We start from the raw sequence: 141,803 nt of genomic DNA on the forward strand, positions 1-141,803 counted from the left end.
GCAGGTGAATCAGTAGAAAACCTGCGTGCATCCCAGGGAGGTGAAGTACATGCTGCCGATCTGGCCTCCAGAGCCAAGACCAGTCCAACCATCCACCCAGCTCCAGAATCAGGTTGCCACTTGGGGAAAAGAGCGTCAGAAAGATAGGAAACACAAAGGACCAGGACGGCGATAGCATGCTGTGGACCTAAGGCAGGTGGTCTTACTGTCCTGGATCCCTATGGAGGGCACAAAGTGGGAAGCCCGGTGATGAAATGCAGGCTCCTCCCGGGACCAGACACTGCCATCTCTTAAGGGCGGCTCTTTCCTCGAAAGTTCACGGTGGCCCAACCCTTAATGACAAAAATCAACCAGTGGGTTTTAGGATTTCAGGCCCTGTGAAAATTGCTGCTGATCGAAATAACAAAAGGTCTCTCACCAGCAACTAATTCCAGTTCAAACGCTTTGGAAATGGTCATAATCAAAATCACCCTGGGAAGATGAAATCAGACATCCATTAGCAAAACAAGGCAAATAAAACCTTTTGAGTTAACAGTTAACACCTAGGTCTTCCCATCTCAAGGACAAGACTGGGGAGGAATTATATAGTCCCACCAGGCTTTCTCTTTTCTTCCTTTTCCATGGCTAGTTCATGTAGCAACATCAAGAAAAATGATGAGAATAAAAAACACCTAAAAGCCAGTTCTTTTCTATATGTATCAAGACTTCTGAGGTTCTGTCCTCCTCGACACATAATCTTAAGTCGGCGTACATCTTTTAGTTTGGATTTCACAGAACAGGTATTCTTCTGTACTTAGTTCTTCATGGGAGAATGTTAAAATGATTGCATGACAAAAAAATAAAATAAAATAAATAAAATGATTGCATGACATCCTGTGTAATCAATGAATCACATTTTATAAACTATTTCATTTAAACCAGTCATTGAAGAGATTTTCGGGATAAAACCAATCACCCCCTGTTATTCCTCACGGTTTGGCAAATACCGAATCTATGCCTTTAAACTTCTCAGCAGCAGATTTTTATTTTTATTTATTTATTTATTTTTTAGCAGCAGATTTTTAAATTTGATTGTTAATATTGATCTTTTCTTACCCAAGAGAGGAAAATGCTAGTCATCTCCCAGGCTGCGCCATCCACCCGACCGTAAATGTTAAAAGCCAATGGCAAAGCTGGATGGAACCCCAAGCGTGATGTTCCAGGTCTTTCGGGAGAAACAGCATCGCTGTCGGCAGCCCTTTTAAGGTTTGTGCCAAACGACAGGGAGTAGAACACGATTTCCGGAGCTGGCAGGCTCTGGTAATCAGAAGCTCATAGTCAAGGTGGGTTCCTACCTGCAAGAGAAGCGCTCCATCTTTCTGAGGTCCAGAGCTTCTAACGAGTCAGGGGGAAAGAATGTCAGCATGGCTTGCATTCATGGTCGTTGCTAAAATACCCAAAGGAAAACATGAATTTCATGAAATGAAAAATGGGGGTTTAGCAAGAAGAGTATTTCAGAGAAGGATGCTTTCCCCAGAAGGTCTTAGGAGGAGCAGGAGCAGGGTGTCCCGAGAGACGGGGGGCTCATCACCGAGCTGGGTCCTAAGGAATGCTTTGACCTTAGCCGGGGAGCGAGCCCAGCCAGCTCCTTCCTTCCTCAGCAACCACGAGGGAGGCAGGGAGGGCCGGCAGGTGGGCGCGGAGGCGGAGACCCACGCCCATCACCAGGCACGGCCTCTCCTGGGCTGAGGTCAGGGGCGGCCAGGCCCTGGGACAAAGTGAGATGGAAAAGGCGTGGTCTTGTTAAACTGATTAACTAGCCTTAACGTCTCTATCGTTAGTTGCCGCTTAAAAAAAAAAAAAAAATCAGATTTACTCTTAAAAAAAAAAAAAAAAGGCAACTCAATTGTTCTGTCTAATTGGTGATTCCAGATTGGAGGAGTGGGAGAAAGCAATTGCTTTCACCCAGAAGTCCTCAACACCATGGTCAAGGAGTTTGGTATTTTATGGCTAAGTTCTACTTGAAATTTGCTTTCATCATTGTTTTTTTTCCCCCCAAAATAGGCGTGTAGAGCCCGGTGCTTGGCTGGCCCTGGGTGTCTGTCCTCAGGTGACCGAGTAGAGTGTGTCTCCCCTGGTGGGAGGAACAAGACTAGGGAGCCCTGGGGATGGGGGGAAGTTCAGGGTTGCCGGGGCCCTGGGGGATCCTGACCTCACACTCCCACCCCCGTGAATGAGTGTAAGTAAATTCCAAGAGGCCCGAATTGCATGTGGAGTCTCCCCCTGGCTCCCCATGACACCGGAATTAACCCCCGATTCTGGGTTCTGTGTTACCCCTACATGTGGTTATTTGGTGGTTCCTGGGAGCCCTGGAGGCTGCGGCTGGAGAGGTGTGATCGTGAGCCAGAGTCCACCCTCCTCCCTAACGTCTGTGTGCTCCAGATGATGTAATTCATGCCAAGTCATGAGTACTAAGAAATAACATTTAATTGTAATTTCTCTTTTTTTTTTGAAGATTTTATATATTTATTCATGAGAGACAGGGAGGGTAAGAGGCAGACACATAGGCAGAGGGAGAAGCAGGCTCCCCATGGGGAACCTGATGTGGGGCTTGATCCCAGCACCTCGGGATCATGATCTGAGCCAAAGCCAGACACTCAACCACTGAGCCACCCGGGTGTCCCTTAATTCTAATTTCTAAATTTTTTTTTAATTTTTATTTATTTATGATAGTCACAGAGAGAGAGAGAGAGACAGAGAGAGGCAGAGACACAGGCGGAGGGAGAAGCAGGCTCCATGCACCGGGAGCCCGATGTGGGATTCTATCCCGGGTCTCCAGGATCGCGCCCTGGGCCAAAGGCAGGCGCCAAACCGCTGCGCCACCCAGGGATCCCTTAATTCTAATTTCTAAAGGAAAAGCCTGGTGTTTACTGAATGTTACCGGGCACCCCAGTATGAGGCTTTTCTGGGCTATTTTCACCCATCTCTCTCTCTGTCCATCAAGTTCACGCCGTGGCAGAAGGAATGGGCAGCGTCCGTGTCCCTTGCGTGTGCGCCACCGGCCACAGGTGCTGGGAGGAGCCCTTATTTGCTTCCACGCCTGCATCTTGGAGGGGAATTAGATTTAAAATAATTTTTACTGGGGAGTAGGGCCCATCAGAGCAATGGTGGGGTGCAGCCCAGGTACTATAGCAGCAGCCAGCCTTCTGAGCTCCAGCTCCTTGTGTGGCCTTTTGACTTGCTAAATGCTTCAAATGGCATGCTGAGTTTCGTGGAGACTGGGGAGCTTAGCTAGAAGCTTTGGAAGCTGGATGTGGGGTGGGGGAGGGCGATGTATAGGAGAAGGCTAACCACCCAACCCCAGGAACTGCAAAGAAGCAGAGTATAAAGAAAGCACAGTTCAGGCATGCCTCCTGTTATCCTGCTTTTTTCCCCTTGTGCTCCGCAGACACTGCCTTTTTTTTTTTTTTTTTTTTAAGTACAAATTGAAGGTTTGTGGCAATCCCACGTTGGCCAGTGGTTCCCCTGTCTTTTCCCTCTCCTCTGACCCCCCTGTTCCCAAGAGACAATGATGTTGAAATTAGGCCAATTAATAACCCTAGGGCGGCCTCTAAGTTCAAGAGTCCCATGAAAAGCTGGAAATGATGAGGTTGAGGAGAGCATGCCCAAAGCTGAGACAGGCTGGAGGCGAAGCCTACCGTGCCACACAGTTAGCCAAGTGGTGAGTGCAAAGACAGTCTTGAGGGAAATGGCAAGTGGGACTCCAGGGGGCACAAAATGATAAGAAAGCCAAACAGGCTTATTGCTGAGCGGGAGAAAGCTTTTCCAGCAAATTCCTAACACTGGAATTGTGTGGTTGAAGGATGGACACTCCCAAATAATTTTCTCTTTTCTTTCTTTTCTTTTTTTCTTTTCTTTTTTTTCTTCTTCTTCTTTCTTTTAGTGGAGTTCAATTTGCCAACATATAGCATAATACCCAATGCTCATCCTACCAAGTGCCCCCCTCAGTGCTCACCACCCAGTCACCCCCACCCCCCGCCCGCCTCCCCTTCCCCCACCCCTAGTTCGTTTCCCAGAGTTAGGTGTCTCTCACGTTCTGTCTCCCTCTCTGATATTTCCCACTCATTTTCTCTTCTTTTTTTTTTTTTTCATTTTCTCTTCTTTCCCCTTTATTCCCTTTCACTATTTTTTATATTCCCCAAATGAATGAGACCATATAATGTTTGTCCTTCTCCGATGACTTATTTCACTCAGCATAATACCCTTCGAAGCAAATGGTGGGTATTCCTCCATTCCTCCATTCTAATGGCTGAGGAATATTCCATTGTATCCAGATCATTTTCCAAGTAGGCTGCACCAGTCTCTAAGCGCCCCCTACTTCGGTTCCCTCCACCACCACATCCCTTTCCTAACAAGCTGGCTGCAAAAAGCATCATAATTTTTTTTTTTTTTTTTACTAATTCTGTATATGAGGATAGTATCTCATTATTTGGATTTACATTGTTTTTCTGGCTGTTTTGGATGTTGTCTTCCTTTCTCTGTGAGCTGGCAGGTAGTTCTTTGAGGGAACTTGAACTGGCTTCTTGGCCATCTGCTCTGGGAAGCCTTCCGGCCACTTCCCCAGCTTCTGGTTAGCCCAGAGCCCCGTCCCGCACCCGCTCTGGGAGTTCACCTTATCTTATCAACACTGTATTGTAAACTGCTTGTTTTCCTGTCTTTCACCGACCCTTCCCCCCTGCGCCTTCTCCCCCAGACTAGGAGGTCCAGAAACCTGGTCTACCAGAATTCCAGCTTCCCCAGCCTCCTGGGCAGCGTCTGTCTGTGCTAATCTTATTCCACCTGCCCCATCCCTGGCTGACGGAAATGTTGTCTTAGCCTCTGTTTCTTAAATGGGGGGTGGGGGGAGAGGTGGGGAGAGGGCAAGGTCTTTGAGAGGCACCACGGGAAACCAGCCTGCTTTCCAGAGCTGAGAAATAGAACAAAGAATGCCCCTTCCCCCCCAACAACCAAGGAAAGAAGAAGAAATCCCAAGTGCTCCAGACCTCGCTGATGCTGGGCAACTTATTCTGGAGAGTTCGCCTTATAGAAGAGAAGATAATCTTGATGCACTCACTGGAAAAGTCTGATTGATTGAGACTTTTGGACATGGCTATGGGTTAGAATTCTTTCCCCCCCAAAACTATTCTTCTAATCCAAGTCAACAAATATTTACTGACTGGCTACTCTGTGCTGAACACAGTGGGGGAGACAGAGATCTCCAAGATTGGGCTCCTGCTCCCTAACCACCCTCCACCCCCTGCCCCCTGCCGTGAGACAAGCCCAGAAATGTATGCCAAGTGCCATTTTACTTTATCAAAAAACTGCTGATGGGGTGGGAGCAGTCACTTCCTGAGGCCCCACTGACCACGTCATGGCTCCAGCAGAGAGCTGGTTTCACAAGACCTGGAGAATCTCATTTAAAAGTCCTTCTTAAGTGGATTTTGTACGTGATTGCATCCGGGCATTCTTCACAGCTCTTAATGGTTTTGAAATGGATTAAGCTCAACTGGGAGTCCGAGGCTGAAATGCAAATCCCAAGTAATATCAGAAATCAATTAGAGTGAGGCTTCCTGAATGCAAAGGGCCCCGGGGCACTTTGAAGTGCGCCCCACTCTGGAGACAGCCGAGCCTGGCTGCACTTCGGACCCATGGCCACTGTGATAATAGAGGATGTTGTGTTAACCCAGTGAGTGAATGCAAACACTTTTGAACTATTTTTTGAAGTATATCATACACTTATAAAAATGTACAAATACAAGGGTTGTAGGTTAATAAATTATTCCAAAGTACCACGTCACCACTATCCAGGTCAAGAATAAGAATATTACTAGAGCGCCCGAAGTCCACCTCCACTCCTCCAAAGCTAACTGCTTTTCTCATTTCTAATCCCGAAGATTGGTTTCTCCATGGTTTGGAACTTTATATAATGCTAAGTGTGTGTGTATGTCTGCTTCTTTCTGTTCAACGTTATGCTGGTGAGAGCCATCCATGTTGTTTGTAGAAGTTTGCTTTTTATTCATTGCTATGTGCTGTCCCTTGCATTGAATCTACACAAAGACTCAACACCACCTTATTGAAAAGATCATTCTTACATTACTGCTCTACAACGCCATTTCATCAGGAATCATTTGCTCATGTGTTGTGAGGGGTTTTGTTTTTGTTTTTAATGTCTCATGCTGTTGCCTCATTCTGTATGGGCTAGCCTCTGGTCCTTCTTGTAGGACACACACACACACACACACACACACAAACACATTATTATTATTATTTTTAAAGATTTTATTTATTTACTCATGAGAGACACAGAGAGAGAAAGAGGCAGAGACACAGGTAGGGGGAGAAGTAGGCTCCATGCAGGGAGCCCGACGTGGGATTCTATCCCGGGTCTCCAGGATCAGGCCCTGGGCTGAAGGCAGCGCTAAACCGCTGAGCCACCTGGGTGGCCCCACAAATACATTATTTACCAATAACGTTATTCTACACGTTAGACGATCCAAAAGACTCTAGAGATAAACTCTGGGACTTGAGAGGTGTTCTGAGCTTAATTGGGTTGTCCCAAAATTTATGTGTTGAAGTCCTAACCCCTAGAGCCTCAGAAATGACTGTTGGAGATAGGGCCTTTGATGAGGTAGTTAATGAGCTCATGTGGATGGGCCCTAATTGAAGATAATGGATGTCCTTAAAAGCAGAGGAGATTAGGACAGAGATGTGTGCATGCTACAGAGGGAAGACTGTGTGAGGACCCAGGGAGAAGATACCCACCTGGAAGCCAAGAAGAGAGGCCTCAGAAAATCAAACCTGCTGACCCCTTGATCTTGGATTTCAAGTCTCCAGACAGAGAGAAAAGAAACATCTATTGTTTAAGACACTAGGTCTAGGGCAGCCCGGCATGGAGCCTGCTTCTCCCTCTGCCTGTGTCTCTGCCTCTCTCTCCTTCTGTGTCTCTCATGAATAAATAAATAAAATCTTTAAAAAAATAAAAGACAGTAGGTCTGGGGTATTTGCTATGGCAGCCCTGGCACACTTACATAAGAAGTCAGTTTCACAAGGGTATTGGATACAAGGTCAACAATGAGAAGTCTGCCACTTGGAAGAGGGCCTTCATTCAACCATGCTGGCAACTTGATCTTGGACTTGCCCTCTTCCAGAGCTGTGGGAAATAAATTTCTGTTGTTTATAAGCCACCCCATCTACAGTACTTTATTATTGCAGCCCAAATGGATGGAGACAGTACCTGAACAGACACATTGATGACAAATCTGACAGTAAAAGACCACAAGGGCAATTAATCAGAAAGACAGCACAGGACCCTGAGCAGACTAGCTCATCCAGAACTGGATCCTTTGGACTAGAGCAAGGCTACAGTAAATTCAAGATTTTAATAATAGGGGGAAAAATACATCTTTTTCCATCTCGATTTCTGAGTATGTGTTTACCTTTCTCCTTATCTACTCATGAAAACCATCAGGTCTGAAATCCATTGTCTTATTTCATCTCCAGATAAACTACTCGGGTTTTCCGGAGTGGATTTTCTTCAGAGCTCTACACAGGCTCTGGTGTAGTTTGATTAAGATTCATCACTGACACGGACGTTGTTTATGAAGTATTATTTATGGGTGCTGTTTGTATTCATGTTCCAGGCCACACTGATGCCAACACCCAAGGACATCCTTCTTGGAGTTTCTCAACAGATATGTTGAAGGCTGGCGGAAGGGAGAAGGTGAGTGCATACTCCTGGGCACATTGAATCTGCTTTAAAGGGATTACTAAGCCTCAGCCTCCTCATCCTGCATTATCCTCCTAAAATGGGAATATGAACACCTGCCCCACAGAGATGCTCTACTATGGGCTTCTTATATTTTATAAGATATCTTATATCTTATCTTTATTAGATAAATACCTACTAAATCTGGCACATTGAGGCATTTGACAAATGTCACTGTCTTTCTATATATCTCTCTCCCTCCTGAGGCAGGTCAACCAACACTCAGACATTCGTTCATTGGTTACTCCTACCATGTGCCAGGTAACAGGCTAGGTGGATTGATTTAAGAAGACATTAGGGCTCGAAGCCAACAACCAAGAAGGAATTACTGAGATGTCTTTGGTGCAAAAGGTGGTTTTATTAAATCCCAGGGACAGGACCTGTGGGCAGAAAGAGCTGCACTGGGGTCATGAGAAGTGGCCCATTATATACTTTCAAGTTGGGAGGCGGGTAGGGATGGTGTAAGTCTCGAAGGAATTTTGGAAGTAAAGTTCCTAGGACTTTGAGGGCGCTAGCTGTTGTTGGGAAAAGGTAACTTATTACCGTCTAATAACACCCTAGTCATGAGACTCTTCAGATGTATGTATATTGGTGAGCCATATGCTTGGGGGATGATTGCCAACACGTATCTTGGGGTGGGGGGTTAGAGATAAATGAAATTTCTAAAAGAATTTTTTAAAGGACTTTATTTATTAATGAGACACACACACACACACACACACACACACACACACACACACAGATAGAAAGAGAGAGAGGCAGAGACTCAGGCAGAGGGAGAAGCAGGCTCCATGCAGGGAGTTCGATGTAGGACTCAATCCCAGGTCTCCAGGATCATGCCCTGAGCCGAAGGCAGACTCTTAACCGCTGAGCCACTCAGGCATCCGATCTAAAGGAATTTTTAAAAAGATTTTATTTATTTATTCATGAGAGACACAGAGAAAGACAGAGAGGCAGAGGCACAGGCAGAGGGAGAAGCAGGCTCCATGCAGGGAGCCTGATGTGGGACTTGATCCTGGGATTCTAGGATCACACCCTGGGCTAAAGGTGGCGCTAAACCGCTGAGCCACCCAGGCTGCCCTAAAGGAATTTTTATATGTTAAAGTAGACATACAGGATCCTGGGGATTAGGTTAAGATTACGGTTTACCCTTAGTAAGGTATCAATATCGAGGTAGTTGAGTCCCTAGATGAAATTCACTCTGCCTGTTTCAAGGACTTGTCAATGGGTTGTAGGTAGTAAGGAAATTTAATAATGTTTCTTCTGCCTTGTTTTCCTACATCAGGATGACTGCCAAGATTTATAGGAACAGTCAAGGGTCAGCCCCCGTGGTGCAGCGGTTTAGCACCACCTGCAGCCTGGGGTGTGATCCTGGAGACCCGAGATCGAGTCCCACATCAGGCTCCCTGCATGGAGCCTGCTTCTCCCTCTGCCTCTCTCTCTCTGTGTGTCTATGAATAAATAAATAAAATCTTAAAAAAAAATAAAATAAATAAAGGAACAGTCAGTGCATTTCATCAGTGTTAGCAGGTCTGTGCTGCTGATGCTGCGGTGACAAAAGGAGTAAGGGGTCACTTTTTCGGAGACGGAGGAGTCAGAGACAGGGACAGGTACTTGCAGAGTTAAGGCACAAAAGGATGGCTGGGTCCAGCTGAAGGAGGGAACAGGATGGGGTGTGGTTGAGCTGGAGAGGTGTGATGGGGGAGGCAGTGGTGACGCCAGTGGCCTGTGAGACCTACAGGCCTGCAGGGGGGCAGGTCCTAGAGAAGCACTATTAAGAATCCAGCAGGAGAATGCCTTGAGCAGGTCTGAGGGTTTGGGCAGATCTCTGGCATCAGAGTGACATAATGCTGGCACAGAAGCTGGGAGTGACTGTTGCATTTGTTGAAGATAGAGCAGCCAGGAAACACGCAGTCCTTGAGTGATGTTCAGCCGTGGGGCTGGAGAAGTGGGTGGCGATGCGGCAGAGGGTGGGCTGGGGGGACCTGCAGGCTCTAAGGGGGACAGGGGGTGCAGGAGCGAGTAGTGACCCGCTTTGAGCACACTGTGCAGTTTCTAGTTTCCTAAGGGCTTAGAAAAAAAGAGATCCATGTATAAAGTAAGCATAGCCAGGCTTCTGGACCCAGCACTGTATCTCAGGAAGGTCAAGGGTGAGAACAGAGAATCCTTGGACCTCATAGCCTCGTCAGTGAAACGCATGGAGTAATGCGTCTCTGTTGGTGTTGTGGCCAGCGTGAGATGAGATAACAGAAAATGATGAGTGTCGTTTCTGCTAGTTAAGGACAGTGGTACATTTTATCTCCTGTTTTGTTTCTGGGATTTTCCAAGGTTGGATATGTCATAAATCACCTAGCGCTGTGCCTGGCTTATTGTGTGGCCCCCAAAAGTGTGAGCAATGATTCGTGGGGTGTGTGTGTGTGTGTTGGTTTTTTGCTTTGTTTTGTTGTGTTTTGACTTTGTGTGTGTTTCATTTTAATCTTAAGGATAGTACCGAAATTAAAAAAAAAAGAAAGAAAAAGAAAAAGAAAAGGGCAGCCCTGAAGCCTCCGCGGTTTAGCACCGCCTTCAGCCCAGGACGTGATCCTGGAGACCTGGGATCGAGTCCCACGTGGGGCTCCCAGCATGGAGCCTGCTTCTCCCTCTGCCTGTGTCTCTGCCTCTCTCTCTCTCTCTCTCTCTCTGTGTCTGTCATAAATAAATAAATAAAATCTTTAAAAAAATTAAAGAAAAATAGCCCCATCTCCAATTGTACCAGCACATACGAAGAGCTGCCAATGGGAGTTTTAAGATTGGTATTCTTGATAATTACAGTTTGGCTGAGTGGGAATGACCAAAGCATCCCTGGCTTTCCTAGTAGAGCCGAGTCATCCACAAAGTTGTCCTCCAGGGGGCGCTGGCCAGCATCCTGTCCGCACTGCCACAGGGGACCACAGGGATGTGTTGTCCGCCTCCAGGGTACAGATGACTCTGCTCACAGTGGCAGACCTGGCACAGATCTGCGTTCTGGCCTCTTTCAGTTGAATAACTATATTTGGGAAGAGGTTTGGCCTCCCCCCAGAGAAAAACTAACTACATGAAAGTCTTTGAGAAGGTGCCACGTTCTGATCCCGGGGTCTTAGCCCTCTCTGTGGGCATCCTGGTGGTGAGGGGAGCAGCCCTCAGGATTGTCCACTGGGGTCACCCAAGTCTAGGCTTCGTTCCTCGGGGAGCGCAGCCCAACGGAAAAGCCATGCCAGTCTCATGTGTGAGTTTCAATTTTCTGGCTAGTGGCATTAGCAAGGTACAGAGAATTGGGTAAAATTAACTGTCATAATATATTTTAATTTAACCCAATGTATTCCAAACAGTATCATTTGATCATGTAGTTAGTGTAAGTTACTGCAATATGGGGGCGGAGGAGCCCTCCCCAGCCCAGGCTGTGCTGGGGCCTTTTAGTGACACCCATGAAGTGGTAAGGCAGGGGCCCTCACCACATACTCAGTTTTCAGTGGGAGGCATTTGGTCACGGTCACTGCAGTAGGATGAATCGGTTTATAACATTTTGGGTTTTTCACTCTTCTATCATTATGTCACGAAATGGGGACAACAGGCGTGTGACACCAGGGATTTACTTGGAAGAAGTCTTTGCAGTGCATGTGACTCAGTGTTCCCACAGGCATCCTAGGCTCAGAATGGCTGTGAGGAGAGCACTTGGTCTCCCTGTGGACGGCTGCACGTGCTTGTGCGGGGGACCCCCCCTTGGATAATGAGGCAGACATGTGGGCCTCCCCGTGGAGACACTGAAGCTGCGGTCTACAATTGGTGAGAGGCTCTAAGGTCATTGGGAGCTAAAGTGCATAAAAAAGCATCCAGCTTTGGGCAAGCAGCTGGGGTCGGTAATATATATATATATATATATATATATATATATATTTTATTTTATTTTATTTTTAAAAAAATATTTATTTATTTATTTATCATAGACAGAGAGAGAGAGAGGCAGAGACACAGGAGGAGGGAGAAGCCGGCTCCATGCCGGGAGCCCGACATGGGACTCGATCCCGGGACTCCAGGACCACGCCCTGGGCCAAAGGCAGGCGCCAAACCGCTGAGCCACCCAGGGATCCCCATATATATATATATATATTTTAAAGATTTTACTTATTTGAAAGATAGAGCACGAGTAGGAGGGAGGGGCAGAAGGAGAGGGAGAAACAGGCTCCCCCCTGAGCAGGAAGGTCCACCCTGGGCTTGATGTGGGGCTCAATCCCAGGACCCCAGGATCATGACCTAAGCCCACAACAGGTGCTTAATGGACTGACCCACCCAGGCGCCCCATGGGGTTGGTGATATTAAGATTTTGTAAGGGTTGAGACCTTAAAGGGGCCCTGGATGGTGAGGTGAAGACCACAGGGCACAGTCCTACCTGCTGCCCCTTGGGCGCCCGGACACTAAGTTCTTTATTTCCTTCTTTCTTCTTAAGATTTTATTTTTAAGTAATCTCTACACCCAAGGCAGGGCTCAAACTTACAACCGGGAAATCAAGAGTCACACGTTGTACTGACCCAGCCAGTCAGCCAGACACCCCTGGAATTTCTTCCCTGATACAGCCAAGAGATGGAGCATCTGCACACAGTGAGTTTAACACAATAAAAACAATTCCTTGTATTAATAAAAGTACATTATGTATTTTAAAGTACTTCCTGATTCATTTCCCTGCCTGTCAATCAGAAGCGACTGTACTGAACATGCTGAATTATGGATCACTGGACCTCACCGCAGACTTGAGTCAGGACCTCCTGGGGGGAGAGGGGTCCACGCAGGCCACGCCCCCACACAAGCAGGCCACGCCCACAAGGTCACACCCACACAGACGCAGGCCACGCCCACAGCGGGCCAGTCCTGGGTGCCCCTGCCCCCAGACTGTGCTAATTCCAGGGCCTTAGGGCTCCTTGTGCTCTGGTGCTCCCCGGACCAGCAGCTTCCCTGTCACCTAGAGCTTATTAGGGAGACCGACTATGGGTCCCTCTGTGGCCTCCTGCGTCAGACTTTGCAGTTTCGTAAGATCCTAGGTGGTTACGGTGGAGGGTTGCCAGATAAAATACAGGACACCCAGGAATATTTAAACTTCAGATAAACCACAAATAATTTTTAAGTATGACTCATGCAATATTGGAAACATTCTTTTATTAAAAAATTACTTGTGGTTTATCTGAAATTCAAATGTAACTGAAAGAATTTTTATTTGCTAAATTTCTCAGTCTTGTTTGGGTGCACATTGTAGGCTCAGGAGCCTGGGCTGAACAATGGCCTGCTTCTCTAACCCTGGCATCGTAAAGGAAGCCCATGGTATTTGAATGTATTTGTGGGGGAAAATATTTTTCAACTTTAATACGATTGAGCTTTTGAATAGCTAGCCCTCTTATAAATTGAAAAAGTATTTAAGCAGCATTTGACCTGAAACTACCTTTTCAATTTATATTCTTTGGTTCAGAACACCATAAACAAAACAAAACAAAAACCAAATGCGACAATTACTGACTAGGAAAGTTACATTATTTATCAAAAGAGAAAAATACTATTCAAATTCTAAGTAATAAAAAGCACATCTAACACTTTAAAGGTCTGATTTAATATTGTTCCAGAGCTTTATTTTAGTTCCATCAATCTGGTATGTAATTTAAAATGATAATTTATTGTGGCGCCTGGGTGGCTCAGTCCATTAAGCGTCTGCCCTCAGCTCAGGTCATGATCCCGGGGTCCTTGATGGAGCCCCGCATGGAGCCCCACATCTGCCCCCTGCGCTGTGAGGGGCCTGCTTCTCCCTCTCCATCTGCCTGCCACTCCCCTTGCTTGTGCTCTCTCTCTGTCATATAAATAAATAAACCTTTTTAAAAAAAGTAAAACAGTAATTAAAAAAATTTTTTTTACCTATTGAAATAAAAAACTTTATTAACAAAATTTTAACTCTAATATAGGTAACATGCGATGTTATGTTAGTTTCAGGTGTACGATACAGTGATTCAGCACTTCTACACATTACCCAGGCTCATCCCAGGCAAGTGTGCTCCTTAATCCCCATCAATTATTTCACCCCTTCCCCATTTTCCCTTGATAACCAGCAGTTTATTCTCTGTAGGTAAGAGTCTTGGTTTGTCTCTCTCTTTTTTCCTTTGCTTGTTTGTCTTATTTCTTAAATTCCACATATGAGTGAAATCATATAGTATTTGGCTGACTTATTTTCCTTAGCTCCAACCATGTCATTGCAAATGACAAGATTTCAGCCTTTTTTTATGGCTGGATAAAATGGACCCTTGGCCCGCTTCCACATCTTGGCTATTGTAAATAATGCTGCTATGAACATAGGGATGCACATTACCCTTCAAATCGGTGGTTTTGTCTTTTTTGGTAAATACCCAGTAGTGTGATTACTGGACTGTAGGGTAGTCCTATTTTTAACTTTCTGAGGAAACTCCATACTGTTTTCCAGAGTGGCTGCACCATTTTGCACTCCCATCAACAGTGCACAAGGGTTCCTTTTTCTTCTCATTCTCGCCAGTGGTTGTTATTTCTTTGTGTTTTTGATTTTAGCCATTCTTTTTTTTTTTAATATTTTATTTATTTATTCATGAGAGACACAGAGAGAAAGAGAGAGAGAGACAGGCAGAGGGAGAAGCAGGCTCCATGCAGGGAGCCCATCGTGGGATTCGATCCAGGGACTCCAGGATCGGGCCCTGGGCCGAAGGCAGGCGCTAAACCGCTGAGCCACCTAGGGATCCCGATTTTAACCATTCTGACAGGTGTGAGGTGATGTCTAATTGTACTTTGATTTACATTTTCCCGATGATAAGTGGCGTCAGGCATCTTTTCATCTGTCTGTTGGCCAATCTGGATGTCTTCTTTGGAAAAATGTCTGTTCATATCTTCTGCCTGTTTTTAATTGGGTTGTTTTTTGGATGTTAAATTGTGTCAGTTCTTTATATATTTTGGATACTAACCCTTTATCAGATATGTCATTTGTAAATATCTTCTCCAATTCTATGGGTTGCCTTTTAGTCTTTTGATCATTTCCTTCACTGTGTAGAAGCTTTTTATTTTGATGTGACCTCAGTAGTTTGTTTTTGCTTTTGTTTCCCTTGCCTCAGGAGACATCTAGAAAAACATTGCTATGGCTGATGCCAGAGATATTACTGCCTGTGTTCTCTTCTGGGATCTTTATGGTTTCAGGTCTCACATTTAGGTCTTTAATCCATTTTGAGTTTATTTTTGTGTATGGTGTGAGAAAGCGGTCCAGTTTCATTCTTTTGCATGTAGCTGTCCAGTTTTCCCAACACCATTTGTTGAAGAAACTGTCTTTTTTCCATTGCATATTCTTTCCTGCTTTGTTGAAGGTTTACTATACAATTATGGGTTTATTTCTGGGTCCTCTATTCTGTTCTATTGATCTATGTGTCTGGTTTTGTGCCAGTGCCATAATATTTTGATGATTACAGTTTCGTAATACAGCTTGAAGTCTGGAATTATGATACCTCCAACTTTGTTTTTCTTTTTCAAAATTGTTTTGGCCGTTTGTGGTCTTTTGGTTCCCTGTAAATTTTAGGATTGTTTGTTCTAGCTGTGTGAAAAATGCTGTTGGTATTTTAACAGGGACTGCATTAATAAAATGATAACTTAATTATAAATGTCAACAAATAGAAAATAGTCCCTTCAAAATCCAACTATTTTGTAATTAGAGTTATTATGTCTATAGTAGACAAAGGGGGTCTTCTGTTTAGGATGAAGGGTTATGAGGAGTCTGTTGCCCAGAAGTGGGGGTGGTTGTAAGGACCTCTTGGAACAGGCAGGGGTGAGGGAAGTGGGGCTGGGAGATGCAGTGAGGTAGGAGCCATTCCTGATTAATTATCAAATTGTCACAGTTTTGGATTTCAACAAAGCATCTTTGCACAATTAATAAAATCATTAAAGAGAACCTAAATTCACATGTTTTAGGAAATTTAAAAGAAAAACAAGGTGAAACCCAGACCTGTGATAACCATTGCTTCAAACACTGAAAACACTTTGACATTCGCTGGGTCGTATGGCCTTCTGATCCTGCTTTTTGTTTGGTTCTTAGCTCACAGTGCGAAGAGCACAAGCCCTTTCCCCTTTCTGGCCTGTTTTACTCAACACACTTCAGGACGGCCCGTGGAAAAGGCTGTGCCATCTGTAATCCCGGGTTATAGGGCTCACATTGGCCAGCCTGTCATTTGCCCTGTGCCAAGCCCTCCCCTTTGAAATGCGTTTTGTCTCATGCCGGGCTGAGTCACATTGAATAGATAGACCGTTTATCAGCACATGTCCTACAGATCATATTATCCACTGACAAATATAGCCCGTTAGTGCACAGGCCAGGAGGCTCCAGTGTGTGGCGGCCGCGGCGTCAACAGGCTCTGCAGCCCGGATTCCACTAGGCAGGCAGCGGGCAGGGGCTGGGGCGGCAGCAGGGTCACGCAGTCACGGGTAGGTGGCCGTCGTGGGGGTGGGGACGTGGCAGGGGCAAGTGAGCACCTGCTCTGGAGACCGGGGGGATTGTGAAAGGAATGGGAGCAAGGGGGCTTGTGGCACCTGCTGGGGAGGGTGAGGGGGGCAGTACCTCCTTGTTTACATCTGTCCCACCGTGCCTGGCAGGACAGGGGTAAACATTCCCAGTGGAACACAGATTATGCATTTATCTGCATTTTAGGGCAAGAACTGGAATTGAGTGGAGAAGGAGAAAATGTGGCAGGGGCAGGTGGTTCCCTGAGAGGCTGCTGCTGTGGCAGGGGGTGTCCAAGGTTCCTGCTCCTGCTTAGTGGATTTTTCCCAGTAAACTGCCCTGGTGCCCAAGGCTGAGCTCAGAGCTTTCTGGTCCAAAGTGTTGTCTAGGGGAGATAAATCAACTTTGTTTGTGTCTTGGGTGCCCTGAAAGGGATGATTGATATCTGGGGGGGGGGGAGTCTTTCCTCCTGAGACTGTCTTATCCCCTTGGGGAGAGGCTGAGGGTGGGAAAGTGATCGGAAACCCAGGGGAGAATCATCTGGATTTGTAAGTAGCTTAGCTGTGCTGGTGACTCTACCAAATTCTCTCCAGTTACTCAGGGACTGCGGCGATCTCGCAGAGAACTTCTCCTAACCATTCCCGGTGCAGAAGAATCCTCGGGTGTTCATGAACCTCTTGTTCTTATCTTGCGTTTCATTGGTGACCATGTCTGTCTTCATTTCTTTTCTTCTTTCTTTTTAATAACTGACATTTTTGGAGTTTTACCAGGTGCCAGGTACTGTCTTAAGCACTTGACACAAATGATCACACCTGATCCTGTCCCCAGTCCTATGAACAGGGTACTGCTGTCACACCCGTGTTCAGATAAGTACACTGGGGTGCAGAGAGGTTAGGTGACCATCTCAGGGACGCGCAGCTCTAAGTGGAGGAGGCAGGACTCTAGCCTCCAGCAGGTTGGTTCTGACAGGGTCCTTCCTTTTAATCCTGTCCGGAGATTCCACCTCCCTGCCTGGATTTTCTGGTTTAACATATTTACTGTAAAAATAATGGATATTCGCAGGGAAACTCTGACCTTGTGACAGAAAATGTAATTTAATTCAGAATTGGGCTGAAATATCGTGACTCTACTGACCTCCCTTGAGTATTTAGCCTTCAGCAACCCTGCTGTTTCTATCAGAACACTCACTCTGGGTTCCAACTCTGGGGTCCAAGCAGTGGCCCTATGTGAGGATCGAATGGGATTTGTTTGTCACAAAAGCCCCTTGTTGGCTATGTTCTTGTCCCCTTCGAGCATTGGTGTCCCCAGGAGTCCCTATGGTCATAGTCACCCCCTTAGTTCCAGCAAGGCCGACAATAGATGTCTTATTCAAGTGGCGGATATGTGGGGAAGAATGCTGTGGAGGTTCTGGAACTGGTCTGCCCAGAGGAAAGAGTGGCCCTGGGGGCTCTGAAGGGCTGGTGGGGGCAACAGGCCTAGGCCAATCTCCCCATGGATGTTCAGGTGACCACTCCCCCCAACCTCAGCTCTGTCCCTCACACTGTGCATACACTTGTGTCCCCTGCCTAGACAGCTCCCCCCTTGCCTCTGTCCCTCTGCCTCCCTGGCGGAGGGAGTGCCCAGATGGCTGGGCACCTGTATTGTGGGCTTTGTTGGGTCTCCTCCCTCAGATCCTCTGTACCTTAGACTTTCAGAGATGTGAGGCCTGTTCCCAACCTCTCGACCTCTCTCTGCCCAGTCTGCTGTTTGACCAGAAGGGAGAGGACTAGGTGAGTAGAATGTCCCCTCCCTCTTGGAACCCTGGCATACGTCTTCTGAGTGGGAACGAGTGTTCTGGTGCCAGGGGACATGTTTTTCTAGTCATGCCCTCTGGCTCAGACAGTGGATGGCTCTGTAAAGTGATTCTAATGTACCTGGGTTGTGGAGGGCGGGTGAACAATTATTCAAGCAAATTTGCACCGAGACTCCCTCTCCCCTTCCTCAGGATCCCTGTGGGATGGCCCCGAGCCCCACTCCCCACACATACTTGAGGGAGTTCCTCTTCTGACAATACAATGTTTGTTCAGCTCCCATTATCAAATCTGCACGCAGCACTGAAATATATCTCTGTGAGCTTCTGTTCTCCTCTCCAGATGGAGAGCTCAGGGGCAGGGACATTCATCCTTCTACATTTGATGAGTGTCCATAATGTCGGTTATTTGGGGTTCCCAGGAATCAAAGAACAGAGATACACACCACATAAACTGGCTCAATATGCAGGGTTTCTGTGTTGAGGTCCAGAAGCAGGAGCCTGGCCACATCCCCTCCAGGGCTATCGTCTGTCACCGTCTGTCACTGGTGACTGCTCAGGGTCAGTGGCTGACTCTGAGTCCACGTCTGGGGCTTCTCGGGTGGCTGCTGCTGTCGGTAAACCATGGCCCTTCTCAGTGCAACCCACCGTCAAAGTTTAATTAAACCAAGGAGCAAATAGTTCAACTTGTATTGTGTGCTGTAAAGCAAACGAGCAACAGTTTGAGAGAGAAAATAACCGGAGGATCTACCCTAGATAAAGAGGCCACGAAGGCCATGCTGAAGAGAGCACACTGAAGCTGAGTTCAGGGGGCATGGGGTGTGAGGAAGCCAGGCAGATGGGGGAAGAGGGTCTAGGCAGACGGCGCAGTGTGTTCAGGACCTGAAGTAGGAAGAAATATGGGATGAGTGACACACTGAGGAGGAAAGGGTTTGATGGTGGATCATGCCAGAATCTCACTGGGCCCTGTGAGAAGCTGGAATCTTCCCCTCATCCCAAAGGGAAGTCTCTGGAGCACTTCAGCCAGGCAGCAGCATGATCTCATTCTTGTCAGGAAATGATGCTCACTGTTGTGTAACAAATGGATTGGACGCGGGTGAGTGGGAAGTTGGGACATCAGCTGTGAGGCTTCTGCATGACGAGGCCAGCTGTGACACTAACTGGTAGTGAGGAATGCAAGCCTTCTAAGACCTGGGTGATACACTGGATGTGTGAATGAATGTGTGTGCTCGTGTATGTGTTTGTGACCATATGGCGGCTAGGGCTGAGGAAGCAGAAGGCATAAAAGAGTGACCTCCAGGTAATGATGGAGTCAAGATGAGGAATTAAGGCAGCCAGGAATGGTTAGATTCTAAGTGAGGGACTTTGGAAGGAATTGTGTTTCTTTGAGCTATGCATGGGACATCCAAGTGGATATATCAAGGAGGCAGCAGGATATAGATACCAGATTTCTCTATAAATTGAGACTGATTCTTTTAAGTGGCTCTTATTTTACTGTCCACTGTATTAATGATTTATTGTCGCATAACAAACCACTCCAACACTTACTTACAGCTTAACACAACAAACATATTATGTCACAGTGTCTGAGGTTTGAGAATGCCTTAGCTGAGTGGTCCAGGCTCAGGGCCTGTTGTGAAGTTGCATCTGAGATGTCTTCTGGGGCTGCTACCATCTGAAGGCTCAACTGGGGCTGGAGGATTTGCCTTTAGACAGCTTCCACTTACATGGCTACTGACAGGAGACCTCTGTTCCTCTCCATATGAAGCTTCTCTATAGGGCCACTTGAGCATCCTCATGACACAGTGGCTGATTTCCCCTGGAGTGCATGACCCAAGAAATAGATAGAGGAGTGCCTGGTGGGACTTCATCTCAGAAGTTGCACGCCATCACTTTTACCACATTTTATTCATTACAAGTGAGTCACTGAATCCAATCCATGTTCAAGGGGGGAGGAATTAAGCTCTAGCCTTTTACAGGAAAGAATGTCAAGGAATTTGTGGGTACAAGTTAAAGCCATCATATCCACAAAACAAAATCTATTTTATTGTTCACTAAAGCTGAGATGCACAAACAAGACTGGCACATGTTTTTGTATGGCACATGGGCACCACTGGAGGGGGCTTGCACTCTGAGCCATGGAGCCCAAGCTGGAGTACCCCCTCTCCCTTTATTCCCCTCCACTCTCAGTGCCTATCTACTTGGCCAGCTGTATCTTGCTGCTGCCCAAGGCCCATGCTAGTTGCTCTCTACATGTTGGAGACTCTGCTGTTGACAATGGCCAGGCACCAAGCAGTGGAATCTCTGCTGAGGAGTTGGTGATTTAGCAAGTCCACATAGCCACTAGCCAGCTACCCACCTTGAGCTGACAGGAGGACAGAAGGAACCACCAGCATCTGGGTGTTACTGGGATAGAGAGTGAAACTGACTACAGCAGGTCCCCATTCCCAGTCCCTCTGTGTGCTGGCCTGCCAGGCCTTTCCCTCTTGAGCCAGTTGCTCTTGTCCCGAGAATGTCTCTAGCAAGTGGCAATTGAGCACGAAGCATGGGAGCATGCTCATGGCTTTGGCAGGCCCAGGGCAAGTCAGCAAGGAGGAGCAGGCCAAGAGCTTTCTCTTTTGTTATGTAAGTACCTACGTAATATCTTCCATTTTGTCAGTTGGCCTGTGAAGCCTACAATATTTACTATCTTGCTCTTTTACTGAAAATGTTTGCTGACCCCTGCAGTAAAGCAGAAGTTTTTTCCGGGAGAAATTTTCTTTTCCACTATGAATCCAACTTTTGAGAGTCTCTGATTGTGATGTGTTCACTCAGGACCCAGAACACCAAGCGCTGGAGAAAAATGAGCCGATGGCACTCTGCCCCAGTGTCCTCTCTATTGCCATAAGTGATGTCATTGTCATCCTGTCCTCTCCTCTAGTCCCTTGTGTCTTCTTCTCTGGAAGATGCTCTGTGGCTGAGACCATGCAGCCCAAATGTAGGGATCTGTGTTCTTCTGATTCTGCTGTAACCATAAAGCCAGATCTCCAGCAGGGAATTGGAATCTGATGTCCCCTTGGATCCATGAACCTTTGCTGTAAAGTCCATTGAGGGCTCAGGCTGACGCTCTGCATTTTTTATGGTGCCTCAGGAGAGTCTACTTGGATGTTGTGTTTTCTCTCGGAGGTTATTGCTTCATTTGAATTGATGTTCTCTCACACTGCATCCTGTAGAGGTGAATTTTTTTCTCTTTGCTGCTTTGGTATAGTATATCATGGTGCTATTTCTATAGTTCTGGAGAAACCTAATGCTTAGGAAATTACATTTTAGTATTTGCCTGAAAGGTTGTGTTGGCTGGAGCTCATGCTACAAAGAAGAGATTAGCTTTGTAAATTTGTCAGGGGACCATCTCTCTTCCCCCAACCTGCTGAGTGACTGGCACTTGCATGTGTCTCTGACATTTCCTTTCTCCCTGCTTCCCTCCTCTCTGCATCCCAGACGTCTCCCTCCTCTCTGCTTCTGGATGGAGAGTCTCCTGCTGCTCTAGAATGACTCATTGGCTCCTATTATAAAACCACTTCTCTGATCTGACACCCACCCATAGAGCTACTGTCTCCAGGGTTGATGCTGAACCTGCCCAGTTGTCTCTGGAGGCCTAGATTCAGCACTGTCCTGTACAGGACACCAGGGGCTGAGCTGGACCTGGCATTCACGGACTGGTTATTTATTTATTTATTAATTATTTTTTTAAAAAGGATTTTATTTATTTATTCATGCTAGAGAAGGGGGGAGAGAGAGAGAGAGAGAGAGAGAGAGAGAGAGAGAGAGAGAGAGAGGCAGAGACACAGGCAGAGGGAGAAGTAGGTCCATGCAGGGAGCCTGATGTGGGACTCGATCTGGGGACTCCAGGACCATGCCCTGGGCCAAAGGCAAGCACTAAACTACTGAGCCATCCAGGGATCCCAGGATTGGTTATTTCTTAGCTTCCCAGGATTTCTGGACAGTGTATGCAGATCTCTAGCAAACGTGGTCATCTCTCACTGTTCTTAAAGCCTCTACGTTTTGTTATATACATTTGCAAACAGAACATCTCATGGGCAAGATCTTGATTTAAATTCCAGCCCATTCAAAACCCCCTCTCTCTTTTTAAAAATGCTTTTAATTGAAGAAAAGAACTTCCTTCTCTGCTTTGCAAGATGCAGGGGAAACGGGGAACATGGTTAGATGGCAGATAGGATATGCTCTTTCCCACCAAAACACTGACACTAATATTGATTTGCAGGTATTTAAAAATAAAACCCAAAACATCCAGAAGAGACCATTCCTCTAAGATGCAAACTTGAATTATATTTCCAAATGAATGCATAGAAACTAATGAGCAATGGTCTGTGTGTGTTTGTGTGTGTGTGTTTGTTTAATGCACAGTTAATGGACAGATCTGACTACTCCACAAGCATTTGTTGCTCAGTCACTCAACAAAGGCTGAGCCATGCTGGTTGATCTAGAGCACACACACCCTGAACATAGAGCAATCCTTCCAGTTTTAAGTACCCTTGGCTGGCTGGGCTGTCCACGCTGCTGGGAAAGCTCACTTTACTTTGGCTTTTTGCTTTGCTTCTATGTGTAGACTTGGATTATGTGGAGAGATCGCCTCAAAGCGTTTAAGTTTGCCTGATTCTCTCTTTCTCATTTTTCTCCATTACAGGCTGGGGACTGTACTCTCTTGTTTTCAGGCTGTGCTTGGCATGCTTTGATGCAATTTTATTTTATTTTATCTTATTTAATTTAATTTATTTTTTGTCAAAAGCCAAAACCTTAAGACCTTTGCAGCTTAGGTGCTCCTGAACTCAAAATGACAGAGTAAGGAAAGTGGTAAAAGACAAATTAAATGCAGTGGTTTCTGGTTCTGAGTGAGACAGCGTTAGGCATCCTCCACCATGTCTCTCCTATTAAATGCAGTTCTCAAACCCAAAAGGACTACACAGAGCAGGAATATCAAGACTCAGAAAAGTAACTGGTTGCAAGAGAGGAGGGGAAAAATATCAGAATTCCGAGTACAGAGACCCTGTGGTATGTTTCCCATTTTCCCCTCCAGTGTTATGCAGCCTGGACTCAAGGCAGCCTGGAAGTCAGAATTGGGCACAAGGGTACCTAATGTTGCTGCAGGAGTGGAAAAGGGGACCCTCCCTAATGCTCAGAGAATGGATTCAAATCCTTGTTTTTCTTTTCTTCATTCTGTCATGCCTCAGCCCACAAAGGATTCTGTGATAGTAGGAAGGGCCCGGGGCCTGGAGTGAGGTTGATAGTGAAGGGCCTCAGTCCCCAATATTTTGAGAAAGAAGTCTTTCCTTTTGGATCACAGGAATTGCAGGTCCCAGAAGGTGGAGAAAACTCTCATTGCTTTTTCCCTGTCCAGGAGCTCCTGCTACTTGGTGCCCCAAAGCAGGTGCACAGCAAAGCAGATGGACTGAAACCATAGGTCTCTGGCCAGAGGACTGTAAAAGGGAGCCCCAGGAATCTAGAAGAATCGAGGCAAACAAGAAGAGGAAAGAGCTCAGAGAACAACCATAAGGTTGTTTAGAGCTCCTGGGCTCCTTCCTGAGCTGCAGCTGTGCAGCCCACCCTAATCAGCATGCCTTCTGCTGTTAGAACTGAAGGCCAGGGTGGACCATGGCCTCCATCCAAGATGGCCACTGGGGGGCGCACTTGGGCAGCTGAACTGCATGGAACCCTCAGAGGAGGAAGGAAATTCCAGCCCCAGAAGGTGGGAGGGAGGGAATGTGAGTCTGAACTGATCCACATTCATCACCTACTGTGTCAGTCATCAGTGTATTGCCTCTCAGCTTGGTTCTGGAAGTAGACTTCGGGCGTATGTACTGTGTGACACACAGCATCGTTCCTTTAAGTATTTGTCCTTTAAAGTGAACACCATGTTAGACTTTCTCAGGGGAAGGCCCTGGAGGGATGCTGTGGTAGGAGGAGGTTTCCTGCCTTTTCCAGTGTGGGCAGGAGGGGGCCAGCTGGGGGCACATCTCCTGGAGCCTGCCCCAGCCCCAGGCCCAGAACGTGGTCCCTTGCACCCTGACTGCCCTGGCTAGCAAGAACCTTTCTGCAGTTCTCTCCGTCTAGAAAACAGACATCTTGGAGCCCCTGTGCTCTGGATCCCCCACTGCATGTCCACACCACTGGGGGCTGGTTAGGTTGTCTTCCACCCCAGCCAGACCAGCTTGCCCAAACCAGAGGACTTCCCTGCTATCTGCTGGGCAGAAGCACAACTTCTAAAACAAGGTCTGAAGTCCTTCCAAGTTTTTCCTTTCTGGGGTACTCTCCTTCTGCTGTCGGGCATGAATGGAAAGATGGAAAATATCAGCAAAGAAATGGAAGATATAAAGAAGCAAATGGAAATTTTAGAAGTAAAATAGACGATCATTGAAATAAAACACTCCCTGGATAGACACATACACATAATAGAATTAATATAGGGGAGATATGGGACTTTTTAAAAATATATTTAAAAAAATTTATTCATGAGACACAGAGAGAGAGAGGCAGAGACACAGGCAGAGGGAGAAGCAGGCTCCCTGCAAGGAGCCCAATGCAGGACTTGATCCCAAGACCCTGGGATCATGACCTAAGCCAAAGGCAGATGCTCAACCACTGAGTCATCCAGGTGGGACATTTGAAGATGGTTTGCTGGATATTATCAATCTGAAAACAGAGAGGAAAAGAGACTTCTAAAAAAACCGAACAGCCTCAAGAATCTATGAAACGTTATTGAAAGGGCTAATATTTGTTTTGTCCGATTCCCAGAAGGAGGGGAGGAAGAGGGCAGTGCAGAAGAAATAGCTAGAGAAAGAATGGCTGAAAATCCCCAAATTTGGCAAAAGATAAAACCTTCTGACCAGAGGAGCCAGGCAAATCCCACAGAGGATAAATCCCAAGAAATCCATGCCCAGATTCATCATAATTAAACTGAGGAAAACCAAAGATGAGGAAAAAGTCTCGAAAAGTCGTGAGTGAACCATGATGTGTCACCTCAACAAGACTTATGGTTGCAACAACTGCACACTTCTTATGGGAAACAGGCATGGTGTTGAGTGAAAAGTGCTGAGTGAAAAGAATTATCTCGGGATTCTCTATCCTGCGAAAGTACTCTTCGGGAGTGAAGGTGAAAAGAAGATATTCAGATGAAGGAGAACAGAACATCTGGCAGTAGATGTCCTCTGTCCCAGGGGACAGTTAAGGGAAGTTGTTTAGGCAGAAGAGAGGTGCTACCAGAGGTAGCCACCAGGAATGAGGGAGGAGCCACAGATGTGGTACATATCAGGGTAGACGTGATGGGCTAGTGCCCTCCTCGTGAGTTCTTTAAAATAAATTTCATGATTGGAAGCCAAAGATAGAACAGTGACAGATTCAGTGCATGGGAGAGTACAGCAGCACCAAGATAAGAGCCCAGTGGGAGACCTCGGTGGTAATAAGATTTCCATGCCTCTCTTCAAGTGGTAAAATAGTGTCTCTGGTGGACTGTGAGAAGTGAAGCTGGGAGCTTATCCTCCCTAGGGCCACCATGAAGAAGAAAAGATTACACAGAGAAACATAGTCCAAAACACAATAGAGAAAATAAATGGGATACTAAAAGAAATGTTCGGATAAACACAAAGGAAGGCTGGAAAGTGTAAAGAGGGGGAAAAAAAAGGAAGGGTCAAGCAGAAAATGGGTAATAAATGAATTCAGACCTAAAGGCAAAGAATCAATAATTATACTAAATGTAAGTTACTCAAACACAACAATTAAAAGACACTGTTGGAATGTGGGGAATAGATAATCCAATAAGATTCTGTCTTCAGGGGGGCCTGGCTCGATCAGTCAGTGGAGCATGTGACTATTGATCTCAGGGTTGTAAGTTCAAGCCCTGTACTGGGTGTGGAGTCTACTAAAAAATGGGGGGGTCTGTCTACAAAATCTCACATCAAATATAGCCATATACTTAGAATAAAGGTAAAAGGGTGGAATCGAGAAAATTTTTCAAATACTGTATCTGATGAAAGACCTGTGTTTAGAATATATAAATACTGTTACAAGTCAACAATAAAAAGACAAATGGCCCAGTTTAAAATTTGGCAAAGGATCAGAATAGACATTTCTACTAAGAAGGCATTAAAATGGTCAATAAGCACATAAAAATATGTTCAATCAACATCATTAGTTGTCAGGGAAATGCAAATGAAAACCACTAGAGACCACTGCTCAACTAGCCGGATGGCCACGATGGAAGAACGAGTGTGGAGAGGATGTAGACACAACGGAGACCCTCATGCACGGCTGCTGGGGCAGTAAAATGATGCGGCTGCTTTGGGGGAACAGTCCAGCAGTTCCTGAAAAGGTTAGACACAGAGTTATCATAGGATCCTCCAGTGTATTTACTCTAGAGAATGAAAACACAGGTCCACAGAAAAGGTGCACCACTTGCACCTTTGTTAGAAATCTCCTTTAGGTAAAAGAATTTTAAGAGAGACAAAAGACAGTCTCACATGTCAGAAGTTAAAGGAAAGACAGAAGTAAATTGGGGCCAGCATTTTCAGCTCTTTAGATGAAAATTGTGGCTCTCCAGCATTCCCCTGCACAAACATAAGCTGGCTCTTCCGCTCAGACTGGCAAGCCATTCATGGAGAGTGCACAGCTGAATCAGAAGATTAAATATTTGGTTTTGTATCCCCACTGGCTGCCATTTAGAAACGTCTGGAACCAGAGAAGAGAATATTCAACAACCCTACTATTTGCCAACTGACATGCTGTGTGTGTATGTGTGTGCGTGCGTGTGCACATGAATCAGGAAATGGATGGAGCCAGATTTCAATGCTGTTAAGTAGGGGAAATTTAAAATGATAACTAGGAAGTTATTTTTAGATAAGGGAGATCAGTGTAGGTTAGTGGAATGGACATTAAAATGTACTTTTAAGTCCTGATAATTTTTTTTTTTGCAGTGAGCAAATGAATCACTTAGAGCAAATAGTAAAAACAAAATGGGAACATAAAAACGAGAGAGAGAGAGAGAGAGAGAGAGAGAGCTCATTGAGCAGTCTGAGAGTGGAATAATCAGGATGCAAACCTTTTACTCAGTTTTCATATATTCTTTCCACAAATATTTATGGAGGACCCACTGTGTGCCAGGCACTGTGCTGAGTCTCACTCCCGTGAAGGGCCAAGATGTACCTGACTTTGACTTTCCTTGCACTTGGAAGTCCCCATAAGCAGAGATCAGCAGCTTGTGAGGTTTCATGTTGGAGGGGAACCTCACAGGACCCATCCCCATGCTGTGTTATATGGTCAGTCCCCAGTGGGAAATGCTCACGGAGAGGTGCAAGGATTGGTTTTGTCATGTAATGGTGGCTGGTGTGTAGCCTGAGGTCACCAGGAGAATGTGTATGTGTGTATGTGTGTGTGTGTGTGTGTGTATGTTCTGGTTGACTCACAATCTTACCCTTGAGTATGTTACAGCCTATTGGGAAGATTAGATGCCAGAGAATTCAATAGAATGTGGAACCATGAGGCTTGGGGAGGGCCCAGGGGGCTTTGGGAACCCACAATTTGGCAGAGAGGCAGCGACAAAAGTGTGACTTTCTAGAGGAGATGCCACAGGGTGGGTGTTGGACTTGACTTACCCAGAGTACTATCAGGCTTTAAGAATGTTAGCAAACTGGCATCCTGGAAGTAACAGGGCATTCTATCATTACTTAAGACAATAGGTTCATTCATGTTTTCTTTCTTTTTTTTTTTTTAAGATTTTATTTATTCATGAGAGACACAGAGTGAGGCAGAGACATGGACAGAGGGAGAAGGAGGCTCTCTGAAGGGAGCCTGATGTGGGACTTGATCCCAGGACCCCAGGATCACAACATGAACCCAAGGCAGATGCTCAACCACTGAGTCACCCAGGTGCCCCCATTCATGTGTCATCTTAAAGTTTATGCTAAAACCGGGGTGCCTGGGTGGCTCAGTTGGTAGGATGTCTGACTCTTGGGTTTAGCTCAGGTCATGATCCCAGGTCGTGATCTCAGAGTTGTGGGATCTAGTCCCGTGTGGGGCTCCACGATCAGTGGGGAGCTTGTCCCTCTCCCTCCCCCTCTGCTCTCCACCCCACCGCTGCTGGCTCACTCTTCTTCTCTAAAATAAATAAATAAAACCTTATAAATAATAAAGTTCATGCTGAAAATGATTTTCTTCTGTTTGTGTGTAAAGCTGACATATGTACGTTTCTTGAATAGGTAATTTCATGCTCCCAAAATGGGACACAAAGTGGTCGTGTTTGACATTTCTGTCGTCAGAGCCTTGTGGGAAACGCGTGTCAAGAAGCACAAAGCTTGGCAGAAGAAGGAGAAAGAAAGGCTCGAGAAAAGCGCATTGGAAAAGTATGTGTTTTCTGTACTTGCCTGTGGCTTCTTTAGCGAATCAGGACCAGGCAGGCTGCAGTCATGTTGTGAGGGGGATGCCTTTCTTCTGGGATTTCTTGGTGACACTTGCTCACTGGACTGCAGAGCCATCACACTGTTGCCCAGAGCAAATGTTTGATTCCTATAACAACAACCCCCGGGTTGTGTGGGCCCACATACATTCCAGGCACAGTACTAGGCATAGGAGAGACAGCGATGGCACAGTAAACCCTCTACAGTACACTTTGTGGGGGGCTGCTCAGCTGGCCTCCCTAGGCTGTCTGATGGTCTCCACACCTGGGCAGGTCATGTGACGACTGCCCCGGGGCAGCTGAAGGCCACTTTGTGTCATGCATTTCCACCCTCACCTATTGGGCTGAATGCTGGCTAAGACTCACTGTACTGATACCATTTTGACTTGGATTGAGATGATGTATGTTGACTACTCTTGTGTAAACTCACGAGATGTGAGTAAAAGAGAGCTACCTGTATATGACATGAAGTTGAGTGCTTGGGAAAAACTACCTTTAGGATAACCATGAGCCACCCAATTGGCTCAGCACCGCACAAGCCTGAAAAAGTATGACAAGCTGGAGAGGTTGCGCTTTCCGGCGGCTTTGTGTGTCTGTACTTTTTATTCTCTATGAAGGAACCAAAGCTGGAGCTCTTGGGTGACGTGCAAAGAACGTAGTTTATAAAAGAAAGGCAGAATGGGATTGTGATTGGCAGACCCATTCTTGGAGGAGGTCTGTGACCCTATCCCAAGTTGGCAAATGTTGATATTTTTCTATGCTTTAAGTTAAAAACAAAATGTGTAAGGTATGAGTGTCTCTCTATTCTTGGTTCTCTATTTTAATGAACTATTTGGATCCAACCAATACCTATTCTGATCATGCTTGATAATTAGGCTGTTACTGTAAAAGCGTCACAGCTGTTCCAGGTGGTTATCATTATTCCCAAATTGAACACAAGGAAGTTGGGATCTAAGTGACTTGCCCGAGTTGACACAGCTGGTAAGTGGAGAATTTGGCCAAGCTCTTTCCCCCTGCACAATGCTGTAATCACAGGTGGTTGGAACGTTCTTTTCACTTGCACTAATCTGAGGTCATCCAACATGATGTGAATCTTGAATTTAAGAATTGGAACCTTGGACTGGGCAACATCTGCCGTGATGGGTCTGAATGATCTATGGTAGCACAAATTACACAAGGTCCCTGGGCTCTGTGAGCTCAAAGTGGCTCTCAGCTCTGCTCCAACTTTCTCCCCACTCCTAGCATCTGGGGTTACTCTAGGGTGAGACAACTTGCTGAATGGGGACCCAAGCCCTGAGGGTTTTTAGGAAAGTATCTGTAGCTGATGTGACCCCCAGAGGGTTCCTGGAGGAGGTGGCATCTGCAGAGACCCGGAGTCCACAAACTGTTCTCTCAGCTGCTGTGGAGTGGTTTTTGTGGCTTGGGCTGTTTATCTTTCATCGTGGTGCTAAATGGCTTCGTGGACAGCTTCACACGTCTCCTGTATACCGGGTCAGACCTGAATTGGGCTTCATGCCATTGGGCTTGCACCCTGTCGTATCTTGCCCTAAGACAGACAACTTCTTAGGGATTTGTTAGGCTTTTCTAGCTCAAGATAAGAAAAACAGCCATCAAATTGGCAGGGCAGGTGAGGAGAAAGTGGGGATGGTGGAGGCAAGAACGTGGGTATTCAAGGAGCAAGCTCATTAGCTTCCCAGGACCTGCAAAAAATGAATGTAGTAAATTTACCTTTTTTGCAGGTGTTTCTGAGTTTCCATACTATGACTTACCCTGTGATTATTAATACTATTTGAAGTTTAACCTTAAGTTTCTCAAGATCTGTTTCCTGTGGGGAAATTGGTATATTGAAAAACTAATGAATGCCTTATCAGAAAAAGCAATTATCTAGTTAATTCAATTTTACAAAAATAGGCAAAACCCTCTATCTTGCTCTGTGACCTCACTTCATGGTACTTCATTTTGTAAGACTGCAGTTGTTCCATGAAGCATGCATCAAAACTGAAAAGTTGTAAGCAGATGGGCACATGGGTGGCTCAGTCAGTTGAGTTAGCCTTTGGCTCAGGTCATGATCCCCAGGTCCTGGGATCCAGCCCACATCAGAGTCCCTGCTCAGTAGGGGGAGTCTGCTTCTCCCTCTGCCTTTGCACGTCCCCCCTTTGTCCTGCTCACGTTCGATCTCTCTCTCTCAAATAAATATATAAAATCTTAAAAAAAAAGTTGTAAGCAGAGGTACAATACAGAATAGCACTCTGAATGAAACTCAGTCACTGAGAGGGAGCAATAGAACGGCCGCTGTAATGCTCTGGGTGAGGAATTTCTCATCCAGTGAGGCTCTTTGCCATGCAGGCCAGGACTGTGGGTTCCTTTCTTAAGGAAAGAGTATTTTATTTGCGCATTTACTGATTTAATTAGAGGAATGCTAATGGCATCGTTTTACATGTGTGTCTTGTATTTAAAGTTCTACTAAAATTGATTCAAGGGGAAGATTATTCAGTTATATGGGTGATAAAGTATAAAGACAAAGACAGTTTATCTGACTTGATATTTTTTTCCCTTTCTTTTTTGAAGTACAGCTGACACAAACTGTAAATATACTATGTTATATTAGTTCCAGGTGTACAACATAGGGATTTGACAACTCTATACATTATGCTAGACAGTTTACTTATTTTAATTACGCTCAGGACGAGAATGGAATTTAAAAAAAGAGTGTATAGTCTCATCTTGGCTTTCACCAAAAAACCATTTATATTCTCATGAGGTTTTGGAGGGAATGGGACATAAAACATTTAAAAAGAAATCCAAAATCGCTTCTTGGCCTTTTGGCTAAGATCAAGTGTAAAAGAAATCCTGAAACGATTTGGTATATTATAATTTTTAATGAGATATATTTAATATCCTTTTTTTCCTCCATTTTATGTTGGCTGTACCAAAATATCTGAGCCATTTCTATTAGCTCATAATTTGTGATGTAGGAAGGATATATTTTGTAGGGCTTAATGGGCATCGTTTCATAACATCGGCAGGATATCCCTTCAGATTCGGTCTAAGAAATGAGGGTAGGAGAGATGCTAACCTGAAAAGTAGTTGGTGAACACAAGACCTGGCAGTGACTATGCTGTTGGTTGTTGACATTTTGAGGGGAATTTCTTCTGCTCATTCAATCTGCATGTCTTATACCCAGGGTCTACCCCACATCCCTGCTATAATCAGATCTAGATCTGTAGGCAGTAATGTACATTTCTATATTTATTTATTTTAAAAGATTTATTTATTTATTTATTTAAGAGAGCAGAGGGAGGGGCAGAGGGAGAGGAAAGAGAGGGAGAATCTTAAGCAGGTTCCACACCAAGTGCAGAGCCCAATGCAGGGCTTTACCTCAGGACCCTGAGATCATGACCTGAACTGAAATCAAGAGTTGGATGTTTAACTACCTGAGCCACCCAGGTGCCCCTAATTATTTACATTTATTTTTATCACATGGTATTAAAGTATTTAAATTATACAGAAGAGCTAATAATGAAAAGTAACAATCCCAAGCCAATTCTGCCATTTTCTCCCAGTATTAAATTCATCTCTCTCCATGTGTTGGTATTTTAAATTTCTCACTTTTATTACATTACATGTAGAGTTCATATGCAGATCCTGAAGCCCTACCTACTTGCTTAGTGCTTACACCAGCTCAGCTCACTGTGAGCAGGACCTGGATAGGGTGGTAGCTGGACTAGCCAGGGCCAGCAGCAAAATACTTTTCTCAAATGCTCCTCTTTCTCCTAGCTTAATAGCAAGCTTGAAACTCCAATGATACCCCAAGTTTTGGAAGAACAAAAAGTGTGCATACAGACCTGGGGAGCCAGCCCTGCAGAAATTCAGGAATGAATGTTCCAGGCAGACACAAGAGCAATGCAAATACTGAGGCAGGGGTTGGCCTGGGTGTTCAAGGGAGAGCAAGGAGGCCAGTCAGTGGATCAGAAAAAGCAAGTGACAGTGCACTAGTGGATGTGGCCAGCCAGGCAGGAGAAAGCACAGACCTGTAGGGCCTTATAGCCACAGTGGGACATTGCTTTACTGTATGAAACGAGGAGCCAAGAACAGGGTGTGACTGCCATTGTGACTGGCCTACTCTAACTATTGGGTGAGTTTAGACCATCAGGAGGCAAGAGTGGCACAAGCAGAGGATGGTGAGTTGGACAAGAATGGAAGCAGGGAAGATAATGAAGAGTGGCTGGATTCTTGCAGAACTGACCATATCTCCTGATGGATTTGATATGAGATAGGAAAAAAGCTTAGAGCCAACAATGAGCCTGAGTTTTTAGCCAGAGCATCTGGAAGCCTTTTACAGAGATGGGGAAGAAGCAAGTTTTGGGGTGAAGATCAGGAGTTTGGGCTGCAGTAAGTTAATTTTTAAAAAAGATTTTATTTATTTATTCATGAGAGACACAGAGGGAGGCAGAGACATAGGCAGAGGGAGAAAAGCAGGCTCCCTGCAGGGAGCCCAATGTGGGACTCGATTCCAGGACCCTGGGATCACAACCTGAGCCAAAGGCAGACACTCAACCACTGACTGACCTAGGTGCCCCTGGAACATGTTAATTTAGGAACACCTTTTAGACATTCAGGTGGAGATAGGGGGGAGGTGAGGAAGCTGGATTCAGTGAGGCAGCCCTGGCTAGAGAACTATAATTGGGCATCACCAGCATAGAGATGTATTTAAAGCCACGGCACTGGGAGATATCAGAAGAGTGAGTGTAGATAGAGACGGGCAGAGACCCAAGGGCTGGGGGTTGGGCCCTTGGAGACTGGAGGTTGGAAAGTTGAGTGGGAGACAGCCCAGCAACTAGAGTGGTAGGAGTGGAATGGGCAGAGAGAGGGAGCCAAATAGCAATCAGGCTTCACGGGGGAGGAAGGGCTTTGCCAAATGCTGCAGATGGGTCAGAGAAGGTGAGGACTGGATTTGACCACTGGATCTGGCAAAGCAGAGGTCATGATGACCTTGAGACCAGTTTCCAAAGAAGGGGAATGCTGAATGAAGGGGAGTCAACAGAGAACAAGGGGGTGGGAACAGAGAATTGTAGATGTGAGCCAGCACAGCTCTTTCATGGGGTTGGCTTAAAGTGAAGCAGAGAAGTGGGTTTGATGGAAGACATGAGGTTGCAGGGGGTGGGGGTGCAGTAGGAGGGGGTTGAGGTGGAGGTGTGGGTGGGTGGCAGAGTTGCTCTTTAAGTTGGGAAAAATAATCCTGCACATGTCCTGATGGGAGCGATCCACCAAAGGGACATCCTCCAGGGAGAAGGAGAGAACCGGGCAGGAAATCCTTGAGTGGGTGAGAGGCTGGGTTTAACGTTAGAGGGGGTAAGGGCTGGCCACTGGGAGGATCTGGGACAGTTCTTCCAGACCAGCCAAAGTGTAGGCAGAGTCAACAGGAACACATGTGAGCAGGTGTTGTGGATGGGGCGCTAGGAGTTCCAGGGGTTCAGTTCTCTTTCATTTCTTCCCTCCATGAGCTAGGAGCTCTGAGACAGAGGCAGATGGGGTAGCCGGTGATGGAGGTATGACTGAAAGGGAGAAAATGTGCAAGAGTCACCTAGGGCCTGGGGCAAAGGGATGAGCTTGGGAGTGTGGTAGGGCTGCTGGGCAGCAGTGAGGGGCCCCTGAGGTCAGGGGTCACCACTCAAAGCCAGGTCAGTTTGCAAGGTGGTAAGTTTTCCTCCATGCTCAGGTCCTGGGTGAGTGCAGGTGCAGCAGAGCTGGGGAGAAGTGGATGCCAGCTAAGTTGAGGTCTGTCCAGGTGCACGTGAAAGAGCAAGAGAGGGGGGCAAGGGGGCTGAGAAGGAATGCAGGATGTGATTAAGATGAGGATTATGAGGGCAGCCCAGGTGGCTCAGTGGTTTAGCGCTGCCTTTAGCCCAGGGCCTGATCCTGGAGACCCAGGATGGAGTCCGGCGTCGGGCTCCCTGCATGGAGCCTGCTTCTCCCTCTGCCTGTGTCTCTGCCTCTCTCTCTCTCTCTCTGTCTCAAAAAAGAAAAAAAAGGATTATGAAATGCATCTTATAAAAGCTTTACTGAGGAAAGTAACTGATACCCAAGAAAATACACATATTTAAAGCATACAATTTGAAAAGTCTGATACACGTATACATCCATAAAATCATCTCCACAATCAAGATAGGATTATATTTGTCCCCTTACAAGCGTCTTCCTCACTCTTGGTGGTTCTCTTCTCTCATCTCCTGTCCCTGGTGCCCTGGCAGTCATTCCTTCCTGTCGCTGTAGATTATTTTGCTTTTATTAGAGATTTTTTAGAGTTTGTTAATCATTTTATATAAATGGAATCTTTTCTTTTTGTTATTCTGGATTCTTTCTTTTCTTTTCTTTTCTTTTCTTTTTTTTTTAGATTTTATTTATTCATGAGAGACACATGGCAGAGGGAGAAGCAGGCTCCATGCAGGGAGCCCGATGTGGGACTTGATCCCAGGACTCCAGAACCATGCCCTGGGCTGAAGGCAGGAGCTTAACTGCTAAGCCACCCAGGGATCCCGTTATTCTGGATTCTTTCATTCAGCCTAATGGCACTGAGATCCATTCATATGTGTATCAAGAGTTCATTTCGTTGTAGTATTCCATGGTGTGGATAAGCCACAGTGGGTTCATCCATTCACATGCCAAGATGCATTTGGGTTTGTTTTCAGTTTTGGGCTATAAAGCTTATATGAACATATGCCCACTTTTTGGGATATATGCTTTCCTCTCTCTTATAGAAATACCTAGGAGTAGAATGTCTGGATCATACGGTACACATGTGATCTTTCTGAAATCCATTGGGATCTAGAGGATTGGTGACTGGCAGGGTCAGGCTGTGTCCCCAGCCACCCACCCCCACATTCCTGAGCAATTACTGACATTGACCACACACTAGTCCTGCCACCAAGCTTTGCTAACACTCCTAACTTTTGACTGGTGGGAAGACCGTCTATAAGCACCTACTAGAATGTTCCAACACGTGTGGTCCTGTCTCTGAATCAGGGGTGTCTTGCTGATGTCAGGTCTTCTGCACACTGTCTGGGCAGCTTTGCCTCTCTGGTTTCCCTGCTTACTCATTCTTTAGGATTTGCACATCAGATTTACTGAGGAGCAGGCAATTATGATCTTATCAAGTGGAGAACTAATGCGGAGTGCCCAGGGGTGACACGAAAACCAGGCAGGACTGGAAGCAGTTGAAGCTATATAAAGGAGAAGGTGATCACGATTCTCTGAGCCCTGATGGTCCCAATCCAACATGGGATGAGGGAAAGAGGTCTGAGCTTTATCTCCCCACCTCACCGCACCCCTGCCCAACTTCTCACAGGGCGCCCAACTTGTGTTAAAGGTTAGCTTTCAAAAAAAGTGCAGTTATGACTCCGCTGCAGATATAAAAGAAATGTGCATTAAAAATCCCGTTTTTCTCATTATGATCAAGAGGACAAGCAGTGAGGTGTTACGGCCAGCTCAAAGGAGAATCACAAGGACAGATACATCTGGATACCAGGAAAATTGATGAACTTGCAAACGGAACACACTGTCTTCAGAGGTGGGGGAGATTGTCCCTCCACTGGACAGGACAGAATTTGTGTGTCTGCGGTCAGGAATGATTTGTGTTGCTACAAGATTTCTACGAGTTCACTTTTTTTTTTTTTTAAAGATTTTATTTATTTACTCATGACAGAGAGAGAGAGAGAGGGAGAGAGAGAGAAAGAGAGAGAGAGAGAGAGAGAGGCAGAGACACAGGCAGAGGGAGAAGCAGGCTCCATGCAGGGAGACTGACGTGGGACTCGATCCCGGGCTTCCGGGATCACGCCCTGGGCTGAAGGCAGGTGCTAAACCGCTGAGCCACCGGGGTGCCCCTAGGAGTTCACTTTCATCTGTGTGGAGATGTAAAGATCTGTCAGGTGTTTTATAAACTAGGGCTGCCTATATATTTCATACCAGATGCCCTTGAAGGAGTAGCATATTCCTGTGGCCCTTCATTAAAAAAACAAAACAAAAAAACAACCTGGGCTAGCAAGCACATAATATCAAAGGGAATTGTAATTAATTAAATGCATAGGTAACTCTGGTAGAAATTTTAGGCAGGGATTCCATCCCACTCACCTTCTCTACTTTTTTAGTCAACGTTGCTGATAACCCACAACTCTGAGGGTTTAAGATGCCCCCTACGTTCCCAGGAGGGCTGAGGTTTGGGGTTGGGGGAGAGGGTGGTGCTTGAGATCAGCTGCTTGGGGAAGGATCACACCTGCCTGCCTGCGCCCAGGTGGCCTGCCGGCTTCTCTTGGCAGGTGAGGGCGGTTCCCCAGGAGAGTGACTTCAGCTTCTGCTGCCCCTTTAGGATAAAGGAGGAGTGGAACTTCGTGGCCGAGTGCAGGAGGAAAGGCATCCCCCAGGCTGCCTACTGCAAGAATGGCTTCGTAGACACCAGCGTGAGGCTTCTGGAAAAGATCGAAAGGAACTCCCTCACCAGGCAGAGCTCGCTTTCCAAGGAGAGAGACAAACAGAGCAGTCCGTTTGTGTTTGAACTTTCGGGGGAGCAGTGGACGGTGAGTGTGGCAAGGGGATGCCCGATGCGCTGATCTCAAGGCATTGTTAGGCCTCGGCTTTGCCCCAAAGAGTGCTGCTGCCTCTAGAGAGCTTTCCCTTGGATGGGGAGGAGCCAATTGCCTGCTCTGAACCGAGTTCTTGTCCCCCTTGTTCCCGGCAGAGCAGGGCTGGGCTCTGTGTCCTGAGAAGGGCAGTGGGATCCCCTCGGATCCCTCCGAGGCTGGCAGGCAGGGGCTGGGACAGCCCAGGATGGCACAGCCTTTAAAATGGGTATTTCTGCAGTCTCTCCCCCAGACGTTTAAAATCATCCTTTACCTTTTTTTTTTTTTTTTAAAGATTTTATTTATTTATTCATGAGAGACAGAGAAAGAGAGGCAGAGACACAGGCAGAGGGAGAAGCAGGCTCCATGCAGGGATCCCGACGTCCTGGCTCTCCAGGATCAGGTGGTGAAGGTGGCGCTAAACTGCCAGGCCAGCCAGGCTGCTCCCCCCACCCTTTTTAAAATGAACCGAGCCTTTCACCTAACATCCCCCAGTGGGTGGTGACAAACCCTTTAGCTACTTTTCCTCCTGAGATTCTGAGGCCAGGACAAAGAAGTCCCCGTTTCTTGCCTCAGGTGTTTACAGGTGGCTCCTGCTCCCACTGCCCCTGGCCTGCTGCTTTGCTTGGAGAAGCGTCTGACATTTTCTGGTGGTGGAAGCAGCACCTGAGCATGTCATGAGCAAGCAAATGGGGACTCTGGTCCCTTTCTGGGGGACAGGGTTCTCTGCAACCTGCCCTCCATCTCTTTATCCCTTCAACTTATGGCTGAAGTGACTCTGGGCTGGGAGTCTAAATTTTTGAGGGGTGATTGTGGGGCAGACCTTTATTGACCATGTGATCTGGGGGTAGTTTACTCCACTTTCATATATTTTATCTCCTCCCCAGTAAAATGGTGCTAATGCCTGCCTTGGCTCCCTCTGTGGGCTGTTGTGGGTTCTGAATGAGCCGATATTCTATGACCCTGACTTGTTAGCCACACAGCCCTCTGAAACAGGGAGAGATGATTACTGTACAACCTCTAGTCATATTTCTCCTGCATCCCTATCATTGAGATCAGTGGGTACTCTTCGGGATTTCTAATTAAGTACCGCTGGTAAGTCATTCTCATCTGCCATCGTCAAACATGGTCCTGCCCTAAGCACTTACCCCATAGGGGTTACCCAGCCCACCTGGAGAACCTACATTGAGAAGCACTTCTCAGCACCTTTACAATTGTATCCCAGAGCCCTCGAGCTGGGAGAGGCCTTGGTTCTGCCCAGTTCCTCTGTCACTTCACAAATGAAGGTGCAGGGTGGTGGTGTACCTGGAAAAAGGCAGAGCCTGGCCCAGAATTCCGGTCTCTTCGCTGTCTTTCTGGTGCTTTCATATGACTGACTCATAAAAACATTGAGAAATGTGGCACGGCAAATATTAGATCTCTATCAAGCAGCTACCTGGGAAGGGACATGTAGCACAGATTTTAAAATCTAGTGCATGGACAGATTTTGTTTTCAGAAAGTGTTAAAGTAGTGCATTGTAAAAAAAACAAAAATAAAATAAAAATAAAGTAGTGCGTTGTAAATAATATATGTCGTGGCTGTGGGTGTGAGCCTGGTTGTGTGCACTGGGGCATTTGATCTTAATATCGTGAATTCACAGCTGTTTTGAAATTGGGCTAATCTGCTATTGTGAAATCAAGGGCAATCGCAGAATCTGAAAGTGGCTTCGTGGAGTGACTGTAGAGCTGGCTAAGGTAAGGCCTAATCCTCTTACCTGTGCCCTCTCGCCTCCTGTCTTTTATGTTAATGCCCGGTTGTACTTGGCTTTGTGCACACCGCCACTCAGCTAGGGCTCCGACACCTTGGGGAACCAGCTGTGGCTGATGTAATTCATTCTATTGTAGGAGCTCCCCGATTCCTTGAAGGAGCAGACACACCTGAAAGAATGGCACATCAGTAATACCCTGATTCAAAACATTCCTACCTATATTGAGCTGTTTCAAGCGATGAGAATTCTGGATCTGCCAAAAAACCAAATCTCCCGACTTCCAGCTGAAATTGGTATGTTCCCCAGTGGGAGCCTCCCGTGTTCTCGTCTGGCAAGCCAGCAGGTGGTGGACAGGTGGTGGCCTGGCGCTTCCTTCCCCTCCTGGCCCAGGTCGCTGCTGGGCTGGGGTGTTTCCTGTGGTCCCAGAGCTGCACCTTGCTCAGGGCGGTGATGTCACCATCCCACCTGCAGAACTCAGCACAGACATTTGCCAATGGCTCAGAAGCTAGAAATCCCATGAGCGAGCAATGCCGTGTTCCAGAACTTTTTCTTTTCTGTTTTAAAAAATTTAACTTCAATTTGCCAACATATAGTGTAACACCCAGTTCTCATTCCATCACATGCCTTCCTTAGCGCCAGTCACCCAGTTACCCCATCCCTCCACCCACCACCCCTTCTGCAACCCTTTGTTTGTTTCCCAGAATTAGGAGTCTCTCATGGTTTGTCTTCCTCTCTAATTTTTCCCCAGTTTCCCCTCCCTTCCCTTACAGCCCCTTTCACTATTTCTTATATTCCTCACATGAGTGAAACCATATGATGATTGTCTTTCTCCGATTAACTTATTTCACTCAGCAGAACACCCTCCAGTTCCATCCACAAATGTAAATGGTAGGTATTCCCCTTTCTGATGGCTGAGTAATATCCCATTGCATATATATGCCACATCTCCTTTATCCACTCATCTGTCGAAGGACATTGTGGCCCCTTCCACGGTTTGGCTACTGTGGACATTGCTGCTATGAACATGGGGGTGCAGGTGTCCATCATTTCACTACCTCTGTGTCATGGAGTAAATACCCAGTAGTGCAATTGCTGGGTTGTAGGGTAGCTCTATTTTTAACTTCTTGAGAAACCTCCACACTGTTTTCCAGAGGGGCTACACCAGCTTGCACCCATATTTTCTTTTAGTTTTAGAAAGTTAAGCATGCAATGACATGTTCACAGTTAACATAAAATACAACCACTTATTCCTGTATAAGTTTCACCTATTATGTCCTTTTGATCAACATTTTAAAATTCTCCATCATTTTTCTGTTCAGCTGCAGTACCTTAAAATGAAGACTACAATGACCATTGCTGCTTCTTTCTCTTGGAGTGTTAGGGGCAAAGGTCTGGGGGTTGCCAGTAGTTCCATGAAGGATTTTGCTTACCAGAGAGTAAGCAAAAAATTCTTTGATCAAAGACTGACATGCTCAGGCTAAAAGACAAGTTGACATTTAATAAGGTGCTTAAAAAACAAATACAAAATTATGTTTCATGCCTTCCCCATCATCATTTATAAAAATGTTTTATATCTTTGTTTCATGTTTGTTGTTAAAAAACCTTAAGGGATCTTCCCCCACGGATGTTCATTTGTTCTGATGACAGGTTGTTTGAAGAACCTGAAAGAGCTCAATGTGAGTTTCAACCATCTGAGGAGCATTCCTCCAGAACTGGGGGACTGTGAAAATCTAGAGAGATTGGACTGTTCTGGAAACCTAGAATTAACCGAGCTCCCCTTTGAAGTAAGAAAGCAATTATATTTGCACTATGATTTACTTCTATTTGGTTTATGACATGGGATGATCCATAATGCAGGGGAGATATTTTACAAGGTGAAATCCATCTTTATTATGTTATATTTTCTTGACACTTTAATCGCCCTATACCAGCAATTAGAAGATCTTTTATAATGTTCTTACACTAGGCCAGGAGCTGAGTGTAAGTTCAGTTCAGAAAAGCTATCAAAAACAAACAAAACTAGGCAAAACATCCTGTTTTCATACGAGATATTTTTATTTAATTCCTATTCAGTATATGATGCCTCTTGTCTGTAATGCAGATCCAGACTTATTTATCCATAGTGGCACAATAAATTGGAAACAATTGGAAATAAAGAGGTAAAGTTTTTTTTAAAAAAGTTGATATATTCATAAAAACTGGCAGGTAAACAAAGTAATCTTACAGATAGGATTTTGAAAGCCCATTAATTTAAACAATATTCATTGGTGACTTTTAATCTGTATTCATTGGAGAAATGATTCAAATCACATTCTGATAAAATGGAGCAGCTGAGAGGGAAGAGTGTTTGTTGGCAAATAAAACTCAACAGGCTTCTTATGCTGAAGGAAGATAGCCATCTCCTAATCCTGCTGGTCACGAACAGACTGGAGACAGTATTGCTAGTGTGGTGCTGACAAGGCCCTGGCTGCTGATTATAGCCCTAGATTGGGTGTTACTCTCCTTGCCTGGAAATTCCTGGGTGGGAGGAAGTGGCTGCTTCTGCTGTTGCCCCAGGAAATGCCCAACAGTGGTCCAGGTGAGGTGTCCCCCAGGGCCATGACTCCGATAACTTATTTATTTAATCGGCCCCTGGTGTCTCCCAGGGCCATGACTCCCTACATGAGACCGCTCATTCTCCAGGCCTCCCCAGTTTAGAAACTGGCTCAGTCTTTTCTCGGTCATCCAGGCTGGAAGCAAGCCAAGTCATCATGACCTCTCTTGTTCCCATGCCCTGTATCCACTCTGTAACTAAGTCCTGTTGAAAATGCCCTTGAGAATAGGTTCTGTATCTGACTACCACCCAGCATCTTGCCACTAACACCCTAGTCCAAGCCCGTGCTGTCCATCATCTGGCCTGGAACAACAGCCTCCTGGGCTTTCCTCTCTGTCCTTTCTCTCCTCCTACCTTTATTGAGATATAACTTGTATACTCCCAAATTCAACTATTATAAGTGTACAATTCACCATAATTCAATTTTAGGATAATTCTATCATTGCTCAAAATTTAGTCTTGCCTGTTTGCAGTTAGTCCACATGAGATGGCATATAAGGCAGCACTCAGCAGCCACAATTTGTTTTCTTTTTTCCTGGCAAACGGCCACGTGCTGCTGATTCACTTAACCTATATTGACATCTGTGGGAACAAGTGTACTGTGGATATAGATTTTTAGGCTCTTTGCTCTGAATGGGATTCTGTAAATGCTCTGTACTTGTTATACTTCCCCAGTTGGCTCTGTTCTAATAGCTCACTGACTCTTTACTATCTTCACCAATTCAAGCCCGAATGGTTCTCAGTGGCCACAAATTCAGCCACCTGTGCAAATTATGGCTTATTCAAGATACATACAAACTATGTAGCTGAAGACAGGCTGCCGGGTCACGTCTCAGCCTGAAGAAGGGCTTCATGGTCATGTCTCGGGCTGCATGGTCATATCTTAACCTTGTATTTATCCAAAGGAAGCACATAGCACTGCAGGTTCTGGTCTCTACAGACTCAGGAAAGCACTGTTTTCCTGGATGCCATATCCAAATGCTGGCATTAAAAAAACTTTTTTTTAAAAGATTTTATTTATTTGTTTGAGAGAGAGAAAGAGACAGAACATGAGCAGTAGGGAGGAGGAAGAGGGATAAGCAGACTTTCTGCTGAGCAAGGAGCCCGATGTGGGGCCCAATCCCAGGACCCCGAGATCATGACCTGAACCAAACCAGACACTTAACCACTGAGCCACCTGACTGAGCCAACCAGCTGCCCCTAATTTTTTTTTTTTTATGGCTAGAAACATAATATTACATTTACCATTGTGACTATTTTTAACTGTATGGTTCAGTAGGGTTCAATGTACTCATATCGTTGCTCCTGTCTTCATGAGGATGTTTCTCACACAAATAATTGATGCAATTCAGAAATCAAATTCAAACAGACTGCAAGTAGAATGAATGGCTCATGGAGGGAACTACCAGGAATTTTGAGACAAAGGTAAAGATAAGGAAACTTCTGTGTAAATGAGTATTGTATTTACTCTGACAGAATGTCAGATTTTTATCTGGACAGCACTGGAATTTTCAAGCAAATATAACTACATTTCAAAAGAGTTTATTTCATTTTGCCCTTGATGAAAGTAGCTAGTGAGGAGTGACTATATCTAGGCACTTGCTCTCCTTGCTAGTTTAATGCCACTATGATTTTCCTTATTTTAATTTTCACAAAAGTCTTAACATATTGAGGATATTTAAAGGAAAGAAGTTGGGGTGCTTGGGTGGCTCAGTCAGTTAAGAGTCTGCCTTTAGCTCAGGTCATGATCCCTGGACATGATCAAGCCCCCATGTCAGGCTCCCTGCTTTTCCCTCTGCCCGCCGCTCCCTCTGCTTGTGATCTCTCTCTCTCTCTCTCTTCCTCTAATAAATCTTTTTTAAAAAAAAGTAAAGAACTTTTTCTTTTACAGTCTGAAAAATGTACCTTCTACATTTATTGTAAAAAGAAGAAATATAAGAGACACTAGGTAATTCAGTCTTGATTTTTCAGCTGATCTGAGAACCCCAGCAACACAGTCAGAGACTTTGGACTGACTTATGGGCACCCCAAACATCTTTTTTGATGACTTATTTGCTGTCACATTACTGTCTTCACATTTATTTTTATAAATTCAAAACAAGAGTAAAATTAGAATGTGCCTATTCAAGGGGGTGAGTTTGACCTGCGTGCCACTAAAGCAAATGCAGCAGTATGGAACGAGGTAATATATTAAGGTAAAAAGAGACCTAAGCTTATTGCTTCTTTCTTTTCTATATTTCAGTCATTCCTTCTGTTGGTCCAACTGGCTCCATATTGCATATTACATAACAGTCTTGAAAATATATTCTGAGAGGCAGGCCAAATTCTATTTGTGGACTCTGAAAATAAGTCAGTAAAAGGTAGCTCCTTCTGTATGTCATAACCACGACCTGACTTACAAAAACAAATCCAAACATGGGACACTCTTCCTACTTTATTCAGTTGTCATAGATTTGAGCTCAAAATAAAAAACATATATTTCCCTTCACATCCAGTTACCATGTAGACATAAAGAGTAGAGATTTCTGATTACTTGCCATGTCCTTTTATGAGTTCAAATGTGAGTCTTTTTAAGATTTGCCAGAACTCCTTGTGGCTGTCTTTAAGTCATTCTATTTTTTTAAGGCTTGCGCTTTTTGTCTTCTGTGACTTTGTACATGCTGTTCCCCATCTGGAATTCACTTCCCTATCTTTCTACCTGTCCAGGAACTGCAGGACCCAGTGCAAAAACCCCACTCTCTGTGAAATCTTTTCTGACCCCTGGCCCTTATCCTACTGTGACATTGGCACATTAGCCCCTTAGGTCTGTGTTACCAAGCACTGCTGGTTGAAAACTTCTTCACATTAGTTCTTGCTACATAGAATTGTGTTGCTTATTTTCAAAAGTGTGAACTCCTGGAGGGCATCTGTTGTGTGCTGTTGACTGTAGCATCCCCAGCATGGAGCACATCATCAGCGCTCCCAAAATACATACTCTACTGATCTGTGTTGCATATATTCTTAGAAGTGCCTGTGGGATGAAATATTCCCTGAAAATTATTAGTTGAAGATTCCCTGTCTTATAAAAGTAATTAGAATATGTTGTTATTCCTTTCTAGTTAAGTAACTTGAAGCAAGTTACGTTCGTAGATATCTCAGCAAACAAGTTTGCCAGTGTCCCAATCTGTGTCCTGAGGATGTGTAATTTGCAGTGGTTGGATATGAGCAATAATAGCCTGAATGACCTGCCCCAAGATATAGACAGGTAGCTACTCGCATCCTGAAGGTGAGGTGTTTGCATCAGTTACTAACGCCTTAAACACCGTTAACATTTTTAACATGCATAACATGCGAATGGTCTTTGAAATCAATGAATTTTCCAAGAGCTTATTGTTTCTGGGAAATGTGTTTTGTTCTTTATATAATAAGATAGTTTCCAGTCTTCGTCCTACATGTTATACGTGTGTGTATGTGCGTTTGAACACATCTCCATTATCTTGGTGACTGTTAATTTACTTGAGTCCTCAACAGAATGACATCATTAACTTTCCTTTACCCCACAGAAATAACAAAGTGTAGTAGTATATTTGGAAGAGAAACCTACCACTCCATGTTTCTACCTATGTGTTAAAGATGGAAGAGGAATGTTTTGCTCCATGTTTAGAATATCAGTGAGAATAATTTTTACTGGTTTCATTTATTGATTTATCACACATCACCTTTCAAACAAAACTGATGTGAGTAGTCAGGTTTTTCCAATTGTATCCTTGTATTTTGTGTTTAAAAAATAATTATACTGAGCCGCCTGGTTGGCTCAATTGGTAGAGCATGCAACTCCTGATCGTGGGGTAGTGACTTGAAGCCCATGTTGAGCATAGAGCTTACTTAAAAAAAAAAAAAAAAAATTATACTGAATCATGTTAAGATCCATTCATTCACTCATTTATTCATTCATTCATTCCACCAATGATATCAGGCTCCTGTATGAGAAGCCAGGAATTTAAAATGGTGAATGAAACAAAATATCTGGCCTCCTGGAATCTACAGACTTTATAAAGATATAGCATGATAAGTAAGCTGTCGTGACACATAAGCCAAAACTGGCTTAGTTCTGCTGGTCCTTCATATGACCTTTTTCTACTCCTGGTACCTATGATGTGTGTGTTTTCCAGCTTTGTGAGACTAAGTGGGAATTGTTTTAGTTTGAAACACAAGGGGGACTTTGTGAAATATTTGTGAGATCCGTCAAGATTTTGCAAATGAATGCAAGGAAAAACTAGGGGAGGCTCATCGAGTTAGAATAAAATGGAAAATAAGTAAAACCTATCTGGAGCTCATTTTGCTCATTTCCTTTTCATTCTGCAGGTTTCTTTCCATTTTAAAGTTAGAATATCAGACGGGAGAAGAATTCTGTGCTTTCAAGATATACACCAGGAAATCTGTTGCTCAAATCTGTTCATTCTAGGCCCAACTCCAGTAGAGTTCCCTTCCCATGCCCTGCTGCCCCCCCAAGGAATGTGACAGATGCTTGGAGAGGTGTACTGGTTGTCCGGCCGCTCCCAGACTAGTGTCTCTTGTGCAATATGCTTATCCTGCTGCTGTATTTGTCCTCCATTGGTGATTAAGTCCATGAAAACTTAAAAAACCCCAAATCAGGTCACCTGGCATGGTTTTATTTAAACTTTAAAGTCAGTTTATTCTCATAAGGGTTGCATATATAAACTATGTAGGGATTTCATACCTAAATTTATTTGCCATTCACTTTTTTATGAAGTTAATCCTTATGATCTGATCCCTTTGACTTCTTTTTAGGCTAGAAGAACTGCAGACCTTTCTCTTGTATAAGAACAAGCTGACCTATCTTCCTTATGCCTTGCTTAACTTAAAGAAGCTCACCTTATTAGTCGTCAGTGGGGACCATTTAGTGGAGCTCCCAACGGCGCTGTGTGACTCTTCCACACCTTTAAAGTGAGTAGATCCCAGTAGAGACATTCAGACGCAAGGTAAAGAGCACCTGCAGCCTGGGCACCCGCCGTCTCAGGAACTGGATTATGTGGTTTTGGTACTTGGAGGATCTGATCCCTGTTCATGGAGGTTCTGATGCTTTCTTACAGGATATTGAAATTTTTGACATGGGGAGGTAGAACTTGGAGGGTTTCTGGACAAATGCTGCTGCTATTTGAAGTGCAACAAAATGCATGCCCATGTCTCCCTCGTTCTCTTATCCTTCTTTGGTTTCCATTAAGGAACCTGTAAAACACCCCAAACTAAGAAAAACCATCCATGCAAATACAATATAGATTCTTTTCTTTTTTAAAAGATTTTATTTATTTATTCATGGGAGACACAGAGAGAGGCAGAGGCATAGGCAGAGGGAGAAGCAGGCTCCTTGAACGGAGCCTGATGCGGGACTCGATCCCAGGACTCTGGGATCATGACCTGAGCCAAAGGCAGATGCTCAACTGCTGAGCCACCCAAACTGCTGTTTCCCTGTGATAACAGATTCTAATCTGGCATGAGACATCCAACAGCCTTTCTTATCTTGGAAGTGGACTTGAAAAGCCCCAGCTTCACACTGCCCTGAAGCTGACTCCAGGGCATGTCCCCTTGGCTCCCTGCTAGCATGTCCTGCCAGAATTTGAGCCTTTGGGATCCTCCCATTACCTCTACTCTGAGACCACTTTGACCCACAGCCAGCAGCATGAAGCCTCCCCAGAAACCCTTACACGAAGCTGTTCTAGTGAGAGCCACTTCATCCCTGTGTCCAGAGACCCATCGTGAATACCGGGTGTTTGCTAAAACCACCACCCAAGGGGTGATTTCCTTGGGATACCCAGTTCTTTCAGTGGTAAATGCTCACTATTGACATATATCTTTCTTGTCTTCTGTTCCTGGCAATAAGATGTATAGCAGACAGATATAGAGAAAATAACTTACAAAAGGAGAGATTAAATTCATTCCTGTGTAAGCACAAGATGAGCAGGGATATAACATCTTCTTCCCACTAACCCACCATACTCCTTCCATTGGAATGGGTTTTCCCCCTATGGCTGTCTCAGGAATGTCTTCCAGATAAGAAAAGGCCCCCTGGTGGGAGGGATAGCAGGATACCGCCCCCCCAACCCCTTCCACATTCAGCAGCGGGAGTGGCAGGTTCACAACCAAGGACAGGAAGGGAACTTCTGGTTAGGGGAGAACTGACTTGTGTGCGGGTAACTAAAGTCATCTCAAATGATACAACTGTAGGACTTGCAAATCTAAAAGAATCAGATGGAAGCTCTTTGAATTAATAAAAGTTTAATGAAAACACTAGATATACATTTACATTAAGACCTCTATGTCTTAACAGTTTCTTTGAAATAGTCTATAGAAGAATAATGGAAAGAATGATGCCAGTAATTGTATTAACCAAAAATATAAAAACCTAAAAATATAAAAACCTAAAAAAGAAATCTAGAAAAATGCTACTAAAATACCTCTTTTATGTGAAGAAAATGAAAATGTGTTCCCAAAGGCTATCAAAGAGGTCTTGAATATTAAGAAAGATGTATTGTAGATTTCCTTGCATTTATACATTAATTAAAACTACAAAGAAAATGAACTGGGAAACATACGTACTAAAATAAGACAAGTAGGCTTTATCTTCCGTGTGTATAGAGAGCTTCCACAAACCAATGAGAATGATACCACTCAAGCCAGCAGGACCCACACTTGCAGCCAGAGATTCAAGGGATTTCCAATTTTGAATTGAAATAATTACACTGCCTTTCCTGTCAACACGTCTTTCAAAACTGTGAAGACAGGAGATCAAATGTCATTTCAGTTTTTCTTCTTGAGCTTCTTCTTTTTTTTTTTTTTTTTTTGGTAGGAGTCTCCATTTTCTCAGGTGCAGAGATTTTGTCTGACTGAATCCTTTGTAATTGAACCCCACTTCATCTTAGAGTTTGATATCATTCATTGGGAGTAATACCAAACATAGTAGGCATGATCCAACGTGGAAGGGTCTGATGGAGAGTGAGTGTCAGTGTCCACTTCATGGCCACCTGCCCGCTGTCCTCCGTCTATGGCTAAGAAGCTCTCATTCCCTCAGCAGGGCAGTGAGCAGGACTGATGCCATAATCCTCTTGGATTATTCCACAGGGCAGTTCTGCTCATGTTAGTAATATTATGTGGTCTGCTGTGACCTGCAAGGAAAAGTAAGAACTTGGGATTCAGTACCAAGGAGGTTGACTTCTTATGAGAGGAATTCTGTGGTTAAAAATACACAGGCGAAAATGTGATATTGTTTGTATTTTCTTGAATAGATTCGTAAGCCTCATGGACAATCCTCTTGATAACACCCAGTGTCAAGATGATGTCGAAGTGATGGAAAGTGAAAGAGATCGTCAATGCTTTGATAAAGAAGTTTTGAAAGCCTATCTTGAAGATCTTAAAGAAAGAGGTACGTTAATCATATTTAAAGTTATTTTGGGGGCGCCTGGGTGGCTCAGTTGGTTAGCGTCCAACTCTTGATTTTGGCTCAGGTCATGATCTCAGGGTCCAAAGTTAAGCCCTGTGTTTGGGCTCTGTGCTCAGCACAGGGTCTGCTTATCCCTTTCTGCTTGTCCCTCTTCCTGTTCTCTCTTTCTCTCAAATAAATAAATTTTAAAAATCTTTTAAAAAAATTAAAAAAAATTCTTTTAAATAGATATAAGGAATTCCATGTACTCATGCAACACTTTTATTGACATAAGTCACAATGACAAAAGGTTAATTGGTTATTTTTCCATGTACCATATATACATAGTTAATATAGTTTCTTTAAAATATCAAATTATATATGTATACATATATGTATATCTATATACACACACATATAGTTTCTTTAAAATATCCAACTTTTCTAGTGTACTTGAATCTTGATACATTATCAACTATTTGACAGAGAGGCCAGGAAACACACTTAAGACGTTGCCTTACTAATTGTACGTGAATTTTTAACAAAATGACCTTGACAAGAGTATCCCAGTTAATGGGAAAATAAAATTCCATTTCAAAATCCGTTTAAGGCATCCCTGAGTGGCTCAGTGGTTTAGCGCCTGCTTTAGGCCCAGGGCGTGATCCTGGAGTCCCGGGATCAGGTCCCGCATTGGGCTCCCTGCATGGAGCCTGCTTCCCCCTCTGCCTGTGTCTCTGCCTCTCTCTTTCTGTGTGTCTCTCTCTGAATAAATAAATAAAATCTTAAAAACAAAACACAAAAAACAAAATCCATTTAAATTCAACTTTAGAAAAATTTGTTTCTTACATAAATCAAGGGCCGCTTATATAAAAGCCACAAAAGGGAAAACACAAGGTGGCAGTCTAGTACCTAGATCCTTTAGCTTTGGTTTCCCACAGGGTAGTGATAATTCAGAGGAACGCGGAGAGGTCACAGGATCCTGGAAAGGGTGGGAAGCAGTTTCCCCAGGGGCTCTTTCCAAAGTGTTCCAGAAGATTAGTAGTCCTTTCTTCTGCTACAAGCACACAAACACTGGAGGAAGGCCTAAGTCACCTTTTGTTCTAATTACCACCTCCTTCCTGGGTATGGATGCCTGAGTTTTTTCTTTTCCAGTTCTTTTGTTTGTTTGTTTGTTTCTTTTTCTTTTTGTTTTTGTAAGTGAGGTATGGACCTGTAGAAAGATGTCATGCAGGAAGATTTAGGAAGAGGTAGCCCTGGCCCCCAGGACTTTGCAAATGAGTACCTCAGTCACCCTCAGAAAATATGCCTGTAAGATTGATCCTTCCCCACTCACAGACTAAGAATGATTGGTCACATTCAGATATTTGGGGATTTCATGACATGAATGAAAAATACTATTTATTGGGCAAATTAAAACTTTTTTTTTTTCAACTGAGTTAAGCAAATCTTTATACAATTACCCCCAATCCATTAGGCCATCCCCAATCTTGAATGCTTAAATAGTATGAAATAAATGAGAAATTTATGTGAAACATGAAACGATTGGCAGAACTGTTTATTTTGTCAAAGTTTATCTTTGGGTTTTATAGTTTTCCTCTTGTGAAACCTTTATTGTTGTATTTTATAGTTTATTCATAATTACAATTTTAGAGCTATTTAAAAATGCAAGAAAGAATTAGAGAAAATAGGTATTTAGCTTTGGATCTGTTGGTCAGGGATAGAATAATTTGCTTTGTAAGGTTAACTTTAGTGATGATAGCTTTTGAATTCGTTCACTTATTTCTAAATAATCATAATAATTCTATCCTTCATATATTTGTATTGTTCATATGATATCGCCAATATTCAGCTGGTTTTGACCAAAGTCCATAGCTGTAGGGGAAAAAAAAAGGTAGCATTAGTGAGTCATGTGGACTTCCAGCCTCATGTGATTCAAGAACAATGAGCAAGTGAAACCCTTTGCTGGTCCTCAAGTGTTAGTGACCTTGAGAATTATCTGCAGGCCCTGCCCTCAGAGATTTTGCCTCACCAGCTCTGGGGTAGGGCCTAGAATGTGCGGTTCTAACAAGTTCCCAGGTGCCTCACCTTGAGAAAGAGTCATTAGTATAGACAGCATCCTTTGACAAAATTTGTCTGTGTAGGGAGAATGGGCAGTAACCAGTGGGAAGAGAAAGACTGAGTAAAGGGGTACTTCCTAAGATCTTGCTGGGTTTAAGAATAGTCCAAACTTTGCTTATAAACCATCTTCCCTTCTTGGTATCTGACCTGGTGTCTCAGGTCTTTGGCCGTCTATTTCTGTTTTGTCAATTTTTATTATTTTAGGATCATACTGTTTCCCAGATTCTGATGTACCCATGTCAGTTTGTTAGAAAGAGTGCAAAAGAATGACAGTTAATAATTCTGCCTTAGATCTAAATATTTCTAAAGCATGACTAAACGTTTGTGAAAGCTGACTTAATGGGGATAGGTAAATCCATTTATTTCCATACTTAACATAGGAAGTGGTAGTGATTTGTGTGTTAACCCGAACCATGACCTGTAGCTACACTTTGTAATAAGGGGAATGGTTGAGTATATTTGTTTCTTTTGTTACAGAATCTGTTCCCAGTTATACCACCAAAGTATCTTTTAGCCTTCAGCTTTGATACCATCCATCAGAAGACTACATAATCTCCCTGTGCTGTGGAGCTGTAAATCTTGGTATTGTGAAATAATGGTTTGTGCTTAAGGACAAAGTCTAGAAACCACAGTCATAGTTAGGAAAAATGACTTTCAAATTTCACATTTGTGAATTCTTCCCTCTGTTGACTGGAGAATTGATAAGCTGGTTTATATATAAAGGCTCATTTGCAAACACTTGTATCTAAATAATGCACATTTAATATTTTAGAAAATGTGTTTTTCTAAAAAAATTATAACTCAAAGACCAAAATCTGAAGCTGATTGCACTGTTTTTAGGAATCCAGGGATAAAGGGGTTATAAAAAGAGCATTTATATTGGACTAGTCAAATGAGATTTTATTTTATTTTGAAAGAGTTTTAATGAGATATTTCTTTTACTGAGAAAAGCTGTCCTTGGGTTAGTACAAACTGCTATTTTCATATGTTTTAATTATATTTTGTAAGTGTAGGGTCTTGGGAGAGACTTCAGGCATAATTTGGGTATTGAAGGTAGAAAGAAATGCTGATTGTCTGCCCATGCATTGGGCACAGGACACGCAGGTGGTGCACTGGTAGCCCTTGCAGAGGTAGCATGGGCCTGACTGGTCCTGGGAAGCCTTATGTGGCCTGCATGGGTGGTCCTCCTGTCCTGAGTGGGCATCTTGGGGGTCCTGGGACCCACCGTAGAGTAGGGAGCAGAGGCAGTACCCTCAGGGACTCCTCCAAGGTGGCCATACAAGGTAGCAGGGATGACTAGTCCATACTAATGAGGAACCCCTAGCAAAGCTTCCTGGCAGGTACCACAGAACTCTGCCCATGGCCATAATGCTATGGTCCATGGGGAACTCATGAGACTGTTTTATACTGGCAAAGTTGGGATTCATGATAGGGCTTTTAACACTTACACTACACCATATGATTTGGAGAAATTGTACAAATATCTATTTTTATACCACTATTTCGGGCTAAAAAAACTCCAGGATTGTGAGTTGAAGATAAGCTTTAACAAGTAGCTTTTGTGACTAAGAAGGAAAAAGTGCATATATTCACATATATTCATATATGCATTGGCTCCTACATGGTCTAGTTCAGTACCCTCCGATAGAATTTTCTGTGGTGATGTAAATGTTCTGTATCTGTGCTGTTCAAATGTAGTGACCACCAGACACATGTGCTTTTTGACTACTGAACAATGGTGTTACTGAAGAACTCTCAATTAATTAAGGATTTTTAATTAAATTTAAATTTAGTGGGGACCCCTGGGTGGCTCAGCAGTTTAGCATCTGCCTTCGGCCCAGGGCGTCTGAAGTTCCAGGATTGAGTCCCACAACGGGGTCCCTGCATGGAGCCTGCTTCTCCCTCTGCCTGTGTCTCTGCCTCTCTCTCTCTTTGTGTCTCTCATGAATAAATAAATAAAATCTTAAAAAAATTAATTTAGATTGCCACAGGTGGCTGCCATATTGGACACACAATTCTAGCCAGTTGGGTTTTTGGAAAGAAATGAAGGGTGATTTTTATCTTCTCTTATCTGAGGAATAGTCTGTCCCCAGAACTGCCACTATTGACACCCTCTATATTTTGTCTTGATAGATTTAATCATAATTTCAAGTGTTTTATCCTCAACAGATGCAAAACAGGCAGAGCATTCTAAAACCATATGGTAATACTTTAGCGGAGGATTGCCTCAAGTTAAAAACAAACTGAGAAGTAGGTTAAGAGATGAAAAGAGTAGGAAAACGAGAAATCACTTCATTAGAACCTCAAACAATTGTATTCTTTTAACTCTTCAAAAATAGAACTGAAATTTATTGGTTGTACTACTTGAATGATTTTGACATTTTATTTCATGCTATGTCTATATTATATACAGCCAAATTGGAAGTAAATCTTAAAAGGGGGCAAGTAGGGGCTTTCACACAAATTGTCCATAACTTATGTAAAATTTGTTTCAATAAAACCAGTCTTTTGTGCAAAAACCTTGTGTTGGTGTTACATATAAACAAAGGAAAAGTATTGCACCATAATTATCTCATGTTACATAATATTCCGTGCCAATTATAGTGTTTGAATGTGATGTTTGTAGAGATACTATTTAGTTCATTCAAATAAATGTAAAAATGGAGCAAGATTATAATGTAGAATGTGCATCTTAGTGGAAATATGGAGATTTGAAAATTTTATGTGCTGCATATGAACTGATTCATAATTTGGAAAAGGAATTTTCATAACGAGATATATGTTTGGTTATATGGTCTCATTCATTTGGGGAATATAAAAAATAGTGAAAGGTAATAAAGGGAAAGGAGAGAAAATGAATGGAAATATCACTGAGGGTGACAAAACATGAGAGACACTTAACTCTAGGAAATGAACAAGGGGTAGTGGAAGGGGAGGTGGGTGGGGGGTTGGGGTGACTGGGTGATGGGCACTGAGGGGGGCACTTGGCGGATGAGCACTGGGTGTTATATGTTGGCAAATTGAACTCCAATAAATTTTTTTTAAAAAGAGATATATGATTGGGCATTAAAGCAATATGAATAAAAGAATAAAATGTAATTCCAAGAATAAAAATGTTCTGGTTCCAAAAACTTATTATTATACCCATTTTTCAGACGTTGGACATTAAGGGGCAAAGACACTTAGGTAAAATCATCGAGTAGTGCATTTTAATTACCACCAAGGACCCCACACATTTCTTGACTCAAGTTTTCTAGAATGACCATTAGGCATGCTTGCCAAATACCAGGTTAGGGTCACTTAATGATGATGGCAAACGATAAACTCCAGAAATCAATTACTGCCTTTCCTTCTCTGTGTCCCTTTCTTCCCTCCTCAACATGTCTCTTGAGTCTCTCACTACTCCTGAGTGGGAAAGAAGTGTACTTTGAGGTGTTGTGTTGTGGTGGGTGTAAGTTTACGTGATTCTCATTTCCTTTGTCCTAGAGCTGGTCTGTTCCTGATTCACAGCGACAACACTTTGCCTAGCTTGTCTGTAGCAGTATGTGCTATCAGAGAAACTTTAATAATGTAATAACATTTCTTGGCATCTTAAAGGACTTTCCAATTCTTTCTTGAAATTAAATTTCTTGGGCAGCCCGGGTGGCTCAGCGGTTTAGCACCGCCTTTGGCCCAGAGTGTGATCCTGGAGACCTGGGATCAAGTCCCACATTGAGCTCCCTGCATGGAGCCTGCTTCTCCCTCTGCCTGTGTCTCTGTCTCTCTCTCTCATGAATAAATAAATCTATAAAAAATTATTTTTTTAAAAGATTTTATGTATTTATTCATGAGAGACTCAGAGAGAGAGAGGCAGAGACATAGGTAGAGGGAGAAGTAGGCACCCTGTGGAGAGCCCGGTGCAGGACTGGATCCCAGGACTCAGGGATCACGACCTGAGCTGAAGGCATATGCTCAACCACTGAGCTACCCAGGCTCCTAAAATTAACGTTCTTGAGGTTAGTCTTCAGTGAGCTCACAAATCATTCAACTTTCACTTGCCTTAATGTCCCAATGATCTAAATTCCATTTTCTAGTTTATCTTTCTTATTGACATCCACCCATTCCACCCATCCCTGCCTCTCTTTGAATACTGTAGAGTCTGTCTGGAGATATTGGCAAATGTTTCACATCTCCCCATAATCTGCCTTTATTGTGGAAAAGTGCACACATGCACACACGCACGTAAGCACATTCTCATCTCTTCTGGAAGCTGATCAGCCCTGGGACTCTCATCTCTTCTGGAAGCTGATCAGCCCTGGGACTCTCATCTCTTCTGGAAGCTGATCAGCCCTGGGACTCTCATCTCTTCTGGAAGCTGATCAGCCCTGGGACTCTCATCTCTTCTGGAAGCTGATCAGACCTGGGTGTATATTTCTTTAATTACGCATCGTATCACACCACTATTCTATTAGTACACTAACTTACATTATACACCATGCAGCGAGAAATAGTAAAGTACAAAGAAACATGAAATAGAATTTGAAGCTTATCTCCCCAACCTGGGCGGATGGTCCTGCCACAGCCCTGAGCTGTGTGGACCCTGTGGTGGAGAACACTGCTTCGAGACCCAGATTTTCAGCCTAATGAAAACCACGCCAAGTGCCTCCATGGGCTGATGTCATAGAGTCTGTGCAAGCTTCTCAGGGGACAGAACATCCACAGGTCTCATGAAGCTGATCAGCCCTGGGACTCAGGGATCCAGGATTGCAAGGCTAGCTCTTTTACTAACGCACTGCATAAGTTTGGGAAAATCATTTCAGCTTTTACCCACCTATAAAAAATAGTTGGAGAAGATGATTTCTAAGGTTGATTCCATCTTTAACATTATATGACTTGCCTTCCACTAAGAACCCCTTTTTAGGGGCAGCCTGGGTGGCTCAGTGATTTAGCGCCACCTTCAGCCCAGGGTATGATCCTGGAGACCCCGATAGAGTCCCGCGTCGATCTCCCTGCATGGAGCCTGTTTCTCCCTCTGCCTGTGTCTCTGCTTCTCTCTCTCTCTGTGAGTGTGTGTGTCTCCCATGAATAAATAAATAAAATCTTAAAAAAAAGAACCCCTTTTTTATATTAACAACTCAGCATGTCCTCCCTACTTCACTGGTCACTCAGCTTCCAGCTACTTCTAGGCTGCTGGGCACACTTGTTTCTCTTACATGCTTTTTCCTTAGGCATGTATTTGTAACTATCTTGTTCACTATTACATTTGAAGTTTCTGGCGTTTGCCAAATAGATATGCAGACTATGCCCAAATATTTGAAAACAAATAGCAAGTCTGTGAAGAATTTACCCATGCATTTCTGTTGTGTTCCCAATACATCTATCTGTGCTGAGATCTACAAATACTATTTCTGCTATTGCCTTAAAAGAGTAAACATACATCATGAAAATTGCATTTTCTAGAAATCCAAATCAAAGGTACAGTGTGATATCACCTTACACCCTTTGGTACAGCTATTATAAAAGAATTAAACAAAACAAAATCATTATTGGCGAGGAAATGGAGAAATTGGAACCCTTGTCCCTGTTGGTGGAAATGTAAGATGATGCAATTGCTATGGAAAATAGCATGGCCGATCTTCCAAGACTTAAAAGTAGAATTACTATATGATCCAGCAGTTCCACTTCTGAGTATGTTGAAAGCAGGGTCTCAAAGAGCTATTGGTATACCCATATTCCTAGCAGCACTACTCACAATAGCCAAGAGGTGGATGCCATCCAGATGTCTGAAGATGGATAAACAAAATGTGGTATATATATACCATGGAATGTTATTCAGCCTTAAAAAGGAAGGAAATCCAATCACATGCCACAATATGAATGAAACTTGAAGACTTTATGCTAAGTGAAATAAACTAGTGGCAGGAGGACAAATACCGTATGACTCCACTTTTATGAGGTCCTCAGGGTAGTCCTGAGGAATGGTGGTTAGTAGGGACAAAGGAGGGAGAAAACACAAGTTGTTGTTTAATGGGTATAGAGTTTCAGTTCTGAAAATGAAAAAGTCAGTGAAAAGTCAATGAGAAACTGAGGTGCATTCCAGAGGGGTGTATATTTCTTTAATTACGCATCGTATCACACCACCATTCTATTAGTACACTAACCTACATTATACACCATGCAGCGAGAAATAGTAAAGTACAAAGAAACATGAAATAGAATTTGAAGCTTATCTCCCCAACCTGGGCGGATGGTCCTGCCGCAGCCCTGAGCTGTGTGGACCCTGTGGTGGAGAACACTGCTTCGAGACCCAGATTTTCAGCCTAATGAAAACCACGCCAAGTGCCTCCATGGGCTGATGTCATAGAGTGTGTGCAAGCTTCTCAGGGGACAGAACATCCACAGGTCTCATGAGATTTCCAAGTGGTTCTGTGAGCATAAAGGCTTTGGTCTCAGTTCTCCAGAGAATGAGCAGAATTTCAGTGTCTTTCGCACAAAATTTAATTGAGGTGAAATTAACACCAACCATTAAAAAATCACATGAAAACAAACACATTAAAATGAAGATTTCAATGGCGTTTACTGCATGCCCAGTGTTGTATGACCCCTCCCTTCGTCTTGTGCCAGACATCATCATCATCACCACCCACCCTTGGCCCCCCAAAAGGCCCGTACAGATTAATCCCCTTCGCTGAAGAAGCCCCTGGCCACTACCAAGTCTACTTCCTGTCTCTGGATGTACCTGTTCTGGATATTTCCTATCTGTGCGATCATATCGCATGACTTTGAACTTGGCATCATGTTAAGGTCCACTGAACGGTTTCTACGATAACCACCACTACAATGATCAGAAGGAGAAAACAGTAGCAAGCATTCAAATTCCTGTACCTGGGATTCTGGGGTATGTGAGAATAAAGCACCTCACTTGAGGTGCCGACCTGGGCTCTCCTCTCCATGCCATAGTGGGTGTTTGCTCTCGGGCTCCAGTGGGTGGGGAGGATCGCATTCTGTGTGAGCCCAGAACCCCAGGGTAGGAGTAAAGCCTTGCTCTTGTCGGCCCCGGCGTTCCCCTTCACGGCGTCCATGGTGGTGCCACTCCTTATGGGAGAGGGCATGGGAATGTTTGTCTCAAGAGCAGGTGAGCTTATGGCAGGAAGTGTCAGCGACACTGGCGACTGCATGGCCTCACGTAACCCACCCTGAGCACAATAGCCCTGCAGACACGCCTCGCAGTTGTTCTTGTCGTGTGGCCCTTCAAGAGTGGTTTCCTTGATCACGGGAATCTCTTCCATTGACTTAACTCTTTCTCTGTAGCATTTCTTCAGGATTCGGAACACCAGGTTGTTCAGGATCCTTGAGATGTTCTCTTTTGTGAACTCGGGAAACTCAAATGGAGACTGATCGCAGTTCCGACATCTCTGGGCAAAGACTCTCATCTTCACTTCGCCGCTGGGCTTCCCCTCACTCTTGTGCATGTGGAAAAGGACATGCACTTGAGCAGAGGCCCAACTTCGAGAGCACAAGGAGCATTGGAACCTGCAAGGACAAAAGACAAGAACCTCAGCTTGCCCCGGAGTGGCCAGGTTGTGGGCTGGGCCACAGGGAGGAAGGGGAACCCAAGGACACAGAGATGCGACTTGACTGGGATCAAGGTTAGTTGGGGGAGAAATTAGCGAGCCCCTTTCTCCTGTCTCTACTGTGCCACCAACATGTCCTGTCACAAAGATAGCGGATCATGGGGCACTTGGGTGGCACAGTGGTTGAGCATATGTCTCTGGCTCAGGTCATGATCCTGGGATCCTGGGATCTAGTCTCACACTGGGGTCCCTGAGAGAAGCCTGCTTCTCCCTCTGCCTATGTCTCTGCCTCTCTCTCTGTGTCTCTCATGAATAAATAAATAAAAATTTTTGGAAAAAAAAAAGCAGATCACAAGCTGTTGGGGCTGGAAGAGACTTTCTAAGTCTGACACGACATTGCTACAGATGACACACACTCTGGAGCCTATCATATGCAGAAACTCTGTGGGTGTCAGGAGTAGGACTGGAGACTTAGAGCCCGTGCGGAGGCGGTGCGGGGCACTTGGGTACTCTGCGGCTCTGGAGCCCATGCGTTCTGTGAGGCTGCGGTGGAGCCTCTATACAGAAGGCGCTAGAGGTTGGCAGCTTCGATTGAAGCCCGTCGAGCGGCGACAGCATCTAGGAGTCATGAGCGACAGCGGCGAGCAGAACTACAGCGAGTGGGAATCCTGCTCTGCTTCCAGAAGTGGAAGTGCTCATGGATCTGGGAAATCTATAAGGCATACCCCTGCAAGGTCTCGCTCCAAGGAAGATTCCAGGCGTTCCAGATCAAAGTCCAGGTCCAGACCTGAATCCAGGTCTAGATCCAGGAGAAGTTCTCAAAGGCATCATACAAGATCAAGATCTGGGTCCCGCTCCCATAGACGATCCCATAGCAGGTCTTACAGTCGAGATTATGGAAGACGGCAGAGCCACAGTCACTCTCCCATGTCTACTCGCAGGTGTCATGTTGGGAATCGGGCAAATCCCGACCCCAACTGCTGTTGTGGAGTATTTGGATTGAGCTTGTACACTACAGAAAGAGATCTAAGAGAAGTGTTCTCTAAATATGGCCCCATTGCTGACGTGTCTATTGTATATGACCAGCAATCTAGGCGTTCCAGAGGATTTGCCTTTGTATATTTTGAAAATGTAGACGATGCCAGGGAAGCAAAAGAGCGTGCCAATGGAATGGAGCTTGATGGACGTAGGATCAGAGTTGATTTCTCTATAACAAAAAGATCACATAACCCAACACCAGAAATTTACATGGGGAGACCTACCTATGGCAGCTCACACCGTCAGGATTACTGTGACAGAGGATAGGATCGAGGCTATGATGATCGTGACTACTATAGCAGATCATACAGAGGAGGTGGTGGAGGAGGAGGAGGATGGAGAACTGCTCAAGATAGGGATCGTATTTACAGAAGGCGGTCACCTTCTCCTTACTATAGTCGTGGAGGATACAGATCGCGTTCTAGATCTCGATCATACTCACCTCATCACTATTAAAGCATGAGGATGAAGACTTTCTGAAACCTACCCTAAAGTTGGGATTTTGTTTGTGGACAATATTTTTTATTGTCTCCTCTTTAAAAAGTGAACAGTGCCTAGTGAAGTTAGGTGACTTTTACGCCTTTTATGATGACTACTTTTGGTGGAGTTGAAATGCTGTTTTCATTCTGCATTTGTGTAGTTCGGTGCTTTGTTCAAAGTTAAGTGTTTTCAGAAAAGTATGTTTTGCATGTATTTTTTTACAGTCTAAATTTTGACTGCTGAGAAGTTTCTATTGTACAAAACTTCATTTAAAAGGTTTTTCTACTGAATCCAGGGTATTCTGAAGATTGAAGCCTGTGTGTAAAAATGTTACCAAATGGTAAAAAGCAACAATAAAGTTTGGCTTTTACTTTTCTTTCTAACAAAAAAAAAAAAAAAAAAAAAGGAGTAGGACTGGATCTCCAGTCTCCTGACTCCAAACCAGGAGTTCTTCAAATGTAGACTGAAGTGGGTCAGAGGCTATAGGTGCAACAGCAGCCATTAAGTCAGCCCGAGAGCCCCAAACTGAAATCCACGATGGTACAAGGGATGTTGTGAAGGGCTACTGTCTGAATGTTTGTGTCTCCCTCAAATTCACATGTTGGAATCCTAACCCCGAGAGGTGATGATGCTAGAAGGCCACTGGGATGTGATTAGGTCATGAGGGTGGGGCCTATGTGAATGCGATTAGTGCTTTTAAACAAAGAGATCCCATAGAGCTCCTAGCTCCTTCCACCATGTGAGGATACACGAGAAGTTCACCACCCACAAGAGGGCTCTCACCAGACCAGCTGGCCCCCTAATCTTGGACTTCCAGTCTCTAGAACTGTAAGCAATACATTTCTGCTGTGTATAAGCTGCCCAGTCTGGTGTTCTTTTATTTTATTTTTAATCTTATCGTATCTCATCTCATCTTATTTTATAGTCGCCCAAACAGACTGAGAGAGTAAGTTGTAGACCCACAGATCAGGGAGGGTCTAGTGTCCTAGAAAAATCATTGCTCTGCCTTGTTGCCCAGGGGACCCCCATCTGCCAGTATTATGGGGAGATCACAGTGCCCCGCTCTCTCTCCTTTTGCCCCTCCTCCAGCCCAATTCATATTCATATTCTGGAAAGCTTCATATTCTGTGTGTACCTGGCCTCAGGGTACAAGAGAATGACACTTCATCTGTGCAGGGAAGAGGGCCGTTTTCCTTATCCCATATATTTGGACAAATACATGTCAGGATAGATGAAGAGAGGGCAAGAAGGCAGGCAAGCATATGGTTGCACTCAGGACAGGAATTATGGGAGAGGCAGAAGCTATAGTACAGCAGGGACATTTCATGCTCATCAAATTATCCATGCACTCCCGTCTGCTTCCCAGCCCCCTCGCAGTGAGGTTGGGCAATATGACTGGTTGCCCAATGGCATGTGGGCAGTGACATGTGCTATTTCCAAGTCTGACACAGAAGCTCTTGGAAAACCCTCCAGTTCCTCTTCCTCTGCTTCAGTGATCTGGGGATGACGTGTTAGGTCAAATCACTGATATTCTGAGGTGTATCTGTTAGAGCAGGCAAGCCTAGCTTAAACTGGGAGGGTGAATTGGAAGGGGCTGGGAAGAATGAGCCAGTCAAGGTTTCCTTCTTGTCTCTTGATCCTGGCTGCACTGGACAGGGTGAGTATGGCCATGACATGAAGGGAAGAGGCCAAGAGGCTGTGACCCCATAAGTGAGATGACCTTCCTGGGGTCATTCAGAGTCAGTGGTGCACAGGGGCCTGGGCTCTGCCCTCCTGGGCTGCCATCCCCAGCCTTCCCTCTAGGTCATGTGGCTCTGTTCATGTGCCATCTCAGAGTTCAAGGTTCTCTCTCTCTCTCTCTCTCTCTCTCTCTCTCTCACACACACACACACACACATACACACACAAATGAGCTGAGATTTTACTTGGAAGCTCCTGGTGCCACCACAAGGAGAGGAAAACTCTGCTTCCTCTGCCCAAATCCTCCTCCAGAGAAGAGGGCAGTGGGCAGGCACCAAGCCCCTACCCCAGTCCCAGGAGAGTCTCAGGTCCCCACCCTCTGTGCGGGGTGTGATGGTGGGGCAGCCCCACTCCCTAACCTTTGGAGCTTTGCTTTTCCACCTGGAAAAAAAGGTAAAGCTTTGGATGACTTCCAAGGGTCTTACTTTAAAAGGGTCCATCAGCCCAGAGTGGAGGGGGCAAGATTGCTGCACGTTGCTCAACTACCCTATCCTCTGCCCTATCCTGAAGGGAACTCCTCAGCCTACGGGACCTCTCCCTCTTGGGCACCACAGTGAGCTTCAGGTCCTCTGAGGCCAGGAGCATAGGCAGGGAACTTTGCTAACCCAGCTCTCCTGCAGCTCCTCCCCTCCCTCTTCCTCACTGCTCTCCCTCAGCCCCATGCAGCCCACACCCAGTGCCGAGTCCTGCTGTTTGGGGTTCCCTGTCATAAGGAAAAAAAAACTTTTACTGAAGCTAAAGCTTCTTGGATGATGAGCATCTCACTTCCTGTGGTCTTCAATTTGCAAACATGGAATAGAACAAGAAAAGAAGCAGGTATACACGGTAACAAATAAACAAGAAATTTCTGGAATATGTACCATCCCATTCCCCACTCACCTGGCAAAGCCCCACTGCTGGTACTGTGACCATCCCAGGTTCAGGCTGTTGGGAAGAAGGTCTTTGTCTACTCTCAGGGTCCATTTGTGCCATGGCTTCACTTCCTGAATTAATTCCTGGAATATTTGCTTCCATACCTCCATGTCCTGATCCATTGCATGCTATGTGGTGAGCTGGGTGCATCCAGATCTCCAGGACTCTGACAGGTCTGTAGCAGGACAAAAGATTTCCCACTTTAAAGAACGAGGGCTAGGGCCTGCTCTCCGTTTATGTACCTGACCTGGGCCCGTGGACCAGGTCTTTGCCTCAAGGACAAAGGTCAGTTGAAGTTGGCTCCCAGTTCAGAGAACAACACTAGCTTCCACAGAGAATTTTCAAAGACACAGAATTCATGGTTTCATCCAACAAAACATTCCCAAAGGAAGGCTCTGGACTCTGTATTGGGAGGAGTGGATCTCAGTTTGACTCTGCTGATTACCTGCCTTTAACCTGGAGATACATCCTTTACTTCTGAAGCCTCTGGAAATGGTGGAGAGAGGTTGCAGGTGCTCTTTCTGTTCTAACACTTGGAAGTCCTTATCCATTGGGCTGCTGGGCTTGTGACGGGGAGGAGAGATGCAAAGAAGAAGGACATGGCCATCACGGGCTCTCCCCGTTCCCTGTGTCTCTGCTCTGGGCTCTCTGCTTCCTGTTTCCACTGGTCTCTGCATGACTGGATCTCACAGCCCCCAAGCTGCCCAAGGAGACTCTCGAGTCCCATCTTCTACTCATCAGAAACCAAAGCTGAGGGGCAGCTGGGTGGCTTAGTTAGTTGAACATCTGCCTTCAGAGCAGCTCATGATCCCAGAGTCCTGGAATTGAGCCCTGTATCAGGCTCCCTGCTTGGTGGAGAGTCTGCTTCTTCCTCTCCTTCTGCTCCTCCCCCTGCTTGTGCTCTCTCTCTCTTAAATAAATATGTAAAGAAATAAAATATTAAAAAAAAAAAAAGAGAGAGGGAAACCAAAGCTGATGTAGCCCGTGTGCTCAGATGAGGCTGCAAGGTCCTCACAAAGGGCCACTGGCTGCACCCGACCCCACTTCCTTGAGGAGAGGCTGATAAAAGGAGAGAGGAGCAGGGGGCAGGAAACAGCCCAGGGAGGGCTGGCTGTATTCTGCGTGTCTGCATGCCACCACCCCCTCCGCAGATAGCCTAACTCTGGTCTACGTCACTGACTCCCTCCCCAGAGGAAAGCCCCCTCTCAGTGGTGGGCCTAAGTTAACACACTTAACCAGTCGGTTAAGTGACCAACTCTTGATTCTGGCTCAGGTCATGATCTCAGGCTCAAGAGATCAAGCCCCGCATTGGGATCTGCCCTGGGTGTGGAGCGTGCTTAAGATTCTCTCTCTCTCTCTCTCCCTGCTCCTCCCTACCTCTAAAAATTAATTTATTAACATAGGCTAAATGTCTTCCTTCTAACTATCATGAGTAACTTGAGTAACTCATGAGTAACTATCTGCGTAACTATTATCTCAGTTACTATCTGAGTAACTATTTACCTGATCTGATCGACCAGAGAATTCTGGATTTCTCGAGTGGGGGCAGGGATGCCAACCAAGGCCCAGGGGAAAAAAAAGCACACGAGCTCAACAGGGCTGAAGATAGCTGGAGATCTGTATTCCTCAGACCGACCATGAAGTTCTCATTGAATTGATCTGGGCATCAGGTCTCTAAAATTTCCTCAAGCGATTCTAAGACCTGGTTATAATGGACACCACGCCGGGAGGCTGAGGGCAGGACAATGTGTGTAGGTTCTGGTCAGCGATCACAGACCAAGAGCCAGAGGTGCCCCTCCCCTGCAGCACTGTGGTAAAATCAGCAAGGCTTACAGATGCTGTTTTGGGGGGAAGAGGTCCTAGGGCAGCCAGGTTGCATCCGCCGGCTGGGTCAGATCCTGGCGGTCTGAGTAGTGGGCTTCCAGAAGAGGGGAGGAGGCAGATGGGGTGGGAGAGAGGAAGTGGAGGGAGGAAAAGGAAGAGTTGGGGGGATAGGGAGGGGTTTGCTAGAGCCTCTCTTGTCAACCTCCTTCCTGGCCTTCCTGCGGCTGCAGAGAAGATTTATAAAGGGAGTGAGGGGTCAGGGGACAGAATCGAGCTGAAAGTCTGAGGGTCTTCAGTCTGGGGCTCTGATAGTTGTGTGACAAAGGACAAGTCACTTCGAGATTTTTGAGGATGAAATGCTGTGTTCAATGCAGAAGGCTACTAGGCATGCCTGGCACCAGAAGAAAGCCAACACTTGTCCCTGAAGCTTGAAAAAAGCAATTCCCAGGGCATCACTTTGAACAGTGACTGTCTTTGAAACCCCTCCACTCTGGAACTGGGTAGACAAACAAGCTCTCCTCACTGCCTCTTCCTGGCCAGGGTTCTGTTACTCCCTTCCTCCTGGGCAATGGCTAGGGTATGGCCCTCCTCACACCCAGCCTCTAACCCAAAGGCCATTCTCCTCGCAGCAGGATCAGACTCTTGATGTGACTCTTTCTGAACATGGGCTGGACCTTGGCTCTGCTGTTGGGAGGGGGCCATGGCTGAAAGCTTGGGACAGGCCCAGCTGAGCTTGAGCAAGACAACACTCTGCCTTCTTGTCTCAGCTCTTGCACTGACAAGAAGTGTCCTTTTCACAGTCTATCTGTGCCACGTTAGTCAGATTGTTGTTTTTTGTTGGTGATTTCATGGTTTCAAGTGGCCTCGAAGTCTAGTGCTTGGTCTAGCACCCCCAGCGGCGAGAAGGCTGAGATGTGCCTCCGGGAGAGAATGTGTGCTAGATAAGCTTCATTCAGGCACCAGTTCTAGTGCTGCCGCATGCAAGCTCAATGTTAATAAATTAACAATATTTACCACATAAGTTGTCTTTAAACAGAAACAACATAAGGTTATGTATCGATCAGTTGACCGAGATGTTACTAGAGGCTGGCAGGAACTAAGTATTTCCCCAGGGAGTGATGGTTCGGTATTTGCTATTTCAGTGTTGTTGGCAACTTTATGGGAATGTAACCCCCACATATAAAGAGAAGGGGCTGCATTTACCTTTGCGTACCTAGTGGTTTGTTTTCCCTCCCATCCTTCCATGGGGAGAACTGGCTTGGTGAAATTAAGTCACTTCTGAGCCTGGCCCTCATCCATTACCCAGTTTTTGTCCAGAAAGTTGCTAATGACTAGTGCAGTTAGCTTTACTATTAGACCCCGCCATATCTCCAGGCTCTCTGCCATCCCCTGCCTTGTCTGCAGCCCAGAGATCCAGGTGTCACTCTTTTCCCAGTGAGGCTTCTGAACTGGTGGCTCGCTGAAAGTGCACCCCTCACTTTGGCTATAACTGATCGAATGCACCAGGAACTGTGAATCTCACCATTTCAGACAGCAGTTTCTTTTTACTGCAATGTACCAAATTGCCTGGAACCTGGGGAGTGGTGTATATATTCCAGGAAAGCAAGTCCACTCCATCCTCAGCTCAGTGCTTTTCAAGTCCTGTGCCAAAGACAGTCTGGCCACTTCTGGGAGTCTCTTATCATCGCTTTCCCCTGAGGTACTCCTGGGTCTTTCCCCAAACAGCAGAGCATCTGCAGTCTCTGTGTCAATCCCAAGGAAATCCAAGGAAATCATCTGTGTGACACCACAACGTGCCGACAGGCACCACTGGGAGCCTCAATCATTCATTCACTAGGCGGTTGGTGAAAGGACACCAGCAGACATCATTAGGATGTTCCTCCATTTATTCAAAAATATTAGTGTCAGTTTCTGTGTTCTAGATGCCAGGGATACAGTGGCAAATAAAGCAAAGACTGCTCTCACAGAGCTTATGTTTTACTCAGATGGGGAGATAGACAATGACCCAATAAACAAGCATATATGCCATGTCATATCGGGCAGCCACGAGTGCTATGGAGGAAAACAGCAGGGCAGGGGGATGGAGAGAGAAACAGCGTGGGTGGGGTGACGGTAGGGACAGCTGCTCTAAGTGGGAGGTTACAGAGGGCTGCCGCTAGAGATGACATTAGAACCATGATCTGTCTGAAGTGAAGGAATGGGCCAAGTATGTATGTCAGGGAGGCACATCCAGATCGGAGGGGACAGCCAGTGTAAAAGCCTTGAGATAGAAGTGGGCCTGGTATGTCTGTGGAGGAGGAGGGAAACCAGGGTGGCCAGAACCAAGTGAGCAGAAAAGGAATACATGAGGTTGGAGATGCAGCTGAGGGCTACAGGGCCTTGTAGGATTTTATGCCTAGAAGAGTGATAAGGTCTGATTTCACCTGGTGATCTCTATTGTCTGACCTGTCCACTCAGGCTTTCTGCTGTCTCTGCATTGAGCTAAAGGTGCAATGGGTTTGCCTAGTAGGTCAAAGACAAAGCAGACACACCCATCAAGAGGCTGCTGCAGGAGGTCAGGTGAACTATTGCAGAGGTGTAGGCCAGAGTGGTCATGGAGAAGATGACCAGAAGTTGTGTTTTCTGGATGTAATACCTATAGGAATGCTGATGATTTGGTTTGGGCATGTAAGAGAATGATAAGTCTAGAATGACTTTAAGATTTTTGGCCTGAGGGGATCCCTGGGTGGCGCAGCGGTTTGGCGCCTGCCTTTGGCCCAGGGCACAATCCTGGAGACCCGGGATTGAATCCCACATCAGGCTCCCGGTGCATGGAGCCTGCTTCTCCCTCTGCCTGTGTCTCTGCCTCTCTCTCGATCTCTCTCTCTCTCGCTCTCTCTCTGTGACTACCATAAATAAATAAAAAAAAAATTAAAGATTTTTGGCTTGAAAAAAAAAGAAAAAGATTTTTGGCTTGAGCCAGAACTTCAAAATTAAGTGGAAATATCATTTGTTGAGAGGAAGACATTGAAGGATCGGAACACATGGACGGGGGAAATCAGATGTTTGGTTTGGTGCATGCTAAGCTTGGGGTTCACATTAAAACACCCAGGTGGCAATATCAAGCTGGAGGTTGGATATATGAATCCCAGTATGGGAAGACTGAAGATACAAATGTGGGAGTCACTGGGGGTACAGATAATCTTCAAGCCATGGGAGTGGACAAGGTTATCTCTGCAGTGAGTACTGATACAGAGAATGAAGAGGCCCCAGGGCTCAGTCCTGTGATGCTCCATTGTGTAGAGATTAGGAAAGGGAGGATGATCCAAGAAATGAGATGTCAAGTTTCTCAAGGAGGGTATAGCGGGTTGATTTGTGGACCCCCAAAAGATGTTCCCCTTTGAATATGACTGTATTTGGAAAAAGGGTCTTTGCAGCTATAATTATCTTGAGATGAGATCTGTTTTATAAGATTTAAAGGGTGTTTTAAAGCACAGTGGCACAACACAATGACCCTCAGATAGATAAAAGGCAGAACTTTTTGTTATTTATGGTTCAGAATGAGAGAGGCCTGTGGGAAGGTTGCATCTCAGGACAAGGTAACAGTCAGATAGAGCTATAAGGGGAAGTTTGTATATGGCAAGCAGGGTAGGGTTAGCTAGGTTTCATGGGCTCCCTGTGGATTGGCTAACTTGAATAAATTTCTAAGTTCCTAGGCATACAGCCTATCCCTGGTTATCTAGTATCTGGCACCTGGGCTGGTTACAGTAGGTGCAAAATGATTTCAAGGGTGAGAGCCTTCTTTCAGAGTCCTAGTTTTGTTTTTGTTTGTTTTAGTTTTTGTATTTATTTAAGAAAGAGTGCAAAAGTGGGGGGGGAGGGGCAGAGGGAGAAGCAGACTCCTCGTTGAGCAGGGAGCCCCATACAGAGCTCAATCCCAGGACCCCAAGATCATGACCTGAGCCTAAGTCAGAGGCTTAACCTACTGAGCCACCGAGGCACCCCTGGAGTCCTAGCTTTGAGAGCATTTAGGTCAAGGCAAGCCTCTTTTCCTTCAAATTTGACCATACACCAGGCTCTGAGATCTTATTTCCCAAGGAAATTGCTAAGTCAAGTTTAATCAAAATGACTTCCACTATTTTTCTTTGATTTTGCACTGTCCCTGTGCTGGCTGCAAGAGCAAAAACCAAACCAAACCCAAATAAAACTTTATAAACCAATTCAGTTCCTCCAGAGACTGATAAAACCCTCATCAGTCTCCTCATCACCAATTCCTAAGAACACAATATGCCACCCCTGGGACTTGTGCAAGTTCCATTTGAACCACAGGGTTTATTATTCAACAGAGAAATCTTTAGTTCAGCCCAACAGATGACTTGTCCTCTATATGATAAAAGTTTCTTTTTTTTGTTTTAAATTTTTATTTATTTATGATAGTCACACACAGAGAGAGAGAGAGGCAGAGACACAGGCAGAGGGAGAAGCAGGCTCCATGCACCGGGAGCCCGACGTGGGATTCGATCCCAGGTCTCCAGGATCGCGCCCTGGGCCAAAGGCAGGCGCCAAACCGCTGCGCCACCCAGGGATCCCTGATAAAAGTTTCCATCTGTCCACTGATGGAACATCACCATCCTGGAGTTCAGGTTCACAGCCTGGGCCAGGGCTCATGTAATGAACAGTCCAGAACCAGCCTGAGACCATGTGACTTCAGAAGCCTGGGCCAGGCCACAGGAATCTCTCCCTTGGTGCAGCAGGTGGGGCAGCTTGGGCAGAGGCCCCTAACTTCTGGAACCGGAGGTGTACAGGCCAATGCGGTACCCAGAGATGCTTGAGCCACGAGGCCCCTGACCTGCCCTGGCCACAAGGATGGAGACCCCCAGGGTGGGCAGTGACTCTTTCGCTGCAGAGACTCTGTCCTCTCGTGCAAGTTTTTATTTTTAAAATGAAAAACAAATTTCTGTTGCTAATGGTAAACAAAGTCACTTGGATCTGAACTTCCATTAAATTCCAATTTCATTAACAATGAATAATATTCTTAGCCAATTTTACACTATAATTAGTATCATTTTTTAAAAAAAAATCATTTTATTTATTCATAAGAGACACAGAGAGGGAGGCAGAGACCCAGGCAGAGTGGGGAGCAGGCTCCACGCAGGGAGCCCATTTCCGGGGCTCCATCCCAGGACCCTGGGACCATGACCTGAGCTACCCAGGTGCCCCTACAATTAAGATCTTATACTAAGAGTTGATTCCTGCTCATCTGGAATTCGAATTTAAATCGAGGGTCCTGGTGCTGGCCTTGGGCTGCTAAAGGTGACTGCTTTCAACGGGCTGCTTCGCGCCCTTTGAGGTCACTCCAGGAGAGACCCCCCCCCCCCCGCGCCCCGCCCGCGACCAGAGGTGGTGGACCAGGTGGCTGGGATGCTACAGATCCCGCGAGAACTTCAGCCTGCTGGGGGTAGGGAGGGGCGGCCGGAAGTGCGCTGGGGGCGCGGCTGGGCGGGGCCGGAAGTGCTCTGGGGGCGGGGCAAGGCGGGGCAAGGCGGGGGCTCGGTGGCCGCGCGAGCTGCTGATGCAGTTAGAATCCAGAAGCTTCGTAAAGGAACAAACTCCCTTACACGTAGTATTTCAAATTATTCAAGTTTTAGGGTTTGTGTCCTCTCACCCCATAAAACACACTGACTCCAAGCCTCACGGTGAAGGGGAAAAGAGAAGGCAGCGAGGAGGGGCCCTGCCGTGGACGGGGTCCTGGGCCCCTGCAGACCCTCTGGGTCCCCCAGGTTACACGCTGAATTGACAGACGCCCAGGACCGAAATGCCTCCTTGATACTCACCCCACCCTCGCCCCAACCGGAGCATCTCCAGCCCCAGGAAGTCGTCTTGAAGTAGAACCAAGGTTCAGAAGAGGTGAGTGAGTATTGCACAAAGTAATAAGTTTTTCACAATGTTTTCCATGAAAGTGAGAACGATTAGGGTTAAATAAAGGGGACTTAACCACGTTCTTGACTGATTGGGGAAAGAATAAAAAACACTGCAGAGGGGCACGTGGGTGGCTCAGTGGTTGAGCATCTGCCTTTGGCTCAGGTGGTGATTCTGGGTTCCCAGGATGGAGTCCTCCATCTGGCTCCCCGCGGGGAGCTTGCTTCTCCCTCTGCCTGTGTCTCTGCCTCTCTCTCTGTGTCTCTCATGAATAAATAAATAAAATCTTAAAACGCACACACACACACACACACACACACACACACACACACACCTAGTAAGTCAAAGCAATGTGTACCAATTCCCTAATTAAACAGATTAACAATCCAGAAGTGGCCCCACCCACACCTGGAGCTATGATATAGGAGAGAGACAGCCTTGAAGATTATTAGGGAAAGGTGGAGCCAACAGTCCATTTTTTCAGGACAATGTGCTATCCAATAAATTCAATTAGATCCCTACCTTAATCTCCTGTAGATTAAGAACCTAAATATGAAAAGCAAAATTTCAAAAGTTTTTCAAGGGCATATTTAAATAAGACACACAAAAAAAGAGCTATACATTTAACAAAACTCTTTTCCTCAGAAAGACACTCTTAAAAATGGGAAAAAGGCACAAAGTGGGAGAAGGCATTTTCAACACATTTGAACAAAAAAAGGAGTTAATTGATACATGAAGAACTTTCACAAACCAATGAGAAAAATTTAAACAACTCAATAGAAAAATGGGCAAAAGGTATGAACAGGCAATTTACAGAAGAGAAAGTATGAAAGGTCAGTGAACATTTGAAAAAATATTCAACCTCCACCTCACCTGTAATCCAGAAATGAAAATTAAAGTCAAAACATCACACACCATTCAGATTTGCAAAACCTGAAACAATGATATACCAAGTGTTATAAGTATGTGGCCCATCATATACACACTAACGATCTCTGTAGAAATTAGTACACCCATCCTGGAAAGCAGTTCACTATTAAAGATCCACATGCCCTATTCAACTATTGGCAATTCTACTTCTATGTATACTACCCAGAAAAACACTTATACATGTAGTGCACAGATATGAACTATTTTTTAAAAATATTTTATTTATTTATTCATGAGAGAGAGAGAGAGGCAGAGACACAGGCAGGGGGGAGAAGCAGGCTCCATGCAGGGAGCCCAACGTGGGACTGGAACCTGGGACCCCAGGATCACACCCTGGGCTGCAGGTGGCGCTAAACCGCTGGGCCACCGGGGCTGCCCGAACTATTATTTTAATATCAAAACAACTGGAACTCCTCCATCCCCTGTGAATAAATAAATGAATTTTTTAGAGTCATTCAATGGAATTTTTATGTATTTATTTAAAAAAAAGATTTTATTTATCTATTTGAGAGAGAGAGAAAGAGAGTGAGAGCACAAGCATGATGCGGGGCAGAGGGAGAGGGAGGAGCAGACTTCTAGCTGAGCAGGTGGGCCTGACTCAACTGGACTCTGGGCTCTGGCTCTATCCAAGGACTCTGACCTGAGCCAAAGGCAGACGCTTAACCGACTGAGCCACTCACACACCCCTATCCAATAGAATTTTATGCAGCAGAACAAACAAATGAACCAGAGTAGGGGTAGGCAAACTATCACCAAATCTGGCCCATCACCTGTTTTTGTACAATTGGACAACCAAGAATGGTTTATAAAGATGAACAATTGCAAGAGATAGGGAACTTTAACTTTGATGTTAATCAAAAAGAATTTTGGGGATCCCTGAGTGGCCCAGTGGTTTAGCACCTGCCTTCAGCCCAGGGCATGATCCTGGAGTCCCGGGATCAAGTCCCACATCGGGCTCCCTCATGGAGCCTGCTTCTGTCTCTGCCTCTCTCTCTCTCTCTCTCTGTCTCTCATGAATAAATAAATAAAATCTTAAAAAAAAATTTTGGTCTTCTTGCTATTAGACCTATATTACAATTTTTATTCAATCATTATTATATTTTCAATTTCACCAATAAAAGTTTAGTGGAAATTTGACTTCCTTCTTGTTCTAGAAATACATGATACCCTCAATTTTGCCTCTTGCTTCATAAAGCCTGAATTCATATTATCTGGCTCTTTCCAAGAAGAGGCTTACTGACCTTTGAACTAGAGCTACCTATATCAACATGGACGTATCGCCCAATCACAGTGTTGGGCAAAGAATTCAAGTTGCTGAAGAATATATACAGTATGATACCACTCATATGAAGGACAGAACCATAGCAAGGTGCTCTGTGTCACGTAGGGAATCACTCACTTGCACTAGGACATAAGGAAATTCATAAACATAAGGGAGGGTTGGTGCAATCAAGGAGGGGGCATGTGGGGCAGCCCTGGTGGCGCAGCGGTTTAGTGCCGCCTGCAGCCCGGGGTGTGATCCTGGGGACCCGGGATTGAGTCCCACATCGGGCTTCCTGCATGGAGCCTGCTTCTCCCTCTGCCTGTGTCTCTGCCTCTCTCTCTCTATGTCTCTATGAATAAATAAATAAAATCTTAAAAAAAAAAGGAGGGGGCATGTGGGGGCATTGTCTCTGTTGATGATATTCCATTTCTTAAGCTGCAAGTAGCCTGATTGTTCAATCTTACAATCTGATTGTTCAATCAATTCATATATGCTTAAAGTATTTTATAATAGATTAAAAGCACAAAGACATCAGATGAGGGAAGGAGTACAGAGTCTCTTTAAGGACTCCAAACTGTGCTTTTTTTGGCAGATCCCTGGTCCCTGTGCCCTGACTCAGGTCTTTTTTGGGGGGTCTTAGGTGAGCCCATGGCTGTGTGTGGGGTCATGAGTTTCCCCTACTATGGCCCTAGACAGTGGGCTTGGGAGGGAGCATGCTACCTCCCCTTTTAAATGCTGCAAGAACTGTGGTCCAGAGAACACACTGGACTCAAATAAGAGAAAGCTTATTTGTGACACTGGGTTCTCTCTGAGCCTGGTTTCCTTTTAGGTCCCACCTCCTTATGGTGGAGGCTGTACTTAGTCTGGCCCTGGGACCAGCCTGCCACAGAGAGAAGCTCACCTGGTCCAGAAACATCAGACACACTCTCACTGGCACACATAAAGCCAGGGAGAGGCACGGGGAGGAATCCTGGTCAATACCCCCACAGCTGAGCTCCAAGTGAACGCTTAAGGCTGGGGTTTGGGAATGGGAGGCCAACCAGCCCCGCTGCTCTTGCCTCCAGACTCGGGGCACAGACCACCAGCCAGAGTCTGCATTTCTCATCCCACCGGCTTTGGTCCCGAGGTGCCATCATTTGGCTGCTTTATTAAATTAGAACGCATTCCTTTGAGTCTGAAGCCAACTAATCTCTCCCAGCAGGAGTGTTCTTGGGGTAGCAGGGAAGCTGATACAGAAATATAAACTACACTACAAGACTAGAGGTGTAAGGTCACTCTGTATAGTACTGCAGAGCCAAAGGAGAGTTGAAGGAAGTATATGGTGTGGTGAGCCCAGCATCTGCTGGGCACCAGCAGGGAGAGGAGGCCTTCTGAGTGCCTGGGCCACCTGGAGGCTCGTACATGGAGCTGCAGATGAGTGCATGATCCTTGGGGCCACAGGCCACTTTGTGCTGCCACACAGAGCCTCGGAGAGGGAGCACGGGGCTCCAGGCCGTGTCAGAGGGCTGCTGAAAGGATTATCCTCAGACCCAGGCTGTCAGTTTGCAGCCGGGTTGTCTGTCCTCACAGACACCCTGCTCTTCCCCAGCCGGACACTGCAAACCACAGGAGGACGGCTTCCTCCTGCCATGTCCCTCCAGCGCCCTCTACCGAGAAAGCTCCCCCTAAAGTAGTCTTGTTCTTTCTAGAGGATGCTGGAGGATACACCCAGACACGGGAGGCTCTACCTTACGATTGACACAGAACTGTACAAATGCGTGACATAACCACACTAAAGCGGCTGGGGACAAGGAGCCCATCCAACTCACTTTGGAAAACAGTGTTTGGCCTGGACACAGTTGGGCTGAAGATGCAAGGATCTGCAAGTATCATACCCGCATTGGTGAACTCATTTCCCAGAGGGGGGCTGTTCTGACATTACTTCATGGGCGTGTCGGGTTGAACGAATAAGTTTGTTACCCATACACACATCCACCCAGACTCGTCTGCCGAGAGGTGCCCGTAGCAACAAGCACACCCAGTGCTCACAACTTGGTTTCTAAATATTCTCTGGTAAAGGAGTGAAGGCGCCTTGGTGATATGGCAGGAAGAGATACAAGATGAGCCTTTCTGTAGTGCCAGAAAAGTAAGGAAGTGCTCAAAAGTCAGAAAGATGGGGGCACGTCAAAGGGACTCCGGGACCAAGGTGACCGAGCTCCCCATGGCCAAAGCTGGAGCAAATCTGAGCCACAAAGTAACATAGTATTGGATTAAAACCCAAAGTGTAACTTAAACATACATGAATTCATATTGATAGAAATAAATGAGCAAATTAAAAGTAAGACAGAAAGACAAATCTTCTTTATAGAAGAATCCCAAGTAGCCTATGTAGAGACCGCCCCTTCCAGGAGGTGAGACTTGGTTTGGTTGCACCACCCTTCTTCTTCTGGGTAGGCTGGATTTACTTCCAGGGAACAGAGCCTTAGCCCTTCTGGTGGCAGAGCATAACGTTGTGAGTGAGGAGACCGGGGTTCCACCCTGCTGTCACCCTGCCTGCTGTGAGCCCCAGGATCCGTCGCACCCCTTGGGGTGGAAGGAGATGCTGAGTGAGCACGCTGGGACCCACTGTGGGGACCCTGGTGGCGGCATGGTTAGAAACAAGGCGGCTGCTAGTCTCAGGTGGCCCCAAGGTAAGCATCCAAAACCTAAGCCTGTAAATGTCTCAAGGTTTCAAAATCAAAATGATAAGGACCACCCATCACAGCGAACGGGCCTTTAAACTACAGGCACTCAATAGGTTCCTGTCCTGGCTTCCTGTCCCTGTCGCCCGAGACTCCTGAGCACTTCTGGCTTGGCGCTGCCCGATTCCTGTGGATTTGTGCTCAGATAAAACTCTAAATAATTTTTAGATGTCTTGAGTTTATTTCTTAAGAGTTCCAGTCATGTTTCTGCCCTGGGAAGTTGATGTTATCTGGCTCTCCCCACCTCGTTGTCCCCACAGTGTCAGTAGGAAGAAAGGGACTTTGGTTGTGTTCACTGGTATGTCGCCGGCCCAGCCCAGTGCTCCAGAAATGCCTCTTGAGTGAATGGATGGCAGGAGTCCCTCGGCCGCATCTGAGCCCCAGGGAAGAACGGGTGGCCAGTTGCCACGCTCCTCCTGTCTACCTTCAGGGAACTAGTTGAGCTGGAGAGGCCTTTCAGATTTTTAGTTTTGGGAGTTAAAAGCCTTCCTGAACTCTGGCTGCCCCAGTCTCCAACCCTTCTGGGGGTTGGGACAGGACCCCCGCTTGTCCTTCTAGAGACAAGTTGTAGCTGCCCTCCCAGGGGGAGCGTGGCTTCCAGGGCCTGCAGCTCTCTGCTCTTTTGGAAAGGGTGTCTGAGCTATTTGAGAGAGAGTGGGGGGAGGAGGGAGAGGAGGAGGTGAAGGAAGAGTGGGAGAGAGAGAGAAAGAGACACGGCACGCAGCTACAGAACACTTCTACAAAGCAGCCCACACCCCTCCTGGACCTCGTCACACAGCTCTTGTCCCCTGAGGTCATGACAGAGGGGAAGCATGCATCCCTGCAGGCTTCGAGAATTTTGAGTACTTTTGCGCTCACGGATGATGCAGCCTGGCTCTCACTGGGAACCTCCTCCACCCTCTGGAAAGTTCAGCAAAAGTTTTCAGGCCTTTGACAGGTCCTCGGGGTGCAGTGGGGTGGAGGGAAGGTCTGGGTAGGGAAGAGCCTGACCTTGGAGTCCTGGCTCAGCCTGGAACCTCCCAGGGAGGCTCTGAGGAATTTGGGAGTAGAATCTGTATTGGTTGGCCTTCCTGCTATCTGCTCTCTCCCCTTCCCTTCCTGCCTCCCTCCCTGTCTCCTTTCTCTCATTCGTTCAAACATTCATTCATTCATTCATTCATTCATTCATTCATTCATTCACATACACAGTTTGTAACACACCAGCAGTACCTAGCTTTGGTAGATGGCCGACAGGACACAAAGGAAGACTGGAACCAATGTTTCCTTACTCGGCCAGACACCATGTTAAGCTTCTTAAAATAGAAATGATCGAATCCCCATTACAACTCTGGAGATTACTGTTCCCATTTTACAGATGAGAATACTGAGGCTCAAATTGGCGAATTGGAAATGCCACTCATAGCCCTGGCACACCGTTGGAAGCTGAACGTGGCCATTCATCTCGTGGCTGGTATGTGTCACTCTCAAGCTCTGGGTGACTGTCCTGTCTGAGGTCATCCCTCCACACACTTGGCATCATTTCTCCCTTGGGCCTTCCTCCCACTCAGGCCACCAGGGCACAGTTGTGGGTCAGGAGGCCAGCAACCCTAGAGCTTCCTTGTTCTTGTTCCTGCCTGGGGGTGGGATCTGCAGTGTGGCCTGCAGGAGAGCGGGGATTCTGGGCACAGACCCACTCTTGCCCCTTTCACAGTGCCCACATGCCTGTGCTCTCTCCTATCATTTCAGGAGGACAGGCCACTGCCCTCTCCCCCCGTCCCCATCCTCCTGTCCTTCCTCCCTCAGGGCTGCATCAGCCCTCCAAGTTTCTGAGAATAGTTCTTTTTTTAAAAAATATTTTACCTATTTATTCATGAGAGACAGAGAGGCAGAGACACAGGCAGAGGGAGGAGCAGGCTTCCTGCTGATCAGGGAGCCCCATGTGGGATTCGATCCCAGGACCCCAGAATCAGGGCCTGAGCCGAAGGCAGATGCTTAACTGACTGAGCCACCCAGGTGTCCCTGAGGACAGTTCTCCAGGATACCTTGTCTCCTGCGCACCTTCCTCAGCCTTTGCAGACATGGTGGTGGTCCTGGTGTGCTCCATACCCAAGGCCTCCCAGCTTCTATTCGGCCCATTGTCTCAGCTCCTTCCTCCGAGAAGTGAGCCCACAGTGTAGATCTGAGCCCACCTCACATGTATTCACAAGGGGAAGAGCCTCACCTAGTGGCCACAGCACACACTGTGACCCTGGCACCAGCAAGGGTGTGGACAGCCGACCTGACTGGGCCTTTGTTTCTACTCCCAGCCAATAGTAGCCACAATGAATGTGCCGCAAATTACTAGCATTACTACAATGAACCCTGACCTTCTGAGGAGGAAGATGTATGAATAACCACTTTGCTGGTGTGACGGCCAACACCTGCGGGGAGCAAGGGAGCTAGCCAGCGTGAGTGGGTTCTGTAGAATCAGCGGGAGGGGCTGGGCGCAGGGTGGCCAGAGGGCCATCTAGGTGGTGGGCACCCCTCTGACCTCTTTTCCCTGAGAAGGCTCCATAACTCTGGGAGCTGTACTGGGTCCTGGGAGCCCCCCACCCCCACCAGCCTCACCTGTGACTTCAGCATCTCTGTGACTGATGCTAAGCAAGCAACGGTCCTCTGTGGCCACCAGAAGGTCCACGGGAACAATGGGTGGACATCCTGGATTGCTGAACTCTCTCTTTCCCACCAGGCCTCCTTTTTTGCCCCAGAATTCCTGCTCCCCAGCAGGGAGCTCACCCAGAACCTGGAGAAACAAAGCCTGTAGCTCAGCCAGCAGAACCTGTTACCACCTTCTGGGCCACTTGCCTCTGGCTCAACCAGCCTGTGCCCTTGAGCTTTCTGCTACTACCATCTTCCCTGCTCCCTGAAACTCCAGCTGGGTCCTGGATTGAGGTCAGACTGGACTCAGAATTGAATCAACAGAGAGTGGAAGAAAGTATGTTCCTCCTGGACCTGGCAGGGCTTGGAAGAGCAGAAGGCTGGCCAGGGAGGAGGGGCCAGGCCCATAGGTCATCGTGACTCTTTCCAGACTGGAGCCCACTTAGCAGCTCCCAAGTGTGTCGAAGACTTGTCCTCTGTGCCCCAAGGCGCGGGCTCTTGCTCTGCCCCACAGGTGGGCTGGGGTGGGGGTGTGAGATGAGACTACACCTTCAGATATCAGTTCTGGCTGGGAACAGGTGTCAGCACCAAATGGGAACACTGGACTTGATTTTTCACTTGTTTCCTTATTCCTCCTGTGGGCCCCTTTGAAGTCCCCGATCCATCAACCATAGTTAATCTGATTAGTAACAATATGTCGGGGGCCCCAGATCATAAAGGCTCAGTGCCAGCGTGGGAGGAGGGTGGACATTGGCAGAACATCTTGGAGCAGAACATTTCGAGCCCTTCTTGGCACTGTCTTCCCAGTAGGGACATGCAGTTTTCTAGGGGAGTAGAGGTAGAGTATGGGGCCTGCAGTTGCCTGGAGGGCATTTTGGCTTCACCTCACCCCTGAGCCTCAACCTCCTCATCTGTGAGATGGGCAGAATGATGACAGGATCTACCGCACAGGGGTGGCCAAGGACCCACTGAGTAGTGCACACACGGCATCTAGAACAGTGCCTGGCGTTGCTCAGGAGCTCGCCAGGGTCTGCCAAACACCTTTGACCTTTGTTCCTTCTCTCTCTCCTTCCCTCCCTTCCTTTTCCAGAGCCCGTGCCCCAGTTCAAACACCTATCCCACCGTGTTGTGGGTAACCATAACTTTTGTCCATTTGCCAATATATCCCCACCCTCTCCCACCCATCCTTTTCATCTTCAATCAACAAGGGTTGACATTTGAAGGAGAGGATCATTTTTCAGGAAAAGCTTTGCTCTACAGTTTCCAGAGGGTTCCTGGGGGAGTATTTCTGACATATCCCAAGCAAAGGCAGCACCTCTGGGGGGTGCCAAGGAGGCCACTCCCAGGACCACAGCCATTCATAGGCCTTCATGCTGGTGGCTTTTAAAAATAAGCTTTTTATGCACATAAAACAAATATCTAGAAAAGCGCATCGTTAATATTTGTACAGCTAGGGTCGTGATCCCGGGGTCCTGGGATCGAGCCCCGCATAGGGCTCCCTGCTCAACAGGGAGTCCTCTCCCTCTCCTTGCTCATGTTCTCTCTCATTCTTTCTCTCTCTCTCTCTCTCAAATAAATAAATAAAATTAATAATTCTTAAAAAATATTTGTACAGCTAGACGAGTTATCACAAAATGCACCCCTTCATGGGGTCACCACAAGTAGCCCACGTTATCAGCACTCCAAAGCCCCATTCCTGTCCTCCTACTCCCTAAAGTCACCACTCTCCTACCCTGTGACATCAGAGGCTAATCTGCTCTGTTCTTGAGCTTTGTATACATGCAGTAAGGCAGCAGTGCTCCTCTGCGTCTCCCCTCTTTTGCTCAGCTTTAAGTAAGTTTGTGAGATTCAGCTGTGCCGATAGCGGGTCACAGCAACAGGCTCATTCTTCTGGCTTTGTTTATGGTATTGTTACTATTGTGTTTATTTCTTTACCATTTATTCATTTATCATTTGTGTCTTGTTAGTCCACCACTCAGACGGTTTGGGAGGCTTAGGGGAACCCCCTTATGAACATCCCTGTTTATGTTTTTGGTGCACTCACGTGCCCATTTCTGTCAGGTATAGTTCTGGGAGCAGAATGCCTGGTTGTAGGCAGTGCTGTGTTGGAGCAGACCCCTCCTGGCTCATGAGAGTTGGCTGTTAGATTGTCAAGAAATGCAAAATTTTGCCCCACTCTGTCCTTCTTTCCCAGGGCCCCTGAGATTGTTAATGCCTATTGTATCTGCGTGGTGGGACTACCATATGACATGATGTTACTTATCTCTTTCCAGCTCCCAATTCAGTGATAGCCGTCCATGGTGGTAGCATGAAATCAGCCACGGGTCAGTCTTTACACCATGAAAATTGGCAAATGTTACAGATCAAGGCTTAATAGAGCTATTGTTTGGTTGATGGTCCAGTGTTAGACTGAAGGAAGGGATGGAGAAAATGTTGGTAATGCAGGATGGCCTCAGAAGGGTGCCACCCCTGCAGCTGTGGCGTTGTAAATAGCACAGAGAAACTTAGGATATGTTTCTCCACTTTCAGAAAACTATGAACCGATTCAGGAAAGAGGTTAGTCGCTCACATCACTGGCGAAAGAGTGACGTTCAGCGTTGTTTCTCTTCCATGCTACTCTTTAACGTAAACAAAAGTATTGGGGAGGAGGGGTGGGGTGGGGGTGAATGGGTGGCAGGCACTGGGGGGGCACTTGACGGGATGAGCACTGGGTGTTATTCTGTATGTTGGTAAATTGAACACCAATAAAAATAAATTTATTTAAAAAAACCAAAAAACAAACAAACAAACAAAAACAAAAGTATTAACCAAAAACTATTTTTGTTGGATCTGCACTGCCCGAGCCAGTTATGAAGCACTGTTCAGCCAGGCACTGGCAGAGGGTGTATTCTGGTTTGGCCCCGCCAAACCGGTCTCCAAAGGGGTTATGCCAATTTATATGTCTGCTGGTAGGTGTTTAAGCAGAATTCAGTTGTTCTTTGTACTCCTTTCCCAGGACCAGCAATCTCCTAGAAACTAAGGTTATGGCTGAGCAAACAAGCTGACGTAGGCTTGTTGATAATTATCAGCAAAAGATTTCATGATCAAATACTACTTCCATAGGGCCTCTGTCTGAAGTGTGAGCCTGGCGGGGCAGTGAGCTGCAGGTGCAGCTACTTGGCTTTCTGGTGGGGACTGTACTCTGATGGTCTGGTGAGTTCGAGTTCAAGTGGGCAGGAGAGGCACCAGGCACTGGGCAGGGACAGCCTGTGAGTGCTAAAGAGTAAGGAGTAAGGCTGGGGCATACTCCCAGAAGCAGTGGCCGGGAGCAGCGAGCCAGGGATACTTCCACTGGCAGGTGTGTCCCTACTGTGTGGGTTTGCTGTCCTCCATGCGCCAGCACCACTGCCTGGAAGGGAGCCTGAGCCAGGCTGTCCCTGGGGAAGAAGACTTGCTCGAGGAAGCTCTGCTCCCCTCTCAAGGGAACCCTTCTCTTGCGGGTTCAGTTCTCATGTCTTCTATGTCACTGCTCAAATCCAGTATCAATAAATTCTTTTGTGCACTGACACCTGTGGGCAACACCGAGTGGCCCATAAAATAACGAATAAACATTGTTCAAAAATGCACATAAGCCCTTCTGAGTCTTGTGAATGGGCTGGTTGTTCTTGCAGTTGGGGTAGACATTTTCTGCTCTTTCTCTCATGCAGAGGCCATGATGTGGTCAACAATCACAAATGACTTTTAGCTGTGAAACTCAAAGTGACAGGTTTTGCATTCAATGTGGACTGTAGAAAGAAAAGCTTCAGCCTCCTGAGTTCACGTGCAGAGAAAGAACCAGTGTCCATGAAACAGCAAGATGGGCCAAAGGCTTAAATGGGAGATTGTTGGCACTCTACTGCCACAAACCAGGTGGGGCAGAGGTCACAAAGGTCGGAGTAGAGCTTGAAGGAGAGGTTAGGAAAGCTGTGGAGTCCCAGACTCCCAACATGTGAGAATGACACGTGGACATGATAGAGAGTATTTCATGAGTCCCTAGCGTTGGGCGCAGTATTTTGCCTAACTAGGTGTCGGCATTATCCTGGAGAGAACATGGACCCATGGTCCCAAATGAATTTTAAATAAAGTGGCAGTCTGCTACTTTTGACTCCTAGTACCAATGCCACACTGGGTGACAGCAAATCAGAGAACTGCCTCCATCACCATCCACATGCAGAATGGAACTTCTGGTCTACCCCTCCCAGTTGGCTTCATCCAGTCTTCTGCATCTCAGCAATGCAAATCCCTTCTTCTAGCTTCTCGGGCCAAGCCCCATAGTGGCACCACCTTCTCCTGATGCTCACACCTCACATTCCCGGGTGATGTAAGCAAACTTTATAGTGTCTATCTCTAAAACACACCTAGAGTCCAACCCACACTGCCCCTTCCCCGCTACTGGACCCCAGACCAAGCTGTCATATCTCTCTCACAGATTATTGCTGAACTCTCACAATTGTCTGTCTGCTCCCCTCCTGTCCCTCCCTCTTAGTCTATTCTTAGGCCCCTCCAAAGGCTCCTCCCTCCCCCAGAATGAAAGCAAAGGTCCTTCCAGTTCTATGCCAGGCCCCACGATTCCTGGTTCCTATAACCTCTCCCTCAGTAACTTGGTTCTAGCTAGGCCCACCTTGTAGAGGTTGCTGGAAGATGCCAGGGCTTTCCCAACCTCTTCCAGAGCTGTCCCAGGCATTGGCCCCTCATCCATTTACAGGGCACTAAGCACAGGCATGGTCTTTTGAGCCTTTCCCTTACATTCTCATCTTCCCTGTGGTAGTAACTGCTTGCTTTCTTATTTCTTGTCCTTGGGGGCAGGGACCAAGACTCATGCATGTTGGTGACCCACAGCATTTGACAAGGGCCAGCCCCAGAATAAATGCTCTGTGAGATGTCTTCAACTGAAGGGAACCCTGCCTCCCCATACACTAGCCCTTCCACCTAGTGCAAGTCAGGAAACCAGAGTCCACCTAGCCCTACTGGGGCAGGTCTGGACAGGCCACATGCCCACTCTATGCTTAGAGACCCTACTTTTAAAATGGTGTCCAGGGAAACATTTAGCTCTCAAAGTGTCTGATTTTTTTACTAGCTTATTTCATGGGAGCAATCTCAAAGCAAAATATTTCCAAATATCCTGGAGATTGCTCATTTCCCTGATTCTTTCCTCCATTTCCAAATGGCCATCAGGTTCTGCTTCATCTACCAGGTCCCCACCACTTCCTCATTCTATAAGCCGTCTTCAGCCTTTGTGTCCTGGCAGTGGACCTTTGGTATTTGTGTTGCCTCCTGTGGTCACTTCCTCATCAAAATGCAACTTCCTTGGTGACCAGAGAATAGTGGGATTGGTGGTTAAGAAGTGAGCTAGGCCTGGACTCACCTGGACTCACCTGGACTCAGTCCCTGGAGCACTCCATGGCCCCTGCCGTTGCCTACTGATGGGCAAAGCATATCACCTGTCCTTAGTCACCAACATCGTGACCTTCAGCTCCTGAGGAAGAGACCAAGTAGCCACATGGGTTATGGGACAGCTTCTCCTATAGCCCAGGGAAGCTTGGAAGTGAGAAAGAGAAGACATTATAGAGCAAACATTTCCTCTTTTTGTTATTGAATTTTAGTTTGATTAAATTTTGATCAGAGAATACATTTTGTGTGATTTCAATTTCTTTGTTGAAATTTGTTTTATGTTCTAGGACATGGTCAGTCATAGTAAATGTCCTGTGGGAACTGGAGAAGAATTATATTCTGCTATTGTTGGGCAGAATGCTCCATAAATGTTGCTTGTGTCTTGCTGGTTGCTGTTGTTGGGTTCTTCTACACCCTCGCTGATTTGCTGTCTCCTTGTTCTCTCAGTTGTTGAGAGAGGGGTTTGACCTCTCCAATTGTAATTGTGGATTTGTCTATTTCTTCTTTAAATTCTATCAGGTTTTTAAAAAGATTTTATTTATTTATTTGAGAGAGAGAAAGAGAGAGAGCATGAGCAGGGTGGAGGAGCAGAGGGAGAGGGAGAAGTAGGGTCCCCACCAAGCAGGGAGCCCGATGTGGGGGCTAGATCCCAGGGCCCTAAGATCATGACCTGAGCTGAAGGCAGATGCTTAACCAACTGAGCCACCCAGTGCCCCTGGGTTATGTTTTCTTTAAAACTTTGCCAATACCAGTCTTGTAATTGGAGTATTCTGTATCTGATATAATTATTGATATACTAGGGTTACGTCTGCCATTTTTAAAATTTTTTCCTTTGTTTTTGCATTTTTCAGCATTTTCTTTTTCCGACTGTTCTGCGGGTTACTGAAACATATTTCTACAATTCTATTTTGATTTATCTATAGTATTTTTGAGTGTATACAGTTTACTTAGTGGTTACTCCAGCGGCCACTTCACATACATGATTCATCACAATCTACTGCCCTGTTAGGCTGAGTAATGGACCCCAAAGATGTTCACATCTTAATTCCTGGAACCTGTAAATATGTTGTCTTATGTGGCAAAAGAGACTTTGCAGATATGATTAAATTGAAGATCTTGTAATGGGGAGAGTATCCTGGATTATCCAAGTGGGCCCAATGTAATCATAAGGGTTTTTATAAGAAGGAGGTAGGGGAGTCAGAGTGAGAGACAGAGGTGTGAAAGTGGAAACAGAAGTGGGAGTGATGTGGGGCCAAGACCCAAGGAACTCAGCCTCTAGAAGCTGGAAAAGGCATGGAAGTGGAGTCCCCCAAGAGTCTCCAGAAGGAACGCAGCTATATGTTCTTTAGCTGAGTTGATCATCCACTGAGATGATCTGAACCTTGACATTTAGAACTTTAGGATGATAAATCTGTGGTGTTTTAAGCCAGGATAGCTATCATCCCCAGAGTTTTAAGCTGTACGTGGGAGGAATAGGGAGGGATGTGTCTGCTCCATCTTGACCCAGAACTGGAAGTCAGACATGCGGTTGTTGAGGTGCTGTTGGGACTTCAGGTTGAGCCAGACAGCTAATGGTTGAGTACACCTCCATCAGACTAGACATGATATGTGGGTGGCCAATATAGTTCCAGGAGTTTTCAGCACAGAGGATGATTTAATCTAGAGGAGGAAGGAGGATAAAATTCTTCAGGGACTGAGTATAGGGAGAAGAGAGGAGGGGCAAGGAAAGAAGCTGTGGAACCGCTGTCGACTCTGTGGTTTTGAGAGTCCCTTGGGGATGGACTACAGTGGGGCAGTGAGAGGTAGGAGGGTGGTGCAGAGTTGAGACAGGAGCCCAGGACCATCTCATGATCACAGAATGGGAAGGGACACATGGGCACGAGAGGCAGGATGAAGGTTGAGTGCATTTGGGCACCAGATGGTACTGAGGGAGTGAAGGAGAAGAGCGCATCTGGAAACACATGCATGTATCGACCTAGAGAGCCTGGGAGCTGAGCCCAGCCCTGTCAGACTGGAATGAAGAGAAAACCATTAGGGGGCTCAAGTTCTAGAGAGGAAGGAAGGCATGAAGAAGGAGGAGGAAGGATGAGCAGAGAGAAGCTCTTTGATTGCTGAGCTTCCTTTGCAAATGGGGCAACATTGGGCAACAACACTATTGGCCAGAGCCTTGCTCTTCTGTATCCCCGGCCCCCACCCCCAGCTTCCCTCAAGCCTTCCCCAGTCCATCCCACCACACACACACCAGGGAGTTCTTATCTCATTTCAAGAGGGCCAGGCAGGTGACTGAACTTTAATCTTTTCTCAAATGGATTTCTCTGGAAGTTAATACTCTCTGGAGGAAGATTTTGCTCAGGATCAAGACCTACTCAGTGGATCAAGAAAAGGGGGCATCTTGGGGTGCCTGGGTGGCTCGGTAGATTAAGTGTCCGACTCTTGGTTTTGGCTCAGGTCATGATGTCAGGCTCATGAGATGGAGCCCTGCATCGGGCGCTATACTCCGTGTGGAGTCTGCTTGAGATTCTCTCTCTCTTTCTGCTCCTCCCCACCCTCTTAAAAAAATAAAATGTCAAATTCTACTTGTTTAAAAAAATAAATTAAGAAAAAAGAAAAGAAAAGGGGGTATTTTGCTCCTCCTCTCACTCCACGTGAGCACACAGGAAGTTAAAGATGAGCAGATAGAGTGCCCAGGACAGAACCCCAGGCTAATGCTCTCTGTAGCTTCGGGAGAGCACACGTTCAGTGATAATATACACCTGTGGAGTTAAAGGCCACGGCTCACATGCAAGCACCTTCCACAGGGACTTGGCTTTGTGCTAGCTTTACCTCTGGTTTCAGTTGAATAAGAGTTGGGGGAGGGGAGAGGAAGGCTGAATCTAGAGCTGGGAGGGAGAGGGAGGGAGAGGGGATGGGAAAGGTGGGTTACTCTGGAGAAGACAGCACCTAGGAGGAACTAGAGAGAGAGGTCTCAGGCTGCCAAGGCCCCTTTGGACATTCCTTCCCCCTTTGGCTGGAAATCAATTTACTAAGATGATAGCATCTCTGGCCTGGAAGGGGGCATGCATTAGGGTTTGGGGTGCTCTGGCCCCCCGCCTCCACAGTCCTTCCTGGTCATCACTGATATTTCCCTGCTGCTCTCCTGGTGTCTCCTCTTCTTGTCTTTGGAAGCTGATATGGGCTATAGGGAAGGGAAGAGGCCTTTCATAGAAGGGGGTCCTAGCTTCCCTGTAGAGGAGTGCTGGGTGCTGAGGGTGATGGAGGAATCTCTTCTCCAGCCTTTCTCATCAATGCCCTAGCTGCTGTCCTCATATGGATGCTCCTCAGGACACCAGGCCAGTAGATGCTGCACAGGGCAGGACAGGGCAGGATGGGAATGTCCCACCTGCTGGGAGGTCTCTGCAGGGCACAGATGGCAGGGGAGAGGAAAGATGGAGCAGGTGCTACCCCCCACCCGCCCCACTGCATTGGAGCTCAGTGCTGGGTCACTCTCAAGGCCAGCTTCCTCTCACCTCCACGAGGGTGAGAAGGGTGCCAATTAGACTTACAACCAAAGGATTTGGGGGGGTGGATTTCGACCTCTCTACCTGCCTCTCTTCACACTCACCCAGTGAAAAATCCCTCAGTGAGTCTCTCTCCTAGGCCAGGCCTTGAGCTGAACTTGAGGATCCAAGGATGGGTCAGAGGCAGCCCCTTCCTCCCAGATCTCAGTGTCAGGGGAGGAGTGTGGGGAGACGGGTGAGTGTTATAGTCACTGTGATGGAAGGATGCTCAGCCAGGGTCAGCAGGCTTCCAGTGGAGGGGCACCCCAAAATAAATGTGGATGTGTGAGTTTAGGAGGGAGGAGGGAGATAGGGCTAGAGCTGGAGATGGAGAAGGGAGCCAAGGAGGGAGAGGCCAAATGAGAGGCTGTTTACTCCTCAGGGCTGTTCCCCTTCCTGCCAGAGCTCTCAGCAGTGCCTGTCATGGACCTGCATTTGGGATGGAGACTCTCAGCACTCACAGTGCCCCCTGATGGACCAGGCACCCCCAGAAGCCGCTGCCTGCTCCCCTGTAGCCCTGTGCCCAGCTGAGGCCCACACAGCAGGGGCTCATGAGTGTCTGCAAATATGACCAACAGCTCGCCTGTACTGAGCACTGTGTGAGCATCTCAAACATCAGGTTTTAACTCTCCCCACTTCATGAGATGGGTATTATTTGTATCCCTTTTTTACACAGGGGGAAACTGAGGTTTACATCGGTTAAGAGACTTGCCCAGGGCAAGGTGGCTATTTAGAGTGGAGCAGGTTCCAGTGCAGATATCCAACCCAATCTCCTATGCTTCTTTTTTTTTTTTTTTCTCCTATGCTTCTAATCATACCTCCCCTGTGCGCTCCAGCCCACCAGGCTGTCCAGTGCAGAGGTGAATGAGGGATGTGGAAGAGAGGTCCACCTGGAGTAGGTCAGAGGGCTGGCCACTCCTGGCCTGGGGGAGCTGGGGAGGAGCAGCTCTGGCCTCGCCCAGGGGGGATGGAGGGAAACAGCAGCTCCTTGCTCCTCTGGGCGCCCACTCAAACTCCTTCTGAGAGATGGCCCACCATCTGTCCCCCATAGCGTGCAGGCAGCAGACATGGAGGCCGCCAACTGGCTGAGCTGCCAGGATGCAGCCCCATGGGAGGGGCAGCAGCAGGTGGTCCCCCCCCCCCCTGCCCCCAGCCTCAGCTCAGGTGCTTCCTGCCTGGGGGTTTCTCTGGCAGGGACCTCATTCCTTCTGGGAAGAAATTTGCATGGCTGGCCCTGGGCCACCAATTGCCACCCTTCAGGCTGCCCTTGGCTGGCACCTTCCAGGAAGACTCTCCCTGGGCCTGGCCTGCTGCATGTTCTCATCTGGATGTGACAATGAGGTGCTCATGGAGTTTGGATTTCTGCCAGGGAAATGGGGTGATATCCTGGCAGGAGAATTGAAATCTTGCAACTGGAATACCTAGGATGTTTCCACTGGCTCTTGGACCATTGGGCAGAATGGTGCAGCGTCATTCGGCAGGTCTGCGGGGCGCTCACCCTGAGAAGGGAGGGTCCAAAAGGCAGAGAGTCCTGATTGTGAGGAGAGGTAGGTGAGGCGGAGGAGACGGAGGAAGAGGAGGCCTGTCCAAGGAGATAGAAGCTCTTTGTCTCTGGGTTCTTTGTGAATTGGGCAACATTAGGCAACAGGACATATTAGTTAATAAAGCTTCCATTTCCTGCCCGCCACCCTTCAGCTGAACTCTTTCCTGATGGAAGCCCCCATCACCCACAGACGTGCCTGAAGACTCACCAGGACCTTTGGCTCAATGCGAGGGGCCAGCGAGGGGCCGAATGTTAGGGCCTTGCTCTGGAAATCATAACCATCACACTGGCCAAGAAGCAGGGAGCTCTGCGTCCACCTCATCCTTAGTTTTGCTCACTTTCTGCTCTCTCTTCAGGGTGGTCAGCAAAGGAACGATCAATAGCAATGAAGGCTCACTGGATAGGGAGCAGGGGGCAGTGGCGGATTTCTAGAGCTGACCAGCAGTGTGGCCATGGATGAGTTGCTTTGCCTGATTCCCCCCATTTGGAAAGCAGGCCTGATGAGGCACATCATGGTGCTTCCACGAGAATCAAAGCCACGACTGCCTGATGTGTGGGAGGGGCTGGACAGCGCCCTTGCCAAAGGGGCTCAATCTCTGCGGGTTTTCCTTCTTGCCCATGGGAGGAGCTAGGGATGCCCCTGGATCTCGGCCTCCGCATCCTGAGCTCTTGGGGAGTTCTGGGCCCTTGTGGAGGACAGACGGACAGACGAGCTGTGGGCCTCCGGGGAGACTCAGGGCTGGCAGTACCATCTCTGTTTCTTACTCACTGTGTGACTTTGGGCAGCTCTCAGTTTGCCTGTTTCTAGAGCAGCAGCAGTGACTTCCAGAGCTGTCAGAACCACGAGAGGCAGCGTCACTGGCAGCTCTGTCTGGAGTTAGAAGTGCCATCCAAATGCTTCAGGTTGTTACCCTGTCTCTGTCCTAGGATGGCACACCAGCCCCATGTAGCCACACAGATGTGGGCACTGCATGCCACACAGTGACAACCCCAGGCAGCGATGTGCTGTAAACTGACTCTCCAGGAGGGAAAAACACCCTGATTTATAGTGTTTGCTAATTTTTTAGTATTTTAAAATATTCCCACCGTGAATGATTTCAGGCTACCAATGGTTTAACAAGCCACTACAAAATTCCTAAATATTTAACAAGTGGCTCTCTACCAGTAACCTCCCACCATTGGCAGGAGCAGGTACCTGGCCCGTGGTCTCCTGTCAGCCAGGGTAGAGCCCCTGTGTGAGCAGATGTCTCAAGAACTCCTTTTCTCCTTTATTCCATCTATAGCTGGTTCTGCCCAGATCCATACATTCTTCCGAAAACTCCTCTTGGGCTTTGAAGCTGGAGGACTCCATAGAGGGCAGGGTGTGGGGCTTGTTATGCACCTGTGGGGAGGGTTAAGCTTGGGCCAGTCCTTGAGCTGGCAAAGGGTCCCTGTTTGAATTTCAGGGGCAGAGAGGGAGTAAGGTTGTGGGAGAGGTTAGTTAGCCTCCCTTCTGCCTGCCACACGCCATCACATGGTGGTTTGTAGCATCGCACCCTTCTTTACACTCATATTCACGCCATGTTATGATCCCAGCATTGCAAGACCTGCATCTACTTCCCTGCGGGCTCTGCAAGATCTGGCCCAGCTCCTGGCCCATCAGAGAGCCATGCAGATCAATGCTGAGCTAATGGACAAATTAACGACTCCGGGCACACAGGCTCTGGGGAGGCCCGGCGTAGCCAGCCCTGGGCCTCCTTGTCTTTCAGACCTGACACATTGTGAGCAGGATCCTTCACTCCCTGTCCCTCCTCCACCCTCCCTCATTCATGCAGCCAGTACTGATCATCAGGTGTCCATCACACGTACAGAGCTAGCTTGGCCAGAGGATCTGAGGACCACTCTGAGGCTCTTTGTTTGGAGAGTTTGGTGGAAGGTGGTAAGAAATCCAAGAAAAGGGGTAGGACTGGAGGGGGGTACATGAGCTCCATTTCAGATGCACTAAATTCTGGTACCTAGGGGACCTGCAAGAGGAACTGTCCAGAGGCAGATAGACACCTGGTGTGGAGCTCAGGACAGAGGAGGTGACTTTGTTAATCCTTCTTCCAAGAAGAAAGAAGTCCAGGGCAGAAAGCCCAGAGTGACCTTTGGGGGTTCCTTGTGCTCAGGTAATTGGTCACTGAGTGCTCATGTTCGTAAGCCCTTACTTGGCTGTTTCCTCCACCTGAATATTCTTCCTGGAGAAGCACGGTCCTTCCCCTAGCTACCCAGGTCAAACATTCTTCCTCGAACTTTTCCAAAACTCTGGTGCCCGGAACTGGTCGGTCATTCCCCCTCCCACCCTGACTTTGTTTATGCTGCCATGCCTGTGGGATAGAGGTACGTGCCTGTGGCTGCCCCTCACCCCTTGACTGTGTTAGTTGCTTCTGAGGGCAAGGACAGACCCCTCTTCTCTGGGTCCCTCCTGGAACTTACCAGTTCTGGCCGGAATGAATGAAGAACGAATGTTGATGATGGATTGGTTGAACTTCATTGTCTTCTGGGTAGAACCCACCCTCATATCCACTTCCTCTGCAGAGGGCCTTGGAGTGGCCATGCTCTGCACGTGTCCAGCTGAGCACATCCCAGTCCCAGGGAGTGGGATGGGCCCATTCCCTCCAAACGCAGCATAAAAGCAGTCTGCCCCCCGTGGCCTGACCATCCCGGGGTCCTGCCTCCAGTGCATATCCCTTCAGCTCAGCCTCCAGTGGCCCCAGGTTACCCGTGTTCCTGCCAACGCTCTAACAGACATAAGAAGGTCTGGAGGCCCCTGACTTCTACATACCACCCTTTTAAAAATTCACGTTCAGAGACAGACACATAGGTCGTGACATGCCTTAATTATTTAATTATCATGGAAGGACAAAGCCGAGTTGCTAATTTAAGTCCAAAGATGCTTCAGCACTCCTGAGAATTAGTCAATTTTGCATTTCTTCACTGTTTTTGAAATAGCTTATTTGCAATTATAGATGAAAGCGACTTTTAGTGTTGTGACACCATGTTTCCAAACAAGAGGAGACCTTGGATCTGTCACCCCAAAACCCAGCTGGCTGTTCTAACGCTGAACCCCAGACCCCACTCTTGTGTCTGGCAAGCAGGACTTATCAGACCCTGCTCTGTGCCCTGGCAGGCTCCACACCTGGGGCAGAGGGGTCCCAAAGCCTCCTTGAGGGTCTCAAGGACTTGGGCTGGGTCTGCTTCTTCATGGCAGAGAGGCTGCCCCATGCCTACCCTCCACAGTGCTGCTTCCTGAGCCACTGCCCACCTGCTCCAGGAAATCCTTTCCCTACCCCACAGTCTAACAAGCAGTTCAAATCAACTTCTCCGGGTCAGCAGATTTCAGAAGGACATATTGGCAGGACTGACCTGGCAAGAACACTTCCCCTCACTATTCGTACCTTACCTCTTCACCCAGTATCTCTTGGCACAGAGTCCACATCAGTACATAGAGGCAGGGGATACCTATTGGGACCTGAACTTTCTGAGGCTGCAAGTGTGTCCCAATGTGTGCACAGAGGCACCCTCTGTGACACTCCCCAGACATGGATGTTTAATTTGCTTCCAGTTGGTTAATGACACACAGCATTCCCCTGGAGACTCCTGTATGGAGCTGTTGTGCTTTATGGGAGTGTATTTAGGAGATGGATTCTTAGCAGCAGAATCCTAGAATTTAAAAACACCTCCCTGAAATAAGGTCAGCTTCTGTTGACAAGATATGCCATTTATCAAAATGAGGTTCCCATCTCCCACCTCATACTGCCACAAAAGAAAACAAAAGAAAAAGAAAACAAGAATTAGGACAGCCTTCTCACTGGCAAATGAGGGGACAAGGGAGACAGCCACTGGGCACTGTGCGGTGGTCACTTCTTCCGAGACCTCTGGCTCTGTCTTCTGGGAGCTGTGTTGTGGTCCCAGTGGGGCCAGGAGAGACCCCATGGGCAGCCTAGGGCAGACTCTGGGCAGCTGTCACCTCTGCTGGCTGTCCCAGGTTGTTGCTGACCCCGGGTGGCAGGGGCAGCAGGGTCCTCTGTAGAACTCTGGGCTGGCTGCTGGCCAAGGTGGAGGTGGCTCTACTGCCCTACTCCTCCCAGGCTTTAGATCCATCCGCTGAACGGAAGGTGAGTCTCCCAGTTCAGATGATCATGAATGTTCACCCTAAGATCCTTGCTCTGGGTTCAACCCTCTGGAAAGCACCAAGACCAGAGGAAGGACAAGACTCAGGGGCCTGCTAGGGACTCGCAGGCTTGTGAAGAGAAAGACCATCCGGGTCACCCTGCAGCAGCAGCGCAGACTCAGGAGGTGGCCTGTGGGCAGGGTTTCCTCTCTCTGGGTGCTAAGGCTGCTCAGGCACTGGTCCTTCTCCCCTCCCACCTCTGTTCCCCCTCCCGTTGCCCCTCCCCCCTCTCTTGGCCTCAAGGATCTAGTGGAGGGGGAGCGAGGACACCGGGCAGGAGACGCTTATTGGGCCACAGGATGGGGCAGACCCCGTGAGGTCACCAAGCCCAGGATAAAGAGGCGCAGAGCTGGTGCAAGGTGGCAGAGACTTCTCTGGAGTCGCCTCAGCAGCCCAGAATGAAGCTAGTTTTCCCTGCCCTGCTCTTCCTCGGGGCCCTTGGTGAGTGCAGGTACCTGGGGGCGGCCCGCCAGGTGGGCTCCCTGGTCCCGGAAGCCCGCTGGGGGGGCGCCGGTGTCCCGTGCCTCGCCGGGTGGGCATCCCCCTGTCCCCGCGCCCCGCGGGGTGGGCGCCTGCGACCCGGTGCACCCTCCCCCCCGCCCCGCCCGCCTTGGCACCCCCCACCCCGTCCCCGCGCCCCACGGGGTGGGCGCCTGCGTCCCGGTGCACTCTCCCCCCCGCCCCGCCCGCCTTGGCACCCCCTGTCCCCGCGCCCCTCGGGGTGGGCGCCTGCGACCCGGTGCACCCTCCCCCCTTGCCCCGCCTTGGCACCCCCTGTCCCCGCGCCCCACGGGGTGGGCGCCTGCGTCCCGGTGCACCCTCCCCCCCGCCCCGCCCGCCTTGGCACCCCCATGTCCCCGCGCCCCACGGGGTGGGCGCCTGCGACCAGGTGCACCTTCCCCTCCTTGCCCCGCCTTGGCACCCCCATGTCCCCGCGCCCCGCGGGGTGGGCTCCCAGCGCCTGCAGCCCGCAGCCCAGCCCGGAGGCGGCCCACCTGCCTGGGGAGGAGCCAGAGCCCAGCTCCTCTGAGCCTGCCGGTCGGGAGTCCCTAGAGCTGTGCAAAGCGACCCTGTCCCACTGTGTCCCATCTGGACCTTTGGGACACAAAGTACTGTTACAGGCTTTTCACATGGGAAGAAAATGAGTCCCAGGGCGTGAATGACCTGCCCAAGACACACAGGCGCCCGGAGTTCAGAACCCAGCTCCTGCTAAGACTGTGTGACTGGGGCTTGACAGAGCCCTAGTTCCTTCAGTTAAAAAAAAAAAAAAAAAGTCCATCTTCCCACAGAGTTGTGAGGAGGAGGCTGGCTGCCACCTGCTCAATGGCAGGCAAAGTCATGCACACGCTTCCCCTGCAGAAGGGAAGGGGTGGTGGCACAGGCCCTCCTGAAGCCACCCTCTGTCAGAGCGTCTAAGAGGGAAATGATTGATTTCTGGTTTTAAATGTGCCTGGACTGGGATTATGTGAAATAATTTCTGGGGTGTGCAGAGGGCACTCGCCAGTCATGGACATCAGCGGTGTAGATGTTTGAGGGCAGGGTTCCCGGGTGGCGGGGGCTGTGATGCGCATCAGTGCCTAGGCAGCATGTGGGGTGTCAGAGGTAAAGGACAGGTGTCCCCTCCCTCCCCAGGCCCCTGCCAGCCCCGGTCAGCCTCCTCCTGGTTTAGGGCTGTACACGCAGCTGAGAGCTTCCTGGGTGGCAAAGGGCCATAGAGAGCATAGGGAGCTCATGCCCCCAAACCTAGGGAACATGAAGCCATCGCTGTCTCCATCTCCACCTTCTGGTCCCCTTCTCCAAATACCTTCCTCTGGGTACTGTCATCCCTGTCTTCTCTGAGGCAGGGTTAGGTCTGCCAGGACCAACTGCTCAGGGCCAGCTTTCCTTCTGCTCCTTGACCTGTGGCATCAGGCAGCAGCACAGCACAGGGTTGGGGCCACCTGGGAGAGATGGGAAGCAGGAAACTTTGCTTTCCTGAAGGTGATCATGGGCCATGGGCACAGAATCCTGGCTTAGAGTTACACCTCTGGGTCTCATTTTCATTGAAATCTTTGGTTGCCTTGGGCCACCCCCTCTCCACTCCCCGAGTCTGCAGTTTAAATCCTATAGTCAATAGGATGATGACTAGCATCCTTAAGTGTCACCGAAACCCTTTCCTACCCTGAGGAAGGAGTAACAGCAGCCCTAGATTCCTGCCCTGCTCCCGTGGGTGTCCTGGTAGAGGACATTGGGTGGGGTGAGAAGAGTATCTTCCATCCCAGCCCCTGCCTTTGAAGTCAGGGCACTGCTTGCCTGCACCGAAGCAATCAGGGGATGCATTCTTTCAAGAAGTTTCCATCCAGGCTCAGGGGAGTAGCACTAGTAATAGTGGCTGACACAGTTCGGATGTGGGGTTGGGGATACGAGAGGGCCAGCCCCAGACCTGCTTTGGGGAGCACATAGTCTTGAGGGGGACCTGTGGCTTTGGAGGTGACTGGTGAGAGCTGTGGTAGGGGGGATGAGTAGGTGGTGCATTCTGACCCAGCCCCTGGTGTTTGGGGGCTGGGACTATGAATCTTGGAGAACTCCTTGATGCTCCTTTACTCTCCTGGTCCAGGCCTTCCCAGAAGCTAGCTCTGCCCCCAAGTTCCCCATTCCTGCCACCATGCATATCTTTTCTCACCTCAAAGCATGGTCTTCTCTTTTGCTCCCCCTCTTCATCCCTGGTCCAATCCATCACCAAGCCGATTTCTGACACCCCCTCCCTATTCCTGCCCCTTGTCCATTCCCAGTGCTTCTCTGCTTGGTGCTTTAAGGTCCACCCTTCCCCCCATTCTAGGTAGAGCTCTTTGCTCTCTTTCACGTGAGTGCTCTACTCCCTCTGGAATGAGACCTCCTTGGACCAGCACTGAGGGCTTTTCATGATCTGACCCCAAACCCTTTACTCACCCCATCTCCACTGCAGCCTGTCTCTAAGCTAGCTGACCTAAATAGGCAGGTGAGAGCAAGGGGCTATGTGCCTGACTCTGTAGGTTCAAATCCTAGACCCAATGCTTATTAGCCGGGGAGGGGGGGGGGGGGGGACCTTGGGCAAACCACATAACTAGCTAAAGCCACTATTTTCTCACCTGGAAAGGAGGATCTTAACGGAACTCACAATACAGAGAGTAGGGAGGATCAATGGGCAGAGAAGATGTGAGGTGCTGAGCAAAGCACCTGGCATAAACCGTGCTTGCAATATTAACACTGGGGTCCATTGTTCTCACCCTCCTGGGCTGCCACTCCCTTATTTACTGGCTGAGGTCATGAGGATCTCCCTTTTGGTTTGGTGTTTGTTTCTTCTAGAGCATTCATCATCCTTAGCTTGCTCATTTTTGACTTTCTGCCTCTCCAGATGGGAGGTAAGGTCTAGTCCTGTCTGCTTACATGTTCCTCTGTATGACACACAGTACTGTGTATGCAGAGGGCATCCAGGAAATGCTACTGGGTCAGAAGGGGCTAAATATGACTGGGTTAATTTTTATGGCAGGACCATTCCATGAGAGCCTCGGGCTAGATGACCTCCCCTGGGATTTCCTGGGAGGATGGCTGGTGGAGAAGGATTGTGGCAGCATGTCCTTGAGCCCGTGCTGACTTGGCCTAGGGGCCACTGGTCTCCTCCTCACACTCTCCCTGGGAGCCTCAAATACTGTGGGTCTGACTATGCAGGGGATGGTTCATGAATAGCAAGTGGCAGAGAGCTGAGTGTTCCACCCTAAAGCACATCCAAATGGAAAGGGGGCTTTAGGAAACAAGTGGTTTTTTGTTTTGTTTTGTTTTGTAATAGCTTTATTGAGGCATATTTTGTATATGCCGAAATTCACTTATTTTAAGTGTTCAATTCAGTGATTTTTAGTAATTTTACCAAGTGGCACAACCATCACTGTAAATCAATTTTAGTATATTTCCATCCCCCATAAGATTCTTCATATCCATTTATAGTTACTTCTCGTTCCTACCCCTGCATCAGGCAGTCTACTTTCTGTTTTATGAATTTGCCTTTTAGGACATGTCATGCAAGTGGAATCATATACTTATGGAGTGTCTTGTGTCTGGTTTCTTTCATTTAGCATAAATGAGGTTTTCTCATATCATGGTGCATATCCCCAGTTCTTTCCTTTTTACTTCCAAATAATATTCTATTGTGTGGATGTACCACATTTTCTCTGGCCATTCACCAGGGGCTGGACTTTTAGGGTTGTTTCCAGGTTATGGCTTTTCTGAATAATGCTGCTATGAATTTTCATGTAGGAGTCTTTACGTGGATATATCTTTTTGTTTCTTTTGGGTATGTATCTAGAAGTGGAATTGCTGAGTCGTGTGGTCCCTCTATGTTTAACATTTTGAAATGCCAACCTATTTCCCAAAATGGCTCCACCATTTTATAATGTATAAGGGATCCCATTTCTTCACATCCTCACCTATATGTTATCCTCTGTTTTAGTTATAACTAATTCCAGTAGGTGTGAAATGAATACTCATTGTGCTTTTAATTTGCATCTCCCTAATGATTAATGATGTTGAACATCTTTCCATGTGCTTATTAGCTATTCATATATCTTCTTTGGTGAAATGTCTGTTCATATCTTCTGCCTGTTTTCTGATTAGGTTGTTTGTCTTTGAGTTGTCAAGGTTATTTTTTTTTAAGATTTTATTTATTTATTGATGAAAGACACAGACAGAGGCAGAGACATAGGCAGAGGGAGAAGCAAGCTCTCTGTGCAGAGCCCGATGCAGAACTCGATCCCAGTACCCCAGGATCACGACCTGAGCTAAAGGCTCAATCACTGAGGCACCATGGAGCCACTGAAGCCACTGAGCCATTTGTTTTCTCCCAGTCTGTTGCTTGTGTTTGTATTTTCTTAACTGTCTATTAAATATAAAGGTTTTGAATTTTGATAGGCTCAATTTATCAATGGTTTTTTATTTCATTTATGGACTGTGCTTTTGGTGTCATAGCTAATTAAACTCTGCCTAACGCAAGGTTGCATAGCTTTCCTTTGTATTTCTTTCATAAATGTAATTGTTTTATCTCTAACACTAAATTCTATGATCTACTTCAAGGTGATTTCTGTGTGTGGTGTGAGGTAGGACTCTAAGTTAATCTTTTTGTATGTGGATATCTGTGGTGCTAGCACCATTTGTTAATAGACTATCCTTCTGCCAATGAATTACCTTAATGTCATTATTAAAAATCAGTTGAATGTAAATAGAAAGATTTACTTCTGGACTCAATTTTGTTTCACTATTTTATATGTCTATCCTTATGCATCACCTTGTTTTGATAACTGTAGCTTTATAGCATATTTTGAAATTAGGAAGTAAAATTGTTCCAGATTTGTTCTTTTTAAAAATGGTTTTGAGGGAAGCCCGGGTGGCTCAGTGGTTTAGCGCCACCTTCAGCCCAGGGTGTGATCCTGGAGACCCAGGATCGAGTCCCACATCGGGCTCCCTGCATGGAGCCTGCTTCTCCCTCTGCCTCTCTCTCTCTCTGTGTCTTGAATATATAAATAAAATCTTTTTAAAAATGGTTTTGACTATTGAATATAAATAATATAAAATAAATTATAAGTATAAATTATATAAAATTATTTTGGCTATTTTATATTATGTATTTATTTTTCCTATATAAATTTTAGAATCTACTTGTCAATTCCTACCAAAACCAAAACAAAAACAAAACCTTGGCCTGCTGGAATTTTGATAGAGTTTGTGTTGATTCTCTATGTTAATTTAGGGAGAATGACCATCTTAACAATACTGAGTTTTATAAAGCGTGAACATAAATGTTTCTCCATTTATTTAGATCTTCAATTTCCCTCAGCAAAGCTTTATAATTTTTAGTGTACAAATCTTGCATTTGTTTTGTTAAATATTTCCCTAAGTATTTAATTATTTTTGATGTTACTGTGAATAGAATTATATTCTTAATTTCATTTTTGGATCATCTAATGCTTATATGCAAAAATATAATTGCTCTTTGCATATTGATCTTGTATCCTGTGCTCTTGTTATACTTGTTCTAATATCATTTTGTGCACTTCTTAGGATTTTCTACATAGAGGATCATGTAATCTGTAAATAAAGACAGTTTCCTTCCTTTCTTTCCAATATGGGCACCTTCTCTTGCTTTTTCTTGCCTTATTACTGTGGCTAGGATTGCCAATATCATGTTGAATAGAAAAACTCAGAGTGGATACCTGGTTTTAGGGGGAAAGTATTCAGTCTTTCACCATTTTAATATAATGTTCACTATCAGTTTTTCATAGATGCCATTTATCAGGCAACCACTTTTTTTAAATAAAGATTTTATTGTTTATTTATTTATTTATTTATTTATTTATTTATTTATGAGCGACAGAGAAGCAGAGATATAGGCAGAGGGAGAAGCAGGCTCCCTCTAGGGATCCTGATGCAGGGCTCGATCCCAGGACCCTGGGATCACGACCCTAGCCAAAGGCAGACACTCAACCATTGAGCCACCCAGATGCCCCAACCATGTGTTGTTTTTTTTTTTAAACATAAGCACTTGCATTATTTTTTTTTAAGATTTTATTTATTTATTAATGAGAGATAGATAGATAGAGAGAGAAAGAGAGAGAGTGGCAGAGACACAGGCAGAGGGATAAGCAGGCTCCATACAGGGAGCCCAACGTGAGACTCTATCCTGGGTCTCCAGGATCAGGCCCTGGGCTGAAGGCGGTGCTAAACCGCTGAGCCACCCGGGCTGCCCAACCATGTGGTTTTTTAAACAGCTATGAGCAAATCTTGTTCAGCTTCCTGCCTAAATGAAGAGATTCTATCAACAAGTCAGTCTTGGTAGAAGAGCTAGTTTTTTTGATACAGAGGTGAATGGTGCTAACTCTGGCACACTGACCCATTTGGTACCACCACTTACTGTAGCTACTGGCAAGGAGTCAGGTGTGTTTTAGTTGCCTTGGCATCATCCAGGGAGATTCTTGTAGTTTCAACAGTCTAGAGAGACCCAGATTCTACACTGGATTTTGCCACTGCTGAGAAGCCAATCACTCAGCCTTCTCAAGAGCCAGTTTCCACATTAATAAAACAGGAACAATAATCCCTTTCCTGCCTACATCTCGGCTTCATGTGGGTCAAAGCAGGTGGAAGAACTTCATGAACTGATGCGAAAGGTCATCATCATTTTTTAGAGGTAGGAAATGTGTCAGTTACAGGAAAGAAAATAGTCCCGAGGCTCTGACCATTTCCTTTATTGAGAATTATAGCCTCCTGGCCAGCAAAGAATGCTCATTAGACCATCAAGACAAGTCCACTTGAAGAGGGTGGCTTGACTTAGGCACTGAATGGAGAGCAAAAGGGAGGATCAGAGAGATGGAGGAGTCTGGAAAACCCTGTCAGAGGGTGAGACAGTATCTTCCATGGGCAGTTCTTGAGCCCTTACTCTTTGGTTTCTTTCTCCCAGGACTGTGTCTGGCTGCCCCTAGGAGAAATGTTCGATGGTGCACCACATCAAAAGCAGAGGCAACAAAATGCTCCAAATTCCAAGTGAATATGAAAAAAGTAGGTGGCCCCACTGTCTCCTGTACAAGGAAAGTCTCCCGCCAAGAATGTATCCAGGCTATCAAGGTAAGTCGGTGCCATGTGTTGAGTGGGTCCCAACTGAATGGAGAGAATGAAATGGAGTAAAATAGAAAATGTGTTTTCCCCTACTTCCTCTGCTTTTCTTCCTGGGTACCTTTAAGTTGGGAGAGCTCCTTCCTCATAGTACACAAGGCTATTTTGAAATCAGATATTAATGTTCTAAAGCAGAGTGACCATGTGTGGGGAATCTGGGGTTGCAACACAAACTGTTAATAACAGCTGTTGCAAACTCAGAAGTAGTCATATTGGATGAACCTGTAACACTGGCAAATGTCAGGGTTCCTCTGAAAGGTAAAACCTCTGGAAGATCATTATCCCCAAATCCTGAGCAAAGTAAACTCAGCTGGTCCGTAGTTACAACATCACATTGCTGGAGAAGGGCCAGCCAGGGCACTGGGCGTTGGAAAGATGTTTGTGCAAGACATTTCCAGATGGAGAGAAAAGGGAATCATGACTTTTGGATGATTTCAGATTCCTTTTGCTTTCTGAGATATTAGATATACTGAAATAATTTTTACTCATTTGCTCAACATATATGTTCTATGTGCCTGCCATGTGCCATGGTTGTGCGTACTTGACTCTAACATAGAGTCGGTAATTTGTGTAAAAGTTTCTAATAATATCTAGAGTTATCGGAACAGTACTTAGGCAAAAAATCTAGTCTGAACAATGTTTTAGGCTATTATTTTACAATGGCCTGCTGAAAACAGCACCATCATACCCTGCTGGTTTAAAATGCAGATTCTTAGACCCTATTCTAACCCATTCAGCCCAGTATCTGTGATGAGGTTGCAAAATCTGCCTCTTTAATAAAATCCCCCATTCAGTTCTACAGACCACACATCAAAACAAAGTTGAGACAGATGACATGGTTGAAAATAAAACATGTATTCTTGAAGAACCAAGGGACAGGTTAATTTGTAGAACTTTAGAGGAACAAAAGCTCTTGTAGCTTTTAAGCAATGAACTAAATCATGAAGCAAATGGATTAAAAAATCTGAATAATTTAATTGATAGCCATTAAAAACACTTGATCAAAAAATTTAGAAAGCACTAGAATTAATATGCACCAGCTCTGACAAATGATTACTATTTACAGCATACTCTGTAAAGAACTAATTCAACTTGCTAAGAAATATAGGGTCATATATGAATAATGATATGAACAGAGTAATAGAGGGAAATCATAATCACTAAAAATATGAAATGTTTCCCTTAGCGGCCAGAGGAATACAAACCAAAGCAATTTGTTAGCATTTGTATTTTCTAGAGTAATAGCAACAAAATGAAAGCCTGTCCTGCTGGTGATTTCATTGTGAAACTGATCTTCGTGGTCCATGGCATTCCAAATTGGCATTATGGATCTTCATATGGATCCATGGATCATATGGATCTAACAACAACAGCCAGGGCCACGAAGATAAACATGCTCACTGGATGATTCCATCCTCATATGCCTATCCCAAGGCAAGAGGTCACCAGAAGGAAAAAAAAATCTATGAGGACCAAGCGATCCATGAAAGCACAGGTTTCATAGCAAAAAGAAAGTGCTGGACATTTGAGGGATTATTTGATAAACTATGGAAAAACCACATCATCATAAAATATTATGAAGTCAATCAAATCAATAAAGACTCTGCAGAAGTAAGAAAATGTTATGTGGTTTGAGATGAGTAAAGCGGTCCACAAGGTACTACCTGTACCAGATTGCAAATATAAGAAATATGTAAGTATATGAGAGGTAATGCGCCAAAGAGGATGAACGTGGTTTATTATGATAATTTTAAGATAGCGTAATAGTTCTATTTTCTATTCGATAAAAAAGAATTTAAAAGAAATACTGCCTGTGTCTCTGCCTCTCTCTCTCTCTCTCTCTGAATAAATAAATAAATCTTAAAAAATAAAAAATAAAAGAAATAAAACAAATAAATACAGAGCAAAAATGGAAGGAAGTATTTAGAATAAACAGCTTTGTATATAAATGCAAAAGCAGAATTTGCAAAAGCAAAATTAACCTGTCCCTTGGTTCTTCAAGAATACATGTTTTATTTTCAACCATGTCATCTGTCTCAACTTTGTTTTGATGTGTGGTCTGTAGAACTGAATGGGGGTTTTTATTAAAGAGGCAGATTTTGCAACCTCATCACAGATACTGGGCTGAATGGATTAGAATAGGGTCTAAGAATCTGCATTTTAAACCAGCAGGGTATGATGGTGCTGTAGGGTATGATGGCTGAAGGGCAGGATCAGTGAAGTGATACAGGCAGGGGGAGCTCATGCAAAAGAGCCAACATGCCAACCCCAGGAGTTAAAGCAGTTGGGCTGATGCCAGTGCCCCCAAAAGAGGGACCCTTGGCTGCCTCCACCTGTCACAGGACATGAGTGAATGCGACCGAAAGGCAACCCTTTTGAAGATCCTTCCAGCCATGGAGACTTGTGACATCCTGAAATCCAATTGCCTGGGTTAGGGCAGGCTCTCTCCTGAAGTGGGTCCTGTGTCTTTGCTTTCAGGCAAACAAGGCAGATGCTGTGACCCTGGATGGTGGTTTGGTGTTTGAGGCAGGCCTGGAGCCCAACAAACTGCGACCTATAGCGGCTGAGGTGTATGGTACCCAAACAAGTGAGTTTTTCCTGGAGATCCAGCCGCTGGGGTGGCCCTGGCCTTGGCCCTGGGCTCTGTGCAGTCAGAGGGAAGGGGTTGTAGAGGTGGGGTCTCGGATAGCATCCCACTTGCAAGGAACGGAGTCTCAGGTCTCTCTGGGCCAGATGCTGACCCGTTGCAGGGAGGACTTGCGTGGGTTCCCTGGGGAAACAGAGCAGGCCACAGGAAAAGGCAGCATATGGCTCCCCTTTCCACTAGGGCAAGGTCATGGTGGGCTGTTTCTCTCCCTCTGGTTCTGGCTAAGAGCTTTCAATTCTCTCTGTCCCTTTGCAGAGCAACAAATCCACTATTATGCTGTGGCCATAGCAAAGAAAGGCACCAACTTCCAGCTAAACCAACTACAGGGCGTGAGGTCCTGCCACACAGGCCTTGGCAGGTCTGCGGGATGGAACATCCCTATAGGTACCCTTCGTCCATTCTTAAACTGGACAGGGCCACCTGAGCCCCTTGAGGAAGGTAAGATGGCTGGGGGGACAGTGGGCAATCTCTGGCAGGGGTCTCCAGGCCAACTACACACACAGGCCACTTTGTAAAGCATGTGTGACGACCCACGCACAATGGGCCCACTGCTCCAGTGGCCCTTGGGAGGTGGCAGCTGAGCCTGTTGTCAGCCAAGTGCATCTCTGAGCTCCTAGCCTCACGAAGAGGCTATCCAGCAGGGGTGGAGGAAGTGGCTCTCTGCCCACAGGAGTGACATGGGAGGTGTGACGAGCGATGGCTGGGCTAGCTCACACTATGTGGTCTATTTCTCTGTGTTCAATAGCTGTAGCCAAATTCTTCTCTGCCAGCTGTGTGCCCTGCGCGGATGGAAAACAGTACCCTAACCTGTGTCGCCTGTGTGCGGGGACAGAGGAAAATAAATGTGCCTGCTCCTCCCAGGAACCATACTTTGGCTACTCTGGTGCCTTCAAGTGAGTGAGAGCGCCCTCTTCTCCCCAGTGGCTGAGTGCCACGTGTCCTCAGCCCAGGAGGCCTTTCCTCTGGCCCCAAATCCTGCCTAGCCTGCAGGGCAGGTCCAGTCCTTCTACTGCGTGTAGACAGAAGTTCTGAGTCCAAAGAGGACATTGACTTTGGCCGGTGCACCTGGCCCTCCAGGCGTCCCCACCTCCGCTGCACCAGATGCCCCCTAGGTGCCCCTCACCTCTATACCGGCCTGGTGAGCCACCACCCCGGCACTGCCATTCCTTCTCAGAACCCTGAGTCTGCTTTGCCCTGTTATGTCCTGGGTGCCCCTGCTGCCTTGCCCTCCCCCTAGCCACAGAGGAACTGAAGGGGTCTTGTCATGAGATGAGCAGTCCCACGTTCCCGGCAGGACCGCTGGGGTGTCCAAGCTGTGTGGTCGGCCCTGCATGGGCCTCGCCCCAGCCGGGAGACAGTGAGCTCGGCCCGATTGCCCCCAGCACCCTCTGTCCCCATCCTGAGGCTGATTCTGCTTCTCGTCCCCCATCTGCCTCCTGAGCTCAGGCAATTTTGCAGAGGGAAGGCCCCCCACCTTGTCTGCCGGCCACCACTCAGTCCTGGGAGAAAGAAGCACATGACCAAGGAAGCTACTAAGACTTTACCCTCTGGTGTAGAGGCTTCAAACCCTTTTACAGAGAAAGACCCGTTTTGCCCTTTCAGCCCCTAACACAGGAGGTGGGGTGGGGGTGAGGGTCTCTGGCCAGCACCCGAGCCATTCTTCCCTCACAATCTACCAGGAGGTGGCACCTGCTGCCTTCTCAGATGGGGTGCTCCAAAGCCTCAGCACCCTGACCCCTGTGGGTCAGACGCCCACAGGAGAGGAGCCCTAGGGCCCCATTCCCCTGGGAGGCATGGGGAAGAAGCTGAGAAGGGCCGCTCGGTGCTGACCATTCTGCCGCTTTCTCATTCCACAGGTGTCTGCAAGATGGGGCTGGAGATGTGGCTTTTGTCAGGGACAGCACAGTGTTCGGTAAGGGTCAGGAGGAGAGCCACGGGTACTGCCTTCTTTTATTTTATTCTCCCATAACTCTGAGTATTGAACTAATCAGATTCCTCATTTCTTGGGCACACTGTTGTCAAGGTTCCCTACAGGGCATGCCTCTTATGTTATTTCCTATTTTAAACAATCATTTTTTCCTTAAATCCCCCATACCCACAGCCTTTCTTTTCCTCACAGACCGCCCTGCCACGTGCTTGACACAAGTCTTTCGAGATATATGTGGTCTTGTAAAATGCAGAGTGCCATTTATGCTTTGGGGGTTCCAAGACCACAGAAGTTTCAGTATTAGAAACCATGCTGCTACCCAGATTTTCCACCCAGCATTTCGTTTTAGAGATTTATCTATGTTGTGTGTATGTCTTGCTCAGTGGTTCTAAGAGTTGAGGAATGCACCATGGAATGTGGCCACCAGATCTGAAGTGCATGCTTACATTTTCTCCTGTTGGTATGATTTTGCTGTGGCCTCTTTAAAAAATGGCATTTGTCAAGGTCAAGAACTTTACCAAGTTCTCTATATTACTAGTTTTCTGAAACTAAAAAATAAAACCTCAAAAACCAAAAAACCACCAACAAACACAAATAGATGCTGAACATACACATGCTTTTTCTGCACCGATTAAGATTAAGATGATCTCACGGTTCTCCTCCTTTACTCCATTAATGGTGGGAATCACTTTAGCTTTTTTTTTTTTTTTTTGCTTTAGCTTTTTTGAGGCCTGACCATTCTTTTGTTATTGGAATAAACTGATAAACCTTAATCCTGATCTATTAGTTTTTAAAATACTCTGTTAGACTGAGTTTAGCTAATGTATATTTGAGATTGATGCATTCATTTTCCTAAGTACAAAAGTCCTGTAATTCTCTCCTGTACCTCTCTCTCCTGATTTTTGAGATCAAGTTTCTACTAATCTCATAAAATGAGTTGGGCAGGTTCCCGTCACTTTATATATTTTGAAGCAACTTACATATGAGATACATTAGCAGTTCCAAATTGGGCTGAACCGGCTCCTAGAAACAGTTTTTCCCCTTCTTTTGATAACACCCAATGTCAGGAAGTGATTCAACTGTATTTCCTGCCTTAAAAATGCTTCTCATTTTTATTATTTCTAGAGGGATGGGCAAGGGCATTTCCATGTGACCTTTTTCTAGGTGGAGTTGTCCTGGAAACAGATGGAGTCTGGTTCTGCCTCCTTGGCTGGCCTGGCAGCGGTAGTAATGATCTCAGAGCAGCCTGGCGGACCCACAGGACCACTAGGCTGGCCCTCAAGGCTTCTGAGCACTACTTTTCTTTTTTCAATGTTCTGGAGCAATCCACTGTCTTTCTGACCCCCCCAGTTTTGTAAAGTGCATACGATATCTCCTCTAGTTCACAATGTGGGGGGAGGGAAATTGCAGTTCATGGTTAATGCCTATATGTAGTGGCCTCATCTGCACTCCCCTCCACTTCTACCCTTCCTCCAGAGAACCTGCCAGACAAGGCTGACCAGGACAAGTATGAGCTGCTCTGCTTAAATAACACTCGGAAGCCAGTGGACGCGTTCAAGGATTGCCACCTGGCCCGGGTCCCTTCTCATGCTGTTGTGGCCCGAAGTGTGGGTGGCAAGGAGGACTTGATCTGGAGGCTTCTTCAGAAGGCACAGGTATCCACCCCACCCCCCACTCTCCCCGTCCCCTGAGGCCCTCCCCACCTGCTTGGATTTGTGACCACGGGGAGATTCCTTCCTTCCTTAATATCCTGCTGCCCTAGAAGTCCTTCTGCAGCCTGTCTGCACAACACTTTACAAATTCCGTGAACTGCTTACCTTGGCTGTGCTCCAGACAGCAGAAACAATAGAAATCTCTCCCACATTACTGATGAACAGTGTCTCATGGGCTGGAGCAGAAGCAGGGGGAGGATGATGCAGTATCCTCAGGACCCCAGGGGGCTCGGGCCCTGGCAACTTTCGAAGGAATAAGCCACAGCTGAGCTTGTGTCACAGGGATGGCACCAGTCCCTGCACAGGAGGAAGTGAACCAAGCTTCCTGCTCTCAGGATCATCCCCGAGCTCCAGATACTGTTTTTCAACATTGCGTTTCTTTCTTTCCTCTCTATTTACCACTGACACTGTAATTCTATTTTTTTTCCTCGATTAGGAAAAGTTTGGAAAAGACAAGTCATCTGCATTCCAGCTCTTTGGCTCTCCTCGTGGGGAAAAGGATTTGCTGTTCAAAGACTCTGCCATTGGGTTTTCGAGGATTCCCTCAAATATAGATTCTGAGCTGTACCTTGGCTTCAACTACATCAACGCCATCCAGAGCCTGAAGGAAAGTGAGTGAGGCCCTGGGCACGCTGTGGGGGCAGGCTGGTGCTGGTGGTAAGCCAAGGGTGAGGCCTTCCAGGAAGTACTCTGTGCTCCCTTCTCAGGCAGCACGGCTCTGCTCTGGAGTGGTCGCTTCTCCATTTGAGGCAGATGCCAGTGTTCTATCAACCAAGCCAGGGCGTCTTAACATGCAGGAGTGTCTCCAAACTAACATGTCAGGCGCCCAGCTAATGCCGTCACATGTCCCTGTGTATGTATGTCAGGCTTTCCAGCCCTGATAGAAAAATCAACCTGTCTCCTGTGAAATAAGATACATGCACATGAACCAAGAGAGCCAGGTCCCTCCAGGGATGAATTCTGGAAGCTGCGTGAACGCCAAGTCTGGGCTGGGGCCCTGCACTTGACCGGATACCACATGAGTGGGCCAGCTCAACCACGGCTCCTCCCCTCCTTATGGGAGGCGCAGGATGGAGTGGAGTGGGGAGATGGGGGGAACCAGGACACGCACTGCAGTTGAAGGTGGTCACTGCCCTAGGAGAGTTCAGGGCAAGGGTCAGTGTCCCCTGGGCCATCTCTTGGGACTGCCACTGTCTTTGTGTCCTGGAGCTTTTATCCCATGGAACCGAGATATTAGGCAAGTCATCACAATAAGGCTTGAAGGGTGGTGGATTAGAAGCCAGGAAGTGTCCAAAAGATTGGAAATGAGAAGCCGGTGAGGAGAAGGGGCTGGGCCGCTGAGAGTGCAGGGGGAGGGCAGGGCGGCGGGTGCAGGGGCGCTTCGGGCTGGAGGGCGGCGGGGTGCCTGGGGGCTCCTGCCAGGCTCAGGGCCCCACGACGACGGCCGTGTCCCCGTGTCCCCTTGTCCCTATGCGCAGAGGATTCGGACTCGGCGGAGCGGCGCGCGCGGGTGGCGTGGTGCGCGGTGGGCGAGGAGGAGCAGCGCAAGTGTGAGCGGTGGGCGCGCGCCAGCGGCGGGCGCGTGAGCTGCACATCGGCGCCCAGCGGGGAGGACTGCATCGCGCTGGTCCTGGTAGGGGCACCCGCGAGGCTCCGCGCTCGCCCCCACCGCTTCTGGTGCTTGGAGGGGCGCGCGATCATTGCAGGGGGCTGGGGGAGCACAGACAGTGGCACGCATAGAACACAAAGAGCGGAGACGCACCACGGTTCACGTTTTGCAGCACGCGCGCGTGTGCGCCCGCAAGCATCCTGGATCGTACCAGTTCCCCGGGGTTCGAGCCCTGGGCCCTTCACGGTGCGTTGCGGCCGTTGGCCCACGCGCATGTATATTCTTTGAAGACACCTAACAATGACTTTAGGGCATCTTTCCTATGGACGTGGCTCGGTTTAGCCGGGATCCTATTCTGCTTTGTCCCCTTACCTCGTTATGACCAATAACCCCATGGTGCTGCGTCCCTGAATGGAAGTCTGCCACTACGTCTCCAGGTATTTTTGGTAGAGTTGTAAAAAATAATTACTGAGCCAAAGAGGGACTTTGCAGTCTTTTTTGTTCGTTTGTTTGTTTGTTTTTAAGATTTCATTTATTTATTCATGAGAGACACACAGAGAGAGGCAGAGACACAGGCAGAGGGAGAAGCAGGCCCCCTGCATGACCCCGATTGGGGACTCTGCCCTAGGACCCCGGGATCACCACCTGAGCCAAAGGCAGACTCTCTACCGTTGAGCTACTCAGGTGCTCCGGGAGTTTGCAGTCTAGATGAATCCGATGTTGGGATGCGGGCTCATCCTTTCCCACCATGAGAGAGATCAGTCATTTCTGCTCCGGTGGTGAACAACTTCTGTGTGGCACTTTGAATGTAGTGCCAGTGCACTAAGACTAGACCAGGCCTGTTGTTTTCATGCATCTCCTCAGTGAGTGAGGCTGGTCCAGGAGGGCGTCCCAAGAGTGCTTGGAGGACAGAGGGTGAGTGTGACCTGTGCCTGGTTTCTCCATCAGAAGTGACAGCATGAAAGGCGTGTGGGACTGGTAGAGAATCAATAGTGTTTCCTTGGGTGCTCAGTTCAACCCCAGTCTCTTTCTGCTACGCCTGACGTTCTCTGACATAAGGCCGTGCCCTTAGAGAGCTGAAGGACAGGAGGGACAGGTGAGAGCCTCACTATGTAGTGCTGACGATTTGCTTTGGTTTTACAGAAAGGAAAAGCTGATGCCCTGAGCCTGGATGGAGGACTTATCTATGTTGCCGGCAAGTGTGGTTTGGTGCCTGTCCTGGCAGAGAACCAAAGTAAGTCTGGGGGAGTGTCCTCTCTAGTTTATTCCATTTGGCCCGTGAGAGGAGGAAGCCCACTTGGTAGGTCCAGGTGGAGATGTTGAGATGGACGGATGCATTCAAACAGGAGAATCAGAGCTGGCGGTGGAGGAGAATAAAGGGAAGGGGCCTTTACCCACACAGCCTGCTGTGTTGAGAAGTGACAGCACAGATTAGCTTTCTCCTCTTCATTTACAAAAAGATTTTAGGGGCACCTGGGTGGTTTATTTGGTTAGGCGTCTGACTTAAGATCAGGTCGTGATCTTAGGGTTTTGGGATCAAGCCCTGTGCCAGGCTCCCTGCTCAGTGGGGAACCTGCTTCTTCCTCTCCCTCTGCCCTGCCCCCCCCCATGCTGTCTCTCAAATAAATAAAATCTTTAAAAAAAAGGTTTTAGTAAAGTATAATATACATATAGGAAATTTCCCATAAGTGTGGAACTCAGTGATATTTCACAAACTGGTACGTTCCCATGCACTAGTGCCCAGGTCAAGACACAACAAGTTCCACGTGGCCCTGGGTGCCCTCCTGCCACCAGCCCCCTTATTCCAGCCTGAGTAATGACCCCTGACCTCAAATGGCACAGAGCAATTCCACCTGTTTTAAACCTTACATGCAAGGCACGTGCTTCGTACATCTCTCGCTCAGTGTTACATTTGTGCTAGTCATCCAAAGAATATTGAATCGTGTGGGTGTGTGGTATCCTGTGGTGTGACTCTGCCACAGTCATTGTCCCTTCTACGGTGGTGGAAAGGCCTTTGGGTAGTTTCCAGTTGGTGGCCGTTGTGCATGAGCTACCGTGAGCATCCGTGTCTTTTGGTGAACACATGGATGCCCTTCTGCTGAATGGGATGGCTGGACAGTCTCTTTGGATCCGATCCTGCATCACTGAGATTTGAAAGCTTGTGACTTCTCAAAGCTGAGCGTTTAATGCCATTTTGCTTGTTTTTGTTCTTTCAGAATCCCAGAACCCCAGTAACATAGGTTGTGTGGATAGACCTGCGGAAGGTGAGTTGGAATCTGCTAATTTCAGGGTCAAGGGTGAGTTCTCCTTGCCAGAGGAGGAGGTGGCAGGAACTTTAAAAAAACTCACAGAAAGAGATGCAGCCATAGAAGCCATAAGTTCTTTTGAAGCTGCAAATAATTCATAGATGAGTAATTGTAATTAATGTTCTGCCGACCGTCACACTTGGCAGAGGACTTCCAGAGTTCCTCATTGTGTTCTGGTCATGAGAAAGGAGGGTGTTACATCCCTGTCTCATATGGCTGAGGAAACAGGGACCCAGACAGTCCCAGGCATGGAGGTGCCCTGGATCTCACTCACAGGCATAGATGATCCTGTGGTGGCTCCTGGCCTTGAACCAGGTCTCCAGTGCTAAATCCCATGCTCTGAGCATGACCCCCCCGCCCCTCCCACCAGCACCTGTGCTTGCCCAGCTTCAAAAGAGCTCTGCACTCACCACAGCTGGAATCTGTCCGGCATAGGCTGTCAGGAGAGGGACTGCCACCAGGTTGACGCTCTCACAATGCAGGGCTGGTTCGCAGTCAGCACAGGGAGGTCCTGCATCTACACAGCACTTAGTCTGGTGGCCTTCATTGCTCGGGCCCGATGCCCACTGCAGTTGGTAATTTATGCACTATTGAGGTCTCTCTTGTTCACTGTTGCTTTAGTAGCTCACCTGTAATGGAATCGCCGGTTTATGACGCAGGGACCCGTTGTGGCTGGTCAAGGGTGGTCCCTAGCAATCACTTAAAGAATCAGCTTTTCTTATTCTTTCATTTCATAGCCTAGATCACCCTCACCTTCGCATAGAGCCGCCACTTAAGCTTCTGACAATGGCCAGATATCTGTGGGCATCACTGCCTAATCGCGCGCTCCTTGACCTATTTTGGCTCGGGTTGCAGAGGCTGCACTAGAGTCCAATGCCAGCCCCCCTGGATGTTCAGACCTGCTCTTCTGTTGTTCAAGGTTACCTTGCTGTGGCCGTTGTCAGGAAATCAGATGCCGATCTCACCTGGAACACTCTGAGAGGCAGGAAGTCCTGCCACACCGCTGTGGGCAGGACTGCAGGCTGGAACATCCCCATGGGCCTGCTCTTCAACCAGTTAGGCTCCTGCAAATTTGGTAAGGCGTCCTCAAGGAGGCATGGGTGGACCATCTGGGCGGGTAGACACACGGAGCTGTGAGACCTCAGGGAAGGGCAGGGATGGGGAGCTACAGGTTGACCGCAGCCCGAAGGCCCCTTTTGGGGTGACCATGTTGTCCATTTGGCTGCCTCCTGCAGTCAGAGCAGCGCTGAGTGTGTCTCTACCCGACACTTCCCCTGCCCTAGCCACCTCACTCCAGGATAAAAAACCTGGGGAATCAGTCTGTTTTTCTGCACCCTAAGAATTGATACAGGTTCCAAGAAGTTCAGCTGTTACTTTCCTGTCTCTTGGAGCACCAGATCCAAATTTCTCGTAGGTGCTGGCTTCCTAATTTGGGGAAAGGCACCTGTCTCCCTCAGGAAACTGACTTCTTGTTCCATACTGCAAGGGAACCAAATATGAGCTCTAGGGTTCTGACTCAACTGCTTGTGGGGGCCTTCTCTCTCTGCCATACCCCACGCTCACACCCCAGGTATAAGTCACACCCCCCCCCCCCCACCTGCTATGGGCCTGCTGATGTGGAAGTGTATGGCACGTTCTCGCCAGGGCTCACCCCTCGTGTAAGCAGCTCCTCAAGTGGGGGCGCTGCTGCATTTTGAGTGGATTTGGGATCCTGGCTCAAGCAGACTTCTATGTGGCTCTGCTCCTCGCCACTAGCACTCGCCGATTTCACCCTTTCTGACCCTAGTGGCTGCCTCATTAGTGGGGAAGCTGCCCAGATCTTAGCAGGTGTGCTCCCCGGCCCTCTCCATTAGGTTGGCACGTGCTGTGGCTCTTCCAGTGGCAGGGGCTGCACAAATCTGATAGGTACTAGCTGTTCATCGAGGCAGGACTTTCTTGTTGCCACTGTGTCCTTTCTCCTTACCCATATTAATCCATGTTAACTCCTTAACGTGGGTTAAATCACGTGGTTCGTTAGTTCAGATTAAGTTTGGCTGCAAGGAGAGAAAACTCCAAGTGGCAGAGGCTTCAACAAAGCAGAGGTTTCTATCTCTCTCATGTCAGTGAAATCCAGAGTTTAGATTGTCCAGAGCTACAGTGACAATGACATGGTGTCAGAAACCTGGGTTTCAAACATCTGGCTACTTTGATATATGTGGCTGCCAAGCTCAAGGTCATTTCATGGCCCATGTCACAACTGGAGGTCTGGTGCCCGTTTGTGCATGCCGTGTGCAGAAGGAAGGGGAAGGAGAGGAAGGAGGGAAAGGCCTGGGCCAACTGTCTTTGAAGGGTGTAAGACACTGGCATGCAACACCCCTCTTGTCTCTCACTGGCGAGTTCCTAGCCGCATGGCTATACTAACCACAGGGCATCTGGTAAGACCAGGCTTTATTCTAAGGGGCCAGGAGCCCAGGTCAAAAGCAGGGTTCCTATTTCTGAGGAAAAGAGAAATCAGATCCTGGAGGGCAGCCAGCAGGTTCTGCTGCAGGTTGCAGCCAAGTTCATTAGTTGAGTCTCCAGCCCGAGGCTGTCATGATGGGACCCTCTGTCAGGTAGCATGAAGACCCTCTTCTCCACCCCCCAGGCAGCTATTCACACCTGTTGGTGCCTCCCGTGTGAAGCTATTCTGATTTCTACTGGGCCCTCGGTTGGTGGTAGCACAGGGCAGTCTGCGATAGTGAGTGTATGCATGTCTGTCCGGGCAATGGAATGAACCCAACCCAAGCTGCATCGCCTGCTGGGTAAAGGCCTCTTATCTTGAATCAGGTGGGGATGGCTGACTCCCATGTTCCTTCTCTGCAGATGAATTCTTTAGCCAGAGCTGTGCCCCTGGGGCTGACCCGAAGTCCAATCTCTGCGCACTGTGCATTGGTGACGAGAAGGGTGAGAACAAGTGTGCGCCCAACAGTAATGAGAGATACTTTGGCTACACTGGGGCTTTCAGGTGAGTGCTGTGGCTGAGGCTTGCCCAGGATAGGGCCTTGTGTTCATCCCTCATCCTCCAGCATCTTACAGTGCATTTCTAAGGAGTCAGATGTGGCCTGTCACAGCAGAGCCAGGAAACAGCCTGGGGTCCACTAAAAGCTGCACCTGTGAGGGCTCCCCACTCCTCCCCTCGGGGCTGCCATGGGGCTGCATGACTGCGGCTCTGCTGGGCCCTTCCCTGTGGCCTGGGGCCAAAGTCAGCCTCAGTGTCCTCATCCACAACATCAAAGGGTAGTATCTGTGGTCTCTTAAGTCCTTCCTACCGCTCATTTTTATGTGCAAGAGTTCTCTTTCCTGGAGCCACCACCTTCTTCTCTCCCACCCTCTCCCTCTCCCCTACCCCCTCACCTTTGTCTAGGTTATCATTACATCCCACACTTCACTTCTCTCTTTGATTTCAGCCTTAGAAATGGCAAAGACAAAGCAAGACTGCAGTGTTATTCTCCACTAGTAAAGTGAAAGATAAACCAAAAAATAAATTTTTGGAATTTACCAGTTCTAACCACTTAGTGATCCACAGTAACTATCCAATTCACAGTTACCACCCTGCGCCTACAAATGTTGGGATCATTTCTCAGAGGTCCTTTCTAATTCCTTTTTCTCTATTCACCAAGAATATATTGCACTTGAGGCACCTGGGTGGTTCAGTCTGTTAAGCATCTGACTCTTGATCTCAGCTCAGATCTTGATCTCAGAATGGTGAGTTTAACCTCTGCATTGGGCTCCATGTTGGACATGGAGTCTACTAAAAAAAAAAAAGAAAGAAAGAAAGAAAAGAAAAGAAAAGAAAAGAAAAGAAAAGAAAAGAAAAGAAAAAAATATATTGCACCACAAGATGGCATCATGGATCTGACAATGACAGTGGCCAAACGGGGTCTTTGAACCTAATATATAAATACAGTAGCCTTCTCTCCAATGATGGGATGATATAGACATAACTTTTACTATAGTGTGAGTGACTCCTAAAAATATTTTGTGACTTTATAAGAATATCTTTGAAAGACTAAAGATTTCCTGGGGTGCCTGGGCAGCTCCGTGGGTTAAGTGTCTGCCTTTGGCTCAGGTCATGATCTCAAGGTATTGGGATCAAGCCCTGCATCAGGCTCCCTGCTCAGCGGGAAGTCTGCTTCTCCCTCTGCCCTTCCCCTACTTGTGCTCTTTCATGCTCTCTTTCTCTCAAATAAATAAGTAAATAAATAAAATCTTAAAAAAAAAAGACTAAAGATTTGCAAATGGAAAAGTTGTGATGTGATTCTGCTCAGAAATATTGAGTAGACACATATGTGATAAAAACCCAGAGGAGTCATGTGCTTTTCCTTTTAAACTTTTGGGAAAGTATTATTTCATTGGAAACACCCACACTTTAGTATTCCTGTTATATGAGAAGGAAATGCTTTGTCTTTTGTCTAAACTGAAAGCTGGAACCAGAACTCCCATCACTGCTGTATTTCTAACTAACAATCTTATATTACTGGTTCTTAATTTTCAATTTTCAGCTATTTTCCACTGACTTTCCATTATGGAAGAAGAGATTCCAGCCTCTCCTGCTGCTCCTATGTCTGTTCTACTCACAACTATGAATTTCACCTGCTTTTAAACTCAGCAAATTTATGTCGTATTCAGTGCTTACGTTATTATGAATATGTAAATATTCCTGTAAATATTCCTTAAATATGTGTATAATAGGATTGCACTTCCCTTATGGTACAAAGTTTTGTTTAGTCTAGAGTTAGTGGGTGTCTTATTTTTTTATTTTCTTAATTTTCTGTGCTTAAAAAAGAAATCAGTAATTCATCTCAAAACTGCTAGCCAGTAATGTAAACCTGCTAACAATACATACTCAGAGTGAATGCTGACACGGGTTCATCAGATGCTTCTCTAGATCCCTTGCACATCTGTGGTCTGGGATTCCCCTTGACAGTCATTCTGGGATTTCCCTTCTGCGTACTTCATGTTAAATTGCCTGTTTCCTGCATATCATATCTTTCACTTTCTTGGTTTTGTTGGCACAAAACACATCTTTTTGAGAAAGGCTGAATTGGCCTTGGTGGTTTTTGAGTATTACCTGCCTGAAGATGTCTTTACACTACCTTTGAAATGATTTATAGTTGGGCTGGATAACTAAGCGTAGGTCGAAAAACATTCTCCCTAGAGATTAAAAAAAAATTTTTTTTTAAAAGATTTTATTTACTTATTCATGAGAGACACTGAGACAGAGAGAGGCAGAGGGAGAAGCAGCCTCCATGCAGGGAGCCCGATGCGGGACTCGATCCCGGGTCTCCAGGATCACACCCTGGGCTAAAGATGGAGCTAAACCGCTGAGCCACCCAGGGTGCCCCTCCCTAGAGATTTTTTTTCCAATCCCTAGAGATTTTGACAGGATTTTCCATATCTGGGAAATGACAGTGTTAGCTATTTTGACCAATTTTCTCACTAAAAACAAGCAAAAATGCTGAATTAGTCCACAGGTGCACACACATACACACGTTCTTAGGACTCCCGAATAAATGACAAAGTAGTAAGATTATTAAGGGCGAATAGGAATTCAGAGAGCTGAGTGTTCACTTTGTCCTGAGGACACACTTGAATACACAAGTTACATACACCTTCAGAGAGGAATGAATCAGAAGTAATTTCCCCACCTACTCCTGGGGATATCAAGTTGGTGGATACTGAGGAAAACAGGGAGAAGAATAGACACCATCCCTGAGAAACTGAATCCATGAGCCACCTCCTGCATGGATTTGCAGCTCAAACTCATATCCCCTAAAATGGTCCAGAAATTCTCAAATCATAAATATTTTTATTCTTTTTAAAAAAGATTTTATTTATGTATTTGAGAGAGTGAGAGAAGAGAGAGCATGAGTGGGGGAAGAACAGAGGGAGAGGGAGAAGGAGACCCCCCCCCCCCAATGAGCAGGGAATCTGCCACCTCGGGGCTCGATCCTGGGACTCCGGGATCATGACCTGAGCTGAAGGCAGACATTTAACCCACTGGGTCACCCAGGTGCCCCTCATAAATATTTTTAAAAGTGGTCCCAAATTAGCAGCCCCTCTAGAAACTTGCCTGGAAGACAGCACCTTCAGGATAGGCCTCAAAGATTGCTCAAAAATCCCGTCTCAATAACAATGAGCAGTACACAGTCAAAAGGAACTAATATTAACCAAATACACAGGGGAAAAGTTATCAGAAGCAATATCCAGCAGAAACAACACGGTAGTATTTTTATCAAAGAGTAAGTAGAATTTCTGGAAAGGAAAAAAATATAGCAATTGAAACCAACTATGCAGTTGACCGGTTAAACAGCTTAGTTAGGCATAGCTAAAAAAAGAATTGAGGAAGATATGTGAAAAAATTATCCAGAATGTAACAGAAAGACAGAAATGACACTACATTCAAAAATTGAAAAAAACCCAAAACATTAGTTCATTGTCTTCTAGATCTGGAATTTCTGTTGAGAAATCTGATACCATTTTGAATTCCTGATTCTTTGTATCTGACTGTTCCTTTTTGAAGAAAAAAAAATTATTTTTGAGTTTTCAACAATTTATTTGTAACTTCCTCATTCTGAGAGAATAAGCTTCAGGAGGCTTAGAAAGTGTCTTATACAGGTTGACACAAAGAATATTTTGTAAAGATTAAAGAAATCAAACACCTATACTTCCTTCTTAAATATGTATTTCTCTCAATTTACAGAGATTTAATAATGAATGAAAAATACTCTTTAGGAAAAATTCATTTGGGGTTTTATCAAAAGTAAAATGCTTTGACAATGAGTTTCTTAAGATGTTTCTGAGTTTTTAAAAAACTATTTTTAAAAATCTCTAGTGTTCTGAAACTTCTTCTATTTCTTCATGTGGGTCTCCTTTTAATCCTTTGGATTGGGCACTTGGTGGGCCTGTTTCATTTGGAAGCTCAAATTGTTCTGGGAAATTTTACTTCATTATGTCTTTGATAATTTCTACCCTGTTTTCTCTGATTTCTCTGTAAACTTTAGTTCTTAAATTATAGACTCTTGGATTATCATTTCATTTTCTTATTTATCTTTTATTATTTGCTTTTCGTTATCTTCCAGTTTCTGGGGTATTTGCTTAGCTTAACCTTCTAATCATATATCATTTTTTAGAATTTTTATGATGATGATTTTTTACATTCTAAGAACACTTTGTGTTCTGACTGGTCCTTTGTTTAGAGCTTCTTGTTCTTGTTTTATGAGTGCTGCACTTTCTTTCATCTCCTTAATGATATTAATCATAGTCTACAAAGTTTTATTTTGTCTCCTGTATTGTCTCTGTATATTATGAATATAATTAGCTATTTTTTTCAGTCTACATTTTTTCTAGCATTTCTTCAGATTCAGTGGTTTCTGGCCATTTGTCCATATTTAAGAATGAAATACTAGCGCTGACTGTTCTGTGTCAGGTACCACATCTTGACTTATGAGCCTCACCTGTGGGGCAATTGGTGTGTGTCATTTCACTATGGGGCATCCAAATATGAGAATCTATAGGAATTTTTCTTGGATTGATCAGGTTTTCCAAAGAAAGAATCATCTTGTACGCTTCTTGGGAGGCTGCGTGGGGGAAAGAAGTTATGATTTAACCTTCTGGAATATAGATTTTCAGTCTACTCTGATATCAGTGTTGGGCCTCTGCTCTCCACTGTGCTTGGCTCTGTGTCTCTAATGTTGTTCAGGTTCAATCTCTTGTGAACAAACCTTCAGTCTTCTGCTGGGGTGTGGGGGGAGTCATCTTACATCCGCATGGAAGAGGAGGGCACCTAAGCCATGTCTGTACACGCTCTATCCAGTCCTCCTGTCTCAGCCACTTTCAGTGGTGCCTAATACTTCTAACTAATGAGCCTTTCTGGAGTTCTGCAGTGCACATCAGTTTCCTTCTGGGCTTCCCCCACTTCCAGCTTACGTTAAAGCTGTCTCTGCTCTGCTGGATCAATTCCTGTTCATTGATTTGCTCTCCACCTTGCAAACATTGTCCACATTATCTTTACTCTATTCCTCCTGCCCTCCTCTTGCTCATGGTTTATGGCTTAAAAAATATCTCACTAATGTAAAAAAAAATCCCCAAACCCCAGCAATCTCAGTAATGTCATTTTATTGGGATTCTAGGAGCAGAGAAGGCTCACAAGCATATGTGTTCAAGCTGCCATTTTAAACCATAAGTTCCTGGAAATATTTGTCTTTATCTGTTCTGTGTTTACTTCCATGTTTCAGTTTTTGGCATGCATCTTACAAATATTTATGAAAACCCTAATAGTTTTTCTTCTCTGGCAATGTGTTTATTTTCTGGAACATTTTAGGTGCCTGGCAGAGAAGGCTGGAGATGTCGCATTTGTGAAAAATTCCACAATCTTGCAGAACACAAACGGTAAGTGAAATGTTTCCCTCTCATGTCCCAGTATTCAGATTCGCAATTGGGAAGCTATTATAACCTTTTCTAGGCTTTGGATCAGGTTACTTCCAAAATTCTTTACCTCCTTATGCCATATGGTATGTCTATGAGTGTGACATTGATTTTGAAGCCAAATTTCTTCTCTCTCCTCTCTCTCTCTCTCTCTCTGTCTCTCTCTCTCTCACACACACACACACCAGCCATACTCAGTAGCAAATATCTCCCTGGCTTTGTCTAGTCAACCACAGAAGCACACCATCTCCCTGTGCCATGGTTTTATTTATTTATTTATCTATCTATCTATCATTATTTTATTTATTTATTTATTTATTTATTTATTTATTTATTTATTTTCCTGTGCCATAGTTTTAAAAAAGGAAGTAAGGACCTTCATTTGGACCCATGTGAGCCCGCAGTCTGGAAACTCCTTGAGAGTCTTTGCCCCCAAAGGCAAAGACATATAATGGAAGGTGAATAATAATTGCTAACTTCAGCACCCGTAGCCATCTGGTTGTCTTCCAGACTGCAGCCTTCTCCTGAGCCCCCACTTGGCCCTCACTTGGCCCCCACGGCCCCCAGCAGATGACTTGCCACTTCACCCCCCTGAGAAAGAACTGCTTCCTCTGAGTCATGGCCACTCCTCCGTCCTTCTGATCCTCCGCACGTCTCTTGGGAAAGGGACTGAGGACAGACCTATAAATTTGGAATGATCTCAATATCAAATAGACAAAAGCTGAGAGAACAGATAAAGTGTTTTTGCTTTTGTTTTGAGGAGAGAGGGTAGAAGGAGAGAAGCAGGGACCTAAACAATGAACCTGTGTTTGCTTAGACACAGACATACATACAGTTGTATTTCAAATTTATGAACCATTACTCTAGGTGATCTCCAGGGATCAGTTTGATGTCATATTTTTAAATTGAAGTATAATTAACACAGAGTGTGATATTAGTTTCGGGTGTACAGTGTACCGATTCAATTCAATAGTTCTGTACATTACTCGGGACTCATCATGACTCATCTTGATCCCCTAGAGTGATGTCATAGAGTGACTTAAATAGAGAAACCTATTTAAGTATAGGTTTCTTTGGGATTTCACAACTGTATTTTTTTTAATTGATGGAGCATATTTGATAAACTTGTAGAAGGTCCCGTTCTTTTTCTAGTTAGACACTAAGAGCATTTGAATATGAAGGGAAGGAGAAAACAATTTCTTCTTGAACATAAACCAGATAATCTTCTTCTGGAACTCATTGGAAAATATGGTACAGGTGGAAGACTTTCTCTTTTAAAAAACTAACAACTCTATTGAGATATAATTTATGCTATAAAAATTCACCCATTCAAAGTGTGCAGTTCCATGGTCTCTAGCACATTCACGGAGCTCCACACCCACCAGCCCAGTCCAATTCTAGAACACTCACACGCCCCCATAAAGTACCCCTGCACCTTTCCCCACTCCTCCAGAGCTGCCAACCACCAGTCTATTTTCTGTATCTGTAGATTTGCCCATTCTGGACATTTCACCTAAATGGAATCACATAAACTTTTGTGACTGGCTTCTTTCACTGAGCATCACATTTTCAAAGTTCATCCACATTTTCAAATGTTAGAATGTGTCAGGGCTTCGCTCCTTTATATTCTCTAATCTTGTCCCCTTGTATGGAAGCAGCACTGACATTTGCTGTATTTGGAGTTTGCATAGCTAGTGCGGACAAAGCTTCCTGCACTCTACCTCACATCACTGCGACCCACACGTGACCGTTTCAGGAGGCCAGGGGACTCGTCGGACCCACCCAGAAAAGACCTTTGACCAAGCGGGGCAGCCCTGTGGCTAACGCTGCTTCTTTTTTCTCTCCCCAGGAGGGAACCCTGAGCCATGGGCCAGGGATTTGAAGCTGGAGGACTTTGAGCTGCTGTGTCTTGATGGCACCCGGCAGCCTGTGACAGAGGCTCGGAGATGTCACCTGGCCATGGCTCCGAACCATGCTGTGGTATCTCGGGAAGAAAAGGCCAAACACCTGGAGCAGGTGCTGCTCTTCCAGCAGGTGCGGATCACGAGGGCCTCCTGCCCTCTCTTAACCACACAGGTCCCAGAGCTGGGTGAAGCAGTCTGTCCAGAGCCCTTCTTTGCAGTCCCTCTGCTTGAAGCTGGTGGTGACAGCGTTTGCTTCATGCTGAGGAGCTGCCCAGAGTCTCAGTGAGAACATGTGTAATCTCTAAAAACAACAAACCCAGAACTTCTGTAGATTGAAGGCTATCTGTGGGAAGCGGTTTGAAGGAAACCATGCAATTTCCTTAAAGTCTGTGATTCTGTTTTGGAACTTCTACTATGGTAGTAGAACGTCAGGTGTCCAGGTGTGCTTTAAAGACGGTGGTCCTGGAATGGTAATCATAGGTACAGTAACCTCGCTATGGCACACTCATGCTGGTAGGAGGTGGTTCATCGCTGAGGTGTGTTGCTCTTGCCCCAGAGCACGGAGAAGGAACTTTGGCCAAGAGAGGCTAAGTGACCCTCCCGAGGCAATGTCCTGACCAATGGCAGAGATTTCCAATGCAGCCTGCCTGTGTGGGAGAGCTGGCCCTGTCAGAATGCTGTAGGTGACCACCTTTTGACCTCAGAAATTCTCAGCTATCACCTAGTCACGCAGAGGTTCTACAGGAAGAGGCCACAGATGAACAAGGAGGGAACTATGGTGGAAGATGGGATCAGAAGTAGTGAGGGGCCCCGGCACTGCCTGGTGGGTCTGTCACCCCAGGGCCACGGGAGGACATGGGGCAGGGGAGGGCTCAGCCAACAGGTAGAAGGGCTCCAGACCTCATCTCCTTTCCTTCTGTAGGCTTCCCAGGCCTGAGCCTGGATGGAAGAGAGGTCCTTGGCCTCTCCTAATCCTAAACGTTCTCCTGTTTCCCTTGGCCACTTGCTTACTGTCTGCCCTTTTATCACAGATGCAGTTTGGAAGAAATGGAGCCAAATGCCCAAGCGAGTTTTGCTTGTTCCAGTCTGAAACCAAAAATCTTCTGTTCAATGACAACACTGAGTGCCTGGCCAAGCTCCAAGGCAAAAACACATATGAAGAATATTTGGGATCAGCCTATGTCACGGCCGTTGCTAATCTGAGACAGTGTTCAGCCTCCCGTAAGTGCAACAGCCTGGAGGAGCCACCATGCATGAGGGTGGCGAGGCTGGAGGGCCAGACAGCATTTTAGGAATGGAGATGGGAATCAAAGTGTTAAGGCAGTGTGTATCCCTGCACCTCAGGAAGCAACAGCATCAGTGATGAGGTGTAAGGTTTAGAGAAAAATAAGGCAGTGGTGATAGGCTAAATTTTTATAATGCTGAGAGTGCCTGTCATGGTTCTTAGAAACTGATCATTCATTTTGTTCAGTAGAATGAAGTGTGTGTGTGTCTGCATGTAGGTATACTTGTGTAGGTATACGTACATATACACACGTATATATATGTGTGTGTGTCTGTGTGTATATATGCACGTATGTGTTCAGAAATGACAAATTCTGGTCTCTAGACTGTTACCGTAAATACCAATCATTGAGAGTACAAATTCCAAGAAAGCATCTTAGCCAGGAAAGTATACTGACAAATAATTTGCTCCTTTAAAAACACTTATAAGCTATTGCAGAGCGTTGTAAGGCTCCAGGTGGTTAATCTAAAATTTCAGTGTGTACTGCCTCCCTTGTGCATGGGGGTCACCCAGAATCCCACTCCTGGCACCTCATCAGACAGCTGGAGGTGTCGGCCTGGTGGCGGTCCAGGGATGGGGTGGGACCAAGAATCTCTGTACTGGTCATTCTCAGCTAGGTGCAGTGACCACCCCCCCGCCCCCCACTGTCCCAGGGGACATTCGGCAATGCTTGGAGGTATTTTTGATTCTTATAAGTTGCTGGGGCGGGGCGGGGGTGTGAAAGGGTGAGTGGTGCAGCTGGTGTCTATGGGCAGAAGCCAGAGATGCTGCTAAATAAAGCATGGAAGAGCCCTGCCAACAAAGAATTCCCGGGTCTCAAATGTCAACAGTGTCACTGCTCTTTACCAACCGGCATCTGGGGAATTGTGATGGGGTGGCCCTAGGACTCGGCTTTGAGAAAGAGGCTGTGGGGCTATTCTTGGGAGCAGCCAGCTCAGGACTGCACAGAGTGCATGCTGGCTGAAGGCAGGGTCCTTCTGTCCCTGCTCAATCCCCGGCACTTAGCACAGTACCTCACACAAAGCAGGCCCCAGAGTACTAGTGAATGACTGAGTGAACACCATGGCAGACAGATTTGCATGAAGACGAGGGTGATAAATGGCTCACATCAGAGGACCACTCATGTCTTGTGAACTTGAGTGTGACCGTTGATTCAGTTAGAGACAAATGGGATGGATCTTGTGTCACTAAGGCCAGGGCAGGAAGTGGCTCAGGGTGTGGGGGACAGAGCTGGCTGGCCAAGGGTTGGTGGGAGAAGGCAGGGGGAAAGTCTGTGTTTTAGTACCCTCCTTGGTTGACTCGGGTAAAAAAAGAGAAATCTGTTTCTGAATCTCCTGCTTTGGTGTGTCCCACAGCGCTTCTGGAAGCCTGCGCCTTCCTGAGGAGATAAAACACATGAGAAGAGTGCCTGGCCTTTTCCCCAGAGGTGCCTCGGCCCCTCCCCCTCACTGCTCCTATAGCCTCCCCCTTGGAGGTATGGGCCTTCTCCCCTCCTGGCCAATCAACTGCTTTCCCAGCTCCTTGCTGTCATCCTTGCAATAAATAAAATGAGAAAGGCTTTCGATTTTCATTCCTTATAAAGCATCATTCATCTTTTCTAGAATTTTATATAGAAATCATGTGTCTGATCAGATACTGGCGCAGCTGGATCTTTCCTTCCACACTTTCCAGGTCGGGCTCCTTCTCTTCCCTGTGGGTTCAGTGCCTGCTTGTCTAGAAGCAAAGACCAGGCCCAGCATCTGGTTTCCCCAAGGGCATCTGGATGGCTGTTCACATGGTTGTTGCTGTGTGTGCCGGGGTGGGTGTGTACGCGGATGCGCACGTGTATGCGTGTGTGCATGCGTTTGTATGTGTGCTTTGTGTGCATGTGTTTCTAGGGCAGGGAGAGGGATAGGGAGTAGGAATTGAGGCATTGGTGAAAGAAACTGGGTATCACAAAGATTTTTGAGAATTTGGTATCTTAAATAAATTGCATCAGGTACAGTGAATGTACAAATACAGGCATCATAGGGAGAGGTGACAACCTTCTGTCCCTTGGCCTTCTGACTGGCCTTATTGTCCCTCCCCCTCTGGTTAACCTCCACTCACTCATTTACACTCCCCCCACTTCCCTCAGCCCAGCTCTAGAGAGCACGGGCCAGGCGGGCTGCCCTCTATTCCTTCAGCAAGCAGTCGGGCCACTCTCCCATTCTCTCTGCACCTCACTGTGATTGGGTTCTAACCTGTTCTCTCTCCTGAGTGGCTCTGGAAAAGGACACCCATGCCCTCCCAAACTGCCAAGCTTCTCAGCGTTTCCAGATCTCTTCCCCTGAGCCCGTAGCCACTCCTGACCCCATGGTCCTCTCACTCCTTCTCGAACCCCATTCCCTCAGCTTTCATACCACTCATCCTCCTCTCTGGCCTGCCTTCCTCTGCCTTGTGGAGGGTCCATGCTTTGTTCTTTCAGTGCGCTCCCTGTGGCTTTCTTCTCCAGGCTTTTGCTTCTGACCTATGAAAGAACCAAGTGATGTGGTCTCAGCTACTAATGTGGACCTTCTTCCAGAAAGTGGGGCTCAGGGGTGGCTAGGTACCAGCTCTCTCAGATTGCTAACTTTTCCCTGGGAAGGGGTCATTTTCTGGCTTTCAGTTTTTCCTTTGGCTCATTGGACCCAACAAGTAAACCCATGCCAACCAGAGGAAGACTGTACCTTCAAAGGCTGATGTCAGACAAGGGTGGCAGTGTTGACCACCATCAGTGGGTGGGTAGCTTTGCTGCTGCCTACACCGGGCTCTGAAAGGACATGAATTAAGGTCCCCTAAACTTAGGATGAAAACTCACTTTTTTTTGCTACTATAATTATGGCCCAGATATGCCATGTATCCTCACTAGCCTGAGAAGGTTATTCAGTGAGCAACATTTGATGCTGTTGCCATATTAGTCATAATAACAGCCCCACAAAGCATGACATTTGAACTGTATGAACTTTCTTGTATAAATAAGATATGAAGGTGAAATTAAAGCCCACCAGTGAAATCCCCTTTCTGGCTGAAATTAAATTAGAAAATCTAACATCACCACATCCATCAGCTCATGCTAAGTTCTATAGAAATCTTAGCGGCTTACACAACAAGTGCTTATTTTTGTCTTACACCCATGTCTTTGCACCAGTGGCTCTTTTGCTCAGCTCATACCTTTGTTCTGAGATCTGGGCTGAACAAGTGGCTCCACCTGGGGTCTGCTGGCCTGAAGACAGAAAGGAGAATTGGAGATGCCTCACAATAACTTCTAAAGCTTCTCTAGGGGCAATGGCTTTGCCATTCCCATCATTTCATTGCTCAGAGTAAGTTGAGTGGCCGTGACATCAACAAGGCAGGCATATGATGTCTTGCAGGGAGAGGCCCAGTGGGAGGAAGCAGTGAATATTTTGGCAATAGGACACTATTTCTCTTCTGGATCTGAGGCATTACCTTCATTATTTCAACCCTAAGCCTATGTCTCTCTTTTCTGAAATTTAGTGTTGTCAACAGAACACACATAAATATCTATACATCAGGCTCATAGTCATGAAAATAGAGAAGGTAAGCAAATCACCACCACCCATGCCATGGTTGTGGGTGTGAGCACCAACCTGCTCCTCCCAACTGAAGCAACAGTCCTGCTGGGCTGGAAACACCATGGCCCAAAGCAGGTCATTTCCAGTGTTAGAGCAAGAATGAACTAAATGGCTGGAGTCTGAATTTCAGGATGGAAGCAGAGGATATGTTAGGAAATCATGTCACATGGCCATTGGGGTTGAGAAAGGTGAGCCCTCTACCCTAAGAATGAGAGTTTGAAACCAAATCAATAGAGCTGACCCACTCTTCTGGGTGAATGGGGAACTTAGAGTCAACCACAGGTGAGGAAATGTGGAGATGGTGAAAGATCTGCTCAGAGAGGATGCATGGGCCCCAGGAACACAGCCAGTCAGGTTCTAAAGAAAAATATAGTCACAGAGACAATTCCTGTCTCTGCTGGCCAGTATCCTTAATCACTGATGCCTGATACGAATGGAGGACTGATCCATCTTGGCCATATGGGGAGTGTCTGCATATGGGGAGAGCGTATGGGGAGAGATCACAGCTTCTGGAAATGACAGGTGGTGAAGATCAGTAATGAGGCAGCAGAAGGAAGTGAGTGACAGGTGGTGAGCAGGTGAGGCCCTGGGAGGCCGTGGGAATGCTGAGTAGGACCCCGAGCCCTCTGCAGAGCAGGAAACTGGTACCACAGCCTGCTTTTTGAGTTTTAAAGAACAGCATCACCCCTAGAGAGATAGAGGGTATGGAGAATCTGGGGTAAGGCAGGGACAAGATGGAGGAAAAGAAGAAATAACACATCTTCTCTGCTTCAGCTTGTCTGGGATGATGGTCAAGGCTTCCAGGCATGAGAAGGAACCAGTTTGTGGATTTTGTCTTAGCTACTAGAGAAATATGCCTCCTTCTGTGTGTCTCATATCTTTGGGGACAAACCAACCCCAAAACTATATCTATGGTAAACCATCTCAGACCTCTGTACTCATGAATTCTTGCAGAAGTGGGAAATGTGTTGCCCAGTCCTGTAACTGCCCGTATGCTGCTTTCTCCTCCCACAGGCAGTGCATTCTGTGTAGCGCAAGCCCTGGGCTGCCACACGACCTTTGGCTCCCACATTCTTTTCACACTGAATGGAGTGAGGGCGCAGTTTGGCGTCCTTGCTTTCACTCCCTCCAAGCCCTAGCTTCTCACAGGCTTCCAGGGAAAGCTCTCGACCTTGCATTCTGCATGGTCTTCACCTGTGTCTGCTTCTCTGCTTCTCCACCCTCTGGCAAGACCTTCCAGTCCTGCACTGACTTGGGGCTGTCCCTGCCTTACTTCCTTGAATTCCCTCTGCCCCTGAGCTTGGTCTCAGAGGGAGACAACTCCCTTTCCTGTTTGTCCTGGTGGCAGAATGATTCCCATGAACATCTGCCCACACACAGGACAGGGGACAGTGTGATGGCAGGGAAAGTGCATTAGAACAGTGACAGCAGAGCATTTCATGGTGCCTGAGCAGAGAGCTGTCCATACAGGGCCTCTGTACGAAGCCCAGGAAAGGTACCCCTTTCCCATAGTGTGCCCAGCCCCCGCTGGGAGCTCGGCCCACTCAGCCATGTACATAGGCTGGATTTCAGGCTCAGTGTGTCCCTCCTTGATGTGTCATAGTCAGGACTCTGCCTGCACTCCACCTGCATAGACCCCATAGAAAGAGAAGATGGAGTAGGTGCAGGATTCCTGTGGGGGAATCACTCACTTCTGAGCTCAGACACCGCAGATAAATCTCATAACGTCAATCACTCTCCCGGGGCCAGTGACAGCTTCATCTCTCCCACTCCAGGCTTCATCTTTAGGGCTGGTTTGAGTGTCTGCCTTTGGCTTGGGTCATCGTCTCGGGGTCCTGGATTGAGCCCCATGTCAGATTCTCTGCTCGGCAGGGAGTCTGCTTCTCTCTCTCTCTCTCTCTCTCTCTCTCTCTCTCTGCCACTCCCCCTACTTGTGCTCCTCCCTATCCTTCTTATATCTGTCTTTCCATGATTCTAAGCACTATGAGTGCAGCAACCCTGGAGACTGCTGTGTATATGTGTGATTGAGAAAATGAGTAAATGTGTTAATGTTTTTGGGACCTAGAGTTTACCATGAAGGAAAGGAGGAGGAAAGAAATTCGGAATGGAGGAAGTAAGGTGGAAGCTGTGCGTTGGGGTGGCATGGTATGTGTATCAACTCATAATTGCAGTAGTTTCTTTTGTGTGATACAGGTCTACTAATGAGAAGAGTGGAAGTCAGGGGGGTAACTTTTGTTTAATTGAGGTTCAAAACTGATATTCCCTATTATTAAAGTGGATTGCAAAAGTTCATCCCATAAAGCTGATCCAAGGAGAAATTTTACATGATTTGTCTTTGAAAATGTCTTTTCACACAGGTGCTGCCAAACTCTGATACCGGTCTGCCAGCATATACATAGTGCATATTTATCACTGAGAAGACATTTCTAGAATTCTATTAGATTCTTCACCTGATGTTTACCTTCTAGTACAGCATGCCATTAGATTTAAGACCACCTTCAACTGGAGATAAGATGGAAGCTCTCCAGTTGCACAAATTGATTTAAAAATATGGAAATCTCTTTTTTGTGTCAAGGTCTGAAAATCACCAAGTTCAGAAAATATGTTTTTATTTTTTTAAGACTTATTTACTTTGAGAGAGGGAGAGAGAGAGAGAGAAAGAGAGAGAGAGAGAGAGAGAGAGAGAACACAAGCAGGAGGGGCAGAGGGAGAGGAGAGAGAGAATCCCAAGGAGACTCCATCTCATGCCTCTGATATCATGACCTGAGCCCAAACCAGGTCATGTGCTTAACTGACAATGCCACCCAGGCACCCCAGAAAGCATGTTTGATATGTTTGTATAAGAGCAGAAATCTCATTTCTGCAACTTAACATTTTTAAAAAAAATATTTTATTCATTTGAGAGAGCAGAGAGCACAAGTAGGGGGGATGGCAAAGAGAGAGAGAGAGAGAGAGAGAGAGAGAGAAGCAGACTCCTGCCGAGCAGAGAATCTGACATGGGGCTCAATCCCAGGACCCCGAGACGATGACCCAAGCCAAAGGCAGACACTCAACCAACTGAGCCACCCAGGCACTCCTGCTACTTAACTTAAAAAAAAATCCAGCTGGGGTGCCTTGGTGGTGCAGTAGGTTATGCATCTGACTCTCTATCTCAGCTCAGGTCTTGATCTTAGGGTTTTGAGTTCAGGCCCCACACTAGGCTCTGCGCTGGGCGTGGAGCCTACTTAAAAAACAAACAAACAAACAAACAAACAAACAAAAACAGTGAAAGTATTATCCAGCCATAGAGTTATTTACCCCAATGTGGGGCCCAAACCCACAGTCCTAAGATCAAAACCTGAGATGAGACCAAGAGTCAGACATTCAACCAACTGAGCTACCCAGAGGCCATGGGAACAGCACAGTTTTAATGTAGGGTATACATTTTTTTGGACCTTTACTTCTTAATTCTTATTTATTAAAATTTTTTTATCTGCGTACAGTTCACACACAATGTTACATCAGTTTTAGGTGTAGAACATAGTGATTCAACTTCTCTACACCTTATGCTGTGCCCACAGCAAGTGGAGCTACCATCTGTCACCAAACACTATTGCAATATCATTGACTATGTTCCCTATGCTGTGCCTTCTATTCCCCTGACTTATTCATTCCGTAACTAGAAGCCTCTATCTCCCACTTCCCTTCATCCAGTTTACCCATTCCCCTCCCCCTTCCCCTCTGCAGCCATCAGTTTGTTTTCTGAGTTTATAGTTCCAATTCTTATTTTGGTTTGTTTATTCGCTTGGTTTTAGATTTTACATGTGAGTGAGATCCTATGACATTTGTCTCACTCTGACTTATTTCACTTAGCAGAACACCCTTTAGGTCCATTCCTGCTTTCGACATAGCACATGGGAAGTGTATAAAGAGGCTTGACATTTCTTGTGATCCAAACAAGAGTTGTCAAGTGACTTGACTACACTATATGTTTCATATGTAAGTGCTATTTTGCCCTGTAATGTTAGGTTGAGTTTATTTATTTATTTATTTATTTATTTGTTAGGTTGAGTTTATTAAGAAACATATGAATTTAATTTTCAAAGCTGTTCAGTGTTCTATATAATAGATATTGACAGTCCTTCTCGTTCAGGACAATTTCCATGGAGTCCCTGCCACTGCTACACCATTAAATTGCTGTGTCATAAAGTGAATCAGGTTATTCAACTTTTCTTCTTTTTTTTTTTTAAAGATTTTATTGATTTTTTAATGACTTATTAGAGAGAGAGAGAGAGGAATAGAAGAGAAGGGAGAAGAAATGGGTAGGAAGTATCAGAAAGGGAGACAGAACATAAAGACTCCTAACTCTGGGAAACGAACTAGGGGTGGTGGAAGGGGAGGAGGGCGGTGGGTGGGGTGAATGGGTGATGGGCACTGAGGGGGGCGCTTGACAGGATGAGCACTGGGTGTTATTCTGTATGTTGGCAAATTGAACACCAATAAAAAAATAAATTTATTGTAAAAGAGAGAGAGAGAGAGAGAGAAAGGAAGGGCAAAGGGAGAAGGAGAAGCAGACACCTCACTGAGCATGGAGCCAGATGTGGGACTTGATCCCAAGACCCCGAGATCATGATCTGAACCGAAGACAGACGCTCAACCAGCTGAGCCACCCAGGTGCCCCTCAATTTTTATTTCTGAAAGAAATCCATAGAACTAATGATGGTTAAGTCTGTGGCAGCACATAAAATTCATTGTTGACACTACCGGTTTAATGCACATCGTAAATTCCAAAATTTTCCACGCAGTATCAATAATGAATAACCATTGACTTATCCATTTTCACAAATTTTGTAAATTTTCCCAACTAAGCCTTTTCCTCCTCAACACATATTTTAACCCCCATCAGTTACAACTCATTTTAGCAGATTCCACTTCAGATTATACTGTATTAGTGTTTTTTCAATTCCTTTGAAAATATTCTTGCCTGGACTTTATTTTATGCAGACTATTCATGTAGCAAGTAGCCAAGGAGACCTAGCAAATTCCACAGAGCACATCACTTTTACCTCTTTACCCATAGCTTCCAGCCTGCCAGTTCTTTCAATTACCTGCAAGAAAATGTGCCTGAACAATTACTTCTATAGGAATAGGTTGCTTCTAGTTTGGAATGTGGTCTTATTGGTTTTAAGAGTACATATTAATTTTTGTATTTCCTTGCCCAGTTTTTGGAAGTTTGGTGTGTTGGCTCTGGAGCGAATGGCACTCATGTTTGGGTCCCAGTCCTGCCACTTTCTAGCTGTGTGAGCCTAGACAAATGTCTGAGCCTTAGTAACCCCCTTAGCAGAATGAGACAAATTCCACCCAAACCCATGCTCAAGTATTGAGGCGCAAAGGGGCTCAGGTTTGCAAAGAGCCTCGCACAACACTTGAGACAGACTCAGAGCTTGGAAAATGCTTGTTTACCACCTCGCTTTTCTTCCCATAACCTATTTTTATATACAAAGGTGTGCAAAAAGATTACACAAAACAATGCAACGATACAAAAATCAATATTTATTCTGCCTTTGACAGAAGCTAGTTTACACTTTGGTAGAATGGTCACGTTCTTCCCTTGGTGCAGCTCGTGCAGATTCCTCAGTGGACTGGAGCAGACTGCTGTCATGCACACAGCAAAGGCGGCGAAGGTGTCTTCTGAACATGGTGTCGAGGAACGTGTGGAGGAGGGGGTTGACGCAGCAGTGGGTGGTCGCGAAAATTCTAAGGATCTGAACGCTTATGTCCAGGTTGTAGTTGCTCTTACAGTCGTGCAGGGAGAAATATTCCTTGAAAGTGGACAGGAAAAGTGCAATATTGTAGGGTCCCCACATCAGAAGGAAGACAGCCATTATGGCAAAAACCAGCTGGTGAAGGCCATTCCCCCTCTCTCCAGACCTTAGTATTCTTCTCATTCGCACGGAGCAAAATACAAAAACGCACAGTGGGAAAAGAAATCCCAAAACGTTCATCTTTAAGGTGAGAAAATACTTCCAGAATGTCTCTTCAGCTGGCAGGAAGTGAGGTCTGCTAATGGAACACTTGTATTTCTGGCTTTCCATCTGAGGTTTGTAAAACATGGATTCAGGCAAAATGACCAGAGTGGCTAAGACCCATGCCAGAACACTCGAGATGATGCCCCAGCGCACTGCTCTCGTGGTCGAGGGAAAGTTCACGTTGATAAACACGAGGTACCTTTGCACAGTCAGGAGGATGTTGAACAAAGCCTCACTGTACAGGCCTATGGAGTAAAGTACGACTAGAATTTTACACATGGAGTTGCCGAGAACCTCCTCATGCATCGCAGCATAGGCCCAGAATGGCAGGGCAAGCAAGAAACACAAATTTGAAACTGCCAAGTTTAGGAAATAGATATTTCCCATGTGCTTGAGTCCTTTATATTTTACCAGGATGAGCACAACCAAGAGACTGCCCAGGAGACCAGCCAGGAACACGGTGGCGTAGAGCTGCGGCAACACCCTTGACAGGATCTTGGTTTCGTAAAGGTGGCACAGTTTTATTTCATCATTATTCAGATCATCCTCTATGAGGACGTCATAGTCATCCTCTGGGGCTGTCACGTAATTATCCATCTTCAGGCTGCCCTGTGGAGAAGCCAAGGATTATTTCCTCTTCATACGGCTGGGTGGTCCTGGAGGGGGAAAAAAATTGGATTAGTGTCTATGCAGCCATCCTCTCCCTTTACTGGTACTTCATTTTACCCAGAATAGGTCTACATCTTGGAAGATTGAAAGTAAACATTGCTCTGAGGCATCTGCACCTGCTGAGAGCGGCTACTATAATTGACCTGTTTGTTATGCCCTCACGTCATATTTGGGCAGTGTGCTAACACCACAGGGCAGATTAAAAAAAAAGTAAGCATTCTACTTCTTTACAGAACTTTAGTTCTCCTGGTGGAAACAAGCCGTGACTATCCGAAGATAATATTTAAGGAAACACACCATCGAAGAGAGCCAAGTACTGTGTCATGAAATCAGTATCGGTCCTAATTTCTGCGTTCGAAAAGTCTGCTCACCCTGTGAAATAGCTTCCTGTGACAGGCTGCCTGTGTTCTTCTCTCGAAGGACAGAAACAAAGATTTGCAAAAGTGAAACCATCCCAAGCATCAACATGGACTCTACTGGTTAAATACACAGATGACTTACCACTTGACAGAGTTCCAGGGGGACAGGGCACTGCCTCCTGAGCCACCATCCAAGCAGCTGTGGGAATAGTCTGGGGCTGCTGAGAGACCGCCTTTCTTCTGAGAAGCCGGTCGTGACCTTTAGGGGCAAGAGAAGCCACTGTTTCTCTGTGGGAGCTCTATACCACAAGTCACTGGTCTCAGTGTCGCAGGGAACAACCCAAAGAAAGCAACTTGAAAGCTCCTCTGGACCCCTACAGTGTTTCTCAAGTGATTGAGGAAAGCAGGAAGTCCCTTGCTCTCCCTGGTTTCCCCAGGACCCGGCCTTTGATCATCCCCCTCCCTCTACCCTCAGCCCTGGCCTGGTGACAGGCGTCTTCCTGGCTGCTCCAGATAAGGGAACTGAGTTGCTACTGCTCTCCAGTGATATGAGTTAGGATGACAGCAGGGCATGTCTGAGTAGGTGGCAGCCAGCAGCCAGCCGAGGAGGAAGCATCCTGTGTGGTAGCCCTGTGTCCAGACCCCAGAGCCTGGAGCTCCCTACAGTGGCTCCTCGCGTCAGCAGAAGCCCACTCCCTGCATCCAGTAGGGCGTCTAGAAGGCTCAGGGAGAACCACAGTGAGTGGCATGAGCTCCTCTTCTCCCCATCACTGTTAAGGGACACTGCGCTGTGGCTGGGGGGAGGGGTGTGGGTGGGTTTCCCAAGAGAGGATCTGGGGACCAAGGAAGCCACAGAGTGGTGTCACTTGGGGAGGGGGCTGGAGCAGAGATGCTCAGTACCAGTGAGGAGCAGGGGGGCGGTGGCTGCATGGGATTTGGAGAAAACAGTGAGGAAAGCCAGGAGTTAGGCAAGCTGTGAGGCACTGACCCTGCTCTGAGAAGATTCCAGGAAATTCCATGGGGGTGGGGGGCATCAAGTCTGGGTAACAGAGCCTGTGGGGGAACCCGCCAGCCCATGACTCTGTTAGGAGAGGGAGCATGAGAGAAAGGGAGTGGAGAAATCCAGATTTCAGGGTTGCAGGAGACGATGCAGTGGGTGGTGGTGAGGGGGAGGCTGGGGTGGGGGGCAGCTTGGAAGAAGGATAAATGAAGAAGAGGAACACAAAACGGCTGGAAAGTCCATGTGAACTTCTCCCTATGCACTCCCTGGACCTGTGACTGACCTCATTTGGGGTACCCCCCACACAGCGGTTTCGCACTCATTTAGTTGGTTAAAGGACATCCTGTTAATGAATTCCGGAGAAGTGTCTGAGGTAGCCTTCAACTCAGAGTGTGGACCTGTGAAGATGAAAATAGAAACAAACTATTAAAAGAAAGGCAAGACAAACATAAAACGGCCCAGATGAATATGCGGTTGAGCATTAAATTTAACTCAAAGACGTTCCTCCTCTGTACCCGTGGAGGGCTTGGCATTGGTGGGAACCTGGGCTCTGCACACTTCCCAGCAAGGACTACCCCCACCCCCCACCCGCATTCCCGCCGCCACCCTCACCCCCTGCACCAACTTCTGTGAGTGAGTGGGGGTCACTGCCACTGATGACAGCACAGTCCTGGGACCAGGCCGTGGACCGCCCTCTTGGGGCTCTACCTCCCCAGCTGGGCTATTTGGAGCCACACCAGCACCCTCCCCACGTCCCCTCTCCCTCCCCAGGACCTTGAATGAGTAAGCCATCAAGGCTCCATAATGCTCATGTCTTATTGTCAGCTGCTCACTGGTCTGTGCTGGGCAAGGAGGGGGAGTCAACTCAACTCAGAAACATGAAAAGCCTCATGGATATACGCCCACACACTACATGGTTAAATAGAGCAAAACACCAGTAAGCAGGATGTCAAGGATGTCACAGAATTATGTGAAATTTGAAGTTCCCCCGGAAAAACACTGGAAGTTTGGGACCACCCTAACTTCCTGATATTAACAGTCTTCACTTTCAGTATTATTTTATTTTGGCTGGATTCCCAACATTCTGCTTATCCAGCCTCAGGCCATGGGGTTCTTCTCCCCCCTCCTTTTTAATTGAGTATAATTAACATACACCATTGTGTAAGTTTGAGGTGTACAGGGTTTATGTTTATATTGCAAAATGATCGCCATCCCCAGGTTGGCTCACACCTCTGCCCCACCATGTAACTATTGTTTCTTCTAGTAGTGGGAACAGTTAAGACCTAATCCTGCCAGCAAGTTTGATGTTTATAATCCAGTTTTGTTGCCAATAATCACTATATTATGTATTAGTTCTCCAAGGCCATGGGATTCTAGAAACTTTAAATCAATACAAAGGAATGGTTTGGAGGTCTGAAGTGGAGGCAAGAGGAAAGTTTGATAACCATTCTATGATCTGGAGCCATTATAGCATCTTCACTGTTTGTGAAACCTTACTGTCTTCTGTGGCTTCAGCATGTGGCTCACAATCTTCCCTTTGAGGGTCTGAGTTCTTCTTCTTTTTTTTTTTTTTAAGATTTTATTTATTTTTTATTCATGAGAGACACACACAGAGAGAGAGGCAGAAAGAGACACAGGCAGAAGCAGGCTCCATGCAGGGAGCCCGATGTGGGACTCTATCCCGGGTCCCCAGGATCAGGCCCTGGGCTTAAGGCGGCGCTAAACCGCTGAGCCACCCGGGACTGCCCTGAGTTCGTCTTTATCACTATAACTCAACCCCAATTTCTGTCCAAGAAACTAAGAAGCTTTAAGTCTCATCCTCCTATACATACACGTTACTCATTTATTCAATTCATCTATTCATCTGTATTTCCAGAGCTCCTAGCTTGTGTCCAGCACCGTTCTGGGTGAACAACATGGGCAAACATCCCGAACTCCACGGAGCTTACTTTCTATAGACAAAACCAGAATAAGCGCGTAAGTTGTAGAGTAGTAGGAGAGATGTTCTATGGAGAAAAGCAAAGCAGGAAGGAAGGTAAGAAGGGCCAGGATGGCTCAGGGTTTCACACTTTATGTGCGAGAGTCAGAGAAAGCTTGGTGACAGGAGTGGGCCGAGATAGCACATGATTAGGTCTGATAATTAATGCTCATGATCTCATTTTGTTGTTGTTGTGGCTTTTTAAAAGATTTTATTTATTTATTCATGAGAGACACACAGAGAGAGTCAGAGACACAAGCAGAAGGAGAAGCAGGCTCCTTGTGGGGAGCCCACCGCGAGACTCGATTCCAGGACCTTGAGATCATGACCTGAGCTGAAGGCAGATGCTCAATCACTGAGTCACCCAGGGGCTCCTTTGTTGTTGTTACTAAGTTTTTATACCAGGGAGGCTGGAAAGCACACAATCCAGTAGGTTGTAGTCACACTGTCTCCAACAAGGTTTGAATCTCAGCCTTCGGAGGGAAGGCACCTTCCAAGTGCGTTGCTTCTGGATGCTCTGCTTTAGCCTAGAGACTGCTCCCTACCTGTCCTGGTCTTGTGTCCAACTGCCTTGGGTAGTCAGTCCCCTGTTACTAATTAGTAATTCTTCATAGTAAATGTTCTTTGTTCAGATTGCTGGTGTGTCTCTTTACTGGATGCCAATTGATGGATATACAACATTGAATTTAGTTCATTGAAGGGTTGCGAGCATTCCCGGATGATGAATTGCTAGCGTGGTGAATTTCTCAGGGATCTATTCTTTTTTTTTTTTTTTAAAGAATTTTATTTATTTATTCATGAGAGACAGAGAGAGAAAGAGAGAGAGAGAGAGAGAGAGAGAGAGAGAGGCAGAGACACAGGCAGAGGGAGAAGCAGGCTCCATGCAGGGAGCCCGATGTGGGACTCAATCCCAGGACTCCAGGATCAGGCCCTGGGCTGAAGGCAGGCACTAAACCGCTGAGCCCCCCGGGCTGCCCTTCTTTTCTATTCTTTTTTTTTTTTTTTTAAAGAATTTTGTTTATTTATTCGAGAGACAGAGAGAGAGAGAAAGGAATTTCTCAAGGAGCTAACTTGATACAGAGAAATGGGGATTCAAAATTTTAGAACAACGATCATTTAACCTATCCCTTAAAATGGCTTCTTCAAGTATCAGGGCTCTCAGATTATGTATCAATCAATCTAATTTTTATTTGAAAATATTTCATTACAGAAAAATTGGAAAGTATAGAAAAAATAATCGGTAATAGTGATAGTCACAAATAACAGCTATTAGAATTTTTAAATAGCACTGCTTCTTTATGGAAAATGTGAAAAAATTACTTTTAGATGACTACTTTCTGCCAGATTAGTTGTTTGGCATTGAGTAGTAGGTTAAAAGGGCAAATACCCACGTGTCCTAATTTTCAGGGTTCTGAGGGTGTCTATCCCGCCCCCACATTTTCTCCTGCCGACTGCCTAATGACTAACACCCTGCCTTAGTGCTTGGTCCTCCCTGTAGCTGACCAACCTGGGAGGGCGGCTAGAGGGGGACAGATCCTTTCAAAATGTGATTGTATTGATAATCAACCCCCAAACACAGATTTTCTACGCATTTACTGAAAGAAAAAGGGTTAAATATATCTTAAAAAGCCTCTCTTGATGCATGCTCTGTTTATTCTGCAGTGTGCTAAAAAAAGTTTAAAAGAGAAAAAATTCAGGTTGGTGGGGGAGACTTTGCCTAAATAAGTCTGCAAAAGAGTGAAACTAAAAAATTTAAGCAAGTTTCTTTACTATAGGACTTCTTAGAACTTTTACTACGCTAATAAGCATTGTGATCCTCCATGAGGAAGAGAGGGTCTGCAGTGTTTCCAAAAGTTGTTTGATCACAGAACCCCCCTTTTAATTCTCAGACAGATATTTATGGGTCCAGAGCTCTGCAGAACATAATTTGAGAAATGTTGCCTTTGACATACATGTATTACTGTGTCATGGGGGTGGCCATGGACTAAGGCTTCCGCATCTCTGAAGGGAGCATAGTGGCCGAGGGTCCCAGCTGCCGCCCCCCAAAACACATCCTGGCATTGGTGCCAAGGCCATGCCTACCGGGGGCTGCTCCAGCCAGTGACCCTCTTAGGGACACCAGGACAGGCCCAATCCCGGGAGGTAGGCTCCTCCGATGGTGACTTTAGCTGATGCTTTCCTCTAGCCTTGCTCCCTCCTTCTCTCCTTCACTTGAGGTCAATTGGGCTTTGTCATCTGGTGGCTTTCCCAGCTTCTCCCAGTTCTCTTGCAACCTTGCAGAGACATCTCCTCTGACTCCTCTGACATACTTCTACGCCACATCCCATCTTGAAGGAGCTGGACCAACACAGACAGATCCTTGGATAGGAGGCATCCATCTCTAGAGTCGTGAGACCTTCACTTACTGGGGAATGATATACTTTGCAGCACCTCATCCCTCTCTAACTGTCTTGCCCACCACTACCTGTGGCCTGAGGGGGTGGAACTTTCTGGAACACTGGTGACCACGTATTGCCATCATGCCCCTATCCCGCTCAACTCCTCGGGTCATGTACCTTCTCTTGGTTCTCATGGCCATCCTCTTTTGTGTGCTTCTGCCCTCGGCTCACTTCTCAATGTTCACTTTCTTCCCCCCACTCTTCCTCTGTGCCCTCTGGAATCTGAACTCCAGAACGGACACTCCTCCTGACATCCTTTACGCATCCCAGAACCTTCCCAACATCTCTTGTCCCTCGAGGATACTCCTTCCTTCTCACACCTACCTCAGACTTGAGGGTCAGGAGATAACGTCCCTGGCCCCAGTACCACTTGGTGACCATTGCTCCCAGGTGTGCAGGAGGCCCCTTCAGTCCCCAGCCCTCTGACTGTATCACTTTCTGCTCCACCGCATTGCTGCCACCACCAGCCAGATTGCTTCCTTCTTTTATTTTAGCCTTTGAACCATGGACAACAGGCTTCTGTTCACCCGGGTCTCCTCCATGCCCCTGGGGACTTAGCTGTCCGAGCTGACCCCCATCCAGCACCCTGGTCATAATTTTCCTTAACTCATTAATTCAACTCCACTCTGGTGTGTTAACACTGATCCACCACTAAACCCTTACAATGAAATTTCTCACTTTCCCGATGAGAGCTTCCACACCCTTGACTCCTGTCCCTCCTATCCCTTCCCGCCATTGCTTGTTCTCCTTCCTCAAGTCCTCCGGCTTTGCCTGTGAGCACCTCCAGTGGTCACATAGCTCCCATCTAGCTGATACCCAAGTCTATCACTAAGCCTCTCCACCCTGGTCAATAGCCTACCCTCCCTTGAAGCCCCAGCCTCAGATCAGTCCGTTAATCTGCTTCTTCCTTCTGATTTTTCTCTGAGTATGTGTTTCTGAGGATAGCTGGTTAAAACCACTTGGCCACACGCAAAAAACAAAACAAAACAAAACAAAAAACAAAACAAAACAAAAACAAAAACAAAAAAACCCCCTCCACTTGGCCACAAAGAGAAGACCCACCACCGATTTGTGGTCTCCAGTCTCAGCTAGCTTCCAGGGATTTTTCTAGTTTTCGCGGTCACTCTTCTGCGTGTACAAATGGTCACCTTCTCCTGTTTCCCATCAGCTGTTTCAAGCACCCTAAAACTCTTTCAGTGCCTTCAACCTTCCACTGCTGCCACCAGCACTTGGGCTCAGGAGCTCGTCTCCTGCTTTTCTCAGAACTCTCTGCACTCCCTGGCTCCTGTGCTTCAAATGTCATCCTGGCATCTCCATTCCTTCCTCTTCCATGGACAGAGCTGCTCCTCTGAAAGCAAAGGCTAATTTCTCCTCCTGCCGTCTGGATCGCATTCTCTCTGACTGCTAGCAACTGTTTCCAAGCATCAGCTCCACTCAGCTCCAACCTGGCCCGCATTCGTCACAATATTGGAACGCCCGGGTATCTCCCTCAAATAAAGACCATAAGTCCATCCTTAAGCTCACATGTGGCTCTAACTACATACTCTCCCTCTTCTCGGGCAGCCTTCATTGATTGTCCAAACCCATGTTTCCGACTTTGTCATTTTTCATTCCTTACTCAGTCCCTGCCAGCCTGGCATCTGTCCCCACTGTGCCACTGAGATTGGCCTCCCCAGGGTCACCATCACCTTTCTGTGATGAAATGTCACCTGTCGCCCTGTGAAGTGGGGGCAGCTGATGCATCACATGCCCATGAGCAGGATGTGACCAAGACACCCCTATTCATGATAAGGTCAACAACACATCAACACCACTACCTCTGGGGCTTTCCAAGCTGAAGAAGCCATGCTTTATGCTTTTGAAACCCTTATGAAATCTAAAAAAACCTTAATATGGACTTTCCAGTAAAGATGGTGGAGCCAGGCAGGGTCAACGGCCCCCCCCTCCTCCTGTACCTTATAAGGTAGCTTCAACAAAAATTTGAAAAATTTGCCAGTAGCAACTGACCACGGCATAGGGTATAGTCTTGTTCCAAAACCTTGAAAGTTGGTGCATTACAGCCATGTCTAAACTTAATCCTGCTACAGACACAGGAGTGAAGAAAGAGTGAAAATCAGTAAATCCTGAGAATTATCCTAATACTCTCCAGTTAGGAGACAAGTGGGTAGAAAGTCAGTATGTACCCCTAGGAAAAGAAAGGAGAAACACCTACTGAGTAAAAGCCCTCCTCTTCCAGAAGGGTTTCTTGGACTTCTCATATTCTAAGACAATGTATTGAGCCAGGGCAATAGGACTGACTCTACAAAAGTCAACTATGCCCTGGTACACATTGAATAACTTCTGATAGTAATATTCTGGGTTTTTAAATTCTTTATCTTATTTTATTTTTGTAGGATTTTGATTCCTTGTAAAAATACCTTTTGGAAAATTATTTATATATTCATGAGAGACACACACAGAGAGAGAGAGAGAGGGGCAGAGACATAGGCAGAGGGAGAAGCAGGCTCCCTGTAGGGAGCCCAATGTGGGACTCAATCCCAGGATCCTGGGATCACGACCTGAGCCTAAGGCAGATATCTGCTCAACCACTGAGCCACCGAGGCATCCCAAAGTACCTTTTTCTTTCTTTTTTTAAAGATTTAATTTATTTATTAGAGAGAGAGAGAGAGAGAGAGAGAGAGCAGGAGAAAGGCAGGGGGCAGAGGAAGAGGGAGATGGAGAAGCAGACTCCCCGCTGAGCAGGGAGCCGGATCCCAGGACTCTGGGGTCATGACCTGAGCTGAAGGCAGACACTCAACTGACTGAGCCATCCTGGTGCCCTGATTCCTTATAAAAATACTTTTAAACCAACTAATGATTTAACCGAGTCTTTCAGGGGTCTGGTCCTATGGTTTGTGGGGCCTGCCCACTGTCACTTTTGGTGACATGTTTCTTCTTGCATTTTGTAGCATCCATGTGAATTCATATTTTATGGGAATCACTGGTCCTGCCCCTCTTTGTGGTCAGCAGTGGGAGCACTCCCTTCCGGAAGAGTTTTGCATTTATTTCTGCCAGGAGCACAAGGGACATCCGTGGCTGGAGTGGAATTTTAGTTTCGGGGTCTCCCATTTTGAGGGTATGAGGAGATTGAGCTTCCTATTTGTTGAAGCAAAACCAGATGAGCTTCCTTCTTTTTTTTTTTTTTTTTTTTGAGCTTCCTTCTTAATCTGGGTGTTAATTCTTTCAGTTCACCTTCCCTGGGGGCTAGCTTTCAGGGCGGGGCGGGCCCTCTCAGCACGGGCTCCCCATCACATGTGGCCTGAGCCCTCGTTGGCTGCTCTGGGTCAGAGTCATGCTCAAAGGCCTTTTTGTTTGTTTACAATCAGACAGTGGTCAAAATAATAAATACTCATTGAGCGAATATTCATCTCAAAATGTTCTTCATTTCACAGGCACGTAGTGTCTGCGGCCTGGTAAATCCCCCATGTGCCCTCTGTATCTGCTCCGCATCCCCTTCCAGCCTGCTACGTGTCCCATCTTGTTAGCAGCAGACGCCTGGGCCCTCAGAATCTCAGTTGGGTTTGGTCAATGGGAGCTTTGCGTGGGAGGTTAGAGACTGAGGT

General features: G+C 46.6%; 5 protein-coding genes and 1 pseudogene across 9 annotated transcripts in view; 3 read left to right on the top strand and 3 right to left on the bottom strand.

The window, feature by feature from the left end:
* CRIPTO (cripto, EGF-CFC family member) overlaps nt 1-1,673 on the bottom strand; it is a 5,520-nt gene extending 3,847 nt beyond the window's left edge. Inside the window, exons 1-3 of one of the 2 annotated variants that reach the window (XM_025989764.2) lie at nt 1,335-1,673; nt 419-471; nt 207-332 (exon numbers count right to left, since the gene is read on the bottom strand). In XM_025989764.2, the coding sequence (XP_025845549.2) occupies nt 207-332; nt 419-471; nt 1,335-1,414 (259 nt within the window). In that variant the 5' untranslated portion in view covers nt 1,415-1,673. Of the gene's footprint in view, nt 1-206; nt 333-418; nt 472-1,095 lie in introns of both variants that reach the window. The other variant, XM_072722450.1, reaches the window with a different exon arrangement.
* A 14,390-nt stretch (nt 1,674-16,063) lies between these two features.
* LRRC2 (leucine rich repeat containing 2) lies at nt 16,064-53,514 on the top strand. Its single transcript, XM_025989841.2, has 9 exons — nt 16,064-16,261; nt 28,311-28,454; nt 36,870-37,077; nt 39,004-39,160; nt 40,515-40,651; nt 44,559-44,704; nt 46,252-46,407; nt 48,744-48,880; nt 51,473-53,514. Exons 2-9 carry the CDS (start codon nt 28,330-28,332, stop codon nt 51,520-51,522), a joined length of 1,116 nt encoding a protein of 371 aa, XP_025845626.1. The 5' UTR covers nt 16,064-16,261; nt 28,311-28,329; the 3' UTR covers nt 51,523-53,514.
* Nucleotides 53,515-57,534: 4,020 nt separating this feature from the next.
* On the bottom strand, nt 57,535-62,973 carry RTP3 (receptor transporter protein 3). Its single transcript, XM_025989842.2, has 2 exons — nt 62,686-62,973; nt 57,535-58,507 (listed from the first exon to the last, which is right to left on the bottom strand). Exons 1-2 carry the CDS (start codon nt 62,838-62,840, stop codon nt 57,769-57,771), a joined length of 894 nt encoding a protein of 297 aa, XP_025845627.1. The 5' UTR covers nt 62,841-62,973; the 3' UTR covers nt 57,535-57,768.
* Nucleotides 59,062-60,158, top strand: LOC112913256 (transformer-2 protein homolog beta pseudogene; annotated as a pseudogene).
* A 29,623-nt stretch (nt 62,974-92,596) lies between the features above and the next one.
* Nucleotides 92,597-123,726, top strand: LTF (lactotransferrin). The gene is made up of 17 exons (XM_072721072.1): nt 92,597-93,091; nt 100,110-100,273; nt 102,800-102,908; nt 103,224-103,406; nt 103,714-103,861; nt 104,825-104,880; nt 106,372-106,550; nt 107,044-107,218; nt 108,086-108,240; nt 109,360-109,450; nt 110,433-110,480; nt 111,442-111,597; nt 113,364-113,505; nt 118,864-118,931; nt 120,817-121,001; nt 121,903-122,092; nt 123,512-123,726. The coding sequence occupies exons 1-17, from the start codon at nt 93,049-93,051 to the stop codon at nt 123,544-123,546; spliced, it is 2,127 nt and encodes a 708-aa protein (XP_072577173.1). The 5' UTR covers nt 92,597-93,048; the 3' UTR covers nt 123,547-123,726.
* Nucleotides 123,727-131,261: 7,535 nt separating this feature from the next.
* CCRL2 (C-C motif chemokine receptor like 2) lies at nt 131,262-134,757 on the bottom strand. Of its 4 annotated transcripts, XM_072721073.1 has the most exons (4): nt 134,560-134,757; nt 134,069-134,183; nt 132,928-133,044; nt 131,262-132,413 (listed from the first exon to the last, which is right to left on the bottom strand). In XM_072721073.1, exon 4 carries the CDS (start codon nt 132,352-132,354, stop codon nt 131,308-131,310), a length of 1,047 nt encoding a protein of 348 aa, XP_072577174.1. In that variant the 5' UTR covers nt 132,355-132,413; nt 132,928-133,044; nt 134,069-134,183; nt 134,560-134,757; the 3' UTR covers nt 131,262-131,307. The 4 variants fall into 4 exon arrangements, with proteins under 4 accessions (XP_072577174.1, XP_025845628.1, XP_072577176.1 ...); XM_025989843.2 differs by lacking the exons at nt 134,069-134,183; nt 134,560-134,757 and having other exon boundaries at nt 132,928-133,210; XM_072721075.1 differs by lacking the exons at nt 132,928-133,044; nt 134,069-134,183; nt 134,560-134,757 and adding an exon at nt 132,798-132,869.
* Between the last annotated feature and the right edge of the window lie 7,046 nt (nt 134,758-141,803).

Source organism: Vulpes vulpes, chromosome 9 (assembly GCF_048418805.1).
Source record: "Vulpes vulpes isolate BD-2025 chromosome 9, VulVul3, whole genome shotgun sequence".
Taxonomy (NCBI): Eukaryota; Metazoa; Chordata; class Mammalia; order Carnivora; family Canidae; genus Vulpes; species Vulpes vulpes.

Coding starts and splice junctions, on each gene's coding strand:
- LTF (XM_072721072.1), top strand. CDS start 93,049: ATGAAGCTAGTTTTCCCTGCCCTGCTCTTCCTCGGGGCCCTTG. Junction 93,092..100,109: donor GCTCTTCCTCGGGGCCCTTG/GTGAGTGCAGGT, acceptor TCTTTCTCCCAG/GACTGTGTCTGGCTGCCCCT. Junction 108,241..109,359: donor ACTGCATCGCGCTGGTCCTG/GTAGGGGCACCC, acceptor TTGGTTTTACAG/AAAGGAAAAGCTGATGCCCT.
- LRRC2 (XM_025989841.2), top strand. CDS start 28,330: ATGGGACACAAAGTGGTCGTGTTTGACATTTCTGTCGTCAGAGCCTTG. Junction 46,408..48,743: donor GACTCTTCCACACCTTTAAA/GTGAGTAGATCC, acceptor TTTCTTGAATAG/ATTCGTAAGCCTCATGGACA. Junction 48,881..51,472: donor TGAAGATCTTAAAGAAAGAG/GTACGTTAATCA, acceptor CTTTTGTTACAG/AATCTGTTCCCAGTTATACC.
- CCRL2 (XM_072721073.1), bottom strand. CDS start 132,354: ATGGATAATTACGTGACAGCCCCAGAGGATGACTATGACGTCCTCATA.
- RTP3 (XM_025989842.2), bottom strand. CDS start 62,840: ATGGATCAGGACATGGAGGTATGGAAGCAAATATTCCAGGAATTAATT. Junction 58,508..62,685: donor CAGCAGTGGGGCTTTGCCAG/GTGAGTGGGGAA, acceptor TTGTCCTTGCAG/GTTCCAATGCTCCTTGTGCT.